At 46.4% G+C, this 110,928-nt stretch overlaps 1 protein-coding gene across 1 annotated transcript; it reads right to left on the bottom strand.

The window, feature by feature from the left end:
• Nucleotides 1-2,195: 2,195 nt before the first annotated feature.
• NSG2 (neuronal vesicle trafficking associated 2) lies at nt 2,196-63,527 on the bottom strand. The gene is made up of 4 exons (XM_075543212.1): nt 63,399-63,527; nt 44,227-44,310; nt 4,552-4,662; nt 2,196-2,387 (listed from the first exon to the last, which is right to left on the bottom strand). The coding sequence occupies exons 1-4, from the start codon at nt 63,525-63,527 to the stop codon at nt 2,196-2,198; spliced, it is 516 nt and encodes a 171-aa protein (XP_075399327.1).
• Nucleotides 63,528-110,928: the final 47,401 nt, after the last annotated feature.

The raw sequence follows: 110,928 nt of genomic DNA, 5'->3' as shown, positions 1-110,928 counted from the left end.
AGATTTTCCAGTAACTGACTCTGCAGCAGTAGATCCCCCAGTCTTTCTGGTGAGGTACTTCGGGCAGACTCAAACTTCAAACCTGTCCAGGAATCATTGGCAAGACCCCGGGACTCCGCCAGGCTGTGATAAGTACGCCCTGCGCTCAGGATGGAGGAGGCCCCTGTTACCACTAGCTGTCTTCCCCCCGATGGCCAGCTGTATCTGTCGCCTGGCCTGGCTCTTGTCTTGCGGCTGTCTGTTCCCCCTCAGGAGTCTGACCCAGGACTCCAGACTGGGGTGTAGGTGACCTTTATCATTTGTTGCCTGTGCCCAGCACATCTTCCCATCCTGAGAAGGACCTCAACAGATGCCCCCAGGATGCAGGATGCTGCCTGCAGGAAAGGCAGCCAGACGCTATTTGTAGCCCGTGCTTACGGTCTCATTTGCCAGAGGCCAGAGGCTCCCACAGCCAAGTCCCAGGCCCAGCCTGGCACAGCACTCTGCCCTCTGGAACTGTCGCGCCCCCCGCACCCAGCACCTTCCCCTGCAGACTGGCGGAGAAGCAGGTAAGGAATGTGGCAACAGCAAGTCAAGACTCTTAGACACATCTATCTTTATTTGTTTCCTGTCAGAAAATGTCAAGAATTACACCAAAAAATACTCCAGCCTCTGCTACCTACGGACAAAAAAAATACACCACAAAATTATAAAGCGCTCAGCGGCTTGACTACGGACAACTTGTTACTCCGCTTCAGGTGGCAAATGAATTTACAGGTGATCCCAGGGGTTGGGCAGTGTAGGAGAAGGGAGGAAAACCAGATGAGAGCAGTTGGCAGGATAGTTTGAGCTAGACTAGTCTTGTTCCCCAGCAGTTGGGTGTGATGGTTTCGGCAACACAGCAAGTCACAAAATAAAATGCCCAGAGACTGCATTTCCAATGACCAATTTACCCAGTTGGTTCTGGTCCTGCTTGGCCTGATGCCGACACCCCACAGAATGGACCTGCCTGACACACCGTGTAAGAACCACAGGGTGGTCTGCATTGGTCCAGGGCAGTGACGCTGCCACCTTGCCAGGGCCTCTAGACACTTCTGCTGCCAGGTCGCAGTGCTTAGACACATGTGCCCTGCCCACACAGCTAAGTGGGCAAAGACAGGTCCTTTATTTTCGTTTTTGGTGGTTTGTCCCCTCCCCCGCCCTGGCACCCCAATTCCTTTAGAAATGATTGGCTCTCGTGGCACCCCAATCCCTCGGGCCTTCTTGGCAGTCCCTTGAGCTTCCTGGTTCTAGTCTGACTCTGACGGTGGGTGCGACTGTTCCTAGCACGTTGGGAAACAGGAAACAACGTCCTGTGTGAAGCTGAGCGCCTGCGCTTAGAGCCCAGCCGTCACCTATCACCTGCCGTCCTGAGCCTCCTGCCCTCACTCTGCTCGCCTCTCCGTTTCCACCCTTCATGAGGAAGGGCAATAGGCAGGTGTCAATCTAGGGGCGCAGGATAAGACCAAAGCAAATCTGCCCAGTTCTCAATGCGGCACCTCTGGACCACACGTGTGGGTGTGCACGCTGGTGCACCAGCCCAGCTCTAGGGAGGGGCCCCTTCACAGCGCATGTGCCAGAGGCCAGGTCATGTTCCTTTGGGTTGTGCGTGGCCTGGGCTTGTCGATGCTGGCAGGAGGCTTCCTCTGCGGCTTGGCCATGTCTAACTCCCCAGCGGGGAAGCAAAGAGCCAGGCCTCTGGCTCCCAGCCCTCCAGACCCACCGGCAATTCCTCAGCTAAGACACCCGGAGTCCCGGCCCCCAGCCTCCCCTCTGCCTTGTCTTCGCTGGGCCGGGCAAATGTTCTGTTTGGGTCGGGGTGCAGGTTCTCTTTGTTGTTGGTCGCCTTTCTTTCCTTTCTGCTTTCTCACTTTCCTAACACAGAATAAGCAGGGCTTTGAAAATATCTTACATGGGAACCGTCAACACAAGACATGCCTTTGTACATGAGCCTGACTCTGGGACGGATCAACGATACCAAGGGACAGAAAGAAATACCAATTCAGACAACTTCAGTGCACGACAGCTTCAATGAGTGCCTCCCACCCCACCCCATCCCACCCACTCCCTCCCTCCCCCTCCCCCACATCCCAGGAGTACAGTGTTGTCTTGTAACTGGAACTTGACTCAGCCAACCAGGGACCCCTCTCCACCCCCATTCTGGCTGGGGTAGACCTCTAGTGGCCCTGGGTCTTGGGCGGCTTGGGCTCATGGATGACAGCGGCCGCGGACAGCCATGGCCCGATGGCCCGGGCGGTGCTCTGCTTGGCCACACTGTAGTGGCTGATGACCGTGTAGAAGCGGCTTCTGGAGTTGGGGTCCTGGGATGAGTAGTACGCATCCAGGGAGGCCGGGATGCAGCGCTTGTGCTGTGGAAGAAGGAGAGGGAGTCAGTGGGAATTCAGCGGCCTCCCCTGCAGAGCAGCTGGTCTGCCTGGGAGCCACAGCCAGTCATCTGGGGGCCACGCCTTCCCCGACACCAGCACCAGCACCACCATCACACCTGCACTTACTTGACCCTGGAAGAGAAGAACCTGGTTTTGATACTGACTCAAAGCCAAGCATCTCTGCTCCCTGGCTGTGGGGGATGCTCTTGGTACCAAACTAGAAGCTCAGTATCAGTCTTATTTGCTCATCCCCAATTGCTTCCCTGGGGCATTGCCTGCAACCTCAGGGAGCCACCTCCCTGAGACATGACTTACAGGTTGTGTGCCCTCTCTCCCAGGGATGCCAAAAGCTAAGGACTGAGCAATGCTAGGCAAGAAAATCCGAAAGCCCCTTGCTTCAAGGCAGGATGACCCTGGGCTGTGCTTCAGGCTACAGGAGCAGGCTCAGGCTGGCCTTCATATATGGCAAGTGGCCCCGATGCTTCCTCACTGGCCCATCCTGCTTCCCTCTCTCCCAGGATCCTCCTGAAGGCTCTCTGTCCATCAATCACTGGCATGAGAATCTCCATCACAGGCTCTGCTTCTAAGGAGTACAATTTAAGTCAATGGCCCTGGAATAAGTCGCATCTCTTCTCGGAGCCTCAGGTCCCTTTCTTGGTTTCCTGGCTAAAGCACCCTCCGAGGTGAGGAGTAAAGTCAGAATTGCAAGTAAAGCAGTTGACTTCGGATGGAAGGCTGGCCAGATGTAGTGGAGATGGCCAGCTGGCCGACCAGTTTTACTGTTCTCCCACTGTGCGGGGCCATTGTGCGAGGGCAGCTGCCTGGGACAGGGACTACACTTCCCAGTCCCTCCTGGCAGGGATTATGGGACTCTTAGTAGCCAGTGGAATAGAAGGGAAAGGTGACCCATGCCATCTGTTCTGAAGTAATAAGAAGTGGGAACATCTTGTCTTTGCCTATCTACTGCCTAATGGGGGGCTGCTCCTGGCTCCCAGGGCCTAGCGTAGTGACTGTCACCACAGGGGGGCTTTTCCCCCAAGGGACAGCTGGCAGGTCGGGAGACACTGTTGGTTACAACTGGGATCATCAGGCAGGATGGTGTCGCTCTATAGTAAGAAGAGGCTGGGGATGCTGCTAAGCATCCCATTATGTACAGGCCCCACCCACCCCCTTCCAATGAAGGATGTCAGTGATGCTGTGGTTGGGCAAACTTTCCCTGAAAGAAAGCAGAACCCCAGAATTGAAGAGCCTGGGGTCCCGAAGGACCCAAAGTCAGTCATTGGCATCAGCCCTGGGCAACAGCGAGTGAGTGAGTAAGTGAGAACTACGGAGATAAATACATCTCGATTAGGCTAAGCCATTGAGACTGAAGGTGTATTTGATTCTTATCAAGAGAACTTCTTCTGGTCAAGTTGATTCCAATGGATAGCAGCCCTATGGGTGTCTGAGAAGACATGTGTGGCGCCATGGGATTGGCAATGGCTGTGATCTTTCAGAGGGAGTTCTGGTGGCACAGTGGTTATGTGTTGGGCTGCTAACTGCAAGTCAGCAGTTCACAACCACCATGTGCTCCTTGGGAGAGAGATGGGGCTTCTACTGCTGTAAAGAGTGACAGTCTCTGACACCCACAGGGGCAGTTCTTCCCTAGCTTATGGGATCACTATGAGTTCATGTCGAATCAATGGTGAAGAGTTTGGAGTTTTGTTTTTGGGTTTTGGGGGTGTGGGTGATCTTTTAGAAGATCATGAGGACTTTCTTTCAGGAAAAATGTTCAGGGTGGATTTATGCTTCATAAAAGCTTGACCAGATACATAAAACCAAAAGCCAAGCCCACGTGTTGCAGAGCAGAACCACTCCACAAAGTGTTCTCATCTGTGGCTTTTCCGGAGGAGATGACCAGCTCTTTCTTCCAAGGTGCCTCTCAAAACCCCAAAACCCACTGCCATGGAGTCAAACCAACAACTTTCTGGTTAGCAGCCCAGCGCTTAAGCATTTGTAACAGCCAGGGCCTCCTGCATGCGATATTTCAAACAAACTGCAGGGAGGCTGCCGGGCCCATAGATGCCAAGGAACAAGAGGCATTGGCAAGCCCTCCAATCAAAACTGACGGTGGCCTGAGTCACTCAACCTGGCACAAGCCCCTTACCTTATAGACGAATCCTTCCGGGCAGCTGTGGTCGTAGGTGAAGGCTTTATAAACCACCAGGAACACAATGCAGGCGAGGAAAGCTAGGGCCAGGCTGACCAGGATGGTGACCTGCAGGGAGACAGAATGGAGAGGCACATCAGCCACAGCCTGCCGCTCCCATCCAAGGACAGTGAGCAGAGACAGAGGATCTGATAGAGAGAGTCGGGGGCTGGGGGCTGAAGAACAGGTTTGGCCTCAGCTAGGTCGCTGACCTGGAACAAGCACACTTGTAGGCCACAGTTTCCCGCTTCTGTGAACTACCCTTGAGGTCCCCCGGACTCCCCTCCATGTAACCCCCTCCCCTTGTTTTACTGTTCCAGCTAACTGGAGGTGTGTGTGCAAGTGGGGGGGGGAGGGTGATCATTAAGCCATTAGTTAAGATGTTTACTGCCTTCAGCCCCACTCCCACTGCTTAATTACAAACTCAGATGATTTCCAACTGCTTATTTCTCCTCCACTTGGCATCTAATAGACGCCCGAAACACAACATGCGGGCTGAGTCTCTCCTCTCCTGCCCGCTCCAGCTGCATCTTCCCCATCCCTAGAAAGGTCAAGTCCACCTCTGCCTCCACTGAGATCAAAGCTCTTACCATCATGTCATCCCGGCCTCTCTCTCCTCCCCCACGACCCTCCACATCCTGCCCAGCAGCAGAATCTACCCATGCTGCCTTAAAATTATATCAACACACAGCGACAATTGTGGAGGAAACATAGTGAGAAAGCGCCCTTGGATTCGCGACTGGCTAAATTTGATCTCAGGAATTCTGAAGGTGTTGCTGGAAGAACCCAGTCCCTGGAGAAGGACATCTAATTTCATAAAGTAAAGGGGTCAGCAAAAAAGAGGAAGGCCATCCATCCGTGGGATAGATGGACACACGGCTGAAACGATGGGCTCGAACGTGGAAACAATTGGGAGGATGGCGCAGGGCTGGCCGGTGTTCCCCTCTGCTCTTGTACACGAATAAGGTTTCTGTGGGTCAGAACCGAGTCCGTAGCATTTAACAGCAATGAGGCCACTCCAGAGGGCAGCGGAGGGGTGGCAGAGCACTGCCTGCCAAAAAAAGGCACCAATGGCCCCATGACAGCAGGCAGAGGCATGGCAGTGTACCTGTGTCCGGGGCACCACTGAAGTGGGGCGCCAAAGAGCGCTTTCTCTTCACCACTGGCGTTTCCATTGCCCGCTGTGAGAGTGCAGTACTTTCCCTCTGACTTCAGAATGTTCCTCCCCTGCTGCTTCCCTCCCCCTGCTGTCTACCACTGGGGGCTGCTCAGCCTCTGCGCCCCTAGCTGCTCCTGCCCTGCCCAGGCCTCCCAACCTCTTCTTGGCCACCGGGGACTATTTTCTCCTGATGTAACCTTCCACCCAACTGCAGCCCTGCCAGTCCTCATTCAAAGCCATGGGCAGGGACACTGCCCCCCGGGCTCTGCTGGAACTCCGTGGCAGGGACAGAGGAGGTGACAACAGAGGGTGACTCCTTAGAAGAGTAAAGGATGTCGCAGGAGGAGGAGCGTGAACGTCCTGAGCAAAGGAACTCACCCTGCCAGTCAATAGAAGCTGGAGAGAAGAGGGCTGAGCCTAGACACCGGACAGGGTTTGGCATGGTGGGCCCAGAGGGTAAACACGCGACGTGCGGGGACGGAGACTGGGGCTGGGGTGGGTGGGAAGAGACCAGGTTTAATAAAGGATCAGTCTCAGAAACTTGGACTTGATGCAGCCCAAAGGCAGCAACAGGGAGCCCCCGAAGGCTCTGAGAGGGAAAACGCACACGATCAGAAGGATGCTTTGGAGCAAGGTCTCTGGGCAGTACAGGTGAGGTGTCGGGGGACCAGGGTGGGGGCTGGTGATCCATTGGGGTGACCCGTGGGAAGGAGCCTTCACTGCACCATGGTACCAGTGCTCGGCTGTGGGCTGAAAAGCTGGGAACGCACCAGCAGCCACATGGGAGAGCGGCTTCCTAGGGATTTACAGCCCGGGGAATCCGTGCAGCAGTTCTGCTCTGTCCTGCAGGCTTGCTGCTGGGAGGGGAAGTCTATGTAATGGCAGATGGAGGAGAGGTAGGGGTGAGCAGTGGGGGAAAGGAGCCAGCCATCTGAGAAGGTCTAAGAGGTGAGTGGAGTCCCTGGGTGGTGGGTTGCTCGGAGGTTCGAGCCCATCCACCTTGGAGACTTGGAAGAAAGGCCTGGCTATCTGCTTCTGAAAAACCAGCCACTGAGGACACACGTGGGTGTTGTCAGCAGGGAGAGTCACCTGACCTGCAGGCAACTGGGGGGTTGCTCCGCTTTGCTTGGGGCTCGCTTTGTTCTCCACGTCCACAGCCCGCACTTTCCTGAATTCAGGCAACCCTCCGCATTCACCCCTGAGCTCACTGACTTGGTCCTGCCCCCCAACCCCCCAGAGCTTCCTCTCCCCTCCAGGTGGGTATGGGGAGTGAGAGTCACCTCCCTGTCCCCACCGCCCCGCCCCTCCTAGTTTAATCCCCACATCGAAGTCCCTGCTATGAAGGGGTGGCTTTAAGCTCCAGGCAGAGAACCCCCACTTCCCTCCAGAGCCCAGCACGCAGGAAAGCCAGCCTCCACATCGATATTTATTGACTCGGTTTATATAACCTTAGTCCTCGGAGATGCTCTGAAGCCCTTGGTTTCACCTCTTGAATTTAACAACGCAGGACTAGAAATAAACAACTTGTTAATTCTCCGATATTGGATTTGAGTGTTTCCTTGGCGCAGTGATCCTCACCACATTAAATACCCTCCCTGTTCCCCACCTTCCTGCCTGTTCCCACACTCATTCCCCGGTCCTTTCATGCATGCCATGTCTTCAAAGGGCCGTGAGCCTGATATGACGGCATGGCACAGTTCTTGCCACAAGAAGCCTCCCAGTAAGTGGGGGGGGGGGGAATCAGACAATGAACCAGCAAAGAACCTAAAAATAATTATAAACCGAGGACCACACAGGACGCTGGGACAGAGCCTCCGGGAAGGGAGGGGAAAGGGAAATCTAAAATAAGATGCCCTGCATCATGCAAGCCCCCAAACTGCCGCCCTCTAGTCCATGTGGACTCGGCAGCCCTGTAAGACAGGGTGGAACTGCCCCTGTGAGTTTCAGACACTGTAACTCTTCACAAGACTGGAAAACCCTTTCTTTCTCCGGAGGATGCAACGGGAGTTTGGAACTGCTGAGCTTGCGGTTAATGGCCCAACTCATAACCACCATGCCACCAGGGCACTTTCTGAATTATGCAGGTGTGCCCTAAATCCAATAAAAGAGGCTTTATAAAGACATACAGGGGAGAAGACAGATGGAAGAGGAGGTGGGATTGTGAAGAGGAAGACAGAGGTGGGAATGGATGCAGCCACAAGCCAAGAGCTGTCTGGAGCCACCAGAAACTGGCTAAAGAAGGATCTTCCCCTGGAGCTTCCAGATACAACACTCCCAATGCCTTGACCTTGAACTTCTGCCATCCAGAACTGCTGCAGAATACATTTCTATTGTTTGAAGTCACCTAGATTGTAAGCCTTAGGAAACTAATATAAAGCCCTCGCACAGACCCTGGAAGATGTTTTACAAATATCAGCCACTTCAGTTATCCATGTTATTACTCCATTCCTCCTTACATGCCTCCAAAGCGCCAGCCTCACACGCGTGCTTACATTTGAACCCATTGTTGCAGCCACTGGGTCCGTCCACCTCACTGGGGGCCTTCCTCTCTTTCGCTGTCCCTCTACCAAGCACGATGTCCTTGCCCAGGGACTGGTCTCTCCTGACAACATATCCAAAGATAGTACACGGGCTCATTAATACCCCCACTTCACAATGGTGAAACTCGGGCACTGGGGCCTTCCAGAATGAGTCTGCAACCACGAGGTTATTGAAGTAGTAGAGGCAGATTGGAGCTCTGGAATCTGATTCTAAATCCTTCAGACCTAATTTCTGCTTTAGCAGGAGATACACATCACCCCCCTGTCCAGGCGCACCCTGTGCCTGCAGGAGTACAATGAAGACGCCATGCGCGAGGTGTAATATAAACACGCTCTAAGAGGACATGGCCCCACTGACTCCGGAACCTCGGGAGTTAGGAAGGGAGTGGAGAATAGCAAGGATCCAGCCAGGGCCTGCCGAGCCAGGGTGCTGCTGATGAAGGCCCCTCGTCACTCCAGGAAACAAGACCCTCACCAACATCCATATTCTGCCGCGCCCAGCACCACAACGCCCAGTCAACAGCCCCTTTATGGAGATGGCAAGCCCTGGGAAGCTCGGTGCAATCGAAGCACTCACACCGGGGAAAGCAAATGATGCAGAGATAACATAGAAGTGCCTGACATCCATTCAGCTTTCGAATGTGGCAGCCGGAACCACCAGAGACAGAATTAGGCCGCCAGGCGCTTTGTTCCTGGCTTGACCCCAAAGAGCCTGACAATAGGACTTGAGTGGGAAGTGTAGGGGGATCCCAGCCTCAGTACATCCTGCCCAGCCTAGACCACACCTCCACATTTCCCCAGCACCAAGCAGCGGTGGAGCAGGGAGACTGTCTAGGCTGGAGGGAAGCCCATTTCAGTCTCTTACTCACTGTGACCCTGGACAAGTTCTGTGGCTTCTATAATCCTCCACTTACTGTTCTTCAAAACAGGTTGGTGTAGATGGCTGCCTCCCATTGGCTATTGTAAGTGTGAATGAGTGTGTGCATGGAAAGCACCCAGGAGGGGCCTGGCTCGTGGCATATGTCCAACAAATCACAGCCCCCAACTCTGTGAGCCCAAGCAGAGGGCCTACATGCATCCCACCGTTTCACATCGGTAGGACGTATGGGTGTGCCTGTTTGACCGATGGTGTGTCAAGGGCAATGAGGATACCTCTGCAGAAGCCAGGGGCAGGAGAAGGATTTGGGCTTTGTCCTACTGAACTCAGAAGCCCAGCTGCCTGACCCTCCTTCATATTGCCTGCTTCTGTTAAACTTCACATTTTATTCAAAATGGTTGCCTTAGACAAAAATGACCCTGGGAACCCAAGAGGGAAAACACCCGCCAAACAACTGCCGTTTTCACATACTGGCTTCTTGATTCTTGTTAGCACGCGCATGCATCCCAGTGGAAGTCTGGTTCCTTTGCTTCCATGCCCGTCACCCCTCCAACCATTTAGGACCATACAGACCAGGCTGACACGCTGGGCCGGGACCACCCCAGAACTTAGAGGGGCCTCCATGTGCCTCTCTGTACAATGGCCCTAACTGATTATGCTCACCACACCCAACTGCCAGCAACGCACCAAGATGGCCAATGCAGAAGTGCCATCTGTGCCGAGCTAAAGTGGTAATGGAGGCTTGGTGGCATCATCGCCATGGCTGTGACTCTCATAGTCCGTGTGTCACTAGGGGTGGGGTCGGTTTAACTATTTCCTCTGCACCAGGACCACTGGTGTTACCTTGTATCACTGTCCCTGTGACCTGTCCTTCGCAGCAGACTTTCCTCTACGGGGCTTACTGATGATTAATGTAAATGGGTGACGAAGCATCTCTGCGTGGACCATCTCTGCTCAGGCCTCCCCCATTGCCTCTCGGCATGCTGGTGACCCTGCCCAACTCCAGTCCCCTGGCATAAGGCTGAGGAGTGACAGCGATGTCTAGGAGACCCACACCAGACAGATGCCAAGCCCTGCACTCAGCTACCCCTTGGTCTGCTGCCACACCCAGAGAGCAGCATTCCAACACGCTTTGAGGTGTTCTCCCAAACCACCCTCGCTGCCATCACGCCCATGCCGACTCATAGCAGCCCTATGGGACCTGGGCGAGCTGCCCCTGCGGCTCTCCGGGCTATAACTCTCTATGAGCAGAGAAAGCCCCAGCTTTCTCCAGAGGAGCACCCGGTGCTTTCAACTGCTGGCCGTGTGGCTAGCGGCCTAAGCCGTCACCACTGTTCTTCTGGCTTTTCATGGGGAGCGGCCAGGGGCTAGCATCCCACGCTCACCAGGTGCTTCCGTTGGTACTAGACAGATTGCCTCACTGGATCTCACCCCGAAGCCTAGCGAGAGAGCATGTTACCCTTCCTGGTGTTCAGAGGGAGAAAGTGAGGTTGGGAGAGTTGAGCACATTGTCAGGAGGCTCAGCCCATCAGGAGGAGCCAGACCGAGAAGCAGGTCTGTCTGGATTAAAACTCGTTTCTTTCCCCGGGACTGCACTGTCTTCTCCAGCTAGCCCCTACCTCCCTGTATCAACTGACACATCCTCAGGAACACCGCACGAGTGCTCGAACACACACACACACACACAACTTTTCCTCTAAGTAAGGCCTCTCCGGTGGGGCTCCGAGGCTCCAGAAACCAGCCTCTCCCTCATGTTGCTCTGGGCAGAGCCTGTCCCTTGGTGCCCTCACCCAAACCCACCCACCTCTGCCCCGCCCAGAGACCCACCTAGAGCAGGGTTGTGTGTCACCTGCAAAGGTACGGGTTACAGTCCCGGGAACTCAGTGGCAGCTCACTTCATCCCGGCCAATCCGCTGTCTGGACAGAGCTGGCCCTGGCATCTCCCTGGAGACAGGGCCCTGCCGCCCAAATAGCCTGCTCCATTAAGCCACGTTCATTCCTCAATCCTCTTTCTTGGCAGAAGAATTGATTTTTTATAAAAAATCAGGTCAGCAAAATTGGTTTAGAAAATTAGAAATCGTCTTCTCCAAGTTCCAATGTGTGGCTCTGCTGGGCATGTCAGCAGGGGTCGGAGGCAGATAAACTGCTCCGTGTCTTCCTGTATTCCCTGCAAGAGTGGCAGTGCATGCCTGCCAGCACTGCAATCACACACACACACACACACACACACACACACACACACATCCCCCAGTAGCAGCTCCACTGCTGGAAACTTCTTGGCCACAGCTAGTGGAGCGGAGGGCGGTGTGTGTGTGTGTGTGTGTGTGTGTGTGTGTGTGTGTGTGTGTGTGTGTGTGTGTCTGTGAGAGAGAGAGAGAGAGAGAGAGAGAGAGAGAGAGAGAGAAATGCAGGCAGACAGCAGGTGGGATTTCTGCCCCCTCCTAAATGTGCTTCCTTTGTCTTCGGACAGGAAAGCACTTCCACCCGATCCTGTACCGCTTCATGCGTCCTGCACATGCACACATGCGCCCAGACACACATGCCCACTCTGTGTTTACTGGAGACTCTGAAGACAGTTTCACGGAAAGGGGCTACAGAGCAGGCCTGACTGCTGCTCTTTCAATGGACCACTTGCAAGGTGGGAATGTGGTCACTGGCAGGGTCTCCCCCATTCCAGAACTGGGAACGGGGGCGCCTGGTGCCCACACTGATGGCATAAATAATATGGTTTGTGCCGAACACCTGATTTCCTTCCAGGATTCGGTTAGGTGCCAGGCATGGGCTTCCTCTGTGGTCAGGCTGAGTAAGTACCTTGGGCATGTCAGTAGAAGAACAGAAGACAACGCATTGGTGTGTGAACACAATGAAATGCTCCGCATCACTAAAAAGCAATGATGAGACCACAGGCCACCTCATGACATGGGTGGACCCAGAGGGCATGCGCTGAGTGAAAGAGGAGGCCACTGCGACTGGAGGGCACGACTTAGGAGGGTTCCAACGTCTGGCAGGATCAAGCAATGGGCTAGACAGTTACCGGCAACTAACTTGGGTGAAAGGACGACTGGTGGCCCACAAGAGGGAGACAGGAAATCAAGAAGGGGGAAGGGTAAGCTCTCAGGGGGTTAATTAGTAGTTTATAAACTGTGAAATACACAGTGGATGTAAACCCCACCTAATTTACAAGTTTAAAATTGCTATGAAATATGTCGATAAAGGTGTGCTGAAAAATCTCTTCATTAAAAACAAGCAAACTCTGGGCATGGAGTCTCTAACAAGGCTCCCTGGTAGATAATGTGCTGCCGCCACTCCTGGCTGGGGAACGGAGCACTCCGCAGGGAGGGGACTCCAGCAGCTGTCCCCTGGTTTCCCCTGACTTTGTCCCGGGAGCCTTTTCCTGTGGCTGATTGTGCTTGGCGTCCGGTTGCGATAATAAAGCATGATGGTGAGTGTAAGTAGAAGCTGAGTCCCCTGGCCTCCGAGCAAACCACCAAACCTGGGCTGACGCTGGAGTTTTCCCCTTCCCGGGCTCCCTCAACGAGAGGGGCTGTGCATCTCATTTTCAGAATGCTGTGTCTCAAAGGCCGGCTCCAGGCTCTCCCGACCCTCCCCTTTGCCCTGCCTGCCCCCAGGGCCCAGGGCCCACCACACCCCAGCTGTAGCATCATGCCTCGTGGGCTAGGGGGAGGGCATGAGATTGATTCTTTCTGCACTGGAAGGGCAGGGCCATCTCTTTTGGCACCTGTCTCTCTCTGCCGCCCCCCCCCCCCTACCCCTAGCCATCCTTGAAAATCCTGCTACTCGAAATTAGGAAGAAACACAGCTTCTGCTGCCATCTGCCGCACACTGTCCCCTGGTGGTGGGGATCACAGTTGGGACTGGCTGGTCCTTGCCCTGCAGAGGTAGGCTCCTTCTCTGGGATTCTCCTTGGTATCGGCAGCCTCCAAGTTGGCCCCAACATATGGGGACCCCACGCACAATAGAATGAAGTGTGGCCCAAGTTCTGCACTATTCCCATGATTGGTCAGGGAGCTGATCATTGTCACTGGATGGTGTTTGGGAGTAGATCACCAGGCCTTTCTTCTGTGGCACCTCCCAGTGGGTTTGAACCACCAACCTTCCGGTTCATACCCAAGCACAAACCACCGGTGCCACCTCAAAGCCCTCCCTCCCTTATCACACTGTCCATGGGGGTGAGTATACGCTGACTCCCACGCAGCCGCACCAGCTCCTCTGGCTCGCCCTTAGGGGGAGGGGTTTCAGTGAAGGTGCTCTCTGTTCCACCTGTAAGTTGGACGTACCCTTAGATGGCCTCACAGCAGCTATGGGTGCTTCCCAACAGGAAGCTCTACTCTGAGAAAAACGGGGAAGGGACAACAAACAGTCCAAACCCGAGGGAGAAAGATGTGACAGTCGCTCACATAGCGATTCACAGCCTCTGACACCCGATGTACACGTTGGAGAGGATGCCAGTGGGTGGTGACAGACAAGGACTTTGGCTTTGAAGCCAGAAGTAACCGTGACCGTGACTAGATCCCAGACCCATTACCCTTTGGACTGCTATTACATTCCCTGGACAGCAGTTTCCTCGTCTAGAAATTGGGGCCCTGATAGCTAGCTACCTGAGGCACTGATGTGAAACTGCACAAAGCCCCGAGCAGTGGGGGGGGGGGGGGAGAGGCCCAAGGCGAGGCCTGCCTGGGATCCGGCCAGAAGGAATGTGTAGTCTCACTCTTCCGGCCCTGCCCTCCGATCCCATGGCTCCTATACTTTGAACTTCATTTTCCCCAGCAAGCAGACTACATTCATTAAACACTAATGAACCCATTATCCTGCTTGGAATTCATCCGGCTCATATGCATACCTATGAATAGGAGAGAGCCATGTGATCAAAACAAAAGACACGCACGTGCTGTTTTCCTTGGTCTGCTTGGCCTAATAAGAAGCCGTTGGTCCTTTGGGCTGTGAAGTGTTTGGACGCAGCCGAAGGTGGCTGTCCCTCCTGGCCAGCGCTGGTCTGGACCAGAGCAGGCACAGAGGACAGGCACGCTCTCTGGTTGCAACAACACCCCTTTCTGTCTACACAGTTTGGGGCATGTTCTGTCGTAGCCCCAGGCTGGCTGGCACCATTCATAAAATGGGGTGATCACTAGCTCCCCGAGATGTTGATCCAGAGGACCTGTCTAGCTTTGTCTGACACAGTGACGTGTTCAGCAAACCACTGCTCGGGGAATGCACCATGCTAACGGAGACACTATCTCTCTCTTGGGTGGAAATGTCAGGATGGACCCCAAGAGTGGTCATGTGTCCATGGTCTTATCTGCTGCCCGTGTTTACATTTCATTCCTCCTTGGTTAGTGGGGTCGGTTCCCAGAGAGAAAATTGGCTTTGTCTAGGGCCCATGCTCCTTCAGCCCAGGATGATTGGATTGGGAAGGCTTTTTAAAAAAATCATTTTATTGGGGGCTCGTACAACTCTTATCACAATCCATACATACATCCGAGCACATTTGTACATTTGTTGCCAACATAATTCTCAAAGCATTTTCTTTCTATTTGAGCCCTTGATATCGGCTCCTCATTTTACCCCTCCCTCATGAACCCTTGATAATTTATCAATTATTATTATTTTGTCATGTCTTACACTGTCTGACGTCTCCCTTCACCCACTTTTCTGTTGTCTGCCCCCCAGGGAGGAGGTTCTATGTAGATCCTTGTGATGGGTTCCCCCTTTCCACCCCGCCTTCGCATTGGGAAGGCTTGCAATGAACATTAGAAATTATTGCACATCATTGTCTCCTGTTATGGTTCAGTCAGCCCCGTAACCAGAGTCAAGCACTGCGCAGTCCTGCACCCCCCATGGTCCGATGCTGAACAGATCTCTGAGAGGCACAGGCTTTCAATGAGTTGATTTTCAGAAACAGGTGGCCAGGCCTTTCTGCCTCGTCTGCCTGGTCTGAAACCTCTGCCGAATCCAGAACCAACACACAAACCTCGACTGGCAGCCCGGTGGCGGCTCTGCGTGAGGTACACTGACCACGAATGGAATCCAAATCTTCCACCTGGAAGGTGAGGGTGCTCCTGCAGCAGCACCCATGTCCCCAAACACTGCCCCGTCACTGTCATTTGGGGGTGACGAATAATAATGTTTAAAACGAATACTATCAGGTAGTTCTTATCATGTTTCCTGTTTGACGGGGCAAGAACTTGAGATCCAGAGGGGCTAACTCAGATTCCTAAGGGTCCTCAAATAACAAGGGTACCAGCGGCACAGTGATGAAAGTGCTGGGCTGCTAACCGAAAGGTTGGCAGTTCAAACTCACCAGCCAATCCAGGGGAGAAAGCTGTGGCTGTATGTTTCCACGAAGAGTGGAGCCGTGGAAACATGGTGGGACAGTGGGCCCCTTCCCTACAGGGCTGCTGGCTGTCAGCCCCAGCAATGGGGCTGGGATGCAAACAAGGACTGACTACACTCGGGCTTGAAGCCCAGTGGAACCCAAAGGCTATCCCATGCCCTCCGCTGCTTTCCCAGTGGCTGCTCCTGGAGGGGCTGTTGGGGACCCAAAGCTTCTCTCCCATCGCCAGGCTATGTGTGCTCCTGCTGTACAGAAGGTCCCTATGCTTGTCACAACCGACTCCATGGAACTCACAGCCTCGCCCTTCTGCAAGCCCAAATGATTGCAGCACCACACTCGGGTCAGCTCCCCATGGGGGGTGGGGGGTAGGGGGGTAGAGGGGATGAGGTGGAGAATGATCCATATGAAAGAAGCCCGTTTCCCAGGGTCCCAATGAATCCTGCTAAGTAAATTGCCTTTTGAAGGGAAAATGAAACATCTGCAGCCTCAAACTTTATGGCAGTCATAATTCAAGAGTCCCTTTCAGAATCCAGAGAGCACAGCTCCCCAGGGGAAGCAGGGGTGGTGTGGGAGCCTGATCACGGAAGGACGGATAAAGAGCCAGGGATTCATTCCTATCAGTGCAGCCCTTGAAAGAGAAAGAGCGCAATTTAAATCGGCTCATTCCAAAGCAGTAACTCATTCCCAAATGTAATGTGCTGTTGGCATAATCATTAGAAACAAAACACGAGCGAGCATCTGAGGGCCCTGCCAGTGTCAGGGATAAATCGTTGGTCCTCTGGAAGTGTTGGGTTTGTTTGTTTGTTTGTTTCTTGTAAAAGTTCCCATCATCATTCAGTGTGGGCCAGAGGAAATGAAGGGTGTTAACAGTGAGCCCCACACAGGATGAAGGCGCCAAGGCTAGTCCACGATGGTGAGCGGCATCTTTATAAAGCTGGCTGGGCAAGCACAGATGCAGGTGGGAAACTGAGACTCAAGCATGTGCTGCTGGAACCAGCCTTTCCTGATCACCTACTGTTTGCAGCAGGGACCAGACAGAAGCATAAGGAGGGATGAGGGCTCGGGGTGAGGTAGCAGGTGGACTAGGCACTGAAGGAAGAGGAGGTTGTCTCAGCTGCCCCACCCAGATGGTGGCTGTCAAGGGCAGAAGGTAGCTCAGTTGCCTAAGGATTTAAAGAAAGAGCAGGGATCTCTACATTCAAGTGGAATGTCCCAATTTCTGATTGGGGGCAGCTGACACAAGCAATGCCTTCTTTCACTTGGTCATGTTAAGCCTTTCAAGAGACTTGTAAACTTTGTCTTTTCATTTTATTTTATAGAAAATAAAGTTCTTGGAGTGGAAACCCAAAGCCCATCTATAGACAATTGGACAATTGGACATCCCCTCACAGAAAGGTCACAAGGAAGGGACGAGTCAACTAGGGTGCAGTATAGCACCAATGAAACACTCAACATTCCTCTAATTCTTCAATGCTTTTTCACACACACACACACACACACACACACACACACACACACACACCAGTTCTACAGTTCTACAGTTCTACCTTAAAAATCTGACTAGACCAGAATATGTACACTGGTACAGATAAGAGCTCTTGACACGGATTCTAGGGCAGATAAACTTCTCAGGAACAGTAATGGGAGTAGTGATACCATGAGAGTAGGAAGAAGGTGGGGTAGAGGTGGGAGAAAGGGGAACCAATCACAAAGATCAATGTATTGACCCCCCTCAAGGGGGATAGACAACAGAAATGTGGGTGGAGACAGAGTACAGTGGAACACATGAAAATAATAATCATTTATCAAGGGTTCACCGGGGTGGAAGGGGAGGGGAGGGAGGGGAAAAGAGGAGCTGATACCAAGGGCTCAAGTAGAAAGAAAATGTTTTCAAAATGATGATGGCATCATATGTACAAATGTGCTTGATACAATTGAAGTCCATAGACTGTTATAAGAGCTGTAAAATCCCCGAATAAAATGATTTATAATAAAAATAATAAATTGTAATCATCTCTAAAAACCGAAAAGAAAAAATGAAAGTTTCAAAACTGATGGGTTCAAGGTCAAGTCAAAATGAGGATTGACCCCATCTGGCCCAGGAGAAAGGTGAGCAGGTGGAAGGTAAGGTGGGAAGTGTGGCCAGCGTGGGGTGATTGCACAGCCACTCACGGTTGACATGAATGGGCATCTGGGTCAACTAGTGTCTATGGAAGAGTAGGAGATAAAGGTGCCCACGTGCACATGCACAAAACATTTCTGGTGTGCTCTGATCGTGTCTTCCACAGACCTACGTCCTAATCCCTGGGACCTGGGAAGGTAACCGTGTTTGTGAACAGATTTTTCATAGATGTCGTTAGTTTAGTTAACATGGTTTGTCTTTATGAAAGAGAAGAATCACACCCACAGGGAAGCCAGCCATGTGAAGATAGAGACAGAGTGGAAATGATGCTGCACAAGCCAAGGAATGCATGGCGCTACCAGCAGTTAGAAAAGGCAAAGATGGATCTTTCCCAAGAACCTTCCAGAATCTTTTATGGGAACCTTCCATTTCTGTTGTGTAAAGCCATTTACTGTGGTCCATTGTGCTCAGTCCTAGGAAACGAATGCAAATTCCAATTAGGACCTGGCATTAATCAAACTCTTGCTACCAGCCAGGCACTGTGCTTTATGCACATTTTTTATTAAGGGCTCACAACAACCATTGGACCAAGATGTTATAGTCACCATCAGGCTTTTGAGAAAACAGACTCAGTAAGGTGAGGGGGTTTCCTAGGCTTGCCCCACCATGCAAGGCTCCAGCCTCTTCTCCCTGACCCGTGTTCAACACAACAGAGCCTTTCTCTGGGCTGGGCTGTTGGAAAGAGTCCTGGAGTTTCCATAGCAGCCTTGTCCATCACCTTGAGTTTGGAGAGCCCTCACATCTGGCTGCCACTACCAACTTCACTGTAACGGTCACATTAGAAGGTACTGGGTACAGTGTGAAAACAAAACCCTCGGATCATAAAAGAGACCATGCTTCTTGATCATAGAGACTGGCAGAAATCCCCAGGACTATGGCCCATAGTCACTCTTTAGGGCTGGACCTGAAGTCACACGTGTGGCTCAATTTTCAATCCAACATTAGACAGGATTATAAGGGGAATAATAACATGATAGAGGTACACACACTTTAGAATAATCAGCCATTTCAGACCAAAAGGGCAGTTTTCTCCCAAGGACGATGTCCAGAAGCATTAGAAAAGGAGAAGACTTGAAAACAGGGAATCCAGGAGGAAGCAGGATGAGCGATGCTGCATTGTGGGGATGGCAATCCACGGCATGCAACAAAATGTGTATGAATTGTCGAATGGAAACCCGATTGGCTCTCGAAACCTTCACCATCCTCCCCCTCTGCTACCCAAAGAATAGACTTATTATTAAAAAAAGTACAAATATTTGACTAATGAAAAAATTTTAAACGAAAGACGCAAGAGTAGAAAAGAATGTCTTACAAAGGTTACCAGGGTCATTCCAGGACACGTTGCACCATTTGAAACTCAATGAGGTGAGATTTGCTAGTTTTACAGGATGGATTACATCTACAGATCTGACCCACATGCCTTGAAGCAGGCAGGTCAGACCGTTTGCTTACTGCCCCAGTAATTATGATTTTAACTGAGTATTATGATAGCAAAAGGGTGTGTAGGTAGGAGGGCAATGGTGGTGAGATTGTAGCATTTCCACCTACCATTCAGGAGACCAGGGCTTAATATCCACTAATACACCTCATGCCCAACCAGCACCCATCTGTCTATGAAGGCTTGGGTGCTGCTATCAACCTCAACAGACCAAGGTGAAAGGCCTGGCAATCAATTTCTTCCTGAAAGAATCAGCCAAAGAAAACCCTATGGGCCACAGAGGTCCCACTGGCAATGGACCACAGGATGCTGTCAGACTGGGCAGCGCTGTATGGCGGGCATTGCTTGCGGAGTCAGCCTGGGTCAGGGAGGCAAACCCGCCGGCAGCTAACAGCAATGGCACTGGTTTAGATATCCTCCTTAGGGCATCCCCTGTGAACCCAGGAACTTCCTGCCCGCCACTGCCAGAGGGGGGTGACTGAGAATTTGGCTTAAGTTCATCCAGATGAGCCCTAGTGAACTTGCCCGTGCCTGAAACCAGGCCTTTGGGTCTACCCACTCATTGGCTCCCAGCTACAAAAGCACCCTTCTGCTGGATATGATTCTGATGAGACAAAAATGAGAAACCCACCCGATAGGCAATGGGCTGCGCATGGGACGCCTCCAGCAACAGTAGAGCCAGGAAGCTAATGAGATCCCCTTCTCAGCCGAGCGCCTGCAGGGTGGGGCGGGGGGAGCGGGGCGTGGGGGTGTTCCTTCAACTGGAAACGCCTCCCATTTCTTCCCAGCGGCCCCCTCAGGATGTGTGGCTACCGTGACTCGTGGAAGGGGCAGCCTCATGTTCTCTGTGGGGCCCCAGCTCCACTGCCGGGCTCCCCACACACAGTGGGGCAGGCGGCAGGTTTCGGGCCAGCGCCATTGCCTGGACAGGGACCATAAAACAGGACGGGCTTGGGAGCTGGGGTGCGCACAGAGCTCGGAATGTCCCTAGCTCCAGACTCTGTGGAGAGAAACCATGTGGAGCCTGCTGGAAATGCCGGTGTCAGAGTCTCCCTGTGCCAGATCTGGAATGAACTATCTGCTCCCTGAGGGCGGAGGCCTGGAGGATCCATGTCAGCGGCCCCTTCATCGACCCAGGACTTGGCTAACGCTGGCGCTCGATAAATCTGAGCTAAGTAAATAAGAGCCACCTAACTCGTCTCATCCATCTTCTATCGTATGACACCCACGTCTCTCTGCAGAAATGACTTCAGGCAGCTTACTGGCGGACTGCATGATTTACTGAGCGCTAACCTGCGTGGAGTACTTGCAGTGTGCCAAGCGCTGGCCCCAGCAATCGCCCTGGCATCTCCATTCGGTCTTCCTGGCACGCCTCGGTGACAGGTGGGGTTATCAGGATCCCCATTTCAAAGAGGAGAAAGTGGTCATTTAACCGTGGCTGGAAGGAACCGATGAGCATGAACGGCTGGCTGCGGGTGCAGTCCCTGAGAGATAGAGTTCGTGCACTCGACTGCCGCTGGAAGGCCAGAGGTTTGAATCCACGCAGATGTGTCTCAGAAGGAAGACCTGGTGATCAGCTTCCAAGCAGCACGGCCACTGAAATCCCTGTGGAAGAGGATAGGAAGCAGGGTTTTCTTTCGGATGTGCTTGGCACCGTCATAACTCAGAATGGACTCCACAGCTACTGTTCTGTGTTTATTTGTTTGTTTCCATTTTTGCAAACTTGCAGTCGGTGAGAAATTAATTGATTCGAGGCTTTCTAGAAGCCCCGCAGCTGAAGCTTCAAAGAGATCCGAAGACAAGAATAAATGCCTCCAGTCTCCTCTGTATGACCTTGGCCATCATGGGCTTTTCCTCTGGGGCTCAGGAAGCAAGGTCCCCATCCTGGGACGGTGACAAAGGTGGAAGGAGACAATGAGTGCAGCAAGCACAGTGCTGGCGGTCCAGAAGGCACGCCTTCACAGTGCCCTCTCCTGCCTGGACTCGGGCCTTCCACTCCATCGATTGAAGGAGGCAGCTCAGAGCGCGGAGAGTTAACTGTAAAATCACTGCAAAGCGGCCCAAACATGATCTGCTGCAAAGGCTTCCTCAGCACGCGGGCTCCTGGGTTCCTTGAGTGAGCGGTGGTGATGGACCGGTTTGGTGGGCTGGAGCCTGGGACCGGCCTGGAGTCGGCATTTCAATGGAAGGTGGCTCCCCCTCCATTAAAGTGCTCAGTCCGGCTCTGCAAGTCACGCTTTCTCTCACCTTCTGCAATTGCAAATGCAGTTGATTTTCCTGGCCTCCTTTCCATGCTTTCAAGAATGCTTTCCCCAGGTTTTCCTGAGAATGGAAATGGTACCAAGTATTCCAAAGCCCATCGTGTACCTGACAGGAGAGACAGGCTGAAAACCTAGTCCCCGGCAAGGTGGGGGCTAGGCGCACAGGGCGCATCTTGACCAGCACCGCTCTCTGCTCTCCTGAGAACCAGGCGACAGGATGCATTTGGGGAGAATGATACGGCTGGGAAGATGCAGCTAAGCCAGCCCAGAGGGCAGGGCAGAAGAGAGGGGGAGCCTTCCAGAGGAGGTGCTGTCTGAACAAAGGCTGAAAGAACAGGGAGGGAGGCAAAGCAGTTCCTGCAGAGAGAGCCCTGTGTGAGTGTTCATGGCAATGAAAACGAAGGTAACCGGGGCAACCTGGAGAGGGCACATGGGTGTCAGGTGAAAGGGTTGATTGGAAGTACCAGGGAGCTATGAAGGATAGTGACTGACACAACTGAGTATGAATTTTAAAATCACTTTGGCAAATGGGATGGAAAGTGAATTGGGGAAGACCCTCCATACAGTCCAGCAGAGAGGGCCAGGCCTGGACCAGGGCCCCGCGGAGGCCTTCTTCAAGGCCACGGACTCTCGGGGATTCTCGGACACACTAAAGACAAGGAGGTAGACCGACATCTGCCGGTGTCAACCATGATCTTTGTTTGTCTACTTTGACTGGAAGACAATTTGTTTTGACTGATTATTTTATTGTGTTAAATGCATGTAAAGCAAAACACTCCCGACTTCAACATTCCCCACGTGCACCACTTACTGGCACTGACAATGACCATGTTGGGCAAACATCACCTCTATCCATTCCCCAATTTCCTGTCTGCCTATCAGCTCAAGGTCTGGGAAACGGTGAGGCCACACTTTCCACTCCCTCCTGCCTCTGGGCACTAAGGTCCCTAGGTGATCCTGAGGCTGCACTGCTCACCTAGAGGTTGGTGGTTCAAACTCACCCAGAATTTCCCAAAATCAAAGACCTGGCACTCTGGTTCTGTGAAGGGGACAGCCAAGGAAAGTCTGGGAGACTGTTCTGCTTGGGAACACGCCATCACCATGAGTTGGAGGCAACTCAATGGCAACCCACCACAATGTCCCTGCCTCCTCTCTACAATGGCATATACCGGCCATGGAGTATCATTCAGTTCAGAGGAGAAACAGAGCCCTGGCATGCTACCACATGGATGAACCTTGACAACGGTATCCTGGAAGAAAGCAACGAGCCACAAAAGAACACCTATCGATGATTCCACTTATATGGAATCTGATGAAGATCCAGCTCTTTTTGGATGCTTCCCTGATGTTATCACATCTAAGGGTCACAAAACAAGACCAGTGTCTCATTTGTACAGAAAAAGGAACCTCTGCTTTGGGGAGGTAAAGAGAAAGAATGCACGCTGATAGCCCATGGCCAAGCGGGGAGGAAGGCGACTGTGATGCGCTCTGCTCTGCTCTGCTCTGCAGACTGGCCTCAGAGACAGGGCCTGACGCCAACACAGTGAGGAAAGACCATGGCTGCACCAGTGTGCACAGTCCAGAAGGAGATAAGGCACTTTCCTCCCAAAGATGACAAATGTGCGCCTACAGGATAAACTGTAAATACGGAGCCCTGAGCTCTATGAATAATCAAAGATTAACGAGGTTGCTTTAAAGCCCAGATTCCCCTAAGTGAGAGTTTCAGCTGTATGCCGACATCCTGGGAGCGTGTCCTAGAACACATGTGTTCACCGTGTGTCAGCCTTATGCTTCCAGGGACACCCACACCACTGGGCCCAGGACTGGCTGAGACATGCCGGCTACTCTGTAATACTTCTTGACATAACGGGGTCACATGGCGGGAAAGTGCTGCCTGGAGTCATGATCAGGAGAATGGCCACGAGCACACTCCACAGTGTAGTCTTTCAAAGCTGTGGAGAGGTTGCTGAATGCAAAGGGACGTGCATAGTAATCCTTTACACGTTCACTTACAGCTACCTACACGCTGCCCGAAACACTTAGCCAGGTAGTTTTACCGGGTGATTCTGCTTCAAAAACATCAAGAAATGTGATTTTCTATTCCTTAAGACCTTCTAGAGCATACAAACAGGAAAACAAATAGGTTTGCTTTTTACAGACAGCATAATAACATCATAGCTTATGAAGATAGTGTAAAAACATAAAGCACAATCTCACAGTATTAATTTAAATAGTGCATTAGCAATTAGAATTTAGTACTACACCCAGAGAAAATTCGCCATGATGAAAATGGTGACAGCAAGCAGAGTGCATCTGGAGCTCTATTCATGGAATTTACCGTATTACCGAGTCAAGCAAAGAGCCAGACGATCATCTCCGTAAATGCATTCTGCATTCTGCCAATGCATAAAGGGCATTTGAAGGAAAAGAAAACATGGCAACAGCAATTAAACATCCGTCCTAATTTACAGGGTGAAATGCCAGGAGTGATACATCTGGAAGTATTGGCCAATGCAATGAGACAAGAAAACAATACAAGGAGCCTAAAAGTTACAAAGAAGACGTTTTTTTTAAAAAAATGATTAAGCCTAAAATAAATACCAGGAAGGACAAGGCCGTATCAGTGATATTGGTGATGATACAAATATTGAGCTAGAAAACCCAAAGAATCAAATTTAAAGGAAATTATTAGCAATTGTAAGTACAGTCAGCAAATGCCTGTGATAAAAGGCATGAAATACAAAAGCACCTTGGATTAAGTGTAAATAATAACCAGCTAGAGTATATAATGGAACAAAATGTCCCTTTTACAGTAGCCTCCAAAGATAAATGACTTTGGTGCATACTCAACATGAACTGTGAAACTCATCTGGGAGATATGGGGGCATACCCGCACAGATATAAAGTTAAATCTTGGTTTTAAATAAAAAGATTCAATATTCAAATAGCATAGCTTCCCTCAGTTTATTTTAAACCTAAATATGTATTCAATACTAAATATTTATTTGTGTATATGTCAAAAAGAAAATGTGCAAAGCATGCATACGAAGTTTCTTAAAAATAAGGGAGAACAGTATATATGGATGTTGGAATATATCGCATGATGCAGTAATTGATAAAAGCCATCAGACCAATGGAAGAGAATCAGCACATGAAAGAAAGAGTCCATCGGGTTGGGAGGGAGGGCTAACAAGTAGTGCTAGAACAGCTGGAAAACCTCCACTTACAAAGAAATCGTGCTGACTTCCCACCTTATTCTTCGAATGGAGACAAACCCCAGGCAGCTCAACAAAGTCATAAAAGTACTAGAAGAAAACATGAGTTTAAACCCAGGGACAAGGGAACAACAAGTGATCCAAATCAGTGGTGAGGAGGGTGTAGGAGGCCTGGTAGGGTGTGACCAAGGGCAATGTAACAGGAATTACTGAAACCCAGATGAAGACTCAGCATGATAGTGGGACAAGAGGAAAGTCAAAGGAAATAGAGGAAAGAGCTAGGAGGCAAAGGGCATTTATAGAGGTTTAAATAAAGGCATGTACATATGTAAATATATTTACATATGAGGATGTGGAAATAGATCTATGTGCATATATGTATAGATTTAGTATTAAGTAGCAGATGGATATTGGGCCTCCACTCAAGAATACTTTGTTCTATTAAACTGGCATTCCATGATGCTCACCTTCCTGACAGAATCGCTGAAGACAAAGTGGGTGAATAAGCAAATATGGTGAAGAAAGCTGATAGTGCCCAGCTATCAAAAGATAAAGCATCTGGGATCTTAAAGGCTTGAAGGCAGACAAGCATCCATCTAGCTAAGAAGCAATAAAGCCCACATTTGGTGAGGGGGGGTCATACAACTCTTATCACAATCCATTGTGTCAAGCACATTTACACATATGTTGCCCTCATCATTCTCAAAACATTTTAAAATGCCTTCTATTTGAGCCCTTGCTATCAGCTCCTCATTCCGCCCACCCCCCACCATGAACCCTTGATAATTTATAAATTATTGTTATTTTGTTATGTCTTAAGCTGTCCAATGTCTCCCTTAACCCACTTTTCTGTTATCCATCCCCAGGGAGGGGGTTTTATGTAGATTCTTGTAATCAGTTCCCCCTTTCCACCCCACCTTCCCTCCACCCTCCAAGTTATCACCACTCTTGTCACTGGTTCTGAAGGGGTCATCTGTCCTGGATTCCCTGTGTTTCCAGTTCCAATCTGTACCAGTGTACATCCTCCGGTCTAGCTGGATTTGTAAGGTAGAATTGGGATCATGATACTGGGGGGAGGAAGCATTTAAGAACTAGAGGAAAGTTGTCTGTTTCATTGTTGAGAACCTTGATTGTTATGGTATCGAATGAATCCATATTTTCCTTTAGGTTGTGACAAATTTGTGTAAAGCAGACATAAGAAATGCCATGGGACGGAAAAAGAAATTACACCATAAATAAAGCCAAGCGGTTGAGCACAAACTGAGGGAATTATCAAGCAAGTTAGAAAGCTAGGCCCCTGGTATTATAAAGAGACCAGGCAAGAACAGGCAAGAGAGCCACGAAACAAGAACTTTGCCAGAAAAGAGACCCAAGACCAAACGGGTGCACAGACACACAGAAAGAGGCTGTGGTCTCGCCTAGTGAGAGAAATGCAGGGTTAAACAAAGGTGAGCAGTCATCTCCTACCTCTCAGACCGGCTGACTGCCTAACATGTGTTAAAAGCTGGCCTTGACCAAGTGGGAGGAACATTCTCCTAGTCCCTTTGGAAGCCAGTGTCCCTCCAGTTGATTCTGAGTCTTGGTAGCCCTGCATGTTTCACAGTAGAATGGCTCTCCATAAGGGTTTCCATGCAGTGCTTTGTTTTAGAACTAGAGCACTGGATCTTTTTGTCAAAGCACGTCTGGATGGATTCAAACCGCTAATCTTTCCATTAGAAGCAAGCCCTGGGCACTGTGGAGCGCATCTAGAGAAAGTCACAGTGGCCTCTTGTCCATTCTGACTCGCAGCAGCCCCGTGTGTCAGGCAGGACTGTGCTGCACGTGGTTTTCAATGACTGCGTTTTCTACAGTAGCTCTGCAGACCTTCCTTCTGAGACGTGCATGCCTGAACTCGAACTTCCAACCTTTAGATCAGCCGCCAAGTTCGTTGACTGTTTAAAATACCCAGAGACTTCAGGAAGGAGAGCTGGTTTTAGGTGCCATCCAGTTGATACAGGTTCATAGCGACTCTGTGTGTAACAGAATGAGCATTGCCTGGTCCTGCACTAGCCTCACAGTCGCTGTCATGTTTGGGCTCACGGTGGCAGTCCCTGTGTCCATCCAGCTCGTTGAGGATCTTCCCAAGCATGGTGTTCCTTTCCGGGGGTTGGTCTCTCCTGATAACATGTCTGAAGTAGACGAGATGAGCAGACACCACCGGGCTGCTAAGGAGCATCCAGCTGTACTTCATGCAAGACAGAGATGTCTGTTCATCTGGCAGTCCATGGTAGTTTCTGTTTTCTTTGCCAACGTCATAAATCTAATGCATCAGCTCTTGTGCAGTCTTCCTATGTGTTGTCTGGATTTTTCATGCCTCTGAGATGAGTGACAAGGCCATGAGTTGGGTCAGGGGCCCTTAGTCTTCAAGGTACCATCTTCGGGGAGGCCGAGGAGACTGGTGGAAAAGTTTTGGAAGTTGGGCAAAAGTAATTAAATTTGAGGATTCATAGACCCTCTAGTGAAAGCTTCTAAGATTAAAGATGCTTCTACCCAATGGACATACTTCTAAACTATGTGAAAGGCATGTATGTATATGTGTGTATGCACAGGCTTACGGATACGAAAAAACACACGTGGAAGTTCACTGCGGCATGTTTTTACTGGCAGAAGACTGAAAGCTAGAACAAGAACAATAGGAGACTAATTGAGAAAGATTGTAAAGCATCCTCCGACAGCCATTAACAAGAACAAATGATCTCAATGTGCTGATCTCAAAGATTTCTGAGATATATTATTAAGAGGGAAGAAAAGCAAGGTCTAGAAGAAAGTGTGTGGAATGGTCCCATTTGAGTAAATGAAAGAGGATACCAAATGTCTATATGCATAAATGCATATACAAATGCACGTATATGCTGATAAACAGAAAATGTCTCCAGATGGTTACATAGGAAACAATTCTGAGACTGCCCAATAGAACTTCTGGGGGGAGCAGAAATGTCCTGTAAATGTGAGCTGTCCAATATGGTAACCACTAGCCCCTTGTGAGGAGGCCTGGTGGCAGTGGGTTATGCATTGGGTTGCTAACTGCAAGGTAGGCAGCCCCCAAATCATCAGGTGGTCTGTGGGAGAAAGAGGTGGCTGTCCACTCCTGTAAAGCACTATCGTCTTGGGCACCCACAGGAAAAGGTCTACTCTGTCCTCTTGGGTCAATGGCAGTGAGTCTAGGGTTTGGGGAGCCGCATGTGGCTACTGGGCCCCTGAAATGTGACTAGTACAAGGGAGGAATTAAACGTTGGATTTTATCGATTTTAATGCATGCAAATGTACACAGATCCTTGTGATGAGGAGGTACAATTTGAACTGCAAACACCCCTGTCAGCAAGCTGATCGGCACTCATAGCAAGCCTCCATCGGGGTGCGGGACACCACATGAAGGAAGCACACGGCCCTGTCTTTCTCCCCGTGTGTTTCTAGGGTTCAGCATATATTTCAAGAGAACAGGCTTATGACTAGAGAGAAAGGGAAACTTTCCATTGACGCTCTTCTGTAAGGCTGGAATAGTACACAGAAGTATTAGTGTGTTGCTGTCACAAAGAGCTACTAACCACTTATTGTCCTCAAGGCTCCAGGAGAGAGAGCATGGTGCTTCATATTCTGTGTCGTGTCAGTGTGGCTGATAAATGAGTCTCCATGGTTTAGCAGACACTATGGAACCACCCTCCCTGTTGTGAGCCGAGTGAGCAGCCAATCATTTGAAAGGGGTGTTTCATTGGGAGTGTGGCCTGCCTCTAGTATATAAGTGGATATTCCAGCAAGTCTCACTCCCTTTCTCCCCCTGTGTTCTTGTCACCTGACCTTCAGCTCTTGGACCGTCAGTCTGCAAAAGCCTCTGGCCTGTTACCTGACCTGCAGATTTGGGTTCATCAGCTCCTACAACCTCACAAGCCAGCAGAGATCTGTACGTTGCTGGATGTGGGATTTGTAGTCTCCCTACAATTGTGTGGGCCTTCTAGAAGTTGATTTCACTGGAAGTCATAAGGGCTAGAGGGTGGATCCAGAACAGGTTCTGCCCTTGAGAACTCAGGCTCTCAGAACCAGTAATCAATTTTTATCAAGTTGCCGCCCACTCCTGGAAACCCTGACTCAACTCCGTCTGGGACAGAGCAGAACTGCTCCAGGAAGTTTTCGATAGTGGGTGTTTCAGAAGTAGATCACCAGGCCTTTCTTCAGTGGCACCTCTGGTAGAGTTAAACCATCAAGTTTTCAGTTAGCAGCTAAGTGCATAACTGCTTACCACACAGAGACTCCTGGGCTCTCACAGGGCCATGTGAAACTGAACGAAATACCTGCAGAAAGGTGGGAAGTTACCCACCTCTTCCTCAGTGACTAAGGCCCCCAAAGACAAAGTGTCCGTGTATGGCCCTCACAGAGAAAGCTGCTGAAGACTCAGAGTACATAGGCCCCAGGACAGCTAGCGCGATGGTTACTATTATATGGCAGCTTGGCTACTCTGTGAGTCTCTGTGGCTTAGCAGACACTACACAAGTACCTTCCATGCTAGATCTGAGTTGTACATCTGACCGTTGGGACAGAGCAAGATACCGTTAGGCCACATATCGTTCATGAAGTGATGAGATGACCAGATCACGTGGAAGCCAAAGTCATTCCAAGCAGAAGGAATTATCGAAGCACAGAAGTGGAGGCAGTGTGGTGGCGGTGAGACCGGAAAGTGTGTTGAAGACTCGGTGAGTCATTTTGGTAATTGTTGCTAACTGCTACCAAGTTGGCCCATGACCCATGGTGACCTCATGTACAGTAGAACAGCTGGTTATCATACCACCACAATCCAAAGGATTTTCACTGATTCATTTTCAAAAGCAGGTCACCAGGCCTTTCTTCCTGGTTCATCCGAGTCTGCAAGCTCCACTGAAACCTGTCCAACCTCATGAGGACAGCCAGGCCTCCACTGACAGTGGATGATGGCTAGGCATGGGCTTCATTAGGTGAGAATCAACCCCTGGCCTCCCGAGTGGAAGGTGAGCATTTTCCCTCTGAGCCACCACTGCCTTGGCTTTAGATCGGTGAAAATGCAGTAAGTTAAAGGGACGCACAGAGGCTGGCAGGGGACGAGGCTGAAGGAATGATCGAGAGACAGGCTCAAAGGCACAGGGCTCAGATTTTATCCTGCAGGCCAGGGCACGCCTCAGACTGGTTTTAAGCAGGGGAAGGAAGTGAGCATATGTGAATGTCAGAAGACACACAGGCTTTGGATTGTGGTGTCAACATCAAAGACGGGTGTTGGAAATGAGGAGGGAAGTAGAAATATATGGGACCTTTATTTCCATCTTCCTCTATAGAAAAAAATTAAGCTAGTTTACAGGCTGAACGATGCATTCTGTTCATGTTACATTGCCCATGAAACAATCACACATGGGCAGGTTAGAGTTATGCAGTCCCGAGGGAGAAAGACGCTCAGAGGAATCACCTGCTGCTGACCTATTTTTTAATAAGCTCCTGATGATCGAGAGAAATCTTTTCTGTCTATGCCTTTAGGCAATTTTCTAGGACTAAAAAACCTCCCAGTATCCATCTTGGGGAAACGGCCACAAGTCCTGATTTCAGCGCCAGGAAACACACCGGTGGCGCTGTGGAATAAGTGTTGGGCTGGTAATGGCAAGGTCCACAGTTGAAACCCACTAGCCCCCTTGATGAGGTTGTCCGCTCCTGAAGAGATTGGCTGTCTCCGAGAGTCTGCGTGGGCTTGCAGTGAGTCACAATCGGCTGGACAGAAGTGCATAGGAGAGTAAGCACCCTGGGTGCCTTAGGAGGGCTGTGCCATGCTGCACGTTGCTCTCCTGTGCACTGTGGGATGCTTAACAGCATCCCCTGGCCTCTCTACCCACTAAATGCCCGTCGCACGCACACAGCATCCTCCAACCCCTTGTTGTGACAAAGTAAAATCCCTCCAGACATTGTCAAAAGTCCCCTGTGGCAGGGGGGTGGCTTCACCCTTGGTTGAAAAGCTTAGTCCTAGAACATCACAGCCACAAGGCCCTGAGGAACCAACCTCTCTTGGATGCCAGCTCACTCTACAGCTGAGAAAACTGAGGCCCAGAGACAGAGACCGGAAACCAGGGTCCCTCATTCCATGGAGCAGCGGTTCTCAAGCTTCCAGATGCCACCACCCTTTCATACAGTTCCTCGGGTTGTGGTGACCCCCCAACCATCACATGATTTTCGTTGCTATTTCATATCTGTAATGTTGCTACTGTTATGAATCAGGCGATGCTGTGAGAGGGTCGTTCGACCCTCAAAGGAGTTGAGACCCACAGATTGAGAACTGCTGCCATAGAGAACATTTTGAGATTTTTAGAGATTGGAGTTTCCCCCTCCCCCTACCCTTTAGCCTCGGAGAAAGGCAATAAAAACAAATTGGGAGAATTTCCTCCAAATCGATTACATCTGGGGAAATCTTCGCTTGTTCTGTGTGTGTGAGCATGTGTGCGTCCACCTCCCCCCACCATCTCCTTTGTTCTCAGTCTCCCACTCCCTCGCTCTTCTTTAACTTTCTTTCATCGTAAACATGATTCCGTCTACAATGTCCGTTCAGCTGATCAAGTTTTCCAGGCACAGATCCTTCCGAAATCAATAAGGCTTTTTTTTTTTTTTTAATGATTGCAAAAACTTCCACCCCTTCTACTTTCAACTGTCTTGATTTCCGGATGTATCAGCCTCATGCTGTGTGCCAGGCAGGGTACCAGACTCACCAGGCACTGGATCTCAGTCTTCGCAACCCACCCCAGGAGTGAGCACAGGTGCTCCATTTTATAAAAAAAAGGAAAGCGGAGGTCAGGGCGGGGAGGTGGCTGACCCAAGGTCACATCGCCTGTGGGCTGTGAAGCCAGCATCCAGAGAAGGTCCCTCAGGCAGTAGTGGGGCTGAGTGCGGCTTGTGCCGAATGGGAGCCTGGCTCACCCACAGCCAGCATTGATGGCCACCCCAGTGAGCGCTCAGCCCCTTCCAGAGCCCCATTCCCGGACCACAGAGCGGAGTAGCTTGTCAGCATCTCCAGGAAGAAGCAGGCCTATATGGCAGTTGCTATGACAACTCGCTTTCTTATAATTATAGAACACGGCGATGACATGCAAGCTGCACATACAGCCAGCCGCTTTGTTAGGGCCTGTCTTCCTCTGGCGGTTCTACAAACTTAAACACCACACATGAAAGGGTGGGGGTGGGGGCAGGAAATCACACTGACTCTCATCACTGACCCACCCGGATGGCGACCAGGGCAGCAGAGGGGCCTGGCCATCCAAGCTGTCAGTGGCGTTGCTCCCTTGGAAAGGTTTCCCTTCTCTGTTTGCTTTCCGTTAAGTGCATCGCAGGCCTGGAGGAAGTGAGCGCTCTCCAAGGAAAGGAAGAAGGGGTCCAAGCGAAGTCGCCTCAACTCCGCTCGGAGCAAAAGCTCAGCCTTGTGGGGGCCGTTGCTCAGCTTCGCTTAATTTAGCCAAACAGGAGCCCCAAAGGGGAAACCCCAAACAGGCAGCGTCCTAGTTTAAAAGATGGTATATACTGAAGAGGACACACACACACCATGCACACACGTACACATACACAAGAGGGCATCAAAAAGTTCATGGACAAATCCCATGGGCTTTCATTCTATTTTCTACAGACTTTTTGAAGCCCCCTTGTTCATCCACACACATAGAGAAGCATACACATATACCGACATACTGACTCATACATATGCATCAAGAGGTGGACACACATCCACATACATGCACCCATAAGCACACTACAAACACACATACAGGCATACAAATTTGTGCACACCCACACAAACCACCCAGCCCCTCCACCCACTGCCATTGAGTGGGTTCAGACCTAGGAGAGCTTTAAGAGACAGAAGAGAAGGCCCCCTTTGGCTCGGAGTCGCACATGTTTATGGAAGCAGAAATCTCGCTTTCTCCGGAGGAGCAATGGGTGCATTCGAACTGCTGAACTTGTAGTTAGCAGCCCAATGCTTACAGTGCCTCCAGGGAGCCTTACTTGTGCATGAACCCACACACTTCTCTGTTCAGAAAAAGCCTAATTCTCCCACTGTTGACTATCCAGCCTGAATACTTTACCTGGTCGTGCTGATCCTGGGACATCACACTTGGCAGAGGATCAGCATAAAAGAGGAAGAACCCCAACGGGTGGCGTTGCTCCCGTGGCGGCAGAAATGGGCGCAAACGGAGTAACCGTTATAAGGTTGGCCCAGGACCAGGCAGTGTTCTGTTCTGTTGTGCATTGGCTAAGTGCTACACAATAGCACCTAGCAACATCGCAGCGTCTTGAAAAGAATGCCTCTCTCATGAATTACAGGAAAGTTAAAGTAGAAAATGACAAGCAAAGTACCTAGTACTTAATGAGAGTTCAATAAAATGCTCTTCATTAATTATGAATAATAATAATAACAATTCAGGTTTACTTTCCATGAACATGGAATTTGCGATCTCATTAGTAAACTCTACCTTCAGCGTGTGTTTCAGAAACCTAGTCAGGTTCCTTTGGCGCGCAGCGGTGTACAGGGAGCAGAGGGGAAAGCCTCTCGTGTCGTGAACTGGCCTGGGAATGCAGGAGGAAGTGAGAGCTGAGCTGGGTCACAAAGAAGTGGGAGGGCAAGACAAGCAGGGAGAAGTTCAAGGGCAGAGGCCTGGGGGAGTGAAAACACATGATCATTTCCCCAAACTGGGAGAGGCCAGGAGTACTGGGAGTGTAGGAAGTCAGTGACCAGGGGCTGAATCTGAAAACAACACCCCCCCCCCAAAAAAAAAGGAGGCTTCGATTCCATACTGAGGACTTTCCCCTGCTGTCTGCAGGAAGTAGGGAGTCATCAAAGATGTTTCAAAGAGGGAAAGATCTGATGATCCTATTGGAGAGTGCTCATAATGGATGGAAGAAGTGGGATGGAGGTGGAGGGCCAAATGCTGGCCCCAAGAAAAGAAGGGGGGCAAGAGGAGCTCTTGGACCAGAGAAAGGTCACTGGAGATGCAGAGTCCACAGGTGCTCATTGGGAATCCAGCCTAGGAAGAATTCCACCCAGTCAGAGTTATTGGCAAACCCCGTCACCCCCAAATATAAGAGGATGCTTACTCTTATAGAACCATGAGAGTGACCTGGGCTCAAGCCCTAGCCCTGGCCCCTGGCCCATGTAGCTCATGCCAAGTTGCCACCTGTCTGTCCCTGGAGACTTACATGCTGCTATAAGGCTAAACAGGAGTTGGCAGCACCTACAGACAAAGAAAGACTAAGAAGAAAGTCCTGATGATCTCCTTTCAAAAATTCCATCAACGAAAATATTATAGATCTCTATAGTCCAATCCCCACCGGGCATGCGGATGGTTCTGTTTCATTCCATGGAACATGGAGTCACCAGAAGTTGGGAACTGACTCGATGACAACTGACAGCCCCGACATGGCTACGCAGTGTTGTGTGCGATTACCTCACTGATTGAGCCACTGTGGAACAGACAGGGGCAGTGGTTCATGATAGAGACAACACTATCCCCATTTTACAGATCAAGGAGGGCAGGTCCAGAGAGGGAAATCTGCTTGCTTTAGTTCACACACGTCCACAGGGTCAAACCTTCAGCCCATGCATTTCCTCCTCTTCCACATTACATCGCGCCCAGGGGTGCACTGGTAAATCAGCTCTCTGGAGAGGAAAGAAAGCCCTGACATGCCGTGTTTGCCCATTTCCATGGTGTAAATACTCCCACCGTGATTGATTCTAAGTTTCCACAAGTTTAATAACGGACTGGCAAACATTTAACGATCAGCTCCTGGTTGGCACACCAAATGCTTCTTCTCCATATTTATTAATAAGTGACTTACTTTATTGAGACATTTATTTAGCCATGTTTGTTGAATTGAGAGAGAGAGAGAGAGAGAGAGAGAGAGACTAGCTATAAAAATAGCCCAGTCATTTGGCTTCAAGGTGCTCACCTAATGCTCCCAGATGCTCACCCTGAACACATCCTTCCTCTATTCTCTCAGGAAAATGCCTTGTTAAAAAGTGAAAATAAGTACCTAAGTTATATAGATAAGATAGCTCCAATCATATAATCCCATCAGATCAAGAGAAAGCACTCAGCCAAAAACATAGGCCAGCCTCTTTGTTTTGATTTTCAGTAAAACCTTGGCCAGAAGTGGAATAATCAACATTCAATACTAACACAGCCTTCCTCCACCAAGTGCTCGCGTGTAAATTCTTTCGGAGCCAAATAAGGTCTCTGCTCTTCACCCAGCAGGTCGGCTTTTTTAATAACTTGCCTCAGAATATCTTTTTTAATGGGGAGCAATAAAAACCAAGGACAACAGATAATAAAGTAAAATGTCTTATCTCCATTTGCCACTGTCAGCAAATCTGAGAATTCCACCACTGGCATGGCAGCCCCTGGAGCTTTGATTTAAAAAAAAAAAAAAAACATAATAAACTGGTAGAAGCAAATGGGACCTCGCCTCCCTGGGAATTGGGAGCATCAGGAAGCCTGCGTTTTTAAGAGTGTGTCGCCACCCAGAAGCTTAGACGGAGCGACAGGAGGCTGATTTTCAATACAGATACCGCCAACCAGGCCCGCGTCAGCCAGCAGCGCAGCTTTTCCTGTCTGCGGGCTCGTTTGCTCATTCCTTTATGGAGGCTCTCTCTTGGGGTCTGGCCGGGCGTTGGCTAGCTCTCAGGTACCAAGATGAACAAGACAGCAGCCTGGTGCTCCAGGAGCACAGGGTAGAGTCAGTGGAAGACACAGCAGGCCCCTCAGTTATGCCAACACAGGGTTAAACTGCAAAAAGGAGAGCCATCCAGGGGCTTCCGGAGTCCAAACCAGAAAGCACCACTTCATATGAGGCCAGGCAAGACAGCTCAGACCAGGGAGCATTTGCCTTGGGTGTTGGATAACTAGAGAATTGGCCGAATGGCAGAATGATCCATCAATCAGCTGCTGTCAGATCAGCCCTGGACTCATGGAAACAGCATGTGCAATGGAACAAAATACTGCCTGCCTGCTCTATGCCAGCCCCATGATCGGATGTGGAAAGACCATGGGATCCATGGGGTTTTACTGACTGACTGCTGTGGCAGAACTGACTCAAGACTTTCTTCCTAGACTCTCGCATCTAGTATTTCCACTGAAACCCGTTCAGCATCATAGCACCATGTAAACCTTCACTGACAGGTAGCCATGCATGAGGTGCGTTGGCCAAAAATTGAACCTGGATCCTCTACAACAAAAGACTCCGTCCTCTTCCCAAATCAAACCCACTGCCATTGAGCTGATTCCAACTCATAGCCACCCTACAGAACACAGAGGACGTGCTTCCCAACATTTTTGGGCCTGAGCATCTGTCTGAGAGCAGACAGCCTCATCTTTATCCAACAGAGTGGCTGGTGGGTTGGGACTATTGATCTTGTGGCATAATCCATGATGCCACCAGGCATCAACCAGGGACCCCACATGGAAGGTGAGACCTCTGTCGCCTGTGGCAGGAGGCTGTAAAGCAAAGGAAAGGCTCTGAAGGGCCGTGAGCATGGGAAATCCATTCTGGGACAGGCACTTGCCCTCTGGGGGAGGGAGAGGAACAGAAAAGGCTGAGAGCGAGGGCAGGGGAGCCACGAAGGAGGCTGTGGTGGGAGATGATTCGAGTAAATGGACGTGGTATGGTGGGACCAGAGTCGAAAGGGAGTTATTGGAAAAGTTCTGGAGGACCAGGCTCTAATGCCTATGAGGCCCATCAATCAACATGGGGAGGCTGCTTCTGACACTTCGACGTGGCTCTTCCTGAGTGAGCGCTGCAGGGAGCAACCGTGAGGGTAACGCCGGAGACAGTGTCATCCTTGCCCTCAAGGAGCTCATGGTGTAATCAGTAGGGACACAGCAGGCCAGTGGGTAATGCCAACAATGATGCCATGTACCCGGTGCTGAGGCCCTCACCACTCGATCTTACAGAGGAAGGGAACGAACAGTGTGGCAGGTAAATGTCTCAGCAACACCCTCACAGGAGCTGCTGATACTGCTCCATTGCAGCTTCTTCTCAACCTCTTCTACCACGTGCAGGTGACCTTGTGCTGAGGAAAGGCTCCTGGGTCTTTCAACCGGCTTCCCCACCCTATTTTCTTCGACAAGTGTGGCCATAACCCTACCTGCCCAGTCTGTTGGGCTCATTCAATGGGATAGCATGGGAAACTCCAATCCCAGGCCAAGCGCTTAGTAGGAGCACAAGGAGTAGAAGGAATGGGACAGTAAAATAAAATCCAGACCTTACATTGCTAGGCCTGAAATCAAACCTGGTGTTTGGTTTTATGTTTGTTTCGCTTGGTTATTTGCCTTTTCTTTTAACACTTCATTGTGAGTTGGGTGACGGTAACAGAGCACATCAGTTTTCTAGTCAATGATCCGTACATGTTTTTCTTCGCCCCACCGACTGCAATCCCCATAACGGAGCACCCCGTGCACCATTCCCTCTCTGCGGCTTCTGCTTCCATTCCTCCCCCTTTCTGAACCCTTCTGAACTTGTCCTGGGGTCAATGCTGCCCTTTGAATCTCAAGTGGTTGGTTTTCTAAGCCTTCGAATCTAAGGTAAGCGTACCTCACAAGGGTTACAATTCACCTTAAGGATCACTTGTTGGGGTGAAAACTGAGCCCGTGGAGGGAGTTCAGAATCAGACCTAAAGAGGGACTAAAGGCCATCGTCTCGGGGGTTCTACTGGCCTCCATCACACCACTAAACCCGATCTCTTTCATCATCGTTTTGGACTTTGTTCTATTTATTGTCATTTTTAATAAAAGCCCACTGACATCAGTTTGGGTTTTTGTTTTAAGACTTGAGCGGCCATTAGTTATGCACCCTCAAAGCAAGAGATGGGAACCCAAATCCAATGACTTCCAAATCCACCGCCTTGGGAGAGCAGCCATCAGCTTCTTCTCACACTGGGGCGTCTCAGTCCTTTTACAAGGCTAGTTTGCTTTGTGGAGTTTCCAAATTGGACCTCCTGGTGTGACCTATGAAAGAGGCTGTGCACCTCAAAAGGACAACATCTAAAGTCCCAGAAGTCTCTAGCATGTGGCCTGAGTCACCAAGAACTCCATAGAAGCTAAGGTAAAAAACAAACAATTAAGAACATAATACTGGCCATATTCTACCATCGAGGGGCTAAATAAGTAATGTTAAGCATTTTTCCCAATAGCAGGTTGATTTACCCACCAATGGAAGTGTAATCACCTTCTCCAAGACAGACATGCCCCCGACCCCTCCCACCCACCCACACTACTACGTCTTGACTTGGATTTCCAGGAAGTTTCACGGAGCACCCTCGTAGGAGTGGCTGTTGATGTGTGGTGACCACAGGACAACGTTAGATGGCAGGAGCTGATTGGTCCTCTCCCTCTCCCCAGATCATGAGAAACTGGTCCAGTTGAGCCCTCCCCTATCAATGTGGTTTTTGAGATGTGCTAATAAGGGCTGGGATTCGGTTCATGAGTACTAGGCAGGCACGGGACTTCATTGCTTGGGAGACTGGATTAGATTAGATGCCCTGAGAACAGAAGCTGCTTTTGTCTTTGACACCAGTTGGTTACAAAGGATTAACCCTCTCAGGCCTTCCCCCAGTCCACTTCTGTGATTGCTATTAATCTTTCCACTTATCTGACAAAAATGATGAGTTCTGGTCCCTGAGGACTGCTCTGGGCCTGGCCTGTAAGCCTCTCCAGAGCCCTTCCCCTAGGTGAGCCATAAGAGGCAGACCTCTCAAACCCTGAATCACCCTCATTGTCAGGGGTGAACAATGAAATACATCCCCAAAGACTTGGGGCTCATGCTGCAACACCTCCCAACACCCGTACATTGCCAGGGTCTGCTCTCCATGGGAACACAGAGGTGGGCCAGACGCATCCAAGCCCTCCAGAAACTAGGGGGTGGGGGTGGGGTGGGGGATAGGGGACTCCCCAGATGCAGGAATAACCAGTGACTGCACAATGGGAGTGGAGGCCCCCATCTAACCCTGCAGAGCCCAGGGAAGGTACCAACCAGGCTCAGGGGCCCAGGGGAAGCAACCTGGAGGGGCTGATGCCACAGGGCCTGTAGAACTGAGAAGGGAGCAGAAGCAACTCATGTTTAATCCACATATGGGCAAGCTCCTTGAGAGAGGGATTGGTCTTACCTATCTGGACAATGAAATGTGGAAGACAGGAGAAGGATGGATGTGTTTGAGCTGTGGTGCTGGCAAAGACTACTGAAAGCATCCTGGACTGCAAGAAGAACCACCAAGCCTGTCCTGGAAGAAGCACAGCCACAATGTTCCGGAGAAGGCTGGATGAGGGGACTGTGGACATGTCATCAGGAGCGTCCAGTCCCCGCACAAGGACTCATGCTTGGCAAAAGAGAGGGCCAGCAAAGCATGGGAAGCCCTTCAATGAGATGGACTGATGTAGAGATTGCAACAATGGGAGGCTTGGGCGGGCCTGGGTAATGTGTCTCTCTGTGGGGCATGTGCTGTAGTCAGACAGACTCAGTCAGACAGACCTAACAACATCTTGTGTCTCCAAGCATCCATCCCTGCCCAGAGTGGCTATAATAAAAACAGAGGGAAAAGGAAGGCATGAAAGCAGGCAGACCAGCCCACACTGGCAAGAACAAGCTACCCCAGGGCAGCTTCAGGAGCAGTAGAGTGTGCAGGGTCACAGAATCACAGAGCTAAGCTACGGCTTTGTTCTGACACTCCCTGGTAAGTCACCTCACTTCTCTGACGATCGGTCAGTTTCCTCATCTGTAAAATGGGGATCATAAGACTACTTCACTCACAAGATTGTTAATAGTCTCAAAAAGTGGCTGTACAAGCATTTGGTATCACCGTTGACTATCCGTGCTTTAACCGGTGTGCTGAAAGATAGCCTACCCTTCCCAGTACACATAGAGATCAGCAGCGTGCAAAGCCAGGCTGGCCCATGCATCATGACGCTGAGCCAACCGCCCACTGAGCAGCCCATCCGCAGTTTCCCAAGCACACGCCCCTGGAGAAGAGCCAGGAAGGGTGTCCAGAGCCATGCCCCACCCATCCACCCTCCAAAACAGTTAATTAGCCAGGAAGCTTAGATCCATGAAAGGGGATCTTGAGCGTGTCTAAGGATCCCAGTGGCAGTGGCAGGTAAGTGGCGGGGTGCAAGGCTGTCTGCTCCCATCAAGATTTAAAGCTTTGGACCCCCTAGGATGCGGTTGGTTATACTCTGTCATCTAGGGTCTGAGTCAGAATCAACTCGATGATAGTGGGCTTCGTTTGATGTTTGAGACTATGGCTAGACTTAGTTTGATTTTCAAGACTGTATCTAGGGCCAGCACTATTTTTCAGCTCAGGATTCTGCCCCATTTTTCAACGAGGAATAGGGAGTTCAGAGAAGCAAAGGGATGTTACAAAGAGCATGAAGCTTAAAAAGTCTCAGGGTCAAGATCTGAGAGGCCCAGGTGAGTCTAGCCCTAAAGCCCAGGTGTCCCTTAAGAAGCTACTCAGCTGCTTCACACACTTGCTGGTGGCATAGAAGGTTAAAAGTTGGGCTGCTAACCACAGGGTCAGAAGTTCTAGACCATCAGCTGCTCCATGGTAGAAAGATGAAGCTGTCTGCTCCCCTAAAGATTTCCAGCCTCAGAAACCCACTCAGTCCCATAGGGTCACTGTGAGCTCACCACACTCAGCCTCCAAAGGAAGCCTTCAGCTCCGCTTCACATTCCAGCCCAAGGACATGCCCTCTCTCCTCCCTCTCCTGGTTCCCCTAATGTTTTTACACACACACACACACACACACACACACACACACACACACACACACACACACACACACACACCGCACAGCGTCTTCCTCTGGGATTCCACCAGCCAAGCCAAGCACCTAAGAGTCACCCAACTCTCCCTGTCTCCAACCAGGAACTGAAGTAGCTGCAACCAGGTCCACTCCAACTGCTGGCGACCCCACGTGGGCTGGAGGAGAACTGCACTCCAGGGGGTTTTCAACGGCTGATGATTCAGTCCCATATTGCCAGGCCTTTCTGTCATGGCACCTCCGAGCTGGCAACCAAGAGCATTACTGTTTGTATAAGCCAGGGGCTCTCTAAGCACTAAACCAGTGGTTCTCAACCTGTGGTTGGAGACTCCTTTGGAGGTCACCTAAGACCATTGGAAAACACATAAATAATATTGTTTTATGATTAATCACTCTGCCTTCATTATGTTTAATTATGTTCCATTTGTAACAATGAAAATACATCCTGCATATCAGATATTTACATGAAGATTCCTAACAGTAGCAAAATGACAGTGACAAAGTAGCAACGAAAATAATGTTGCGGTTGGGCGTCCGCCCCACAGGAGGAGCTGTCTGAAAGGGTCGCAGCGTCAGGGAGTGGAGAACCGCTGCACTAAGCAGTTGTGCAACGTCTACCTCCAGCCCAGCCTCCAGCGCGTGTCTCCGAGCCCCGTGCAGCTGGCTCCGTGTGGACTAGTCTTAATTACTACCTCGGCACCTCCGAGTCCTGTGCCCACGTCCATGCCAGCACGCGCATCCGCCACGTGGCCCTGAGGGAGCTCGCTGTGAAAAATTGGAAGGCCAGGCTAATTAATGCTCACAGCTTTGCAGAAGCAAAGGAATTCGCTTCGCTCCGCCTCTTCCCTTCCGTCCTTCCTGAAACCCCAGGACTGAATCAAACTGCGGGTGGGAGGCTTGCACGGGCCCTGAAGCCTGGTCGCCTAGCTGACTCACTCGCCTTCAAAGCAGTGGTTCTCCACTCCAAGGCAGCAGGGCCCAGCACAAGGGGCAGCCCGAGCTGGGCTTCCCACCGCCTCTACCACTGACCACCGGGGCCAGCTCCTCAATTCCTCTCTCTGAGCCCTCTTTCCCTCTGACAAGTTGGGAATTACATCAGTCTCTCCGGGTCTCATGGGAATGAAGACCGAAGAGAGAAAATTAGCGTCTTGTCCAAACCCACCATTGATAACAAAGCCATGGATATTAGTGTAATATAATTCTTCTGAGTCTCTGGGGGATCGGAGCTATAATCTTGAGGAATGCCAAGATCTATTGATGTAACGTAGTAGTTCACAGAGACCATGTTCTACTCCCTACTTGGGTGAGCAAGTGGGGCCTTCGAAACCCAGAGACCGTCGGAGAAGGTGCAACACTATTGGTCTCTCCCTGTCTGCCGGAAAGAAGAGTGGTGAAAAGCCAGGCCCGTGGATATAATATTTCCAATGGACAAATGGACCCCTGAAACGTCAGCCTCCACAACCCTCAGGCCAGATGGTGCCCCCGCTACTACCAAGGACCCTGCGGAGGATCACACTAGAAGGCACAGACTACAGGAGAATCAAAATCAGAAAGGAGACCAGGAGGACTGGTCAGCTAGTGACAGGTGTGATGTCCAAGAATGGTCCTTAGACACCCTTCACATCTGGAACTCAACACATGCCATGATCGGCCCACCAGCCATTTAAGATCAGAAGGGTAGTATTTACCCAATGGCAACATTCAGAGGGTTACAAAAAATGAGGACTGCAAACAGGAAACGCAGAAAGAAAAGGGGATCCGTCCCGCTCCAGCAAGGGACTTGCGATGGAAGAGATGAAACAAAATGGGCATGAACGTTTTAACGTAACACGGATGCTCTGCTTGGTAAACCTTCGCTTAATTCACAATAAAAACTTTTTAAAAATAAATGAATAAAATGAGTTGTAGATCATTCTTCCTCTGTGCATTTGTGACGTCTTTTTTTAATAGCCCAATTCTAGAAAACATACAATTTCAATCTCAGCCCTTTTTCACTCAGTATCCCCTCTGAAGGCTGCATCCAAATAACTGCGTGTCTTCGTAACCATCATTTTAAATGAATACTGAAAATTAGAAGTGATTCCATTGTGAACTCATAGCGTTCTATTTGGGAAAAAGAGTCAGCTAATAAAAATTCTAATTTTTTTCCCTGATCACGGAAACCATACATACTCTTCATCTAAATTTGGAGAACACAGAAAAGTTTTAAAAAGATGGAAATCTCTCCTAATCCCTTAGCTGAGAAGAAACTCACTAGATAAGCTAGGGCTGGGGACGGGGAGCGATTCTTAAGAACCTGTGTAATAATAACCTACCTTACAAATGTGGTCTTATTTATAGACTCGCGGAAAGTCACTAGGAGTCTAGCGCTATCCGCACTACTTTGATTTTATAAGTAACTCCGCAATAAGCATCATTCCGTGTCCATGAATCTGGGCATGTTTCTGATGGACGCTGTTGTCAGTGGGACAGGTCAGCCTTGCTTCCTGGCCCTGTGTGCGTGGGTTGCTTGTCAATACATACCCTTTTCATTCTCCCGCCCTCCCCACTTTCTCCCACGGGTACCTGTGCACACGAGCACAGGAACAGGCAGCTTGAACCTTCTACACATTCACTGGGAGCTGAGCAGAGACAATCCAGGAAAATGTCCAAGCTTTGCCCGCCCTCCAGGATGTGCTCCCATACCAAAAACTCGTGGATATTGAGTGGAATTCTCAACTGCAGGCAATCCTACAAGGCAGAGCTGAACTGCCCACAGGCTTCCAGGGATGCAGTGCAGACTGTCTAATCTTTCCCTGGATGAACAACGAGGGCATTCAACCTTCCAACCTTTCAGTGAGCACCTGAGTGCTCAATCACTGTGCCACCAGGGCTCATGTTCTACCTCCTGGGCATGTTCACAGTGGTATGTTCCCCACCCCCACTCACACACTCTCGTGTGCTGACAGAGCTTCGGCATGGGAAATGAGGTTTAGAGACAGATACAGACTAAAGTATTTATCCATGCAATCAAACCAGTCCTCAGACAACCAACCAAAGGCCATTTTCACTTTCAAACCCCATTACCATTGACACAGCATAGCTGCTACTCATTGCCCCCTTATCACATCCAAATCCAGGGGCTCTGCATGTATCCCACTTCATCCTCACAGTCAACATAGAAGGGAGTTGAGATAATCACCTCCATTCAATAAATGAGATCTCAGTGATTTGCCTAGGAACCCTGGTGGTATAGTGGTTACGCGTTGGGGCTGGGATCTGCATGGTTGGCAGTTCAATGCCATCAGCAGCTCCACTGGAGAAAGACTGGGCTTTCTACTCCTGTAAATAGTAACAGTCATGGAAACACCCGCAAGGCTGATGGAAGGTAGAGCCGGGGCACCAGTCCCACCAGACTATACCAATGCCTACGCATAAACACAGCCACTTGTTCAAAACAAACAGCAGCTCCGCAGGAGAAAGGCAGGGCTTTCTGTTTCCGTAAACAGTCTCAGAAACCCACAGGGGACCGCTGTGAGTCAGCAATGAGTCCCTGGCTGTGGGTATCAATGGTCACATGCTCAGAGGGCGGGGCACAGGAGAGACCCTCAGAGGCAGAGCTCTATGGTGCAAATCACCCCAGAGACCCAGACAGTGTGGCGTCCAGACAGCGTGCAGGCACCGCCTTGGCCCTTCCTCCACTCCCAGGCAGCACTTGCTCCACCAGCAGAGGGTTTGTGAGCTGGCTGGTGCCAGCCTTACCTTTACTCTTTCTGCTACATCATCAAGAAACTGACCGTAAATTCGGCAATTTTCGGCACCCGGAATTTCCCCTTGTTCTTCTGCTCGGGCTGGTATTCCGTCCTGGTCTTCACTATCACCTGGAATGGAAGAGCAGCATTAGCATGCATGGGGACCGGACACATCCATCCCCCACTCAGCACTTTCCTTAGTAACCGGAATTTATAATACATTGCATAAAGATTGGAAAATGGTGCATCCCCTCCCCCAGCCCACTAGACACTAGAAAATTCAAATTATCCCTTTTCCTCCTCCATCCCAACAGAGACAGTCACTGGGGCAAGATCTTAGCTATAATTCTCAAGATGTCTCTATATGTATAAGCATGTGCATACGTCACACAAAAGGTTTTACATCACACATATGTCACACAAAAAGCATGTGCATACGTCACACAAAAGGTCACACAAAATGGAATTGAAAGATAAAGGAACTTCCCACGAACTGATTGAAGCCCCTACTGATATATTTGCTGTGGGTGCATAATGGTTACATGACGGGTTGAGACGTGCAAGGTCAGCAGTTCAAAACTATCAGCCGCTCTGCAGGAGACAGACAAGGTTTTCTACTCCCATGAAGAGTTGGTCTCAGAAACGAATAGGGGAAGTTCTACCCTGTCCTTCAGGTGGCTATCAGCACTCACTTAGAAAACATCTAACTGTCCAGCCAACTAGAAAAGACCCACAGTTGTGCGCATGCCAGAGAAAAAAGGGGACACAACCGAATGTGGAAATTATCAGATAGTATTATTAATATCACATAAGAGTAAAAATTTTACTGAAAACAAAATTCAAAAACAATTTCAGCAAAACATTGACAGGGAGCATGTAGAATTTCTGATCAGATTCAGAAAAGTATGTGGAACATTGCTGATGTCAGATGGATCTTGGCTGAAAGCAGAATACCAGAAAAACATTTGTGTTTTGACTATGCCAAGGCATTTGACTGCGTGGATCATAACAAGCTATTGGTGACCTTGAGAAGAATGGAAATTCCATAACACTTCATTGTGTTCTTGCAGAACCTGTGCATATACCAAAAAACAATCATTCACAAAGAGCAAGAGAATGCAGCTTGATTTAAAATCAGGAAAGGTGTGCATCAGAGCTGTATCCTCTCACCATATTTGTTCAATCTGTATGCTGAGCAAATCATCAGAGAAACAGAATTATTTGAAGAAGTCTGTGGTATCCTGGGGAAGGCTTATTAACAACCCGTGATTTGTAGAGGACATAACCTTGCTTGTTGAAAGTGAGGACTTGAAGCACTTGCTGATGAAGACCAAGTATCGCAGCCTTCAGTGTGGATTGCAACCCATGGTATAAAGAAGACAAAAATCCTCACAACTGGACCAGTAGGTGACATCATGATAAATGGAGAAAAGATTGAAGTTGTTAAGGATTTCACCTTGCTTGGATCCATGATCAATGGTGATGGAACCAGAAGTCAAAACATTGAATGGAGTGTTACATTGGGGAAAATCTGCTGCACAAAACAGCACATTTAAGTGTTTCAGATCAAGGCTGTCACTTTGAGAACTGAGATGTGCCTGACTCAAGTCTTGTTGTTTTCAATTTCCTCATATGTATGTGAAAGTTGGATATTGAATAAGGAAGACCCAAGAAGAACTGATGCATTTGAATTATTTATGAGGCTAGTGAAGAACACTGAGCGTATCATAGGCTGCCAAAAGAACTCACAGATCTGCCTTGTGAGGAGGACAGCCAGAATGCTCCTTAGAAGCAAGGCTGATGAGGCTTCTCACATATTTCAGACACGCTATCAGGAGAGACCAGTTGCTGGGGAAACGACCTCATGATTGATAAAATAGAAGGACAATGAAAAAGGAGAAGATTTTCAACAAGATGAATTGACATAGTGGCTACCACAGGCAATGTTAAGGCTGGTGGAGAACTGGGCAGTGTTTTGTTCTGTCATACATCAGATTTCTATGAGTCAGAACCAGTAGACAGCAGCTAACAACAAACATGTAAATAAATACATCAGTTCACTTTATTGATGTAAATAATATTCAAGATATACATGTGCTACATTGATTCTAAGCAGTCTCTTAATTGGTGGATATTTTATTTTAGTGGCTCCCACAGTTTGGGTTACACAAACAAATCACAATGAACTCTATAATTAAACCATTGCACGTATTCTTGTTTCCAGTCAGACTTGGAGGCTTGTGCAAAATTTTTTTATATAAATAGATACATCTCCCCCTCCCACTTTCCATACCCTCTGGGAATCATTACTGCCATTACTAATTCTGAAGGGTTCATCTATCTTGGATTTCATGTATTGAATCTTAATTATACAAATGAATATATAATGAGATAAAACTAAGACCATAATAGTAAGAGGAGGAAATACTAAAGAACTAGAAGATAATTATGTGTTTCATCACTGCTATACTACACCCCGGATATATCACTCCTAACATGTGTCCCTTCTGTAAGGGACTACCCAATTATCTTAGGGTCTCCACTTTGCTCCTGTATGTCAATTTGATTGCTTGTTTTTGAACTTCTGATACCTCTTTCCATCGACACGTCGTGATCACACAGGCAGGTGTGCTTCTTCCATGTGGGCTTTCTTGCTTCCCTGCTAGATGGCCACTTATTTAACTTCAAGTCTTTAAGAGCCCAGATGCTATATCTTTAGGTGGCTGTGCACCATCAGCTTTCTTCACCACATTTGCTTATGCACACATTTGTCTTCAGTAATCATGTTGGGAAGGTGAATACCATACATTGCCACATTCTTAGAACAAACCATTCTTGTACTGAGGTAAGCTTTAAGTAGAGGCTGAACGTCCATCTGCTTCCTTGTTTTATATATATATATGTGTGGGGGGGGTGCGTGCACACATATACATATCCACAAATACACCTATCTTTATATATTTATCAATATCTGTATTTATACCCTTATATATAATTTTTTTTACTTTCTTGTTCTTACTTCTTTTTCTTTGTATCATCTTCTTTTCCTAAATTCTGAATCTTTTGCAGAGGCAGTTTATATCTTTTCAAGGTAGGCTGTCAACCTGCAAAGACATGTACGAAACCCCAGCCTGCTGTGCAAGGAAAGTGGAAGAAAAGGAACCCTGACAGACAATCAATAATCATTGCCAAGTGCCACTGTTCCACGAGGAACACAGACTCTCCATGAACCTCAGGACCCTCGCCTGCAAGTGCAAGCAATATGCATAATACTTATCTAACAAGGTTGTTTTGAGGGTCACCTGGCACAATCAGAAGCAATATTTCTGAAACTAGGTCACACACTTCATACACCTTATCTGCGACCCAGGACGATTCCCGTTCCCCTGACTAGGACATTAAAGCTCAGAAATGCTAAGTCAACTTGCTACAGCTCAAAGAAAGAAAGGTGGGTGATCAAATGAAGGTCAGTCTTCCTTCTTTCCATGAGGGCTTAAATGAACAGATTGCTCCCTGAAAACTCCCACTAATTTTAACTGAAATCAGCAGTCAAGAGTATTGACATGCACAAGAATTCTTCTTTGAAGAAAGTCCTTCCAAGTTTGTGAGACGTGTAATTGACTAAATGCACCTCAGAAAGGAAGGGCTGGGGAAAGAACTAGCAAGTTCTGAGCACCAATCATTTGATACATAAACATGGTGGTGAAGGATGCTCTGGGCTGCAGAGAAGCTAGAGCCTCCCACCAGCCTTGGCTTCCAGACTTTATTTCCAAATGTGCGTTCTGGTGTTGTGCCCACCCATCTTTGTTGTCTGATCCTCCAAACCACAACAAAAGAAACTCTGGCATCCCCTTCTAAGAGAAAGAGGGTGTTTTTGTTTTGAGATGGTCACATTCTATTATTTTGCTTCTCTTCTACCTCTCATTCAAAATCTAGAGACTATACCAAGAGCAATCCAAACCCATTGCCATCAAACCAATCCTGGGTCACAGCGCTCCACATCAGGGCTTTTGAGACCGTAAACCTTTATCGGAGCGGCAACCTGATACTTCTCCCTCAGATCAGCTGGTGGGTTTAAACTGTTGACCTTGCGTTTAGCAGTTCAATGCCTAAGCCACTAGCCCACCAGGGACCAGAGCTACTAGCAACTCTCGTACTTGGTGCATCTACCATAGAACAGGCACTGAGACATGACACACTCGATGTTATGGAATGAGGCAGATGCAACTATTGCCCAGGTTATGGAATACCGGGGGTATGGACTGGTTCAACGCCTGCTTCCACCACTTAGTAGCTAGTGGTCATGGGTGAGTCATTGAAGCCTTCTGGATCTTGGTTTTCTCATCTTTAAAATGGAGAAATAGCTATAATGGCACCATTGAGTTGGTAGTTGGTATAAATGAATTGCAAATACATGCTCAATATCCTCACATTCATACAAGAACAAGAGTTGATTTGAACTCTGTCTCTGGATTCTGTTACATTTTCTCCATAGATGTCCAAGGAAGGTGTGGAATTGAACTTAGTTTGTGTCCCTCGACCTGAACCTCAGCCTACTCAGCCATGAAGAACAACATAGTGATCAAGAATTCTCCTGAGCCTCATGCCTGGGAAAAAAAAAAAGTGGTTTTGAAGGATGAATACAAATTTACTGGATGTAGAAGGTAAAGGAAGCTATTCCCTGCAAAGGGAGCCACATAGCCAGAAATACAGAAGTGTGAAGTAGCTTGTGACTCATAAGTATCTGCTTGGCTGACACATGAACTGTCTTGAGAATATGACAGGCAAAAAGGAATGTAACTAAATGGGCTTTGTTAATCCTACAGCACCGCTCAGAAGCTATGTGTTTCTATTGTTATCTGATTTTAAAAGTTCTAGGAAAGGGTAATGGAATAACACTGCAAGGATTTTACAGATGAAAGATAAAATCTTAGCACCAGATTAATTGCCATTCAGTGGTAATAATAAAACCCAACAAACCCCGTTGCCATTAGGTAGATTCACACTCATAATGACCCTATATAAGGTTCCTGAGATTGCAAATCCTTACAGAAATGGACAGCCTCGTCTTTCTCCCTCAGAGCAGTTGGTGGGTTTGAACCATTGACCTTGCAGGTAGCAGTCCAATGCTTCTCAGACAGCATCACCGAGGATCCTTATGCAGTTGTAATAGGAAATTTACATATGTGCTCCTTTCTCTAAAGCCCCATTACATTCTCAGAATTATTTGCAAACCTGGAATTATAGTTTCCTGTCACTGTTTCAGAAATCAGTGTTGTACCACTTCTCGATTTCCATTTTTAAGTCAAATTTCTGGTCATTCTCAACTGAAACACCAGGCCACAAACACTGGGAAAAGAATTATGTAGCAGTATTCTCGGATGGGCCCACATTTCCACCCCCTGGTGTACACATGCTATAAATGTTCCTCCCTCTGGAATGTGGGCAGGGCCCGTGAATGGTCACACCCATGATAATTCTGTTATAGAAAACTGCCACCGCAGGCTGGAGAGACAGCCCGAGTGGCCTTGAGGAAGTGAGTTGGCATGACTAGGACGTGAGGGCAACCTCTAAGAACTAAGATCAACCCCCAGATGACAGCCAACAAGAAAATGTGCCCACGAGGAATTGAATTTAGCCGTCACCCCTGTAAAACAAGGCTTCTGTCTCTCTCCCGGACAAATGGACATTGCTCTGTCTTCATCTTCATTGACCTCAAAAGAGTACTTGACAAGCCCTCCTTCCCCTTCGCTTTGAAGCCTTCTCCCACGTCAAGTCCAGGGACGTCTTCTGGTTTGCTCTGACCTCACTGATCTGTCCTCCACAGTTTCTTCCGGCTCCGGCTCCTTCGACTGCCTTCCTAATGTCGTGAGCTCTCAGGGTGAGTCTATGGCAACGCATCTCTCCCTCTACAACCCTTTCCTGAATTTGCTCATGAAATCGTATCACTTTCAAGTCCTTCTTAACTCTCAAGGCTAGTCAATCAATCGCTCCACTGTGAACCTCACTCAAGACTCAGATTCTCCTCCTTGACATTTTCCCTGGGCTCTCCACACTAAATCTTAACACGTTGACAATAAAGCTCTGGGGTTCTCTGGCCCATCTCCCTTAGTCACCTGCTGTCAACAGCAGGTGTCCCTGTGAAACTCCCAGCAAATAAAATACCAGCATTACCCACACCACTGTTTATGTCAAATCAGATTCAGGGTTCTTCCAAAATCTCTCCCCTTTCTTCCCTCCCCAAATCCCTTTTGGCATCCGAGTCTGCTTCTTGACAAATTTCTCTTGAATCTATCCATCTGTCCACTTACAGAGCATGTGGAATGAATTATGTCCCCCATAGATACTTAACCCTGTATCTATAAATAGGATGTTATTTGAAAAGAGATTTCTTTCGTCGTGTTTACGAGGTCATACGAGAACAGAATGTGTCCTAAACCTCATCATTTAGGGTTGTAAAACTAGTGGGGCACACACAGGAACACTGAGTGGGGGAAGAAAGATTCTGGGGGATGATGAAAATGCCAGGGAGCACCAAGGGATGCCAGGAAACTCCTGGAGACTACAGACAAGGATGGGCCTTCCCCTAGAGCCACAGCCTGAATGCAGACTCCAGAATCCTAAGCGGTGAGACTAAGGCAGCCCTGTTCCTTAAAGCGCCTACTTGTGGCCCTTCGATACCAGCAGCACTAAGGAGCTAAGGCGCATGGTCACTACCCTCGTCTGAGGCATTGGAAACACTCCATTGGGATTTTGCTCTGGCTCCTTCCTGTTCCCATCCTGTCCCCACACCCAGCACAGAGCTTTCCAGACCAAGGGGTCAGAAAGCACCAGGTAATCCTCAGAAGACACCCAGGAAGGTGTGGCCTTGGCGAACCTCGAAGAGATAGTTAGAGGGACCAGACAGCAGGCTAGGTGAGGTGAGGGATGATAGAATGAAGGGCAGGACAGAATCGAGACTGAATGCCATGCCAAGCATGGTGAAGGTTAACTGGAGGGCAATGAGGAGCAGAAGAACCACAAACAACAAAGACTGGTTTTCTGTTTTGTGTCTGACACACATTGGAGACCCCTCCAGCTAGACAGAGTCTCCTTTCACTGCATAGGGGAGAGGCAGAGAGCAGGGAAACACAGCCCTACAGACTGACAGGCGTCAACTAGCTCCCAGGCTTTCTGGGATGGCTTGGTGTGCTGTTTCCATAGAATGGAGCCAGACGCATGTGTCTTCTATGCAACCAAGACCCAGCAATACTTATTTTTCATTTCTTAATGCTACAGAACGCGGAGCATTAAAAAGAATGTTGGTCAGTCATTATTAATTGTACCTTGGAGGAATCAGCTTGCATAAGCAGAGAGAAGAGAAAATAAATTTTCCGAGAAAGGCTCTATTCTAGAAAGTGCTCTTTTTCCTCCCAGTTTAAAAAAAAAAAAAATAAAATGGAGCAAACAGAGCCCCAGGCTCCTTGATTAATAACAGAAATGGAGTGGGGTGGGGAAGGAATGTAGGAAGGAATTCATTTCTATTCCTTTTCTGTGTATGAAAAGTGGGTTTGTAAAGATATCTTGAAAAGAGAAACTCCAGGTTTTCAAATTACCACTGTGGATTTGGGCAAAGTCATCAATGTGTTTTCTTTTCATATTTGCACATCAGCCTCCCATTGTCCTGCCTGCTGCTGGTATGAGGAACATAATTTAACATAATTGGCATTGTGAAAATGGGATAAATTATTCATTCCGATAAGACCTCGTGTCCCGGTGTCATTCCCCCTTCACTGGCAAGGCCAGATAATACATGGGGGTTCAGATGGCATAAAGTGCAGATCATAAAAATTTAAAATACTACTTCCCAGGATGATCAATAATGAAGAGGTCCCCGCACGGAGCAGCCCCTGGGATTGGCAGGGACAATAAATAAAAGCGCAGAAGTGCAAGAAGTACAGAAGGAGCGGGATTGCATTTTTATGAGCTGGGTTTGCACGGGCCCCAAACAGATGTCAGCAGGTCCCCTTCAGCTCATCGTGCAGCACAGGTGGAAGTGTGGAGCGTGGAGAGCGAGTGGCTCTCCCAGGACCCCTCGTGGGGACCCCTGTCTGGCTCATTGTCCCCCTCGCAGTGTTCTCTCAGGGTCTCTGGTCTCCTCTTTAAAACAGTCATCAGTATCCCCAGTTTCAGAGGGGCCAATGGAGACTCCACAAGCCCAGTCATTTGTCTCTGATCAAAGGATGCGTGTTCCAGCCATGTTCAAGCTCAAGGTTGCCATCTCCTTCCCTACCTGTCATGTGGTTTTCTTAGAGTGCCGTTGACTGAGTACCCCTCTTTGTTACCCTCGTTAAGCCCTGTTGTGTGGTTGCCCTTTGTTGTAGGTGCCGCCAAGTCAGTTCCGACTCTGGGCGACCTCATGGACAACAGAAGGAAGCCCCGCCCAGTCCTGTGCCCTCCTCACCATGGTGCTTTGGTTTGAGCCGAGGGCTGCAGCCACTGGGTCAGTTAATCGCATCTAGGGCCTTCCTCTTTGTTGCTGCCCCAACCACACCTTTCTCCCGCGACTGCTTCCTCCCGATTGCCTTTCTGACAGGCATGAGACAGTCCACCATCACAGCTTCCAAGGGGCGTTCCATCCCCAGTCTACAGATGACAATACTGAGTCCAGTTTGGGGGATGAGAAATGATGGCACCACCTCACCTAGTCATGGAAAGGCAGAGCCAGGGCTTGAATCTTAAGATCTGGCACAGGTCACTCCTTAGCAAGGTCATCGTTCCAGAGTCAAAACTAAGCCGATCCCACAACATCTGACACATAGCAACCATTTGCCATTGAGTGAACTGCAACTCATGTCGAGTCCATGTGCATCAGACTAGAACTGTGCTCCAAGGGATTTGTTGGAAACAGAGTGTCAGGCTTTTCTTTAAAGGTTTGTAATAAAAACACAAAAAGAAATAATCAAACTCACTGCCTTTGATTCAATTTTGACTCATAGCAACCCTAAATAGAGTTTCCAAGACTGTAAATTGATATGGGAGCAGACAGACTCAGCTTCCTTGCTTAGAGTGGCTGGTGAGCTGTAACCCCTGACCGTGAGGTTAGCAGACCAACCCTTAACCCGCTCCCCCCCCACCACCACCACAGACCCTACAGGGGACCTTATAAGTAGCCCTGATCTAATGAACGACCCAGTCCCATCTGTAAAGAAAGGACGGGAGCTGTCTGCAGTCCTCCCCTCACTCCTTACCCCTCACTCCATCTGCTTGGATTTGGGTCTTTCCCTGGCCCCTCGAATCTGGCTGCTAAACCTGGACCACGAGGGAAAATGTCAAGGTCCACGGGACTTCGGTGCTCTCTGCCCCATCAATCGGATGAGGCGATGGGAGCAGTTTTTCATAGAAAAGTTGATGCATGTTAATGACAAGGAGGGAAAAATATGAAACTTGTAGAGCAAAGGTCTTCTAATGACCCCCACTCACTTTTATTCTTCACCCTAAACAATCACCAGTCCCTTGTGTGCCATACAAAACTGTTTCATGAATTATGAAGCCTGAAACATGCATGCAAATGTGTATGTTTCTAGAGATGGGGTCACTCCACCGCACCCTCTTTAAAGTTTTATTCCCTGAACACGTCTGTTGCTTCTTCCCCCATTAGCGCATGTGGAGTTGCCACTGTCTCATGACAATTGCTCAGGACTGCACTTCCACACCCCAGAGCCCACACACTTGGCCTCCCCTCATTGGATATTCTAGTTGCGCCAGATTTTTTTCATATACCAGCCTTTATGCACTTCAGCAAATATATTAGCTTTCAGTGTGAAGTATAGTTGTCAAATGTCACATGTAGTTTAAATTTTTATAAATACTGCAAATGCCCCTGAAAATGTCACATCAAGCAATTCATCCCAGGGGGATATGTAGAGAATGCCCATGCTGCCTTCAGCACTATTAAAACTGTGATTGTTGTGAGTGCTGCAGTTGTTACTGGCTGTCACCCATTCAGCTGCAACTCATAGCAACCGTACCTACAACAGAACAAAAGCTTGCCTGCTCCGGCACCAGCTTCATTTCAGCCCAGTGTTACAGCTAATGTGTCAACATATTTATCCATTCCTCTTGTTTTTGTTGGCTCTCCACCTCATCAAACATGATGTCCTTTCTCGGAGACTGGGCTTTCCTGGTGATGTGTTCAAAGTAAGGCCCTCTCAGGTACATTCTGACTGTGTTTCTTTAAGACTGGTGCGCTTCTTCTTCTGGCAGTCCACGCTATCTTCAGTATTACTCACCAGCACCAAGATGCAAGTGCATCAGCTGTTCTTGTGTGCTTTTTTCCATTGGCCAGAGTTCTCATGCATACGAGGTGATTGAAAAGACTGGTTTGTTGGATGAAGGGAGACAGCAGATGATGTAAGATATGAAAAAATAATAATGTATAATTTATCAAGGGGTCATGAGGGTGGGAAGATCAGGAGTGGGGGAAAGAGGAGCTGATACCAAGGGCTCAAGTAGAAAGAAAATGTTTGAAAATGATGATGGCAACCTATGTACAAATGTGCTTGATACAATGGATGTATGGATTGTTATAAGATCTGTAAGAGCCCCAATAAAATGATTTTATTTTTTTAAAAAAAGAAGAAAAAGTACTTGTTTGATGGGAAAGATCCACTAGGCAAATGAGACATTACCTCAAACTCCCCTGTAGCGGATTTAAGGAACTGACACATACCCTTGGACTTAGGCTGAAGTGCCCCAGTCCGAAAAGAAGCTGACAACTGATATCCCAAAGTTGTGGAGCTGATGGTCATTGGACTCTGCTTCAGATCTCTTGTTTTGAGGATAGCCAATCAGTGGTGGCCCAGTGTTACCATATGCTTACTATTTTGATCCCCTCCTTGCTTTCTTATGAAATGTGTTAGTCTGGTAGGCATGGGTCTGACTTTGTGAATGAGTGCTTTGAATGTATTGTCCTATCATAAATCGCCATTTTTGTGTGCAAACAGTGTCCAGTTCTTAAGAGTTTAATCCGTACAAGTCAACAAGTCATATATTACAGGATGAAAAGCCAGCCTACACGTGAATGATTTTCTTCTCTCAACAAATTCTATATGACTGACTAAATTCTATATGGCTGACTCAATTAGTCACACTATCAATAGAATTACCTTATTCCCTAGAGGGCTAATTGATAATATTCTCTATCATTAAAGTAATAATGATATTTCTAAAGTGAAACAAAGACGTATATAAGCCATAGATATGTGAATGAATTTGGGGTTCACACCTTATTCTAGCCCCAATCTAAGAACAATTAGTTCGTATGGCAGGGTCCTACTTGATACTCACCCTCATGAAGAGATCATTAAAGATATGGGTGCTCTAAGAAAGTGGGGTGAAGGAACCAGATGGTTCCTGGCTATCAGGGAAAAATAACATCTGGGTTCCTAAAGGCCTGTCTTCAAGCAAGCAGCCATCCAAGTGACACATTAACTAAGTCCCCATGCAAGAAGCATGCCAGCCAGTGTGATCCAAGGGCTGCAAATACTATAGCACAAATCCCGAGAAGGGAATGGTATCAGAGCTTGAATTATGACTACCAGGTGTGCAGAAGACTACAAAGGACAGTGGAAGCCCAAAATCTCTTTGCAGGGGCCCCTCGTGGGGCAGAGATGTGAATAGCATTGCTCTCAGCGAGAGCGTTGTAAAATCCATGATGGCAGGTGTAGGTAGGTTAAAGTGCAACACCTCATCATTTGATCTCCCTTTGGCCCACTTGAAGGTTGTTCCCAATTTAAAATTTTTCTGCTTTCTTTTCAATTGAGGTTTTACTCTGTTTTATTTTGTCATTGTTGTTGTGTGTTTTTGTTTATCTGTTGGTTTGTTTGCTACCTGTTCATGTTTCCAATGATTCTCTGTATAAGAAAACCAGGATAGGTAAATCTATGGAGACAGTAAACAGATTAATAATCACCTAAGGGCATGGCAGGAGATACAGAGGGGAAAATGGGGAGCTAACAACAATGAATATTAGAAAGAAGAAAATGTTCTGAAACTGATTGTGGGGATGATTGCACCAATCTTCTTAATATAATTGAACTATTAAGTTATATGATATGTGAATTTTATACCAATAAAACTATTCGAACTGTGGTTTGGATCAAGCATACCTTAGTCATCAAACTTTTAATTTTATTGTATTCTTACCATTCTTATAGATAAAAATACATTTCTATTTTAAATTGTGTTGCCTTAAGTTATAAAGAATTATTACTATGGTTAGTGAGCATCTTACCTACTTACTGAGATTTGCTAACCAGATCTTTTGGCCCAATGTGAGATGATTTATGACCCTTTTCTCGGGAGTCTGAAGGCGGGTGATCTACTAGCTGGATGGAGCCTGCAGAGATGTGCATTCCCGGTGGTCCTTGGGGAGGGAGTGGCTTTCCACTGAGGTTGGGACTCAAGGGGAGACAGTAACCCTCTGCAAGGGTCAAAGGAATGGCCAAGATGACACGGAAGGCTCAGGGACAGGAGCAGGGTCTTCTGACTCTTTTACCTCTTGCTGCCCAACTAGGTCCACTGCATGGATGTCCCCCCCTAAAAAAAACCAAACATCAAATTCACTGCCATTGAGTCTATGCTAATCACGGCGATCCTATAGAACAAGGTAGAACTCTCCCATATGGGAGGCGAAAGCCCTGTCTTTCTTTCACAGAGCTGCTGGTGGTTTTGAACTTCTGACCTCTCAGTTAGCGGCCCAATGTTTATCTACTATGCCACCAGGCTCCTTTTCATTGTTATCAAGTTCATTCTGACCCATGGTGACTCTCTAAGACAGAATAGAACTTCCCCTGTGGGTTACAAAACAGAATCGCCCTGTGAAACTGGGTTTCACAGATTATAACTCTTTACAGGAACAGAAAGCCCCATCATTCTCCAGTGGAGCAGTTGATGGTTTCAAACTGCTGACCTTGTGCTTAGCAGCCCAGTGAGTAACCACTATGCTTCCAGGGTCCCTGCACAGTATTCTCAATTTTCTCCCCATCCTCTTAGTTAAATACTATACTCCATGATAACTGAAACCCAGAGATGCTACTCACTCACACCATAAATAAGGAGTCCAGCTGAGTCTTGAACCAGGGTCTCTGGGTATGCAGAATACATGTAGTGTTTTCACAAAACATGTGAAACATGGCTAACATCAATAATTGGTCTCCAAATGCTTTCAACCCCTCCTCTCACAAGCAGGTGGACCCCCCTCCTCCAGGACGTGGAGGAGACTCAGGAATCAGTAGGAAGGAGCATTTTCCCTGAGCCAGGCAGCTGGTTTACTGAGTACAGAGTCACCTGGGGCCTTGCCAAGGTGGGCGGTGGCTGCCTTGGCTTGTTTCCCGGGACCTGCCATCTCCCAGGCATGCTTTAATCTTGGCTACACCTAGAATAGGTGTGTCTTTTGGCAGGTCCTAGGACAATCCTTCATTATCTTGGCCTTTAGCTGCATCTGTAAAATGAGAGCAATAGTAACATCTTCACAGAAGGGCTTTGAAGATTTTGGAAGCCCTGAAGGTATAGTGGTTACTCTAGAGAAAGGCAGGACTTTCTATACCTTTCAAAAGAGTTGCTGTCCTGGAAACTCACAGGGGCAGTTCCACCCTGTCCTATAGGATCACTCTGAGTCACATCGACTCGACGGCAGTGAGCGAGAGTGAGCAGATAAGCAAAGGCAGTGGCGCATCGAGGGTCTGTCCCAGAGCCCATTGCCATGGCCCAGAGAAAACCACCAGCTGCTTAGATTCCAATCTCATTCCCACTGTGTTGCAGGGGAAAGTGTGGCCCAGCATAGCCGCTTAAGCTGGACAAGAGCATGGGGGATTACCTAGGTGTCTTGGGGAAGATTCATCGAAAGAAGAGACCAAGCCCTTGTCCCTTGTCCTATAGGAGGCCCCCATCAGCCAAAGTAACCTTCTGAAAGTAGAGAAGACCCTGTCACTCTCCCCTTCCAAGTACTTCTCTATGAAACACGCCAGACCCCACTCAAGCTGGTGCCCACCTCATCGCTTAAGACTCGGCCCCTCACTCACCATGCTCCAGTGCCTCTTCCTCCCGCACAAAGCCTCAGGCCTGTCTCTCCTCCAGGCCTCAGCCAGGGCCACTTCTCCAGAAAAACCTCTCCAACTACCCTCCCATCATAATGAAGGCCCTGTCTTACATGACCGAAAGCAAATCTGCCACCTTGCCATTGACGTGGACTCACCGCAACCCTATGCCGGGTTTTCAGTCCTGTAGCTCTTTATGAAGCCAACAGCCTCCCTTTCTCTTGTGGGAGTGGCGGGGAGGTTAGACGTGCCGCCCTTGCAGTTAGCAGTCCCACATCTAGTGCACTATGCCCTTCATGACAGCAGCTATTGTGTCCCGGAGAGCTTTCCTCAAAGTTGTCATGCCTGTCTTTTCAGAGTTGTATGCACAGAGCCTCATACAGTGCCCTTGGGAATTTTCTGACTTTCCACATGGCTGGATGGCTGGAAGGATGCATGCATGTAAAGACAGACAGATGGATGGATGACAGACATGTGGATGAACAGATGGATGGATGAGTGAATGGGTAAATGAATGGATGGATGGATGGATAGATGGATAGGTGGGTGGACGAGTATCTCCCAGCATGATAAAGGAGAAGGGCACTGTGGGGAGATGAAAGTGCAAGGACAAAGAGGCACGAAACCCTCTGAGAATGTGGGACACTCAGGGGAAGGGGTTTGAGACCTCAGTACTGTTGACATTTGGGGTGGGATTGCTCTTGTTTGTGGAGACTGTCTATGCATGGTAGGGTGCTTAGCAGCATCGCTGGCCTCTAGTCACCAAATGCTAGTTTCACCCCAGGCCCAGTTGGAACAACTAGCAAAGACTCCAGCCATGGCTAAATGTCTCCTCCAGACAAAATCCTCAGGAGAGAATCACTGTGCCAGGTAAGTCTGAAATGCTCAAGATTCAAAGTCAGAGAGGGCAGAGGAAGGAATGGAAGACTGAGGGCCAGATACCAGAAGGGCCTGGAACACCCAGGAAGAACTTGAGGACTTCTATCCAGTGAGGATGAGAGACAGAAAAGGGATTCCCACCACAAGCTCAGAGTGGAGGATATACGGGAGTTACAGAGGAAGGACAACCATGATGCGGGACACATCTCCTCTCCTCCCCTCCAGTCCCGGGCAGGGAAAGGACACTGGAAGCTCTGGTGTTTTCTCCAGGAGTCGCCCCAAGTCCCCACCTACCATCAGGATAGCTCAGGAGAGAGAAAAGCTGACCCGGAGCACAGCTGGGGGACAGCGCGTCTGAGAGAGCCCTCCCCAGTGGGGAGACTTCTCATGATTGGAAAGCGCTAGGATGCAGAGGGAAGAGTCACGTGTCAGATAGATCTTAACAGAATGTGGGCCGGTACAGTTCAGGGGGATGAGCCCATAGGTTGGGAGGTTGTCGATATACATACCACTGTGGGAGCCACAGTGGACTTGTGTGTACCACACCTCTAGCATCCTCACTTTGCACGTGATGAGACCGAGGCCTCCAGAGTCCTTAGCCTAGGCAGGCTAATAAAACATGGAACAGGGATTTGAACTCACCTAGAGGGGTAGAGAAGCCACCCTGATGGCACTTTGGGTTAGACATTGGTTTGTGATCTACACGGTGAGCGATACAAACTCACCAACCACTCATTGGAAGAAACATGAGGCTGTCTGCACCCCTAAAGGTTTATAGTCTTGGAAATCCGATAATGACTCACTATGAGTCAGAATCAAATCAATGGCCATGCATCTGGGTGTTCGGTTGTTCATATTTACAGTGGTATCTCTGAGCTTGTGTTGTTAACTGAGACAACTGAACATTCTAAAGGCTTAGAGGTCCCTTGACTCCATGAAGGAGCCTTGATGGCTCAGTGTCTAAGAGTTCAAGGGAAAAACCAAAAGATAAGAGGTTCAAACTCACCAGCTGCTCCTCAGAAGAAATAGGAGGCAATCTGCTTCTATAAAGGTTTAGAGCCGTAGAAACCTATATAGGGCAGGTTTCCTCAGTCCTACCGGGTCAATAGGAGTCAGAATTGATTTGACAACAGTGGATCTGGGTTTAGGTTTGTGATCTTTATGGGAGCAGATCTCCAGAATTTTCTCTCACAGATTCACTGGGGAGAAATGTTTGCCATTGTAAAGATCATAAAATCAAATTACTAGGTCAGAAAACATATAAAGGAATCATGGGCTCACAGAGGAAAACCAGATGCTGGGGGCAGGAGCGCAGCTCAGTGAAGTCACACACAAGTAAGCTACTGAACTTGTGGCAGAGCCCGAGTCGACGGGACCCCAGGGCAGCTGGCCGCTGGTTCTTGCTGAGTTGAAGGTTCTGGAGCATGGGCACTACATCTGAGCTCCACTGCTCACTAGCTAGGTGCCTTGGGTGAATAAATTACTTGACCCCTCTGTGACTGAGTTCCCTCATCTTTCACATGGAAAGTAGCCGCTTCCTAGCAGCTTCCTGACAGAACTCTATTAACTATTGAGGGAATGATATAAATTGGTGGTGGTGGTGGTGGTGGTGGTGTGTGTGTGTGTGTGTCTGTGGGTGTCTGTGGATGTGGGTGGGTGTCTGTGGGTGTGGGTGTTGAGAGAGAAGAAGAAGAAGAAGAAGAAGAAGAAGAAGAAGAAGAAGAAGAAGAAGAAGAAGAAGAAGAAAAAGGAGGAGGAGGAGGACAACAACAACAACAACAACAAGGAGGCTTACAATAGCACCTAGGATTTAAGAAGCACCAAAAAAGGATACCTGTTTCTCTGATAACTACTTTTGTACCAGACATGCTACATGTGAGGCTGCATCCCACCTGGTTCTCACTATTGGGAGCAGATGGGACTTTCCTCTCTTCACAGGGGAGGAAGATGAGGGCCACCTTGTAGAAAGGCTAAGTCACAACCATCAAAGGACCCCTGTGAAGATAGTCCCCAGAGAGGAAGGGTCCCTGTGGAGATGTGTTCCTGGCAGCGGGCTTCTAAGGGCTTTTGTGGGGAAGAGTCTCTGCAGGGAAGGGTCCCTATGGAGAAAGGTCCCCGTGGGAAAATGCCCCTGTGAGGAGGGATCCCCATGGGAAGGGCCTCTGTTGGAAAGGGTCCCTGGGGAGATAGTCAGTCAAACTGGGCTTCAAACTCCAACTTTCAGGACAAACTGGTTTCCCCTTCCATGCCTGCATACCCATCACAGAAAAGCTGTTTTGAGGCACTAGATTTGGGGATAGCTTTGTGAAACACCCAGCCTGGATGTTCAGTGGTTCCCAGGCCCATCTCCTCGCCCAAAGGGCAAGAAGGAAGCCTTCAGAGCATCAGAGAGGGAGGATCAGGAAGTCTCTGGAACAGCCTGCTGTGGTACATGGGGTCAGGGGGAGAAGGGACCTCACCCACTCCCTTTGGCTTACACGTCTCTCAGGAACATGAAGATCTGGGAGGCTTTGCCAAATCCAGAGAGCAGGTCCCTCTTCTCCCATGTGAAGCTGGGTTCAAAAACCAGCATTGCCACTGCTTGTTTGAGTTTAGATCAACCAGCAAAGCTTTCTAGGCCCTCACCTTTTCACCTCCAAATTTAAATGCATAATCCCTAACCCGGGGGCGGGGGGGGCGGGGTGGTGGGCATCAGCATAGTAGTTCTCAACTTGGGCTGGACATAATTTTTCTTGAGGAGGGGGGGCAGCGATTTCATTAACACTGATGCCTGGTTCCCACCCCCAGAGAGTCTGACCCCAATTGCTCTTGGGTGTGACCTGGTTGTTAGGGTTTTCGGAAGCTCCCGAGGTGACTCTGAATGCAGTCCAGAAAGGAGAAGAAAGTGAGCCTCTGCTATAATATGCAGCAGGTACTCAATACTGCCCCTTCTCCTACCCTTCCTGTTTCTTGATTACTAATTGTTCATTCAAGATGTATTTTGGGAGACTTTGTCATTTCCCAGGGTGACTCAAAGTCTTTCCTTCTGCCACCCCCATGGCTGTTCTCATATCGACAACCTCTGCACTTTCAAAACAGATGACTCAATCCACAGCCAATCCGCTGGGCCCTTTCTCTAGCTGTGGCTTCTCTTCTATTGATTGACTGGAGGCAATTGGATCAGACGCGCAATGCCCTCTTGGAGATGCCAATTAGAACAGAGACCGGAGGGCTGGTGCTTGTCCACTCTCTCGCCAGGAAACGCCATCCTTCGCCTCAAAGCCCCTTCCTGAAAGGGTGCAAGTGCTCACATGATAAAATCCCAAATTCCCCCAGAGGGATTTTAAACAATAATGCATCTGCCACCTGTGTCTGTGGGAGAAACCTCCCCTCTGCCTTTGTGCAGTGCCCACCTCCTTTCTTCACAGACCACTCCCCTGTCAGGAGATGTTCCATCAGCCAGTCACTCATTTCCAGCCACGCCTCCCCCAAAGACTCCATACTCGGACATGCTGTGTGCCCCCAATGGTGTCCACGCTTCTGTGCATTTGGCCATCTAGACTCTTTGCCTTGCATGCCCTTCCCTCCCATCGTCCACCTGGAAGGTTTCCACTCACCCACCGTCACATGCCCATCTTCCACCGTCCATCTCTGCAGCTTACCTAATCTGTCTTCCCAGGTCCCGCTGCAAACCCTGCTCTCCCCCTCCCTTCACCCCCTGGGCAAATTTATTTGCTTCCCCTCCTGTGTTCCCTCCCCTCTGCCATCCTGGGATTATCATTGCCAGGACACATTACACTAATGTAAGAGTTATATTGGTTAGGGGTTTTGTCATTTGTCTTTTTATAACTAATTCCTCGCCTCAACACAGGGCCTTGGCAGGGACAAACTCGGGCTCTGTGGCGGATGCCTGTTCTGTGTCCTCAATCCAGACCTGCACACTGCTGAAACACCTCCCCAGAAGAGGCAAGATGATTGTCTCTGTCATGATCGAGAAGCACCTTAGGTATTTACCAGCTGTGATAAAACTTCCCCCCAAAAGATTTTTTTTTTGGTCTGTGTATGTATAAGTCTACAACAACAAAGAATAAAGACAGCATCAATCTGATCTGGCTCGAGAGATGTCCTGTCTCTGAGAGTGCCGACGCGATTTTACAAGAAAGGGAATCTATTTGGCAGATGAGGGGATGAAAGCATTTGCTGGGAGAATACCCGGCTGTTCCATGTTTCTGGGATGGGGAGTATGGGACTCGGGGCTCCGGGCTCGGATGCCCGCCTTACCTTTTCTGGAGCCGGCAGCTGCAAGTGGTTCACCTCCAGGGGGGTGATGAGAGGGACCGTCTGGAAGCCATCCTCCACGCAAGGCGGCTTGGTTCCCTTCTCGCTGGGGTTGCTGTTGGGCTTCACCATTCTTACGCCTTTCTTCCCAGACCTGAGTCGAGCAGGGCGGCGAGGCAGGGAAAGAGAGGGCTGTCGTCAGACAAAACAGCCGTGCCCAAGGACCCCGCTCGGGGCCTCTCCAACTGCGATCAGTCATCTACCTTCCAGGGGGAGCTTCCTGACAGCATTCTCATTGTCCAGGACAACTTCTCTAGCCGTCAAAACAGGTCACTTGCCCACGGGGTCCAACAAACCTCAAATTTGGGAAACTCAAGGAAAATTTCAGATAGATGCCAAAAATACAAGCTTGAAACAGAAAAAGCCAAGACACTGGAGTTAAAGTATTCGTGTCCTCTCAGAGACGAGCTTATTCTTAGTGGAAAATAAAACCCAGTATTCTGGGTCACCTTTCAGTATGATAAATTTCACCTCACCACCCCCCTTGCTGTTTTATTAGATTGATTTTTTTCCCCAGCAGCAATCCCCCTAAAATAGCAATACCCCTGTGAAATTTCTCTAACATTAGCCTTTCGCATAACATGCAAATTGTGCGAGAGATATCAAATAGAAAGAAGAGGGGTGGCAGAGGAGAAGAAAGAGGCAAACTCGGCTGACGCGGACCTGGTCCTGTATTCAGCCAGGGCAGGTCTCCATTTCCTCAACAGCACGGGGCCTATTTTTCTGGCTCCACGGAAAGTTAGCAGCCCTAGTACTGCAAGATTGCCAACCAAATAAACAAATCACAGGCATTCCTGTCCAGCTCCCTGGAAGTCAAACAGTGCTCCCACCCCACCCCGCAAAAACCGGCACAACGGAATTTCTCTTTTCGATCCGGCCGATGAAATCTTTTTTTTTTTTAAGACGAAACAGGATTATTTGGGGAATGAAAGGGGTAAAGGGGTGGGGGGGCGGATGTTGGAAGTGGAATGGAAATAACAAAAAACAAATGCCTACTTACTGTGTGATACTGTTGGGGAGGGAAAGGGGGTCAGAGCAGATTCAAGCCAATTTACAGAGGAGGAGGACGACCCGGAGTCCTCCCTCCTCGCCCGAGCTTGTGGTGCTGAAAGGACAGCGCCTGGCGTGCGTCTGGATTGGGAGCTTCTGAGAGCAGGCGCGAGCGAGCTAGCGAGCGAAAGAGCGAACAGGGAAGAGCTCCTGGCAGCTGCCTGCCTGCTCCTCGCCCGCTCGCGCCCCCTCCCACAGGGGAACGGGCGCCCACACCATCTGTCATCTGGCACCACCTGCTGTTTCTCATGCGTGGCCACAACCACTGCTCAGGACGGAACGGCTGCAAGAATGTGGGGGATAGCCTGAGCGGGTGGGAGCGACGCAGGCCAAAAAATAATCATAATTAATACACACCATGTAAGGAGCCACCCTTGAGCCTTTCCGCGAAACGGGGAAGGTGGGGTGCATTCATTAGGAGAAGTGGCCACCTCCTAAGGCCTTCCGGAGCAAAGTGATCAAACAGAACAGTTCGCAATTTACACTCGGTTCTGACTGGTGGCCCCTGACATCACGTCCCTTATTTGCCAAATGTGATTTCTAATAGTCCCCCAGGGTGGGGTTACTGTGAAGTGCGAAGGAGGTAACACAGGGGAAGCAGTTAGCTCAAAGCCAGGCACCTGGCAAGTCGTTCAAAACCATAAGCTCTGATTCTCACCGTTGCACGGTGAACCTACACGTTGGCTAAGGTCCGGCAGCTGAGAGAGGGCCTGGGTCTGGGGCCGGAACTCTGACCCAGGCCGCCAAAGGCTGTAGGCAGTGCTGCCAATTATTTGGCCCTGGGGGTGGTATGTGGAGTGGAGATGTGGAAGACCTGGTGGCAGCTCTTTCAAATGCCAGCTGGGTAAATCTTGGACGTTTTCAGTCCCTCGTTAAGCCCCTCTGTCTTAACACCTGCCCTTCAGAGACTTTGCGCATAGGAAAAGAGTTTGTGCTCAAGTAAACTTCGTTTAGCTCAGGAACAGTGCTCTGAGGGACTGGATTACTGCATCCCTGAGAACTGCTCTCACACTCCCTTCAAATCCACCGGGGAAATACGGTCAGGACTGGTCTTCTCCCATGCTGCACTGTGGTTTATGATGTCCTTAGTGAGGTCCAGCTCTCTTGCCATGTTGAATGGAGTCCCTGCCACTTTCAAAAGTAAAATGGTTTGTGTCATCGTTTGATCACCCAGGCAAGGACTCATGTGCTGCACACACAATGTATCAACTAACAGGCAAGGGGTAAACATGCAGCCTATTTGTGTTGTTCTGTAAAGAAACGGATTGGTATGTGGATATGTGTGTAAAAAGAGAAGGGGGTTTCTACAGCAAGAAAGGCCACTTCAGGGCTGGCAAGGAAGTATTAATAGCAACATCTGTAGATATGAGGCAGAGGTGTCCTCGTAATGTTAGCTCTCCACTCTCCCCTTCCTAAGACCTAGATGATTTTCAGGTACAAGTGTCCCCTCAGGAAAACGCAGTCAGTTGCAAGCACTGGTGCTTGCTATTCTTGCTCTTGCCTCCAAAGAAAAAGAAAATCCCTTTCACATGCATTGAGATTGATTCACAAGCAAAAGCCCCACCTTTAATAACTCCAACACAAAGGCCCTGAAGGTTTCCTGCGATCCAGAAGTGCCTGTCTGATAGCAATGAGAAAGCCGGGCTTGCTAACACAAGAGGAGAGAGGCTGCAGAAAGAAACGGAAGGCCAGTGTGATAGGGAAGAGCCTGTGGCTGGAAAATGAATATAAGAGGTGCATAATATAATATTAATCTCCTCTTATATTCTTTAAATGTGTTTCAGTATTGAAATTAAAAGTGATGATATTTTTAACGGGATTTTCAATGAATGTGGGCATACAAATAAGGTGCTTACAACATAAAAGGGCAAGGATAAAAGGACCAATATGGTGGTAATTGTTTCTATATTGCACATAACGCGGTAAAATGTCAATCCCGAAGGAAGCTGTGAAAAGTTAAGCAGGCCTACTGTACTCCTAACATAAGCAAAACACACAAAGAGCTGGAGTGGCATGAATGTCACTAACTGCCCACGTGAAAAAACCTCGGAATGACAAATGTTCAAGTGTTTTGTAACACATATTTATTAATTTACTGCTGCCATTTTGTGTGCGTGTGTATATATATTTACCACAAGAAAAAAAGTGATACATTAACATTTAAAAATTAAAATAACTTTAAAGAAGTCAGGAAATGGAAGCATTAGAGTAAACACACACTCACACACCCATAGAAAGAATGAACGACCAGAAAGCAAACGATGAAATGGCGCACTTATCTCTAAACAGAACGGACTTTAAATGCAAACGGATATGCTGAAAGTAGAGGGGAAAGATGACTAAAATATATGCTGCCAACAATAAATTACTTTAAACGCAAATAATGCATAAAATTAAATTGTAAAACCACTGTCCTTCAATCTATTCTGATTCATAGCAACCCTACAGGACAGAATAGAACGGTTCATAGAGTTTCCAAGGCTGTCATCTTTACGGAAGCAGAAGGCCACATTTGTCTCCCGAGGGAGCATTTGATGGGTTTGAACCGCCAACCTTCTGACTAACAGCCAATTGATTAACCACAGTGCCACCAGGGCTCCTTATAATAAATATAAGAAGGTTACAAATAGAGGTCGGGAATACTTCCATCAATACGGCAAACTAGACAGACAGGACCTCTACATCAAAGCCACAGGACATGTGATGGGACTCACTCACTGACACTGAACTGATGCAGGTTCGGAGCAACCTTGTAGGACAGGTAGACTGCCTCGGTGTGTTTCTAAGACTGTAACTCTTACAGATGTAGAAAATCCCTTCTTCCTCAGAGCACTTAGTGGTTTTAAACTGTTAACTCTGCAGTTAGCAGCCCAACCTGTAACCACTATGGTTCCTATGTGATGAAATAAATATAGACAAAGATCTTGGAAGCCTCGCCTTCAGAAGAAAGGATAGAGAGATAAATATCCAAAGGAAAACAAAGCTGCAGGACAGAAAATCCGACCCAGAGAGAGCGACTTATAATGAAGACAATTACGAAGTAAATAGAGGAAATAGTATAGTTACAGAACTTTCGAATGGAGAAGTCAAGTAGATTTCAAATTTGGGTAGAAATTAATAAATTACAGGGTAAACTCAAAGAAAATTAACAAACCTCATCAGAATCAAGAAGAGGAAATTTTTTAAGATTTAATAAACACTACAACAACAACAGTGATAAAAATGACAGGAAAATCCACAAACAAAATGAACACAGCATAGATAATGGTGTGTAATACAGAAACACCATTAAAAACACAGCAATGAATTCATACTTGTGAAAATTGCAAATTTAATGTAATGGATTAAATGCACAATCAAAAGACAGAATGTATCAGGGTAGATACAAAAGCAGAGACCATCAAAGTGCTGCCTCCAAGAAACACACCTTAGAGATAAAGAAAAGAATAGATGAAAAACCAAATAATGAAAAATATATCATGCTAATATTAATTTTTTAAAAGCAGAAAAGACCATATTAATTTCTTATAAAGTATACTTTAAGACAGACTATGGTGTAATAGAATTGTGAAAGGGTCCATTGAACAAAAGGACATAACCATAATAAATATGTATGCATCCAATGAATGACCCTTACAATACCTTAATCAAACTCCTGCAGAAATGAAGAGAAAAACTGACAACTCATAATAATTTGAGACTTTAATACACCACTTTCTATTACTAATAGAACTAGAAAGAAACTCAACAAAAATAGAGGAACTAAACAACACAATTAGCCAACTTGGCCTCATACACACAGAGAGAGCACTCCCCTCAACAACACAGTACATATTCTTTTCTAGTACACAGGGAACTTTCTTCAGAATAGACCATATGCTCAGCAACAAAGTCATCCTGAATATAGTGATATTGCAAACTATCTTTTCAGATCACAATGCCATAAAACTAGAAATCATTAAGAGAAAGATCAAGGGGGGCAGGGAAATCAAACACATAACTATTGAATAACACCCTGCTCAAAAACTATGGAGTAATGGAAGAAAATCAAATGAAAATGAAAGCACCGCATTACAAAACCTTGTGGATACAGCAAAACAGTGCTTAGAAGCCAATTTACAGCAATAAACTTGCACATAAGAATAGAACAAAAATAAAAACCTTAACTCAACATCTCAATTAGAAAAAGAGGCACAAAGTAAGCCTATAGCCACCAGAAGAAAAGAAATAATAATAATTAGAGCAGAAACAAATGAAACTAGAGTATAGAAAAGCAATGGAATCAAGACAGGAAGTTGGTTCTTTGAAAGGAATAATAAATACAAAAACCACTGGTAAATCTAAAAAAAGGAAAAAAGAAGAAAATGTAAATAACATGAAAAGATATTGAATTGTAATGTCATAACAGAACCAATGAAACTAAAAAGGTTTATAACAGAATATATGAAGAGCTTTATTACAACAAATTTGAAAATGTAGAAGAAATGGACAAATTAATATCTACCTAAACTAAAGTGGAAAGAAGTGGACAGTCTTTTCTTTTTTTTTTTAAATTGGGGTCTCTTAGATCTCTTATCACAATCCATACATTCATCCAGTGTGTCAAGCACATTGGCACATATGCCGCCATCATCATTTTCAAAGCATTCTCTTCCCACTTAATCCCCTGAACCAGCTCCCCATTTCTTCCCCCTCCCTTCCCCGCCTGACCTTCCTCACGAACCCTTGATAAGTTATAGATTATTATTTCCATATCTTACATCGTCCCTCACCCACTTTTCCATTATTCGTCCCCCTGGGAGGGGGTTCTAATTGATTCTTGTGATCGAGTCCTCCTTTCTCCCTCCCACCATCCTTTAATCCTCCTGGTATATCTACTCTCATTGATGGCCCTGAGGGGGTTTATCTATCCTGGATCCCTGTGTTTCAGGCTCTTATCTGTAGCAGTGTGCATGTTCTGGTCTAATCCAATTTGTAAGGTAGAATTGAAGCCATGATATTGGGGGGAAGGAAGCACCCAAGAACCACCGGAAAGTTTTGTGTTTCATCAGTGCTATACTGCACCCAGACTAGCTCATATCTTCCCTGTGACCCCTATGAGAGGGGATGTCCAATTGTCTACAGATGGGCATTGGGTCTCCACTCCATGCCCCCTCCATTCACCTTGGGTATGGTTTTGCTCTGGGTCTTAATGCCTGATACCTGATCCCATCAACACCTCATGATCACACAGGCTGGTGTGCTTCTTCCACACGGGCTTTGTTGCTTCTGAGTTAGATGGCCACTTGTTTATCTTCAAGTCTTTAAGACCCCAAACACTCTATCTTTTGATAGCCAGGCACCATCAGCTTCACTACATTTGCTTATTCACCCATTTTGTCTTCAGCGATCATGTTGGGGAGGTGAGCATCACAGAATCTCAGATTGTTAGAACAGTGTTCTTGTGTTAAGGGAGTACTTGAGTCGAGGCCCAATGTACATCTGTAACCTTAAGTCTTAACATAGAGATATAAGTCCATAGTTCTATTCCCCTCTCATTATATATGTATTTATATATGTACATGCCTGTATTTAGGCCTTTGTATATGTCCTTTGCCTTCTGGTTCTTTCCTCTATTTCCTTTTACTTTCCTCTGTCCCACCATCATGTTCGGCCTTAATTCAGGTTTAGTAATTCCTCACTGCTACATTGCCCTTGATTAACCCCCACTAGGCATCCCACGACCTTCCTTCCTTTGATTTTACTTCACTTGTTGTTCCCTTGTCCCTGGGTTGGATCCCCCTACCCCACTTCCTTTCTCCAACCTCCCCTTTTACCATATCCCCCTGGAACCGCTGGTCTCGCTCTTTTCATCTCCGAATTATCTTATCTAGATAGACATGCAGGAACATTAATAAACGCAGAACATGCAAAGCCAAATAAAACAACAAAGGAAGTCAAAACCAAGAAAACAATAACAACAAAAACAAAATAACAACAACAAAAAGAAAGCCACTGGCAAAAATGAAAAAGCCTATAAATAGTTCAAGGCCCGTTTTCCAGTTGAGTCTGATGGGGTGCCACACTCTGTCTCCAAAGACTATTTTTGGTATTCCCTGGGGGTTTCATCAGTCTGTTTCCCCTGATGCTCTGCTGCATGCCCTCAGTGTCTCACCGCAGTGCGATGGGGCCAGACCATGCACTATTCCCACACATTGACTCAATTGCTGTCCCCCTCAATTCCATGGTTCAGTGAGGGATGCCACGTCCCGTGGTGGGGCTGGTCCTACAGTCCTCCCCATGCATTGTCTGGTCCAAGCAGGAACATCGTCCTTGGGGCTTGGTGGGCCAGGATATCATTTCCTCCCTCTCCATCCTTTTGCGTTTCTCCCATGTGCTCTAATCTGATGGGGCCCCCTCCCTAAGCTGTAGCCCCAGTGCTGTCCTCTGTAGTGCATTCTTCTGAGGGGGGTGGTGGTGGAAATTCTAAACAGACCTATAACAAAAGAAGAATTGAGCAGGCCAAAGTCTGGGTACAGATGACTTCACGGTGAATTCTGCAAGAACTGACATCAATTCTACTTAAACACTTCCAGAATATATATTTTTTTAAAGAGAGAGAAAATGCCCAAATTCATTTTGTGAAGCAAGCAGAACCCTGATACCAAAACTGAGCAGAAATTCACTAAAAAGACACTTAGACGATCGCTACTCATGAACAGGTCAAAATCCTAGGCTGTATTGAGTCTGGCCTTGAAAACTGAAATCCATTTTGCTTAGTTATTCATAGAGCAATAATTGATACCCTCTGTCCTGTCATTATGGGCAATTTATTCATGGAAAGAGTCTGACTGATAGCTAAATAGGCTATTCTATAATCCAACTAATTGTTAAAATTATCCTTTTCTGAAATCATCCTTTGGTGAGCATTCACATGGGATGCACATTTGTTATCTTCCATTTGTTAGCCATTCAGAGATCTGTCCACATTTCCCTAACGCTCCACTCTCAACCATTTGCTGATTATAGTCCAGCAAAATCATGGACCACGGCCTATGGATTCACTTGTATCTCGGACCATTTCACCTTCCAAACAAAATGAACAAGGAATCCTGATCAAAATTCTGCCCCTTGGGAGGATTTCCCTTCATCCCTACCCTTCATGGGCGTCCCAGAAAGGCAATGCAGTTTTGCCAATATTCACTTTCAGGTGGTGCCGGCATATCACACAGAACCATTGGTAAATAAAGTGAGAGTTGTCGCCTCCTTCGTCAACTGATTGCAGGGCAATCCACAGGAGGCTACAGATGCAGGCTGGACGTGAGAATGCACGTTGCAGGAATAAGAACATGGACATTCAGGCCACTTTCTCGTGTAGCTTACTTGTGCCTTCAGTACCTGCATGAACCCAATCTTCTCCCTGCTACATGGTATTTGATTATGCAACGCTGCTGTGTGTAACCAACATTATGGCAACCCCCAGCTCATGACGGCATCTCAACTCGTATGGGGACTTGGTAGCCCAGGGTTACATTTGCAGTCGCTACTCCTGCCGATAGCAAGCGGAAAGCTTCATCAAAGGAGAACAGTCACCTGCAGCAGATGCCAGAGCTTTTCTCCAAAATCACAAGAGTGATTCACTTCTAGGGGCCTGAAAAGAGTCCAAACAGAACTTTTATCCGCCACTGATGCTTTAACCACCAGTCAGTCTCTTAAGCCATATGACCCCAAGGGCAGAGCACCTTGCATGGCCATCTGGACTTGTTTCAGAGCCTTCCTCTGTCCCAGCCCCCACTCAAACCAGCCGCTTTTTCAGGTCACTCAGGAAATGAGCTACCGCAGTACATCCAAATGAGGAATATTTCCAAAATCCAGAGAGGCTAACTAAGCAGTTGCTCTTTTCTAGTTGTGTTATTGTTGTTTTAGGTGCCTTTGAATCGATTCCGCCTCACTGCCACCTTGTATACAAGAGAATGAAACACTGCCCGGCCCTGTGCCATCTTCACAATGGTTAAGTTTCAGCTCATTGCTGTAGCCACTGTGCCGGCTCGTGTCCTTGAGGGGCTTCGTTGTTGTTGACGCTCTACTCTATACCAAGCATGGCCTCCTGCTCCAGGAACTGGTCCTTCATGGTAACGTGTCTAAAGTATGTGAGATGAAGTCTTCATCATTACTTCCAAGGGGCAATTTGAACAGTGAAAATGTGTACTGTTGCTCTTTCTCCTAGTCTTCCCCAAAGGGATCAACATTTTACCAGGATAACTGTCCATTAGAGAAAAGAAAATAATCATAATATGGGAGGGTTACTAGGAGCTTGCTTTGAATTGATACTAACAGCAGGAGACCCAAATATCACTCTGAGCTCATCAGTCAGAGCAGCAAGTTATGAATTTCAAGGGACGAATGGAGTTTTAATTCAAGGTCCCCTACAAAAGGTCCTGTGGCTTTTTTCCAGGTCCCAGAATGCATAACTGGAATAGACATACTCAGTAACTGCCAAAACAGGATCCTTAAAAGGCTTATTGTAAATATACACTATATTTAACACTATTGTATCGGCAATGTGATAAACATATCATCAATGAAACAGAACAGAGAGAACAGAAATAGACCTACAAAAATATGACCAATTGATTTTTAGAAGTGCAAATATAGTTCAATGAAGAAAAGATCATCTTTCAGAAGCCAGCATTGCAATACTGACCCTTGACCGAACCCTTATGATTTACACAAGAATGGACCATGTATCTAAATGGGATGGGAATGTAACTAAATGGGATGGGTGAAGCTTTAAAATGTGTTGAAGAAAACATAGGAGAAAATCTCCATGTCCTAAGATGAGACAGAGCATTCATACACTGGACATCAAGGCATAATTTATAAAAGTTAAAATTACTACAGAGAGCCTCATCAAAATTAAAAACGTTTGACTTTCCTGAGACACTGTCCAGAAAATGAGAACACAAATTATTGGCCGGGGAAAACATTTGCAAATCACATACCTAACAAAGAACTGGCACGCGGCATATATAAAGAATTCTCAAGACAGCTGGAAGAGAGCAAACAATCCACTTACAAGGTGAGTGAAAGACTTGAACAGAACAAGAAGGATGAGTAGGTGGCAAGCAAGCACCCTAAAAGATGTTTGTCATCACTGGCATGAAACTACAGTGAGAAGAAACCATCGCCCGCTGATTAGGGTAGCTAAAATACAGACACTGACGATATCCAGAACTGACAAGGATGGTGGGTCAGCTTCTGGAGCCTTGTTAGTTGGGTGTGCAGCATGAGAGTTAATTTGGAAGTTTCTGATAAAGTTCAACATCCACCTAGCATATGGCCAAACAAACCTACTCCCAGATATTTATTCCAGAGGTAAAAAACATAGTCACATAGAACTCTGTTTATACAAGTTGGATGGCTCTTAGGGACATTATAAGGAAGAGATGCAAACCTCAAAATGCTACTTTCCGTTTCCGTTTTTGAAAAGACACAATGATATGATGGAAAGCAAATCAATGATCACCCGGGATTAGATATGAGGGGAGTCTGTGACTACACAGCGATAGCATGAGGGAGTTGGTAGCTTGTCTGGTTTTCTTTTATTTTGTTTGGGGAGGACAAGAGTGGTGAAAACTGTATCATGATTATACTTATGGTCACATACATCTCTGCATATGTTAATTCGTAGGAATTTACAACAAAAAACATCAAATTTAATGTATGTTAATGTAAGAATTTTTCTTAAATGAAATAAAAATTGTAAAGTAATTCATAGTTCCACTCTTCTCATACATCATGCCATTCATCATATAAAGATTCACTCAACAAAGACTCTGAGTGCTGACTGTGTGTCAAGCTCGAGGTCAAGGTAATACATAACCACGTGGAACTTAAGCTAATTCTCCTTTCCTGCTTTCTCTTGTTCTTCTTCCTTTCTTTTAATTTCTCTTCCAATTGCAATCTTCAGACATGCCGGACATGTTAGCAATGATCCCATCAATTTCGTTTGCATTGTGCGCTTGTCTACCCTGCATCGTCCATGTCTTCACCTGATTATCTTTTCAACTAGGTGCCCTCTAAATGTTTGCTGTTATAAATAATGGGATGAATCCCTTATGCACACATCTGTTTGCTTCTGGCACTTAATTTTCATGGGATAAATTGTCATAGGGATCTTAGTACAACGAACCAGTTCACCTCATAATCTAAAGATTGGAGGTGTCTTAGGTGGGGGGAAAGCATGAAAATCTACTTCTGAAAAGTCAGCTATTAGAAACCATGTGGAGCACATTTTTAGCCTGACGAAATTGGGGTCACCATAAATCCACTTGGCAATAACTGACTTTTTAAGTGCTAGGTAATGGCTTAGTGACTTTACATCTTCACATGTGTTGTCTCATAATCATCATAACAAACCTCAGAAGTGCTGAGGATTTTTAAAAACCAACAAAACAAACACACAGTGACCCTGTGGGACAGCAGAGAGCTCCCATGGGTTTCTGAGACTGTAACTCTTTACGGGAGTAGAAAGCCTTGTCTTTTTCCAGCGGAGCAGCTGGTGATTTTCAACTGCTGAACTTTCGGTTAGCGGTCCAATGAGAAACCACTATGCAGCTAGCAAATTCCCGAATCTATATAATATTGAGTGCTATTTTAAGTGCTTATTATATGTGATATCATCTGATTCTCACAATTACGTTGTGAAGTGGGTACTATTATTTTTATAATAGTATTATTATCCCCATTTTTCAGATAAGAAAACCAAGACTCCAAGAACGGAGTTTCCAAAAACAACAGTAAATCACATCATCAGAAGCCATGTTTTTTACTCCAGACTCTACTGTGCCCACTGTCATTGTTAGAGGTTTTGTGACAACTTAATCAAGCCAGGATTCCAAGTGGTTAGTCAGTTAGGACCCAGTAATCCCTAACACAATGAGATCAGCTCCCAAATGGGATCTGCTATGAACAACCAATCAATTGGAAAATTAGAGAGGGATTCAACAACCTTACTCAGGTCACAGTTCTTATGCAATTCATTGAAACGAGGTTGCCTAGGGGGAGTGGCCTACTTCCAAGTGGATGTTATCTGAGCATTTGCTTTGCTTGGGGCTGCATTGGAACCCTGCATAGGGTTCACTGATCATTGGTTCTTTGGACTTGAATCAACAGCCTGCCATATTGCTTGGCCATCCTGGGAGTTATCCGTGGCCTGTTATCTGGATTCATCTCTGTAGCCACCAACCCAGCACCTTGCTGCAGATCTTGGGTTAATTGGCACCCACAGCTAGCTATATGTGTCAGACGAAGCCTCCAGACCAACATCTGACCCACACACCTGGAACCTGCCTGGACTTGGACTTGCCTGATACTACAGCTGTGTGAGCCATTTTCTTGATATAAATTCCTCTCCATATACAAGCTTCACAGGTTTTGCTTCTCTAGAGAACCCAGCCTGAGACGAGCAACATGATAAAAAGCAGTACAGTGTACACACTAGGAATACAGAGGAGGAGTTCAGAGTCTAGTTCTACCACAAAGACAGCAAATATTTCCTAGCAGATGGACTTTGGGCCTCTACTTAAATCTTCCCTCAGAACAAGAACAGTTTGTTCTAATTATGTGACATTATATGATACTTGCCTTCCTGATCTGATCACTAAAGACAAAATGGGTACATAAGCAAATGTGGTGAAGAAAGCTGATGGTGCCCAGCTATTAAAAGATATAGCATCTGCGGTCTGAAAGGCTTATAGTTAAACAAGTAGTCATCTAGTAGGGAAGCAACAAAGTCCACATGGAAGAAGCACACCAGCATATGTGATCATGAGGTGTCAACAGGAAGAAGTATCAGAAGTTCAAAATCAAGCAACCAAATCAATGTGAAGGGGCATGGGTGTAGTGGATACTCAAAACCCACCTGTAAGATAATTGGACAGTCCCTCAGAAGGGCCAGACAGAAGGGATGACAAACCCAGGGTGCGGTACAGCACTGAGGAACCAGGTAACTATCCTCTAGCTCTTTAATATTTACTCATTTACTATTATGGTTTTTATTTGTTTTACCTCATTAATCATGTTAAATTTGTGTGTGTTCATTAGTATATTTAAGATAGTTCAGTACATGAAAGCCAAGGTAGATAGCCCTTCAGAAGCAGTAACAGGTGTAATGATCCCCTGGGTGTACAGGAAGAGGGGAGGGAGGGGAATAGGAGCTAATAGCACTGTATAACCCCATTCGATGGGATCAAATAACAGAATTATACGTGAAAGGATATTTGGATCATGTAAGATATGGAGGGGAGCTAAAATAGGGGAAATATATAATTAAGGGTTTCTGGGGGTAGGGTGGGGAAGGAAGGGGTAAAGGGGAGCTGGTATCAACGAGTTCAAGAAGAAAGAAACTGTTCTGAAACTGATTATGGTAACAATTGTCCAACACTGCTTGTTGTGATTGAACTATGGAACATTATAACTGTAAGATCTCCCAATAAAATGATTAATTTTTTAATAAAATATTTTCTGTAGGAAATCGTAGCTGAGGTCTGAGGATACATTGGAATCAAAAAGGCAAAGAGGGTAAAAGTTTATTCAAAGGCCTTGACACTTCTCAGGAATGGTGAATAATTCGGTCTGGCTGGAACAAATTTCAAAGGATAAATAAGCAAGCAGAGATCGGATGAGGACAAACTGGCTGTGTGCTGGCTTAATCGGGACTCTTATGGAGTCCATGAGCCAGAATCCGCTCAACAGCAGTGGTTTGGGGTTTGGCTAAAGTAGCCCACTGCAGGAACTGCAGAGATAAATGTTAGCCATCCATCCATCCATCCGTCCGTCTGTCCATCCATCCGTCTGTATTTCCACCCACCTACTTACCTATTACTTAGCTATCTTTCCATGAGTGTCCCTCTTCTCTGCCCTCTGCATGTGGAAAGGAACCTCCTATTTCACAGTATTTCACCACTTGGGAGGAAAGAGGAGACATCATCTCCTGTCTCCCCAGGCTCTTGAGGTGCCAGCAGAGTGGGAGAGGGAGAGGATTGCAAAGATGAGGCACTGCCCTGCAGATTCTGATTGCCGAGGCCAGTGGCAGCTGGTGACCTGGAGGTAAGCCACCGTAGGGGCCCACGAGGAAGCAGGGATCCAGTATTTGAAAGGTGCCAGGGATGTGTCGGGACACAGTCAGTAGGTGAATTGAGAAGGAACATGAGGTTTCCCAGGTCTCGTGGGCAACTACATCTGCTCCCTGGCACCAGAGCAGCTTCCTAAATTTCCTAAACATTCCGCCACCCCACCCTACCCTCAGGGCAGGCACAGATGAGGTTAGGGTAGACGACTTAGATATGGATGAGGTTAGCGGGTAAGTGGCCAGTGACAGCTATAATTTAAGGTCAAGGGTAGAGGCTAGGCCTGGCTGTCATGGACTTGGAGGAAGTTCTGGATTGTCAATTCTCCTGTGGACTAGGAATGGAGGAGGACAGGGAAGCCCAAGGAGAGTCAAGGGATGTTTGGCTAAGGGACCCACTGGACTCAGTGAACAGTATGCACACACAACCATGGTACCCAAGCCCTCCCACCAACAGACAGAGATCCCCTTCCCTCAACAACATCACCAAGGGCATTTTGGTATATTTGACGGGATGAGCTTAGACACTCATCTGTAAAATACAGTGAGGGCAGCAGAGGGAGGGGACTTGGGCCACCTTGTCTTTAGAAGAGTGGTGGCAGTAGAGCTGAGTTCCCCTCAGGTAACAAGACGGGGCCCAGCTGTGGGGGCAGGTGATGCTCACAATCGAGGTGAGAAGGTGACGTTCTGTGCCCATCTTCCATTTTCATGTAAGGCCAATGTTTATACAACTACTAGGTCATTTGATGGATTGTGTTAAGTGCTATTGAGTTAGCTGGACTCGTGATGACTCTGTGTAACCAATGTTGCCTAGTCCTATGCTATCTTCACAAACACTGGAAAGCTCAAGTTCATTTTTGTATCTAGCTTGTAGTTTGAATGTCTTCTAACCCAGGGAGCTGACATGCCAGCATTATATCACACAACATTCTACTGTGACCCTTGGGGTTTTCATTGGCTAGTTTTCTGTTACTACAGAAAATCACCAGGCTTTCTTTCTAGTCTGGCTTGGTCTGGAAGTTCCACAGAATCCTGTCCAAGATGGGTGACACTCTTTGGAAGATGAGTGCCATAACTTCCAGTATTTTAATGACACAGGTGGGTGGTGGTGATTTATTACACTTTAATGTAAATGAATATTTTTGAATCTTCTCCAACAATACAAAGACCTTCAGACAAGTTAATTATATTCATTTTCTAAACATTTGGTTTGATTAAACGCAATACATGACCCACCATACATACATTATGCATCAATATTCATTTATATTCACCCACATATTCATTCTTTACATTGCTCTTTATTGCTGCCTGTATTTCATGGTTCTATCTGGTATCATTTTCATTCTGCCTATATTTGTTTCAGTGTGGCTTTGTTATAAATGCTATATATTTTTGTTTGTCTGCTATGTCTTCCAGTTTTAAACAATATTTTTGTTGGGTATGCAACACTCAACTCAGCTGGCTGTCCATTTTTTCCCCAACAGTATTATTGGCAAGTAATTTACATATCATCTAATTCAATAGTTCAATCATGTCAAGAAGACTTGTACAATTACCCCCACATCAGTATTTGTATAACATTCCCCCTCCCATGGCTAAATCTCCTCCAAGATGAGTTATGCAGTCACAGTCCATTCTAGTGCTCCCTCCCCCTCCCGTCTTCACCAGTTACCCCCAAGATCCCCTTATCCTCCCCCTCACCACCCCCATCCCTGTATTCCATATAACCCCTTGTGTCAGTTATTATCATTAATCATCAACTCTTCTTGTGCTTCACAGCTGGGAGGACATAAGAAAATAAATACAGTAAAAAACAAAATTGCGCTAAGGCGGTAAGGCTAAAAACATAATAGTATACAGACAAAGATACAAATAATGTGTAAGAATAAACAGAACCTCAGTAACATTCAAAAAGCGAGGGGGGAAATCTGTCATGGAACCGGTAAGAGCTACTTGCACCAGTAAAGTGATTCTGGGGAACCTGTTCAGATCCAGTCTGTAGGGTGCTCAGCTGGCCAAGCATCAAGGTCAATCCAGCATCATCAAGATGACAATGGTCTCTGCCTGTTAGCAAGGCTGTTTGAGACTCTAGCCTGGGGCTAGAGCAGATCTGCCAGTGGCCCCGCCTGGCTAAATACTCTGCAGATGGGGTTTGGGCTTCCACCATCCCCACAGCCCTCCTCAAATTGGGGGTTCATAATTTTGCTGTGGTGCTTTTCTCCTCACCATATTTGAATTTTGTAATTGTCAAGTCTGAATCGCACAGGCTGGTGTGCATTTGCCTTGCGGACTTAGTTGACTCTTTGCTTAGATGGTTGCTTGTTTGAAGACCAGCCTTTAAGACACCAGACACTATTTTGATTGAACGACAGGCACCATCTGGTTTCTTCACCACACTTTGCTGGAACACTGTTATCTTCAGTGATCACTTCATGAAGGTGAGTATCGAGCAGGGCCATGATGTAAGAATTAGTTGTTCTTAAGTTGGAGCTAGGATTCACTGCACGCCCAAAACTCATTCCTGGATCTATGTCTTTTTTTTTCCTTTTCTCTTTTAATTTGCTGTAACATGGGAGCCAATACATTTGTCTGTCATATCCTTCCACAATCCAGTCATATCAAACATAATTGTCTAATTTCTTTCATAATCATATGTTCCCCAGAACATATTTTTCCTTCCTGGACTTATTATCAACTCCCACTTATTTCCCCCACCCTTCTATATCCCCCAAACCCCTGTTAGTTTCTTTCCCTGTGGGCTCAACATCCCCGAGTTTCATGTACCAAACAATAAGGCAACCAATCACATGGTTTCAAGAAGGTGAGCCCCAACCAATCACATGGCTTCAAGAGGGTGAGCCCCAACCAATCACATGGCTTCAAGAGAGTGACGCACCTCTGAGATACATTCTCATGTAAATGAGCGCAAGCAGAATGCAACAGACTGGCCACCGCAGGATTGCTGGGGTAATACTTATCTTAATACAGCAGACAGGGCATCGGTGGACCAAGACCCGGTTGTTCACAAACCGACAATACACCGCTCGAGGTACGGCTGCCTTCTTCTACCGCAGACACCGTGTTTCCTGGCTTGAGTCCTCAGGTTACAAGTGTGTCTGGGGTCGAGTCCAGTTCGCCCAGTGGAGTTTCCATTTGGGGTCTGGTACATGACATGCACCCTGAAGAACCAGGACTCAATGTACCAGTGCTGTGCGGCATGCGGCGTGGGTTCCCTGCACACCCCCAGATGCCCTCGGTCAATTCTGCCCTTTGCTGCACATAGACTGGCGGTCTATTTCATTTTCTTCACTTTCGAGAGGCCATCAAATGCTTTTCTTTCTCTTGAAAAAAATCAGTTATCCATTTGATTGTTGCTCCATCAAAGATCATGATTCTTTTTTTTTCCTCTGGGGCCTTTTATAATTTTTTCCTTTGCTTTAGTTTTAGCAGGTTTACTTTGATGCACCAAGTGTGGTTTCCTTTATTTTTATCCTGCTTAGGGTTCAAGGTACTATGTCTATTATGAGATTAAACAAAGTATCTGATGCTTTCCTCAGATATTTGTTTTGCCACATTTTCGCTGCTGTCGTTTTCTGGGATGCTAATTTCATGGTATGACCAAACTCACAGCCACCCAGTCAACGATGACTCACAGCAACTCCCGATGGGTTTCTGAGATTGCCACTGTTTATGGGAGTAGAAAGGCCAGTCTTTCTCCTGAAGAGCTGCTGATGGTATTGAACCATGGGAATCACAGCCCAGTGAGTCGCCACTACATCCCCAGGGCTCCTACTGCATGTGTGACAGATGGTGGCTTTGTGTTGCTGGGGTGCTGAACGGTGTGCCGCTGGTATTTCCAATGCTCTCGGGGTGCCACATAGCAGATAGACTTCAGTGGAGCGTCCATGCAAAGACAGAGTAGGAAGAAGGCCATGGAGATCGACTTATTTAAAAACTGACCATTGAAAACCTTATACATAGCAGCAGAATATTGTCTGATATAGTACTGGAGTCCAAGCCCCTCAGGTTACAAGGCAACCAAACCACAACTGTGGAAGAACTCCCTCCTCAAAGTAGTTGCCTTTATTGATGCGGATGGAGCTCGGCTTTTGGTACCTGCCTTTACTGATGGGGCATGACTCAAAGAGAAGAAACCGTGGCAAAAAACCATTAATAACCGGAATGTGGAATGTCATCAAAAATTAAGTGTGATCCTTAAAGGGAGATGCGTAGGCATTAATGAGCTAAGAGGCAGTGATATCACCCATTTTGAGTCAGAGAGTCGTATACTGTACTATGCCAAAAATGATGACTTGAAGAGGAACAATGTTGCCATACTTATCAAAAGAACACTGCAATATCTATCCTGGCAGAGGCAGAATAACATCCACACACCTAAATGGGAGATAAGTTGATGTGACTATTATTCAAGGTTTCACACAAACTGTTAATGCCAAAAATTCAGAAATGGAACACTTGTACCAACTTTTACCTTGTAAAATTGGGCAAACATGAAATCAAAATGCATTGAAAATTGTTGGTAATTTGAACATGAAAATTGTAAACAATAAGGATCAGCACATGGAAATAGGCCTTGGTGATAGAAATGATGCCAGGTCAGAATTTTACTTACATGAAAAGCGAGTCATTTGTTGCAAACATATCTTTCAGCATCGTGAATGACAAACTATACATGTGAACTTACTGTAGGGAACACACAGAAATAAAATAGACTACCTCTAAGGAAATGAACGATGGTGAAGCATAATATCACTAGTTTTGACAAGGTCAGGGACCAACTACGAAACAGACCAACAATTGTTCATATGCACGTTCAAGTTGAAACTAAAGAAATTTACCACAAGTCCCCAAAGCCAAAGTATGGCCTGGAATGTCTCCCACCTGAATTAAGACACCCAACTTAAGAGTGCATTAGCTACACTGAACACTAATGACTGAAGATCGAGCAAGTGTGGGATGACATCAAAGTGACCACACGTGAAGAAGAGAAGAATGCCATCAAAAAGACAGGAAGGGAAAAGTGAATGTCAGAAACCTCTGAAACTTGCTCTTGAATGTAGGACAGCTAAAGCCAGAGGAAGAAATGCTGGCGTGAAGAGCTGAACAGATGCCCAAAGACATCTCAAGAAGACAGAGGAAAGAATTACAGTGAGGTGTGCACAGGGATGGGGTCACCCAACTAGACGAAGAAGAATACAGGTGACGCTTCTCAAGCTAAAAGAAGCGAAGAAACATATTCCAGCTTCCATTTTCAATGCTGAATGATTCTATGGGGGAAATAATGAATGTTTCGGGGAGTATCAAAAGAAGGTAGAAGGAATATACAGGACTGAAAAGACAGGAATGAAAGAAAGGTTAAGAATGAACATCAGAGAGACTAACACTTGGTTTGAAGCATACAATAGCTAAAGCAAAAGGAAGAGATGATCAAGTACAGTCAGTGTGCCAAATTTAGCCACTTCCGGAGGTAGCCCAGGATCAAAAGTCAATGGTCCAGAAGGAAGAACTCTAATCTACAATGAAGGCACTTGGGGTGGGGTGGGGGTGGTTGAATCTAAGGACTGACAAATGCCAATTGAAATGTTTCAACAAACCAATGCAGCGCTGGGGGTGCTCACTGATCTACGTCGAGGAGTTTGGATAGGGCCTACCTGGCCCATGACCTGAAAGAGATGCACATTTGTGCCCATTCCAAAGCCAAATGATCCCATCTGGAAATTAATGAATGATGTCAGGAATAGAAAATATTTTAAAACAAATGAAAAGTTAAAAAAAACAAGTGCATGGTGATCTGAAGAGTAAAACCCTGCCTAATTTACAATTTAAAAATATATTGGAAGAAGTGAATTTCTTTATAAAAATGCATATTCTAAAACAAATGCAGCAGAACCATTGACAGTGAACTTCCAGAAATTCAAGCTGGATTAAAGAGCACATGAAAGCAGGGATATCATTACTATCATCAGATGTTTGACTGAAAGTCAAGAACACCAGAAAGCTGTCTACCTGTGTGACACAATGGTTATGTGTTGGGCGGCAAGCCAAAAAGCAGTTCGGAAGCACCAGCTGCTCCTTGGGAGAAAGATGAGCTTTCTACTCTGCAGACACCGAGTCTCAGCCACTCCTGGGGCAACGCTACCTTTTCCCATAAAGGTCACTCTGAGTTGATAGTAAATGAATGTTTGTTGACTATGAAAATGCTATTTGATGGTGTGAATCAGAATAAACCAGAAATAACATTGAAAAGAATGGGAATTCCACCACATGTCATCATGCTCATGCAGAACCTGCACATGGACTGAAAGAACAGCATAAGGAGCTACTGCATGGTTAGGACATGAAATATCTGTGCTGAGGTTGTATCCTCTTGCAGTATTTATTCAATCTGTATGCTGATCCAACTCTCTGAAAAATTGGACAACATGAACAAGAACAGGGCATCGGGATTGGAGGAAGACCTATTAACTTGCAATATGCAAATGACACCACTGTACTTGCTCAAAGCCGAGAGGTCTTAAAGCCCCGAGTGATAAAGATGCAGGAGCACAGAGCTGCAGCATGGCTCAGGGGTCCTCACACTTTTTTAACGGGGCCAGTTCACTGTCCCTCAGACCCGTTTGTAGGGCTGGGCTATAGGTTAAAAAAAAAACAAAACAAACTATGAACGAATTCCTATGCACAACAAACAGGGCAAAAATACCGGAGGTCTGGATAAATGTCCTGGGCGGGCCACATGTGGCCCGTGGACCGTAGTTTGAGGACGCCTGGAACACTTTAGAATAAAGAACCTGAGAAGGATTGCAAGTGGACTCATAAGCAACATCACGGTCAATGGAAAAGATAGAAAGGCGCCAAGGACTTTGTTTTGCTTAGAGCCACTGCCCGTGAAAGCAGCAGTCAACAAAATCAGATGATGGTTTGCATTGGGTTACAAAGTCTTCCGAACTTGAGAGAAGATCTATTCTTTTTAAATACAAATTTCCGTGCAAAACTATTTCACCCAGTGTGCTAAGCATGTTATTGAAATCTTGTGCTTCCTCGTTTGTTTTCATCTCCTTGGGTCAGGACATGAGAGGGCTCTCTAGCTCTTGTTGGTCACTGATGTGAAATTTCTCTTTACTCTCCAAATCTTTCTTTGCGTTTTTCAAAGCTTGATATTTGAAACATATGTTCAGCACATCCCATCTTCTCGTGAATTTTGATCTCACCAAAGTCTGCTCTGTGTGGGCAGTATTTGCTCTTCTCAGTCGTTCATAGTCCATCTTGGTTTCTTGAGAAGTCATGATTGTTGTTGGGTGCCACCGAGACTGTTCCAACTCATAGTGGCTATTTGAGTCTGGGGACATTAGAGAAACTAATCCACAGAGACCCATATGTATAAGAGAGAGTTTTATATAAAGAGTGAGTGCACATCAAGAAAACATCCCAACCGAGGGCTGCCTGAGCCCACAAGTCCCACATTAACCCATATGTCTGACACCAATCCACAAAGTCCTCCTCCATCTCACAAAACAGAGGCAGTGATGCTGACTGCAGGAGGAAAGCTAAGTCATTGAATGTGTAAGCATCTCAGTGAAGGGGTGGGGTCTGGCCTGTCAATCAAGACATAACCAACGAGGCCTCTGCGTGAGCATGGCCTTCTCCTGAGAATTCTGGGAACTCCTGTATTTTCCTCCTTGGAGGCAGGAGACACACTCTCTTAGCTCACTCCCTTGGAAACTCTACTGACAAGGCTGACTTACTTCAAGACATCCCTGGGGAGAAGCTGCGCGGACCTCCCCTGAGTCAGGCCTGGGAACTGAAGGGGCCACATGGAGACCCTGCCAGCGCTGAGACGCTTCTACCACCACTGACTTTGCACCCACTGGCCTGTGATCTTCCTGCAGTCAGCTCATTGCATGTCTTTCGTGAATCTGAAGAGGACTTCATAGATTGGTATCGGACGTGTAGGCTAATATCGGACTTAATGAACTTGATCTGGACTAGGCTGGGATGTTTTCTCAATATTCAACTGCTCTTGTATATAAACATCTTTCTTTTTATAAACACCTTTCTTATACACATATGTGTGTCCACGAATTTGTCTTAATCTACCCGGACTCACACAATGGAGCAATAGGCTAGAGCAGGGCTGCTCACACCTTTTCAGCATGCGAGCTACTCATAAAATGTGAAGTCAAAATGATCTACCAACTACAAAAATACAAAACACATATTTATTTATTTATTACATTTATTCATAAATGCATTGAGAATTCTTTATATGTACAATATATGTTTGTGTACCTTGCATAACCGCATGAGTCCATATTGCACAACACAACACAATTAACGATGTACAATTTTTGCCATTACCTGAGTTTCCTCTGAGGACTGACACTGAATGGAATGAGCCAGGGACACTTAGTCCAGACAGTAGCTGCTGACAGCCAGCCCCCAGCACACTTCCAAATGATCATCAGTCATGGTGGTACAGTGCTTGGACTTAATGATCTTTATGTGGGAAAAGGCTGACTCACGTAAATAAGTAGAGTCGAATAATGCAGTCAAGGAGGTAGCACATTTTCTTATGTTTGGGTGCTTTCCCTCTGCGAGTAAGTTCCAGAACTGTTCATGCACTCTGGACTTCAGCTGAATGTCGGCTGGTGGTATCAAAATCTCCCATTCCGTATGAAAGTGATATGCCTTTGTCTTCTTACTTGGTCCAGCTCTCCCACTCGTTTTAATACCCCTTCTTATGTTTAAGAGAAAAAAATGCAAGGTCTAAAAATTGGCGATAACTTAGCTTGTCAGGTTTGCTGCACGTAGCGCAGTTGTTTGCGCATGCGTTTGACACCTAAGATTGCATCTGATTCGCTGCACTGTATATCAATTAAGTGGTGGGATGGATGATGATAGGCTTATATCTATTTTTTAATGCCATGCGATCTACCCACACTACATTTGCGATCGACTGGTAGATCAGGATTACGTATTGAGCACTCCTGGGCTAGGGGGCTGACAAGTATTGCTTTGGGTGAAGGGAAAGCCAATCCTCTACAAGGGAGAGAAAAGAAATCCAAGCCTGGGAGAAGGGTAAACTAGGAGGGGTTAACAAGAAGTTTAAACTTTGGAATACAAAATTGATTATCTGAAATGCAAAACCCCCAATTCACAATTTTAAAATTGTTCAAAATAATAAAATTGAGGTCATCTGGCTTGTTTTGATTTTCAGAATGTCAAAGAAAATATATTGAATAGCATTACTAACCTAGCCTCAAGAACACAATAAATAAGGTCCTTAGTCGCCCTTCAGGTCTGCAACTAACCTCAACCCCGGGGTAGAATAATGAACCATTACGATCTGAAGGGAAGCAGCTGCCCGAAGTTCAGAGGGTTCGGCCAGAAGGGAAAATGGAACAGGGAACCTGGGGAAGTAGGCTAAGAGAGGGTTCATTGAAGAGACTGCAGAATGTGTGTGAATGGTTGAATGTAAAACTGATGATGCGCAAACCTTCACAGAATTCACAAGAAAACGTTCCGAGGAAAAAGCCCACATGAAATTCTTCTGACTTCCTCACAAGTGGAAGGAGATGACTCTGCACCCACATCTCTCCTTCTCCTTTCCCTGCCGTCTCTCTGGGCGATCTCCCAGTCCGGTCTCAGACACTAGGTTTCAGTCTTTGTTTCCACGGACGAGCACTCTCACCTGTGTCCCTGAGCCCTTCTGGCTGTTGGGAAGGAGCGGCAGAGGACCGCAGTGTGAAGGCCTCCAATGATGCGCTATCTGAAAATAATTGTTGTGACCCATATAATTTTCGAAGGATCCGAATGCTTTCCAGTACATCGCAGCATTTAGTGTTTTGTTTTGTCTCCCGGTGCAAGTACACCTCAATGGAAGTGATGCTGGAAGCGCTTTAAGCGTCTCATTATAAATCTTGTTAAGCTGTCAGCCTGAGAATGTTATTCAAAATGTAATGACCTGCTAAGAATATAAGCTTTATAGAAATCTGTTCTCAGAATCTCCCAGGGGCAGAACAAAAGGAAGTGATGTCCAGACGAAAGCTAGGAGCTCCATATTTAAATTTCAAACAACAGCCCTCGGAAAGGTATGAAGACGGTAAAAGTCTTTCATTTAAAAGAGAGAAGGGGACCTTGTCTACTTTTGATTTGAGAGGAAAAAAGGAAGATAGCACGGCAGAAAGGCCAGTCAAAAACCTCCTCTTCTGACTGGCTGGAAATAGATGAAGAAGGAGATTCTATAAATAAATGAGCGTACCCTCTGGGTAAAAATTGGCATCAACTTAGCACAGGCAGGGGTCCTCACAAAGAACCCTTCCAATTAAAGCCTGCGAATCTGTTTAGGAAGAAATACGCTGATAAGAATAAAGGCTTCTCTCTCTCTCTCTTGAGAAATCTCTGAATTTCGTCTAGAAACGTGTGTTTAAAGGGTATCCTAAGACACTATCATCCTGTTAAGTATCCATTCACCCGTCTCTTTTAACAAAAGGTTTCCTAGTGTGTGCCGAAAAGTAAGTTGAGACTGAGAGGAAAGATTCTGTTGCCTAGCAGGGTCCCTAAAGAGCTGTCCCTGAGACAGCCTCATGGGGAGTGAATTTATTAAGGAGTGTGCTCAGGATGAAGGCAGTGGGGGGAAGCAGACAGGTCAGAGGGAGAATCTGAGTTTCCACAGAGTTGTGACAAAATCCTCTCTCAATCCCACCAGGAGCTCTGAAGCTGGGTGGTCCTTCTACGCTGTCCGATTTGGGGTGAAGAGGGGCCTTGTTCTGGAAGAGAAGAAGCCCCAGATTCAAATATAAAGATACAAATGTGAATAGAATGCATTCATTAAGTTTGAAGACAAAGACAAGTCATCAGGATGAGGGAGACCGTCAGCATGCGGCCGTCATGGGGCCCAAAGGGTCACGGAAAGAGGCCGTGGAGAACGGGAAGGGGCACGCACAGAAGCCTGGCTGGCAGCAGGTCGGTATATCCTGGAGCCAATGGGATAACAAGTAGGGAAGAGGCCATGGTTGGGATGTGCACACTACTGTAGATAGCAAAGTTGACCAGACTGGCTCAGGGTCCTCCCACCCCGGCTGTGAGGACATGATTCAAGAACATGAGGATGCCAGGACCCCAAATTCTCTCAAGGGCATACATAAGCAAGTCTCTAGGGGCTTGGCTGCTTCTTTCAGGGTTGGCTCATTCTGATTGAAGGCCAAGCTGTTCGCATTGCTGGCCAATGATCAGAAAGAAAATGGCAGCTAAATCCATGAAGAGACTAAGAAGTGGGCTTAGGGCTCCCACTGTAAACTACAGCCTTCTGCAAACCTCGTGCTCAGAATTTAAGTTCTAATACAGCCTACAGGGCCTAACTTATCCCAGGGTCATTGTGGGGAAGCACAGTACCCCAAACCGCCATCCAGCATTTATAAGAGGAAGATTTCCAGCCCCAAAGAGGCACCTGGGAGCACCCACCAGAGGCTCTGTCCACACCTCTGTCCATGGTGTGCTCTCTTCCTTAGGGCTTGCACACTCTCTTGTGACGTCAAACACCATGTACATGCCATGAACTGCGAAATTTGCATTCTGTTGTGATGGGGTCACTATGGGTTGGGGCCAACTGGATGTCACCTAACCACCACCACACCAACAACTCCTACATTCCCAGTAGTAAGATTTCCTCCGGACTCCAGTTCATCTGTGCAAGTGTTTCTTTTTCAACTCCACATAGGTGCCAGGCACCTGAATTGCAACACATTCGAAACTGAATGAATAGCCTAGCTCTTCAAACTGCCTCCTCTCCCCTCCGGTGGCCTTTTTCTTTTTTTTTTTTTTCTTCTTGTCTCTCTTTTTTTTTTTTTAATTTTTTTATTTTAACAATTTATTGGGGCTGATACAATTCTTTTCACAGTTCATACATATACATACATCAATTGTATAAAGCACATCTGTACAGTCTTTGCCCTAATCATTTTTTTCTCTTTTCTTCTTTTACATTTTATTAGGGACTCAAACAACTCTTACCACAATCCATACATATACTTACATCAATTGTATAAAGCACATCCATACATTCCCTGCCCCAATCATTCTCAAGGCATTTGCTCTCCACTTAAGCCCCTTGCATCAGGTCCTCTTTCCCCCCCCCTCCCCATTCCCCCCTCCCTCATATGCCCTTGGTAATTTATACCTCATTATTTTGTCATATCTTGCCCTATCCGGAGTCTCCCTTCCCCCCTTCTCTGCCGTCCCTCTCCCAGGGAAGAGGTCACATGTGGATCCTTGTAATCAGTTCCCCCTTTCCAACCCACTCACCCTCCACTCTCCCAGCATCGTCCCTCACACCCTTGGTCCTGAAGGTATCATCCACCCTGGATTCCCTGTACCTCCAACCCTCATATGTACCAGTGTACAGCCTCTGTCCTATCCAGCCCTGCAAGGTAGAATTCGGATCATGGTAGTTGGGGGGAGGAAGCATCCAGGATCTGGGGGAAAGCTGTGTTCTTCATCGATACTACCTCGCACCCTAATTAACCCATCTCCTCTCCTAAACCCCTCTATGAGGGGATCTCCATTGGCCGACACTTGGGCCTTGGGTCTCCACTCTGCACTTCCCCCTTCATTTAATATGATATATATATACATATATACACATACATATATACATATACACATATATACACATACATACACACACTTATATCTTTTTTTTTTTGCATGATGCCTTATACCTGGTCCCTTGGGCACCTCGTGATCGCACTGGCCGGTGTGCTTCTTCCATGTGGGCTTATTTGCTTCTGAGCTAGATGGCCGCTTGTTCACCTTCAAGCCTTTAAGACCCCAGACACTATCTCTTTTGATAGCCGGGCACCATCAGCTTTCTTCACCACATTTGCTTATGCACCCATTTGTCTTCAGCGATCCTATCATGGAGGTGTGCAGTCAATGATATGATTTTTTGTTCTTTGATGCCTGGTAACTGATCCCTTTGGGACCACTCAATCACACAGGCTGGTGTGTTCTTCCATGTGGACTTTGTTCCTTCTGAGCTAGATGGCCGCTTGTTTATCTTCAAGCCTTTAAGACCCCAGTCACTATCTCTTTTGATAGCCGGGCACCATCCGCTTTCTTCACCACATTTACTTGTTCACCCACTTTGGCTCCAGCCGTTGTGTTGGGAGAGTGAGCATCATAGAGTTCCAATTTAATAAAAGAAGGTATTCATGCATTGAGGGAGTGTTTGAGTAGAGGCCCAAGGTCCTTCCGCCACCTTAATACTTGACCTATAAATATAGACACATAGATCTATTTCCCCATCCTCCTATATATATTTGCATGTACATGTCTTTGTCTAGACCTCCATGAATGCCCTTTGACTCCTAGCTCTTTCCTCCATCTCCCTTGACCTTCCTCCTGCCCTACTACCATGCTTCATCGCCACCTGGCCTGATCCCACCACACCGAGGCAAATCACTGGGGGAGTGCAGCGGAACAGCAAGGGAATGGAGTGGCAAGGTCCCCAGGGAATGCTGAAAGTGGACTTTGGGGCCAGGGCGTGGTGCCCCAACAGACTGGACTGGAAAACGCTCCTAAGGGCCAGCAAACGATCCCTGAACTAACTACAAGCTTTTCTCTTGTGAACTGTTTTGTTCTGTTCTTTTTCAGTGGTTTGTTTTGGTTGTTTTGTTGTCTGGTTGTATACTGTTGCTTTGTTTTCCTCTGTCTAGTTTTCGTGCATGTTAGTGACTCCACAGGTCTGTCTGAATAGGACAGGCTGGATGAACTATCTGGATGAAAAACAACGGGACCGACAGTTCCGGGGGGAATTGGGGTGGGGGGGTAGGGGGGGTAAGGAAGTGGTGTTAACAAACCCAGGGACAAGGGAAAAACATGGGACCCCAAATGGTAGAGAAGGGGGAGTGGCAGGCCTGGTGGGAAATGATCAAGGGTAAGGTTGCTTAGAGAAGAGGTATACTCTAGCCCAGGTGGCCGGTGGCCTTTTTCATGGAACTGCCCCCACTGTTCACCAGAGACTCCAGCCAAAAGCCTTGACATCACCTTCCTCCACCTCCCACACCCACTCACCAAGTCCCCATGGTTCTCTCGCTCAGTTATCTCGAAACTCCCTCTCCCTCTCCCTCCCTACACAGCTTCACTATGGTCCGCTCAATCTTCCTTCCACCCAACCCATCTCCTGACTACTGGACTTTCCTCCCTCCCAATCTCTTCGTTGATATAGTCCAAAGCATTTCTGTAAAACTGAATTCAGATCATGTCCTTCATGTTTAGGACTCTGCGGGCACGCTTCTGTTTGTCTGTTTGTTATGATAAAGAGCCTTGGATCCTTTAAGAATTGGGCCCTACCTTCTCCACAAGCTTCAGCTCTGGCGGCTCTTCCCCTGCCTTACCGACTGGCTTCCCTCCTTCTCCAAAATGCACCCTCCTTCCCGACTTAGAGATCTTTCTATACGATGTCCCCTCTGATGTTTGCTCTTCAAGGAGTACTCATCAATATCCTCAATTAATTCCTCGTGATCCTTTAGAGCCATCTAAAATATTATTTCCTGAGAGAAATCTCCCATAAAGGCTCAGGTGACCTTTGACTCCTCTGACGTAGGCTTCCTTAACTCCCTGCTCTCCGACTCCCTGGGTTGTGTGAAGAGAGTCCATGCTTTTGGCTGCTAACCAAAAGGTTGGCGGTTCCACTTCCAAACCACCCTTCTGGACAGAATGCTTTAGAAAGATGGCAGGTGAGGCAGACCTGTTACCCAGAGCATGAGTGACTACAAGAAGCAGATACCGATGGTAGTCCTAGAACCCTGAGCTTCAGAGGAAGGCACAGAGAAGTGGATTGAATACAGCCTGGAAGAAAAAGGTGAACAAAAGGGGTGAGAGAGGAGACGGTGGAATGAGATGTCAGCTGGCTTCATACAGCATACCTATCTTAAGCCTTTGCAAGCAGCATTCAATCCCGACAGCAGCCTGACCACACAAGTACACATCGGTGGCTGGAGATGAGAACACTGGGATCCTCCCTTATCCCTCCTGGTGACCAGAAGTGTGACCAACTCCCCCCTCACTCACCCACTATCTCTCTCTCTCTCTCTCTCTCTCTCTCTCTCTCTCTCTCTCTCTCTCTCTCTCTCTCTCTCTCTCACACACACACACACACACACACACACACACACACACACACACACACACACAACTACCCTTCACAGCTTCTGCTCTGGCTGAGGTCGGAACCGTGCCCTTCTGGATCTACTGCAGAGTGAATGCTTCCTGACCAGACAAGTAGAATGCACAGTGCCAGGTCCCCGGGCACTCCTAGGTGAGCAAGAACTCCTTCCATAACCAGCCACCCTGTCCCAGCTGCCCGCTGCCCTCGCGTACTTTGGACATGTTGTCAGAAGGGACGTTTCCCTGGGGAAGGACATCGTGCTTGATAAAGTAGAAGGTCGTGGTGGTAGGGGGAGAAGACCCGCAGTGAGTTGAACTGACAGAGGTTGCAACCAGGGGTTCAGACACAGCAATGACTGTGAGGACTGCACAGTCACCACTTTGCCACATCTCAGCCCTGGACCATTAGATAATTGAAGACTCCCACCTTCAGGCAGGAGTGGGTAGTACACGTTGGGGAACTATGCATTACCTTTCCCTGGGACAATTGCAAGCCTCTGATGGTTTTTGTTTTGTTTTTTAATCATTTTATTGGGGGCTCGTATTGTGTCAAGCACATTTGTACATTTGTTGCCATCGTCATTCTCTAAACATTTGCTTTCTACTTGAGCCCTTGGTGTCAGCTCATTTTTCCCCTTCCCTCCCCGTTCCCCCTTCCCCATGAACCCTTGATAATTTATAAATTATTATTATTTTGTCATATCTTACATTATCCGATGTCTCCCTTCACCCACTTTTCTGTTGTCCATCCCCCAGGGATGTAATCGGTTCCCCCATTCTACCCCACCCTCCCAGTATCGCCACTCTCACCACTGGTCCTGAGGGGATCATCTGTCCTGGATTTCCTGTGTTTCCAGTTCCTATCTGTACATCCTCTGGTCCAGCCAGATTTGTAAGGTAGAATTGGGATCATGAGAGTGGGGGGAAGAAAGCATTTAAGAACTAGAGGAAAGTTGTGTGTTTCATCGTTGCTACACTGCACCCTGACTGGCTCATCTCCTCCCCGAGACCCCTCTGCAAGGAGATGTCCAGTTGCCTACAGATGGACCTTGGAACTCCAATCTGCACTCCCCTTCACTCACAGTGATATGATTTTTTTGTTCTTTGATGCCTGATACCTGATCCCTTTAACACCTCATGATCACACAGGCAGGTGTGCTTCTTCCATGTGGACCTTGTTGCTTCTGAGCTAGATGGCCGCTTGTTTAGCTTCAAGCCTTTAAGACCCCAGGCACTGTATCTCTCAATAGCTGGACACCATCAGGACCCCTAGTGACATTGTGGGTTACACAGGAGACTGCTTACCTCAAGGTCAGTGGTTGGAAACCACCAGCTGCTCCACTTGAGTAAGATGAGACTTTCAACTCCTGTAAAGAGTTAGTCTTGGAAACCCACAGGGGCAGCTGAACCCTGTCCTATAGGGTCAGAATTGATTTGATGGCAATGAGTTTGGTTTGGGTTTGATTGGTCTTTGTTTCTTGATGCCCACAGATACCATTTTATAGTGAATAAAAAACAAAACTTAAATATGACTCAATATAAATTTCCAACAGCAACCCCAAAGGTTAGATAGGAAATTTAGGAAGCAGCAAGTTTATGTTAATTGGGAAGGAAAGTGAGCATGGTTGTGTAATGTGAGTGATGTATGAGCATGTAGAAATTGTTGAGTCAGTCTATGTTCTGCTGTGTATATTTTCAACAAAACTAAGAAAAATATAATCATTTCATAATAGTAATAAAACACCAAGTCAGCCTACCTTCCCACTGCCATTGAGTCCATGCTGGCTCACCCAACCCTGGAAGATAGAAGAGAACTGCCCAGTGGGTGTCTGAGACTAACTCTTTGAGCAGAAAGCCCTGTCTTACTCCCTACATGCTGCTGGTGGTTTCGAACTGCTGACCTTGTGGCTAGGAGCCCAAGCTGCAACTACTATGCCATCAGCCACCTTAAGTAATGATAGAAATATAATTTTTTAAATCTGTCTCAGGAGACTAAAGAACCCCTTTAAGGAAAAATCCTTAAAATGCTGGCATGAATTGGTTCACCCACAGTCAAAACTATAGCTACTTCCAGTTATTTGGGAAACTTCTCTAATACTAGATTCCTAGAATCCAAGCCAAAATCCACTGCTATCCAGTCAATCCTTAGTCTTTTTAGCTTATGCTCTACCAAGTGCAATGTCGTTTTCCATGGATTAGTTTCTCCTGAATAGGGGGGCAAAGCCTCACCGTCCTGGCCTCTAAAGGGCATTCTGGCTGTACTCCTCCCCAGACAGATTTGTTTGTTCTTCTGGTAGCACATGATAATGCTTTAAATATTCTTTGCTAGTATCATAATTCAAGTACAGCAGGTTTTCTTCAGTCTTTCTTATTCATTGTCCGATGTTCACAGGCATAGGCAGTGACTGAAAATGCCATTGTTTGAGTCATGCACATCTTAGTCCTCAAAGTAACGTCCTTGCTCTTCCACACTTTACAGCGGTCTTGTGCAGCAATTTGTCCAATGTATGGTGTAATTTGATCTCTGGACTTTTGATTCCATGAGCATTGATTGTGGATCCAAGTAAGTTGAAATCCTTGGACTTGATCTGGACTGGGCTGGTATGTGACATTTTCTCAACATACAATTGTTTTATTACATAAAGTTTTTTATGTTACACATGAGTGTCTATGAATTTGTTTGTCTGCTTGGAGCATGTATAGGTTCTGCAAAAGCATAGTCAGGTGTTCCAGTAGTCCCATTCTTCTCAATCTTAGTCACAGTTCATTGAAAACAAAGTTAGATACCTGTAAATATTTTCCATAAATCTCTCCAATGTATATGAGTCAGCTGAGGATCTTTTTGTCTTCAGGGTGTCTTTAGGATCACTGGGTGATTGACAACATTTGAAAGGGTTACCAGAGGTTAGACAGGGTCGGGTCACCTCTGGCCTCATAAAATGATGTGAACTGTTTCTAATAGAGTAATTTTTTTACATCTCTCCCAAAATTCCTAGATAGCGTGGCTATTAGTTTCACAGATAACTGGGGTTGGGGTAGTGGGAGTAATTGAGAGGTAAATAAACCTGTTTCTTAGAATGCAGGGAAAACCTAGATCCACAAAACGTCTGAGATCAACAACCCGCCCCCCCCCCCACACACACACACAAAGATATACTGGGCATCATAGTGCAGTAAGTGAGAAAAATGCAACCATGTGGGCTTACATTGTGTTATTTCCAGGAATATGGACTATTTCTCCATGCCATACTTGACTTTTAGAAAATGTAGATCAAACAAAGTAGCCATAATGACATACACAGTATGCATAATTTGTAGTGAAAAGTTGAAGAGATTACATACAACATTATGTCCTCTCTATAAAATTAAAAACATGAGATTTAAAAAGGAACTTTAGGAAGATAGATAATGGCAATAAAACTACATAAAAAGGAAAAGAGAGATCATGGACACAGGGCTCAGTGTGATGGCTATCTTGAGTAGGAAAGACAGGAAGATGAATTCTGAAAGGTGTGGGGAAATGTGGTTAAATGTGGCATTTTCAAGAAATTGTTTGGGGTTAAGGTCACAGTCACTTGTTTCATTATTTAAAAACAAACAAAGGCAGACCAAGTATCAACCACAGATAAAAATGAACCAGTGATGAATGATCATTCCAACCTATATGCTTGAAGCTCACACACTTGGAGGAGAGGGGGTGGGGCCAGTCTAATTATAGCATGAAATTACTGACAGTTCACTGTGAGTCAATGGGGCAAACGCCTGGATTCTGATTAGAATGTAGCAAACTGTGAAGAGCGTCACTTCCACCTGGAGAAATAAAATGTGTTAGTCAGCACCTAAGAGCATTAACCAAGTGCACCACTAAGAGCTCGAACTCTCCATTTTACAATTCATAACAACGAAGGCTGGAAATCGTGAGGGGGGCTGGTGGGGGACAGCAATTTTCCTTAAGCATCAGTGTGCTGAGGACAAACAACTTACCTAAAATGTAAGAAAATACAGGCACCTCCATGGAGAGGCAGATAGAAGCCTTGGGTTACCCAGACAAGACACAAGGTACTGTACAAACAAGTAAGAATAACAGCTAAATTTGTTAATGACTTGCTAACAGCTGTGTGAGCGTATAGGAACCGTGCCCCCAAACCCCCCAAAATGATAGACATAAGAAAATTCAAGCCCATTCTTCTCTGAAGACCTTAGAAGAAAGATTGAGAATAAAGCAAGTAATAGTAATAATATAATCATAGGGTACAAAACTTTGATGTAGAAACAGAAGCACTACGGGAATGATGTGAAACTTTGTTCAGATCCTCCTTCCGTATTTTACCCCCAAACAAAAGCAGTAAGCTGCTAAAAAACAGAAATTAAGATATACAAACAGTAGTAAGGGAGAAAAGTCAACAGAAACTGACTAATATATGATGCTGACAGCTGAGAGGGAATACTATCTGAAAGGTTGGTGGTTTGATTCTGTGGAGGACAAAAAAAAAAAATCTGGCAATCTGATCCCACAAAGGATTTCAGCCTAGGAGACACTTCTACTCTGTCATACAGGGTTCCCATGAGTTGGAAACAATTCTACAGCAAACAACCACATGATTAATATAGGTCCCCAGTGGTACAATTTTCATTCGACTATGAATTTAGAGGTTGGAAGTTTGAATCCACTCAATGACATCATAGAAAAAGGCCTGGTAATCCACTTCTGTGGTGGCGACTAGGAAGACCCTCTGTAGCGGTTCTACACGGCAACACGACTCAGGTCTAGGCAACTGAAATCACTTTGCTTTGTTTCATTTTTAATGCTTGATATACTGGAAATTTCCAGGCTATGAAAAATTCCTACTTTCTCTTTCAAGCAGGGCTTCAAATGGTTCTCTCATGGCCAACAAAACAAAACAGAAACAGACCAAAAATTTTACAATTTGGGTGATTCATACTATAACCAGAACAGGAAAGGATTATAGGCCAAAAGTCTGGAATAGGAGATTCAAAATGGGCACAGTGAGTCTGATGATTTAAATTGGATTATTGGCCAACCTGGGGAGAGCCACATACCTTCAAAATGGCATGACCAGCGTGCTATCAAGACTTTAGAATGTCCTTTAGACTCTGTCCTTTCAAGGTACACAACATCCTTCTTCTTACGTCACATCTGAAGTCTCTAAATTGGAAACTCCATTAAGTGAAGTGGACTTTATCTTAAACTCAAACAGTAGCAAATATAAGGAACTGAAATACTTTCATGGATTTAAGGCTGAAACATCTTCGTGTGAGACGTTTAGAATCGGTTATAGATGGTTATAGAATAGGAGGTCATTGGATTTTCATTTGAAAATCCCATGATTTCAGGGTGACCAATGAATGGTGGTTATGAACTACCATATATTTGCTGTTTTCATGCTTTATTTGCTTTATTTATGACATGTCTTAGTCATAGTCTAGTAGGCACAGTCTGTCTTTGTGAATGAGCATTATTGAAAGTTTTGCCCTAACTCCAACCCTCATTGTTTGCATAGTGTGCAGTCCTTTGAATTTTTTTATCTTTGATGATTTACAATCCTTGTATTTTTATCTAAAAAGTTTTCCTACACATTTATGCTTTCCTTTTCTAAACAGGATTTGAAATTCTATAACATTGGCTAAATTAATGATGCCATCAACAGCATTATAATAAACCCCACGTCAATGTTCCTCAATAAAACGATAACGATGTCTCAGGGTCATATGTAAACCATAGATATATGAATAGATGTTGAGCTCACACTTAATTGTAGCCCTAATGTAAGAGTAATTAGTTCATATGACGTAGCCCTACTCGATAGTTGCTCACATGGGAGATCTCTAAAGATGTGGGTGCTATTTCAAAGTGTGGTGAATAAATAAGATGGTGGAGCCTATTAGAATAACATCTGTATCTTAAAACTTGTCTTAAGACAAGCAGCAATCAAAGTGAGGTGGCAGCTTAGTGCACAGGGAAGAAGCACACCAGCTGTGTGCTCCAAAGATTGTAAATAATACAATCCAAGACCAGAGGAGGGAGCGGTGTTAGAGATCAAGTTCTGAGCACCCATGTTTCAGAAGCCTTTGGATAATAATGAAAGCCCCAAATCCATTTTCAGGGTCCCCACTTGGATTAAAATGCTGGGGCGTCCCTTCTGACGATTGACCATGGATGGGAATAGCCTTGCTACCAGACGAAGTGAATTGGGAAGTAGAATAATGCAGATGTAGTTAGGTTAAAATCTAACATCTTGTCATTTGTTCTCTCTTTGACCCACCTTAAATTTGTTCTAGTTTTTATTATTTTCTGTTATATTTTCAACTGTGGGTTTTCTGCATTAGTGATTTTTGCTGGGTCTTGGTTTTGTATATTTCCCTTTATATGAAATCCAGGATCAGTAAATCTATAGAGACCATAACTGGTTTAATAGTTTCTTGGGGTTACAGCAGTGCAGATTGAGGAGAAATGGGAAGCCAATAGTAATGAGAACAAGAAAGAAGGAAATGTTCTCAAATTCATTGTGGTGATGATTTCAAAATAAAAAATATCGAATGAATGATAAAAATATTGTGCCGCCAGATGCCACCTTTGAGTGGGGCACCACCATGTTTGAAACCCCACGTGACGTAAATTCGCTTTTACTTTGAGACAATTGAGCCAACCTGTGCTCACAACATCTTCATCACAATTGTCTTCACTTGATGCACAGGCAGCTTTGAAAGCTCCGAAATCCTTGAGTCTTTTCTTGCATTGAAACTTAGGGTCTCGACCCGGTTGATCACTGCAATTTCCCGGGGATCTGGTGAAAGTACAGATCTCTGTGCTCCTCCTCTTAAGAATTCTGATTCATTAGTTTGCAAGTGGAGCCTGTATTGAAGGTTCTGGTGGAAAAGGAGGACAGAATGCATAAACAGATGAGGAATTTCATAAAAGAAATAGAAACTGTAAGATTGGGTCATATGGAAATGCTATAATTTAAAAAACTGTTCATAACAGTTGAAAAATGACTTCTGTAGACTTGATTCAGCAGTAGAAAGAATCAATGAGCTTGAATGTAGGTCAACATATAAATTGGGCAAGGTAACCACAAAAATGCAAAACTACTGAAACAAGAAAATAAAGAATGAAAAATGGAGCAGAGTATTCACAAACTGTTGAATAATATATAATGATGTATATATAATTGATAACTCTCCCCTGCTTAACTGTGAGTTGACCATAGTGACTTTGTTCTAGCTAAGTTGGCAAAACTGATGGAATGTCACTTCTGGTGTGATTAGGCTGTAGAAGACTACGACTTCATTTGTTAGCACACTCTCACTATTGCCACTACAGCTAGACCAGCGGTTCTCAACCTGTAGTCTTGCAGGCAACAGATTGATGGGTTGCTTTCCGATTCAGTCTAATAACATCTGTCTTTTAATGGGCAAGTTCATGCCATTGGCATTCAGAGTTATTCCCACCATCTGTGGAGTCATTGCTGTCATCTCATACCTTTTGTGTTGGGTGTTTTCCTATCTCCCTTCATATCAGAGTGCTATGTTTATGTGTGTGGGGGCTTCATTCTTGCCTTCTTTTCCCTCTGAGGTAAGGTTAGCTTTGTAATTGTTCTCGGTGTGCTGACTTCTGGATAGAGTTGAGCTCTCTGGTGGTCTCTTTCTTGTGCTTGGTGGGTATTGGTCTTCTGACCACAGTGAGTTGGCAGGGATTTTCCTCTGGGTTGGGTGTCTTATGGCATATTCTTTGAGCTTTTCCTTGTCCAGAAGATCCAAGTTATAGGACACATTACTCAATTTAAAATTTTTTTATTGCTTCAATAATAACACTATTTGAGAAAATATAGAAAAATAGGTCATTGAATAGAAAACAGCATCCAGAAAGAGACCCATCGTTATGTGGTCAATTAATATTTCCTAAAGAAACTTTTGGAGAGAGGAGTCATGATGGTAGAATCACCCACCAGGTACACCTATTGTTAGATCAGAAAATTAAGAGGTAAAGAGGCCAATATTGAGAGGCTGGGTGCTAAAAATAGATTCTGTATACTGGGGTCTGGTTCAGATCTCCACCTGAGATGTTTGCCCATGGAGTGATCAAGAACTTTTTCCCCCCTTAAAAATGCTGAAACACTCTAAGTTCACTGCATTTGTCCATGGGCTTTTCTAATCCCTCACAAGATCCAGAAGGATGGCATCCACCACCCCTTCCTATGCTCAAGATACAAGGCTCCCAGCATGCAGTAATTTCCCCAAGCTGCTGTCTAAAGGTGGTCATAATCCTAGGCTTGCAGAGAACCTCCAAGAGCAAGCAACAAGACCTCACAGCAGAGTTCCCCTCTCTGCTATCCACTCGGCTTTTTAAATCTCAGGCTTTGCATCCTCTCTCCCCAATCAGGAATGCAGTGACCACATCAACAATCCCCTTTCCCCTCTCCCCTGCTCTGTGCCTTCCAACATGGGTAACAATAGATAATTTGTCACTAATTTGCACCAATTGATATTTACCCATGACATAATGAGCCAGGAGTGACACAAGAATGTAACCAGGGGGAGAATTCGGATGCAGTCAGCCCCGAAACCCCTCGGCCAATCTGGTCCCACTTCCCTGGGAAACAGCACAGCACAGCCCTGATTCTAGAGTGTGCCACAAGTCCATTATAAAAAGAAATTTAAAAAAAAAAAAAGCTTACAATTCCAGTCTGTGTTCCTTTGTGTAACTTTTGGTGTAAGTCACCAGAAACCTAGTCCTGGTCTATTAGCATAATATTACATAATAAGACGGGCAGAACTCTAATCCCCAGAGCACAGCCTAGGATTTTAACATAATAAAACAGGAAAAACCAGGGACAGAAAGCCAAAGCCCAGGCCAAAAACTGGCTCAACCAGTTTGGGGGACCTACAGAGAGTCTTTAAAAGACTGCAAATTGTGACCAGACAGTCCAGATCAGATCCATGCCCACACTGCAGGCCCACCCCAACCTGGCCTAGTGGCATACCTACACATACTCCAAGGCCCCTGACAGCCTCCAGCCAGAGTGGCTACAGCACTTTGGTTACACAGCAGCCCAACCCGCCCCCATAGTATGCCACAGGTAGGCCTTGAAATCACTTTTACCAGTTACATAGACAAAGAGCTCAAGGCCCCTCAGTCTCCTGGGAACATGGCACCCATTTATTCCAAAACGACACTCAGACATCAATATACCTCAACACCCTCCAGAAGAAAACAAAACAAAACATAAAAACAACAGTGGAAGAAATCCTAAACTTAATGATGCTCATAGAAGAAACAGATGTTGATGTGCAACAAAAAGAAACCTTCAGAATGTTTCTTGGAGTAATAATGTATATGAGGGAGGTAACAGAGTATAAGGATGCAATGATAGAGAAGATGAAGTCAATGACAGAAGGGATGAAGTCCACTCACCAAAGGGAAATGCAACAACTAGTGGATGAGGTAACACAATCAAAGCACAAGATAATGGACCTCACCAACAGAGAAAAGACAGAGAACCGAATCGTACCAGTGATCTCAAGGACAATCAGTAAGACTTCAACAAACAGGAAAGACAGTCACTCAAGATCATCAAGGAGGCAGTAGAAAACCTGAGGAAAATGACAGATGTTATGAAGAAGAACAATATTTGAAAAATTGGTCTTTCAGAACAAGACACAGCAAAGTCTACAACTAAGTTATCAAGGGAATTCCTGGAAGCCAACTTCCCCACCTTAATGAATGATGAGAATCAGACATTCATACAGGAAGCAGAGAGGACACCATTTAGACTAAACCCCTGGAAGAACTCACCAAGGCACATAATAGTTAAATTGTACAACTTCAAGGAAAAAGAAAATTTTAAATGCAGCAAGAGGAAAAAAAGGCGGTCACATACAATGGTGCTCAGCAGAAGCCATGACAAAAAGGAGGGAGTGGAGTAACATTTTCCAAAAGCTGAAAGAAACAAATGCCAACCTCAGAATCCTCAACCCTGCCAAATTATCTATTACGATAGATGGTGCGGTAAGAGTCTTCCTGGACAAGGAAAAGCTCAAAGAATATGCCATAAGACACCAACCCTGAGGAAAATCCTTGCCGACTCACTGTGGTCAGGAGACCAATACCCACCAAGCACAGGAAAGAGACCACCAGAGAGCTCAACTCTATCCAGGAGTCAGTACACCGAGAACAATTACAAAGCTAATCTTACCTCAGAGGGAAAAGAAGGCAAGAATGAAGCCCCCCCACACATAAACATAGCACTCTGATATGAAGGGAGATAGGAAAACACCCAATACAAAAGGTACAAGATGATAGCAATGACTCCACAGATGGTGGGAATAACTGAATGTAAACGGCGTGAACTTGCCCATTAAAAGACAAATGTTATTAGACTGACTCAGAAAACAGTCCATCAGTCTGTTGCCTGCAAGAGACACATCTTAAGCTCACAGACAAAAATAGACTAAGAATAAAAGGTGGCAGAAAATATACTATGACAACTTAAAAAGAGCAGGGGTTGCCATCCTAATCTCCAACAAAATTGACCTCAAAGTGCAAACCATAGCTAGGACAGGCAGTATATAGTGCTCAAAAGATCAGTAGACCAGGAACCAGTAAGCATAATAAATATAAAAACGCTTAATGAGAGACCCATGAAATTCATCAAACTATTCAAAATGAAAAAAGAAATCACAGACTCAACAATCACAGTAGGTGACTTTAATACATCCCTGTCAGAAAAAAAGATAGAATGCTGGGAAAGAAGCTCAGCAAGCAAGCTACAGAGCTAAACACTACAGTTAGGCAACTAAACCTGATAGATATTTATAATGATCTCCATCCAAATGCAAAAAGTTTACATTCTATTCAAGTGTGCATGGCTCACTTTAGACTACAGACCACATGCTGGGACACAAGTCAAACCTGAGTGAATTCCAACACATAGAGATCACTCAGATGTCCCTCTTGGACCACCATGTAAAACAACAAAAGGAAGAACAGAAAACAAGGGCAAACAATCAGAAGATGAGAAGCAATCTTCCGTGACACAAATGAGTGTTGGCCCAGATTAGAGAGAAAATTATGAAATCTCTATAAACTAATGAGAATGAGAATACAACCTACAAGAACCTATGGGATACAACAAAAGAAGTTATCAGAGAAAGTTTGATAGTGATTTATGCATATATATGAAAAGGAAGAGAGATTGTGACTGCTATGCTCTCACAAGAACTCCAGTAACTAGAACAGAGTCAAGAGAACAACCTCTCCAATAGCAAAAGAAAAGAAATAATAAAAATCAGGGCAGTGCTAAATGAGTGGAAAGACAAGAGGACAATGCAAAAAAAATCAATGCAGCAAAAAGCTGGTTCTTCTAAATGATCAACAGAATTGATGGACCACTGGCAAACCTAACCAAGGAAAGGGAGGAGCAGGCATCAATAGCGAGGACAAGGGATGAAACCAGGGAAATGACAAGGAACCCCATGATTAAAAGGATACTCACAAAGGACTATGAAAGTCTGTATGCTTTTTTAAACATCATTTTATTGGGGGCTCATACAATGCTTATCACAATCCATACATCCATTGTCTCAAGCACATTTGCACATATGTTGCCATCATTTTCAAAGTATTTTGATAATTTACAAATTATTATTATTTCATGTCTTGCACTGTCCAATGTTTCCCCTCACCCCGTCTCTTGTCCATCCCCCAGGAAGGGGTTTATAAGTATGTCATTGTGATTGGCTGCCCTTTTCTACCACCACCTTCCCTTTACCCTCTTGGTATGGCTACTCTCACTATTAGTCAGAGAGTTTATCTGTCCTATATTCCCTGTGTTTCTAGCTCTTCTCTATAACCATATGCATGCTCTGTTCTAATGAGATTTGTAAAGTAGAATTAGGGTCATGATAGTGGGGTGGAGGAAGCATTAAAGAACCAGAGGAAAGCTGTATGTTTCATCGGTCCTGCAACCCTTACTGGCCCATCTTCTCCCCATGACCCTTCTGTAAGGGGATGTGGTAGTCACCTAATCTGGTGTCAATTTAAGGATTAAAAGTGTAGGGGTGAAGTCTAGGATGTCAATCTGGAGATAACCAGTGAGATTTCTGTGTGGACATGGCCTTCTTTTGAGAATTCTGGGAAATCTGGTACTTCCTCCTTGGAGGCAGAAGACAGTGCTCTCTGCCTGCCACTCCCAGGGAGACATTGAAGAAGACAAGCCACTTGGATGCAACCAGACCTCTGAAGCCGGAGAAGCCATGGAGAGACCCCTGCCAGAGCTGAGATGCTTACAACACCACTGGACCCAAAGACTTCCTACCCACTGGCTTGTGATAATCCTGCCTTTGGCTTCACTGCATGTTTCATGAGTCTGAAGAGGACTTTATGGATTGGTATCAGACATATGGGCTAGGATCAGATTTATGGACTTGGACTGGACTGGGTTAGGATGCTTTCTTAATGTACATTTGCTCTTCTATATAAACCTCTTCCTTATATACGTATGTGTCTATGAATTTGTTTCTCTAGTCTACCCAGACTAATACAGGGGATGTCCAATTGCTTACAAATTGGCTTTGTGCATCCACTCCGCACTCCCCAACCCCATCCCATTCACATTATGATTTTTTTCCTCTGGGTACTTGATGCCTGATAACTGATCTCATCAACACCTCATGATCACATAGGCAGGTGTGCTTCTTCCATGTGGGCTTTGTTGCTTCTCAGATAGATGGCCTCTTGTTTATCTTTAAACACTATATCTTTTCATAGGCGGGCACCATCAGCTTTCGTCACCACATTTTCTTATGCACCCACTTTGTCTTCAGCGATCATGTCAGGAAGGTGCGCATCTCAGAGTGCCGGATTATTAGAACAAAGTGCTCTTGTGTTGAGGGAGTACTTGAGTTGAGTCCCAATGTCCATCTGCTACCTTAATAGTAAACTTATAAATATATGCACACAGATCTATTTCCCCTTCATCATATATGTTTACATATGTACATGCCTGTATTTAGACCTCTATAAATGCCCTTTGCCTCTTAGTTCCTCTATTTCCTTTTATGTTCCCCTGGTCCCACTATCATGTTCAGCCTTCATTTGGGTTTCAGAAACTCCTCAGTTACATTACCCTTGATCAATCCCTATCACACTTCCTACACCCTCCTCACCATAGATTTTCAGTCACTTTTTTTCCCCTTGTCCCTGCGTTTCTTAAAATCGACTTCCTTTCCCCAACCTCCTCCTCTCCCATGTCCCCCAGGAACTGTCATCCCGTTGTTCTCTCTTGCGGCTTGTTTATCCCACCTATCCCATCCAGATAGACATGCAGCGGCAACAATATGCGTAAACACAAGACCCAGCACAACAAAGCAACAGTAGAAAAGAAAGCAATAGTTACAACAACAAATGGCAACGACAAAAAAAAATGAGAAAACTCTATTAATAGTTCAAGATCCATTTATTGTCCTTTATGAGTGTTTTCCAGTTGAGTCAGATGAGGCGCCACATCCTGGCCCCACAGTCTATTGTTAGTGTTCTCTGGAGACTTCGCTGCTCTGTTCCCCTTGTTGCACCGTTGCATTCCCCCAGTGTCTCTCCTCAGTGTGGTGGGCTCGGGGTAGGCACAATTCCCACCGTGTGTCTCCAGTGTTGTCCCCATGATGCTGTGGGTCAGTGAGGAATGTTGTGTCTCGTGGTGGGACCAGCCCTATCGTCCTCTCTGTGCATTGGCTGCTCTGAGAGGAAATATTGTCTTCAGGACTTGGTGGACCAGAATGTGTGCTCTGATCAAACACGTCCCTCGCCTTGAGCTGTAGCTTCAGTGCTGTCCTCTGAAATGAATTCTTCAGGGGGTGGGGGAGAGTCTGTATTCTAATGAAATTAACAACATGGAAGAAGACATGGACAAATACCTGGAAAATCCCTCCCTAGTTTATCCCAGATAGAGGTCAAGAACCTCGATAGACCCATGACAAAAAAAAAGAAATAGATATGGTTATCAAGAAACTACCAAAGAAAAAGCTTCCAGACCAGACAGCTTCACAGGATAATTCTACCAACCATTCAGGGAAGAGCTGAAACCAATACTCCATAAATCATTACAGAGCATAGATACACATGGCAAACTCCAAAACTCATTCTGTGAAGCCAGTATAACTTTGATGCCCAAACAGGGCAAGGGCCTCACAAAAATAGAGAACTCCAGACCGATATTATTAACCACATTGATAAGAAAAAGAATAAGAATTATGATAATATGGATAGATGCAAAAAAGGCATGTGACAATATTCAACACCCATTCCTAATTAAAACACTCAAGAAGATAGGAATGAAAGGGGAATTCCTCAAGTGAATACAAGCTATTTACGAAAAGCCAATAGTCAGGAGGAAAAGGCCAAAACAATCCCACTGAAAAAGGGGACCAGACAAGGATACCCCTTCTCTCCACTTCTTTCCAACCTCGTACTGAAGGTCCTAGCTAACAACATGAGGCAGCAGAAGGACATAAAAAGTATCCATCTGGAAAAGGAGGAGGTGAAATGATCATTATTTTCAAACAGCATGATTTTATACATTGGAAACACGAAAAGCTCCACAACAGGAGTACTGGCAGCAATAGAAGGATACCGAAGAGTGGCAGGATACAGGAACCACAAACAGAACTCTTGGTTCGCTATATACATTGGACAAGACCACGGAAGAGGAGCTCAATAAAGCAAAACAAACTGAAATGTCTAGGAATAACACTAACAAAAAAACCCCAAAAGATTTATACAAGAAAAACTACAGACCCTATTATAGGAAAACAAAAGCAGACTCAAAATAGTAAACATGTCGATCTTACTAAAGGCACTATATACGTTTACTGCTATCCCAATTCAAATACCAACAATCTTCCAACTTCATATGGAGAGGGCAGAAGCCCAGAATTAGCAGAGAACTCTTCAAGAAGGACAAAATTGGAGGGCTCACCTTACCTGACATTAATACCTACTACATAGCCACAGTGGTCAAAGCAGCATGGTACTGGAATAATGCCAGATACTCAGACCAATGGGAAAGAACAGAAAACCCAGAAATAAAACCATCAGCAGACAACTGATCCTCAACAAGGGCCCAAAAAGCATCAAGTGGGAGGTGAGTGCCCTCTTTAAAAAGTGGTATTGGAAACAATGGATATCCACCCGTAGAAAAATGAAACATGACCCTTACCACACACCATGCACAAGAACAAACTCAAGGTGGATTATAGACCTTGAAGTAGGACCCCAAATTATCAGGACCACCACTGAAGGAATCGGGACAGACTAAGATGTTTGGCACAGGGAATACATAGATTAACTGTAATAGGGAAGTGTACACACACAGATGAAGATGAAATCAACAAATTTGATATACTAAGGATGAGACACTTACGTGTGTCAATAGACTTCACAAAGACAGTAGCAAGAGAATCCACAGACTAGGAGAAGATTTTTAACAATGACACAACAGACAAAGGGCTTTTTAGTAAAACATACAATACCCTCCTAGCCTACAAAAAAGGAAAACAATTAAGGACCTGAAGACCTGAAGAGAAGTTGCATTAGGCAGGAGACCCAAATGGCTAATAAATTTATGAGAAAATGCTCCCTATCAGAAGCCATCAGAGAAATGCAAATAGCCCAAATCAGAGAACAACAAATGTTGGAGGGAAACCTGTACATGGGGAGCATGTGCAAAAGCAAAGCAGCAGTAATGAGAGCAGCACGAGGGGATGCTGCATGGTTTAAGTTCAAGCTAGATGCGTCCCCAAACTTAGTCAATCTCTATGTTGAGCAAATAATCTGAGGGCTGGACTATCGGAAAAGAAGATGGCACTTGGATTGAAGGAAGAGTCATTAAAAATCTACAGTATGCAGACGACAATACCTTGCTGGCTGGAAGTGAAGAGAACTTGAAGCACTTTTGTGAGAGGAACCCAGCCTCTAACAAGTGAAGGGTCTGTAGGTGCAGTTGTATGGCTATAAGATATAAAGGTCATAGTAATGTCATAGAAGAGAGAGAATATACTAAAGGAGTCAGACACATTTCATGGTCCACGTGGAGTTGGGAGAAGAGAGAGCAGGAGAGAGAGTGTCTTTACTATCTTGGGATATTTCTAGGTAGCCATAAAATGCATATTCAGTATTTACATACATCACACGGTGGGTGGTAACTACAATAATGTCCCTGAACTCACTGGTGAGGAGACCTAATATCTGTATTGGGGGAAGCACCCAAGCGGGCTGGGTGCTGAAGTAGGAGGAGATAACAAAAGAATGTCTGCTTCTACAGGAAGATATAATCAACCACGCGGTCCCTTTAAGACAGCAGAGCTGTTAGGGGAGAATCTGTGGGAATGATGCTTGAAACGGGATAATGTACTTGGACTTTATCTCTAACTTACCAAAGTGATGGCTTTCCTACAGTGGAGTGCTCGCTTTCCAGAGTCCCTCTGTTAATAGTTGGGAATACAGTCCTAGCCATGTTCCCCTCAGTGCTAGTTTGCCACACAATTTACTAATGAAAATCAAAGATTACATTCTGCAATATAGATTAAAACTCAACCAAAAGAAGACAAAAATCCTCACAACGGAACCAATAAGCAACATCGCAATAAATGAAGAAAAGCTCGACATTTTCTAGAATTTCTTTTTACTTGTTTGTATAATCGACATCCGTGGAAGCAGCGGTCATGAAATCAAACAATGTGTGAAGCAGGTCTGCTGCAACCACCAAAAAAACCTCTTTAAAATGTTAGAAAGCAAAGATTTCTCTTTGAAACTCTGGCCCACACCATGATATTTTCATTCTCCTGAGAAAGTTCAATAATAAGGAAAATAAAAGAATGGATGCCTTTCAATTATGGTGTTGGCGAAGAATACTGCATATAATATGAACTGCAAGGAAAACGAAATTTGTCCCGGAAGAAGCACAGCCAGGGTGAGATGACTCTGTACATGTCATCAGGAAGGATCAGTCCTTGAGTAGGGCATAAGGCTTGAGGACATTATGCTTGACAAAGCAGGAGGTAAGGGGCAAAGATGAAGACCCTCGACACATTGGCCAGAGCGATGGGCTCACGCATAGCAGTGATTTAAGAATTGCACAGGGCCAGGGTTTCATCCTGTTGTACAGAGTAGACATGGAACAGATTTAAAAGCACCTGCTAACGTAACAACAATATGCTGCTGTTGTTGTTGCTGCTGCTGTTGGGTGCCATCAAGGCAGTTCTAAGGTACAGTGACCCTAAGTACAACAGAACAAAACAGTGCCTGGTCTTGAACTATTCTCACAATTGTTATGTTCAAGTCGATGGATATCTTATTGAGGGTCTGCCTCTTGTCCACTGCCTTCGCCCTACTTTACCAACCATGGCGTCTTTCTCCAGGTACTAGGCTCTTCTATAGCAAGTTCAAAAGATCAGAGACAAAGGCTTGCCATCCTTGTCTCTTAAGGAGCATTCTGCTGTACTACCAAGACAGATCTGTTTGTTCTTTTGGCAGCCCATATCCAACATTTCAATATTTTTTTCTCCAGGACCATAATTCAAATGCATCAATTCTTCAAATGCATCCTTACTCGATGTCCAACTTTCACAAGCATAGGAGGAAACTGAAAATAACATGGCTTGAGTAGGGTGCACCTTAGTCCTCAAAGGAACATCCTTGCTTTTCAGCACTTTAAGGTCTTGTGCAGCAGATTTACCCAATGCAGTACATCATTTGATCTCTCGAATACTTCTTCCATAAGCATTGAATGTGGAGCCATGCAAGATGAAATCCTTGACAACTCCAGCCTTTTTTCCATTTATCATGGTGTCCACTTAGGAGGAATTTGGTTTTCCTTACACTGAGTTGCACTTCACAGGGAAGGCTGCAGTCCTTGATCTCCATCAGCAAGGGCTTCAAGTCCTCCTCACTTCTGGCAAGCAGGGTTGTGCCAGCCACATATCACGTATCGCCAATAAGACTTCCTTCAATCCTGACGCCACATTATTCTCCATATAAACCAGTTTCTCTGATTATTTGGTCCGCATAATGATTTATTAAGTATGGTGAGTGGATCCAACCCTGATGCGCACCTT

This window comes from Tenrec ecaudatus, chromosome 2 (assembly GCF_050624435.1).
Source record: "Tenrec ecaudatus isolate mTenEca1 chromosome 2, mTenEca1.hap1, whole genome shotgun sequence".
NCBI classification, from domain to species: Eukaryota; Metazoa; Chordata; class Mammalia; order Afrosoricida; family Tenrecidae; genus Tenrec; species Tenrec ecaudatus.
The sequence above is the reverse complement of the archived record's forward strand: the minus strand, read 5'-3'. Positions and strand labels throughout refer to the sequence as shown.

What these genes read in the sequence shown, in the direction of transcription:
- NSG2 (XM_075543212.1), bottom strand. Translation starts at nt 63,527, where the DNA reads ATGGTGAAGCCCAACAGCAACCCCAGCGAGAAGGGAACCAAGCCGCCT. An exon ending in AGCTGCCGGCTCCAGAAAAG is followed by an intron (nt 44,311 to 63,398) that starts GTAAGGCGGGCA and finishes CTTCCATTCCAG; the next exon opens with GTGATAGTGAAGACCAGGAC. An exon ending in CGGAAGGATTCGTCTATAAG is followed by an intron (nt 2,388 to 4,551) that starts GTAAGGGGCTTG and finishes CTTCTTCCACAG; the next exon opens with CACAAGCGCTGCATCCCGGC.